This window comes from Dromaius novaehollandiae, chromosome 2, assembly GCF_036370855.1.
Source record: "Dromaius novaehollandiae isolate bDroNov1 chromosome 2, bDroNov1.hap1, whole genome shotgun sequence".
NCBI classification, from domain to species: domain Eukaryota; kingdom Metazoa; phylum Chordata; class Aves; order Casuariiformes; family Dromaiidae; genus Dromaius; species Dromaius novaehollandiae.
In genome coordinates this window covers 93,683,483-93,805,378 of record NC_088099.1, presented here as the reverse complement: position 1 = coordinate 93,805,378, position 121,896 = coordinate 93,683,483, and the positions used below count along the sequence as shown (strand labels likewise).

Genomic DNA, 121,896 nt, shown 5'->3' with positions numbered 1-121,896 from the left:
AAGACCACTGCAGTAGCCATACTGTTGTGCATTATGTATCTCATAACTTGCCTTTGGTTCAGAATGACCTGAAGAAGCTTCTCAGTCTTCTCAGCGTTTCTGTATGATTTGACCCATTAGATGATGCATGCTGCTACATGCAAATGCAGCACCTCACAAGGGGATTAGAAAAATCAGGAGTTTAGCTAAGCTGACATCCTCCTGTTACCCCTTTTCCTTCAGGGGTGGAAAAAATCCAGAAAGTAGGTGCCATCATACGGATCGTATGTACCTCCTGGCAAGTCCTCCTCTTCTGCAGGTCTGCAGGCAGCCCTTCTTTTGTGGGGTACGAAAGCCTCCAGCCTAACCCAAACATCTCTCGCACACCCTGCATGGAGGACAACACATCCAAAGCCTGCCCTTAGCAACCCATGTGCTTCGGAAGTAGTTCCAGGGAGAGCAAACCACATTTTTTTCCAAGTAGATACTACTGCTTTGCTCTACCATTAGTAAGGTAGTTCATTTTACTATTTAAAATTCATCCAGAGGACTCTCTTTAGTAGTAAGAATCATCCATGGCAAAAGACCTATCTACATGGTTATGTTTTAGGTACTAAGTTCAGAGCGTTGTGGCTTTTTGGTTTTGTTTTGTTTTCAAAAAGGGTTGATGAAAACCATTTTCATAAACTGAGAGGAACAACTATAACACACATACAAAAACAAGATAGCAGTCTCATACGGGAAATGTTTCTGCTTTCATTTTTATTTTATGAATACATATACAAGAGATGCATAATCTTCCATTATCCAGGCTTAAAAGTAACAGTTTGTTTTTCAAAATAGCTTCAAGATGAAAACAAGAATAAGGACGAAGGAGGTGCAACATATCCAAACCGTACTGTTGAAAACCTTGCTAAAATTATTGCTGAAATGCAAATATGGTGGAGGGTGCGTCTGTGTGTGTGCTGTCCTATGCTGTAAAAGCCTCACCCAAGGTATTTATGCATATGAATAGAAAACGCTTTGGCATAACCAGAGATTCCTCCACTCACACTTTATTGACATTTCTGAAATACCAAGAGAGTAAAATCAGAGATTTTTATCATAAATCATTTTATCTCCTTGGCAGCGATGTCTTTAAATGCAGGGGGAAATAAAGAAAAGTCTGTTGACAAGAGACTTTTACTTCCCTACTAAGATGGTTATATTAGCAGGATGCAGCAGGATGCAAACAGCTTCAAATAGAAGAGATGGAGATATATATTTATATATATGTATATAATGTAAAAATGCTTATTTTATATGACAAAGGAAGATTTGTCAAGATAACATAAAATGAACCACTCTAAGACTATCTTCCAGCAAAACGTTTTGCTTTATTGGATCTATTTTCTAGCTACAAGTCAAGCTGACATCTGTCAAGCTTTTTACTTTTCATATGGCAGTCTATAAGAAATGTTTCATGCAACTTCTACAATGCTAAATACAGGGTAAATAACTAGGATTAAACAGGTGAGGAACAACAGACTATTATTAGGACTGATAACAGCATATTATGTACATATAGCCATATTATATTCTCATGTCTTCACAGTAATGTGCAAATGTGACAAATATGGCTTTTTTAAAAAGAAAGTAAGACATAATTATACAGAATAATGGTTTAAAACGTTTAGGAGGATTTCACTTTTTTGTGAAACCTGTTCAATCTTCATTGCATTATGGTTAATGCGTTACCTCAACACGGAGGTGTAGTTCAGGTGTATTTCCAGAAGGGGGCATAGACTTCTAAGGCACAATATTAATGTTACACATTTTTAATTTAAGTCATGCTATTTTTTTTTTTTTGGTTATATGAAATAATAGGTTGTTGCTAGTTATATAGTAAGCGGTTGATTGTAAAAAATACAATGTTAAAGGCTACACTACATGCCTATCTGTAGCTCCAGAAACATCAGCTAATCTGAAAACACAGTATACAGTGCTGCATATTAAACCTTTGTGGTTTTTGGTAATATCCTTTTTCATACATGTAGCAGACAATTATAAGGCTTCTGCGGAATAATAATATTATAATTGAACAAATATTTTACACTCTCCCATAATGGTATTTACAGTTACTTTAATTCATGTTTTGCCATTTGGTAAATAATGTGCATCTTGTATGCATCCTTCTTGCCTATCTAAAGTGCTTGCTTAACTGCATGAGGAAAGAAAATGCATACCTGCTTTAGGTGCAACAAATCCTCAAAAAAAGTAGCTGAAATATTTGTTGTGGATCTGAAATGCATTCTCAGAAATTGAAATTATTGCTAAATTCAGTGCCCTCACTAGGCAATCATCTATATTATTTGTCATATATAAATATATGCATATATACTAGTATGTATGTACATGCATACACATTCATCTATCATGTAACAGATAGATTTCAATTTTTTTGTCCATCAACCTTTTTTATTTTGTGCTATTCAACTCACTTGTGCTATGACTGAAGCCAGATTAAAATCAAAATCTTAACATGCTACTACTAACAATCCTATGATTCATTAGCACATAATAAAGACAATATGAAAAAGAAAGAGCTGAGATGATGACAAATCAAGAGGCTTTTGAAATGCACTGAGAATAAGGCAACAAGCTGTACATTACAGCAGAGGAAAAGCTGAAAAAATTCTGGAATTCAGAAACACATCTTACTGGAGTAGGGATTTCTCTCCCCACTTTGCTACACAGTCTTATGTTTGTTTTCCAAATATCACTCTCCAGAAAGCAAGCTCTATCGCTTCTGCACCTACCAGCACTTTTAATGATAGCAAATTCAAACCTTATTAAAAATGCCCTGATGCCACAACCTGGTAAAATAAGGCACTTCCAGGGCTGTATTCCAGCGGTGCCATGCCCAAAAGATCAGCACTGGGAAGAAGCAATCAGATTTTGCTGAGTTTCCTAGTTTTGTCCCATGAAATGCTCCATCTTGGAGTTTTATCCCTCCTTTTTTTTTTTTCCCCCTCTTGAGATGATTTTCTTTAAAGAAGGTATTTCATTCACTGAAGAACCACTTCTTTGTAAGCAAGAGGTAAATCTTCAGTTCTCAACATTCAGTAAGGTGGAAGATTAGAGTGGTACCACGCAATGTGTTCAGTTTATTCGGTGTCTCTGTGCTCTAGCTGACACACCAGCTAAGTCAAAAGTGAGGATTTCATACCAGGGCAGTATTGCAAGCTATGAATGGACATTGGTACTGGAAAGGTCATTCCTTATAATTTCATTTACTGCAAAGAAAACACAAGAAAAAAGGAACTGATTAGAATCACAGTGCTGCAGACCTGTCCCTTTAGTAAGCAGCCCCCCAAAACTTGCATCCGTTTCTTCAGAGTTTCAGTACGGTTCTGAACATTAAGCATAACACCGCTCAGGAGCTAGCAAAGGCTGGCCACAGTGCAAAACAGCAGCATTAACAAAGGTTGTTAACATGCTAAATACTGTGTAAAACCAAATGAGAACAGCAGCATCTTGGATCCTTGATTGCATCAAACATATTTAACATTTTAACCAGTTACAGATAAAACATTTCATGTGCTCTACAACTGGCTCTCAGACTTCAAGTAAAGAACCGCAGGAAGTCTTTGAATAAACTACCCATTCCAGAGAAAGAGCCATTTGGAAAGTATGTCAGCCATGGTACATGCTAATGGCATCGAGCTGCCAGGTGCTTAACAGGGTATTTGAAGCTGCAATGCCTAGATAGAATAGGACTTCACGTGCTGATTTTTTCCACTGTGGGATGATTGGAAAAAAAAGGAAGGAAAAAGAAACAAAACTGCCGTGTGCTTGCCTGTTCCTGGTAGCTGGTGACATGCATAAATGTATACTCCTCTCATGTTGACCAACACACATGGACATGCAGCCCCTATCAATAAAGACAGACGGGAGGGGAGGGGCAAACTAAAACCCTTGGCAAGAGTTGAAGAAAGGAATAAACAAGGCCCGTTATCTCAGCATCAGCCAGTCAGACTGCATCTCCACTGATAAAGTGTTGTTTTCTTTATTCATGATTCTTCTTTCATTCTTTTTCCCCTCCCCTGCAGATCATCAAGCAATACAGTTTCCCACACTCAAATTATGTCCATTTATCAGCTTGTGATTTTTGGCAGATGGACAGGAAATGACTGAACCTGGCAAAGGCCATCTACAGTGAACTACACAACATCCCTTTTATTTCCACCCCACCTCCCTGCTGCAACTGCCACTACCTGATTTACATGAAGATAGACAAAATGCCATCAGGAAGGCTATCACTGCTGCTGAGTTTCCCCAGCATTACTGGGAGTGCGAAACACGTGCCCGCGTCATGGAACTGCCATGGAAAAGCCTGAGTTTTCCTTTGCTTGTGGGCTGCTGTTCACAGCCGTGCAGATAACTCCACGTGTTTACTGGAAAAGGCCAAGCCTGTCTAAAACCAACTTCCTGAAGCAATTAGGTTTCTTTTTTTTCCCTATCTCTCTCTCTGTAGACCTATTGCCCATTTTGTAATTGCAGCACATGAATCAGTCAGGATTTGTGTCACAGGTCCTGGCCACTGAAACCACTTATACCATGGATATGCATGCCCTTACTTCAGCAAGGAAATATCATTTGTATTTGTAATTACCTATTTATGGCAGCAAACTAAGAGCACTATGGAAACGAGATGTGAAGACAAAGCAGTTATCTCTCGAGAGCGTTGGGGAATTTATCTTTAATATTACAAAACAGTGGAAACAAATTCAAGCAGCAAGTCCTGCTCCGTGACAAAGAACACCCCGTGTACATCCTAACGTGGCAATAAATGCTACCCCATTTACATGCTACAAGACTTTGGACAGTTTTCTGAACTGAATCTCTATCTTGAATGCAAACAATGCACTTTTTTTTCTGTGGGATGATTTTTACATGATGCTTTTGTAAAGATAGTTTCTTAGATAAACTTCTCAAAGCAACATTGGGTACGCAGCAAACACACAGTGATATCTTTGTGTCGAGTGTGGCAATGAAAACAAATTCTCACATGGGCTGGAGTTACACTTCTGTTAACTTTCCCCATAGGTTTCCATTACACCAAATAGAATTAAGATATCATTCAATAGTCTTTGTATACACCTCATTTAGAAGCATTAAATAATGATTTTTTCACAGCACCTCTGTAAAGTTGGAATATAAGTATCACCAGTATTTCACACATGAAGACAGGGAGGTAGAAAAGCTGAGGAGCTCCCCATCTTAGTCAGGATTAGTACTCAGGTATCTCAAATCTCAGGCTAACACTATGGCATACCTGTAGTACTCTATCTTGATTTGTTCAGTAAAACTTTCAGAAGTAATATTCCCTCCTCCCCCAGCCTAAGCCTCCCCCTACTGAAGCATTTAGCGAAAGTATTTCAAAAGCAGCTCAGTAGCATAAGGACCTAAAAGCCCGAAATCCATCCTCAGGAACAGCTTCAGAGACTGCCTTTTTCAGCCACATTAGGTGCCTTCAGATGAATCCTTCATCACTCAAGTACTACTAGCAACATCGCTTATCCCTAGCAATGACCTGCCTTTTCCTTTCAGCTGGGAGCCCACCCGCCTGGCAGCGGCCCACGGGACAGCCATGGTCCTTCAGAAACGCTCGCTCCCTCAGCAAGGAGGTTCAACAGTGACGAGACCCAAGCTGTGTCCTACTGAAATCACTTGCAATGGTGTTACTGACTGCAATGGGACAAGGATTCAACCTTCAGCTATTTTGTTCACCTTTATTATATGTTACTTTCTCAACAGAGGTGGACTTCTGCAATCTTGATGGAAGCAGTCAGGTCCAGTGTCCTCACATAATATTTAACAGATACTTAGCAACAGTCACTACCCAAGGTCAGCGTGTACTCAAGAGATACCCAAAACTTCCTTATAGTGCACCCACTGCCTCCGGATCTCATAAACAAATGGGACCAAAATAGCCAAAAGGAGGTTCAGCATCTCACCCGTGGTGACCCATGGGCAGTGCGGCTCAGGGACAGGCCTTGTCCGCAGGCCTCTTCATTTCACCTTCATCCATCCCCCTTCATCTGCCACAGTTCTGAGGGCACAAAAAGTCCCAATAGTGCAGCGGAAAAAAAAAAAAAAAGACAAAAATGGACAGGGGTACAAACAGAAGGCCTGAAGTGAAACAGTACATTGTCTCATGTAGCTGCTGATATCGCCTTACAGACACGGAGAGAGCTCAGAAGTAGCATCTGTCTGAGGAGATGAAAGGGGAAGTGTGCTGAGCACGGGCTTTCCCTCGCGGTCCGCCGGAGCACCTGAGCCTGCAAGGGAATACCCTGCGGTTGGGGGACACAGCCAAATCACACAGCGGACTGGTGCAGGCCAGGGCCAAAGTGGAGCGTGCTGCCTGATGTCTGCTCTGGCCAGCTAAAAAGATCCCCCTGGCCTCCTCCAGCTACGCAACTCTAGCACTTCAGTGAGGACCCTCCACTCTTCCTTCAGCGCTGAGGAACTGATTTTGAAGGGAAACCTGTTGGTGGGAAAGTTCAGTTTTGGGTCAGACATGAAAATACAGATGACATTTCTCAAATAGTTTTGGCTTAGAAAAAGAAAGGTCTTTAACATCAACTTTTTTTGTTTCAGATTTCTGCAAAATGTATCTCTTTTAAGATAAGGGGTAATAGTACCCCCAGACTCTAAAGAACATTACAATTTTTGTTGCATGTTAAAGGAAGTATTTATTTTGGATCAATGAAATGTGTTGTCTGAGCCTCTGTTTTTTAGGGGGGGGGGAAGAAAACAAAATATTTTTGTTTAGGGTTGACCCAAAATCGTCCTTCCCACCAACAAATCAAAAAAGCTATTACTTGGGTAGGGCTCTGTTGAAACATCCTGTATGTCTATCTGTGCCAGGGTCACATCTCTCACAACAGCCAGTAGCCAATTCTTCAGGAAAGAATGTAAAAATAGGGCACCCCTCCGGTGCTGCTTTCTCCAGTACACTCATAACTTATGACTGACTGGTGGAGGGCTTCATGAGCCACAGCAGATCTTTGTTTTTAGCGAACTTTGATGAAGTTCCTTCCATGAAGTTGTCTAACACCTTTCTGAACCTGTTCTGGCCTTTGAGATTTCCTGCAGCAATAGGTACCGGGGTTTAAGGATGTGCTGGGTGAAAAAGTGCTTCCTTTTCTTTCAAACTTGTTTCTTGGCAATTTCCTTCTTGTATTGGGTGAAACAGTTATTGTTCCTTGTTCACCATCTCCTTTGCCAGCTATCACACCCCTTCCACTTGGTATCGTTGTGGCTCTGTGCGGTACTCTTGGACCTCTCTGAGAATTGTCCAGTGGCCCTAGATACTGCTGCTACAGAGAAAGTAATTGATGTTTTTCTCTTAGTTTCCACCTTTCTAACAAAATACTTGTTATATAATTGAGGCGAGTCAGCCAGTTGCTGTCATGAATGCTCCGGTTTTTGCTTACAAATCTGCTACTACAATAGTATTGTATGTGTTATACAGAACAGCAGTATTCAGTACAAGCAGCATTTTGGCCTGGGTTTGAATTTCATTTCTAAAGCAAACGTTGGTCTTTGATTCAGCTGCTGCTTGGATACATGTCCATTCAAATTTGTAGTAACATTCCAGGAGCAGTTGTATTTTGAATGAGTGTAACATTTTTCAGAGAAAGGTTGCAAAGGGTTTCCACTCATTTCTTAAACAACATAACCTTAGTACTCAGAAAGACCCACTTTACAGACAGGACAGATGAGTCAGAGAATTACTTGATTTGCAGAGATGCCAGATACAACTTAGCAGCAGATCTAGAATAGCTTAATTTTCAATGCATATATTGGCATAACACTTCCCTTAAGCAATAGGTTCACCCCTAGCAGATCAAACAGCTGAGTACAATGATTTACAGCACTTCTGTTATCAGATTTTTTCCATCTGTTTTTCTGTTGGCTTTGGGGAGTGGGGCCATTGTTGCTTTTATAGCTAACACCTACAGTTCCCCACAGTGCCTTCCCTCAACTGATACTTTCCGTTGTCATGTTCAGCTTTTCCACCGACAGAAAGTCAAAAAAATAATAATGCTGAGAAATGCAGGTGACACGTGACCTCTCTACCTGTCAAGGCGTCTGAAAGAGGAACCTTTCCTTTGCTAAACAGCAGATGCCACGGTAGCAGGATGTGGTGAGCTGTTACACCACATTTTAGTTTAATAAGGAGTTTTTTCTTCTTGTATTTTAGTTTTCTTTAAAATGCCCTTGCAATGGAAATTTTTGTTTTACTAATTAGCAAAATCAATGTCTTACTGATGCAACAGTTTGAGTTCCTGCTTGAAACAGGACAACCGGATACATTTAAACAAATGCAGACTCCATATATGGATGCAAACTTCATAGGAAATGGAATATTTTTAAAATCTGGGGGCTACATATGGATTCTATTAACTGTTGAAAGCTTAAATTTCTGCTGACTGCTGCTTTCTTTATATTTGACTACTAATTTGAATAGTGATAACATTATGGCCTCCTGTTTTAATAAAATTGCTCTCCTTTTGGGACAAAGTTCTGCCTTTCAGCTCAGATATTGATCCCACTCACATCAAAGAAGTGACAAGGCCAGAGATGTGAGAAGTAGGAAAAAGGCAAACGTAGAGGACTTCTGTAACTGGTGAGCTCTTCGGTACATGAAGATGAGACCTTCGTTGACTGCAATATTTTACCTTGTACTACTAAAGGCAAATGTTCCAAAGAATCTAAAAACAGAAGGCAAATCTAGAGCTGTGATCGAAAGCACAGCTGTGAAGAGCTGTGTCTACTGTTTTGAGATGTAGCCTCATCTTTGTTAACTTCTTGAACACCCCCCTGCCCGCACTCTTTAGCTTCTGCCCTGTGACATGAACCATAGTCCTGCATGGAAACATCTACTACCAAAATGTCACTCAGTGAGTCAGCTACGAAGAGGCAAATAGAGAGTGTTCTTCTCTCGCATTTGACAGGAAAATGCCACGGGACTAGCCTCTCCTGGCTCTGGCCTGAAAGTGCTGTTTCTGGTCCAGTCAGAGCTTCCTACCGCTCTTGTCTTGGCAGGGAGATTTAGCCTGTTTTAGGCAAGAAGCAGGTGCTGTATTAACTATGTTGTTCTCTCAGAACCTATTAACATGAAAAAATAGCTCACCTTTTAATTAATCTTGAAAGAGGTTTGTGGAAGAGACAGTCTGACACTAATACAGACCTTTGAATTTCACCCATTAGCTCTCCCTCCTTTTCTCATAAGGGGTGCAGCTTCTGGCCAGTTTAAGCTGCAGTCTCTTCTCACATCATACCCCAAAGGCCGTGGAAGTCACTGACTGTCTTTCCATTGACTTCAAGCTACTTCAGCACCAGCCCAGAGAGGTTTGTATAATGAGAATGAGTAACGGAGTTGTGGTTTATATTTACTGTTGCATTCCTTTCTGATTGCAAACCTCACTTGCAATCAAAATAAGTAAATAAATAAGTACTTGAGTATTTTTTCTACACTGAGCAAGAAGCAATTTTTCAATAAAACCATCTGCACAAGTACACTATATAAATAAGTGATTGCGCTGTGATATGAGAAACTAAATGGAGTTTCTGGGGTCATCTTTTGTGTGTTTTGTCACAAAAGGAGACAAAGACCATAGTATTATCAGTACTGTCCTACGTTAAGACACAAATAGATTCTCTATGCTCCCAAAGCATTATGGCAATGTACAGAAGTGCACATACTAAGTCATGGGCCCTGCTTCAAGCCATCTGCACCACCACCCTGCATCTGCCTTCCTGCCCACACTGCTAACGCTGTGCAAGAGTCACTGAAAAGCCGTGAGGTAATTCTAAGAGGAAGTCTAACGGAGGTTTACAGAGGAAACGCTTGAGGGCTTACATTGATCAGCAGAGTTTTACTGTTCTCTATGTCAATCTTTTTTAAGGAGTATGATACAGTTAAAGCAAGACAGCACTGAAAGCTTTTGTGCAGATCAAATGCCTTGTGATTCGAGGTATGTCTTCATGTTCCCACATGCGATGAGATGGCGTCCGTTCAGTGCTATGAAGGCATTCATCCTCCGGGCCAGTCTACGGTTCCCTTATTGAGAGGAAGGGCCACACAGCATGGCTCGAGACATCTACACCTTCAGGCTCACACCAAGCTTTGGTCACAACTTGGTAATCAACCTCTGCTCGTTACTTTCAGTCCATCTCTGAACCCTAGGGACCATCATCTCCTGGGTGGGACACAACTGAAGCAGGAGGTTCAGATGCTATAACGCTCTTTGACTGCGACAGTACAGAAGTGATCTGCTTTGCCTGGTATATGTATCATGGAAAATAAAAATAAATCACCAGCTGCATCTTTCAACCCGCATGGGTAAAAAGTCTGTATGAAATTATGCATGGATTCTGCTGCATACCGAGAAGGTACTTCACCTTTCAAATGGGTATTACTATAAAACCAACGCACTTATGGTGTTTGAGCTCCACAGCCTGCCTCTGATCGAACTGTTCAGCTACATGGCACATTTAAGCAATCTTCAGAGAAGAGCACTCCTCCTGAAATCAAAACTGCCTCAGTTTTGCCAATTGTTTTTGCCTTTCAACAGAATTCCTTAGCTCAGGTCAAGCCTTACACTGGTACAACAAGAGTGCCTTCCAGGTCAGGGATCTCTCCACATACTTCCCTACATAGGGCAGACACTGCCGCACTGCTCTCAGTTTCCATTGTCTTCGATAGATCACTGGTTATAAGCAGCTTGGAGCGGCAACTGTGTTTTCCTCTTCATTTTTGTACAACACTGACCCCACTGTCACTATTTAATATATTCCATATTTAACATATGAACAGTGATACTAAAACAGAACTTTGGAGTTTAAGAGTTTGACACCAGCTCCACGCTACCTTGTGGCAACGCTTCACAGGATGACATTCACTTTGCTGTCTACAATTACTGCCCTCGGATTTTTCCACCAGCAACGTCACATCGAGCTCCATCAGGCTCTTGTGCTCTCATATGCCCTTATTTCAGATGAAATGCATGTCTGAAGAGGAACTTCAAGTCACAAATGAATTCAGAGGAAGCAGAAACACAGAAGGAAAAAATGCTTTCCCTTACCTCAGTACAGATCTTATTTAAAGAAAAAAAATGGTGAAATAGAAACCCAGACAGCCAGGTAACAAATGAAGCTCCTGCTATAAACTCCATCACAGGAGTAAAATCCTATAGTTTTTATCTGGGCACCTACTTCCCCAGTGCTAATAGATAGCAATCCTCTCTGACATACAAAAGCTTTAACAGTCAATACAGAATTATTACTTGATCACTGAAAAAAAATAGGGCTGTTTTAGAGAATTCTGTTTTCAAAGCTAGTACTATGCTATGAACTAGAAAAAAAATCAGAAGGTAGCGATACAAATTCCTGAGGTGCCAGCATGTAATGCAAAACTATAGATCATATTAAACCTTACTGATTTAAAAACCAAACAAAACAAGTCCTGTGAAGCAATGGAAAATATAACTTCACACGTTCCATAAAGAAGTCAGATCTTGTATTACCTCAGGTGTCCTGGATGTGTTTAAACCTTAAACTTATTTTTATCTGTTTAATCATAATAAGCCACCACCACAGGGCATGCTATTTTTGGAGACAGCAAATAGGACAGTGGAGCAAGTGAGTGACAACAAGTAGCAGGTTTTAATAAAACATGATCCTCCCATATGAGTGTAGGCTTGGCACCTAGTATTGTTGTACATGACAGCCATCAAAATGGAATAAGTTTCCTGCCTGGTATACCCTTTGCCTTATTTAGCTCAGTAACTCCAAATAATGCAAAATCTCCCCCAGTGGGTGGTTGTGGACAGTTAAGGGGAAGCTTCCTCGCTGCAGTGGGATGACGGCGTGCTGTGGCAGCAATTTCACTGCGACTCTTGACTAGGTGCCCACTCTAAATGAGTCCCGTCCTGTCACACAAAAACTCCCGGGTTTGTGTCTTTTATCCCTCTTGTGTGAAACCCTGAGAATGTTCTGAGTCTCTCTTTCTGCAGACATTTAGGGCTTAATCCCGGCTGCTGCAAACCAACACAGAAAGCAACAGAGCCACAGTGATTCACCACGCACCAGGGTTGAAACCTTAGCTTGCTTTTACTGCAAATCTGAGGACAACAGTGCTCAAATGGATTAACTTCTCTGACAAACAAAGAGTCAACAGGCAATTTTCACTAGCCCTCACTCAGGCAAAACTCCCCCGGACTTCAGCTGGGATTTGGTCTAGCCAAACGCCGCAGGATTTGTCCCAGCACGATGCAAGACATTTGACACACGCATACATGCAAGCGTGAGGGCAGGGCTGGGGGACAGACAAATAAACCACAATTTAACCAAAATTATGTGTTTACGTTCCTAAGAGCATCTGTAAGGGAAACAAAATAGACATATTTCTATGCTTTACACAAAATTTCCACGCAACAGCAGAACTATGCAAATGCTACCTAGTGCTGCCAAAGCCAGAGGTTGGTGCTGCTGGAAGCTCTGTGGCGTAGAAATGAGGTAGGAAGAAGGAAGGAAGGAAGAACATGTGCTATTTTTCTAAAGACAACAGAAAGTTGCCCGTACCGTACAAAATACAGTCATATGAACTGATCCTAACTGCTGATCAGTGTCACTTTCCAGCTTAGCACCAAACAGTAGAATAGTACTGTTGACCCCTGGTACTTAAAACTCATGAATCATGCCCTGAAGCGTGACAAGAGTGAATTCAAAATTGAAACAAATTTAAAGCAATTCTGAGGTCTCTGTATTTGCCTCTGTTTTTTAGCCTCCAGACTTCTCTGGCTGTACCTATTAGACCCTGAATGCAACAAAGAGAAACTTTCTTTTTTATTTTTTTTCCTTCTTGTTTTTAATGTATTCCTGACTCCATCTCATGAGGTTTGCTGCATCCCACGACTTGCAATCTATTGTAGAGCGGACAATACTTGAAATAGGAGGTTCGCAAAGCATCTCGCCGATATAAGAACAGGGTTACAGCCCAGATGCCGACTGCAAGAGCTGGGAGCTACCACAGCTCGCAAGTAACGAATGGCGGAGGACGAGCAGCATGGTTGAGGCTGCCGAGCACCGTGCGGGAGGCTGCTGCTCCTCCTCTGCCTTTCTTTGCACGATGCTGAGGGGAGCCTCCCATTCACACGCACGCAACAGAGCACACGAAACATCTCTCTGCAGCAGCGACCAGCCATCTGCATCTTATCCCGCTATCCTGTACAGAGTCAGATCTATCTAAGAAACCTAAGTTTTGAGGGGGAAGGAAGGGAAAGAAAAGAAAGAGCAATGGTGACAAATCCACTTAAAGGCTACAGCAGAGCTCGACCATTTTCCCTTTCTTGCAACTTTCTTTGACACCTCTTAAAAAGTGAAACTCACCCACACTGAAGCCAGCATCTTCTTTACCTTTCTCCTAAGAATGATCTCAGTGATGTAGAGCTCTGGTGCTGGCCTTCATAGCACCTAGTTCACCATTTCTGAGGTAGCAGGAAGCCTGGATCAACTTGTAATCTCTACTATTTCCATTTTACATCTAGATTATGCACAGAGCAAGGTATTTCAGTCTAGTTTATACCAGTTACCTAGAAATCTCCTACTTCAGTGCCACAAAGATGGCTGAAGGTAGTAAGGATAAGAAAAAGATTGATTTTTATTTCTAGGATTCAGTAGGAAGGAGTTTCTCTATATGCAGGAAAAGCAACAGATTAGCTTTAGAAAAAAATTCTGGGGGTACAGAAGGAAAGAGGGGAGCAAGAAAGGGTCTATAATCTCTATGACTTACAGATTTCAGAGTTAAAAAAAGAAAAAGCCAGATAAGACTGAATTTCTATATTGATTATGCAATTATTAAACTTTATAGAAGCTTTTCTAACATTGCACATAATGAACAATTCATCAAAGTATATTAGGTGCCACAGAAGTTGCATTCGATATAAAGGGGTCATTAAGTTTCTTGTAATTGCACATTACTGAAGCTTTAGTTAGTTCTAAATCAAATCAACGGGACGTGCATGTATGCTCTTTAGTTGACTTTATGTAATAACAGTGTGGCCCCCAGTGATCATCTGGAATCCTCTAAAAGGAGCCACCTTGCGCTACTGTTCATAAAAAACTAGCTCACTTGCTGCTAGGCATAGCAAATACCACAAAGAAATAATAAATGGAAAGAAGAAAAATGCACCTTGGGGTAACACATGAGTGTTTGTCAAATGTCCCTTTCTTTCCACAGCAGAGAATGGGTAAGAGACCCTGTTCTGCTTCTACTGAATCAGCAGTGAAGTCTCATAGACTCAGTATTATTGGGCCTCAGGACCTGGAGTATCATGGAGAGTGGCTGAAACAGGTAACAGGACGTATCTGATCTGTTTCCGAGCAAGGAGGGTTTTTTGAAGTAGATCCTACCCTGTATTTGCCCTGTTCAAATCATCATCATCACCACCACCACCTCTTTTCTTCATAGCCCTTTTCATCAGCAAACCTCAAAGTGAGCGCTTAATAGAAAAGATTAACGTCATTATTCTTACCTTTTAACACAGAGGACACCCAGGCAGGGATAAGACTGGGATGCTGCCACTTATACATGATGTGCCCGTGTGCTTGCTTTAGGAGGCAAGCGTGCAATGCCTTATGACCAGTGCTGTGCCACATTCTGACTTAGCCTGTGGGGAAGGCTGAGCTCTGTTCATTAACCCCTAACTCATATGTTTGTGCTCATGATGAGAAAGTGATGGCCATGAGATGACTTTCTCTGTGGGAGAGAAAGGTTGGATGGGGCTGATGAGGCTTTTAAGAAAAGGATGTGTCTGATGAGGGAAAAAAATGCACCTGTGAGCCTGCTGGAAGCTAGGCTGGAAATGTCACACTACCTGGGGAAAATCATTACGTCAAGGAGTGTGTTTGCTTCTTTTCAGTGATAGGCACAGAACTAGAGGTTAATTCTAGGAATTTGCATTGGTGGTTACAAATAGCCTGCAAGAAACCCAAACAGGCAGAGTCATGTGATAAATTTGTTTGTGGCATGGTGACGTGGCCCCCACCATAACATGAGCTATACATAATTCCCTAAGATTTTATTTTAACCACAGTAGCATCAATTGGTGAAGAACACTGCATTTCTCAGAGGAATACATATTCTGTCTATCACAGCTCTTTGGAGAGGGCACTGATGGGGTTTAACACTACTCTTGCATCAAATTTTTACCACACTAACTAAACGAGGTGAAAACCTTTTCCTGACAAAAATCCATTGTTCTCCAGTTGTGCCAGGAGAGTTTCTCCAAAGGTTGCTTTGAGGGGAGCTACACTAGGCACTTATCAACGTGAGTGAGATCAGAGGCGGCCCCAGCCTACCCTCAGCCACGGCTGGAGAACTGCTAGCTGAGTATTATGTAGGTGCTCTCACCGGCACAGAAGATGCAGCTGTGGAAAGCAGAGAGTCCAGACAGTTGCTGAACTCCAATACTCCCTGGATGCTAAAACTGCCTATAGTAAGCAGGCTCAAATGAGAGCAGCTGGAAGAACACTCATATTTGGATATGGTCCCACTGCTGCAGAGCTGCAAACATGGCAAAATATCTTTTCCTCTGCTCCCTTCTCCCACATGCTGCATTAACCTACACGGTGGCTCCTTTGTTTGGACTGACAAAGCAATGTCAACAGAACCAACACCAGATACGGCTGCGAAAAATCACTGAGCATCGCAGACTGGCTGCCAGGGAAGAAATCTTCCCCTTTGCAGCTTAACGCTCCACAAAAAACTAGGCTGAGCTCAATGCTGTCCACTAGAGAGGGAATTTCTTCTGCCACAAGAATGAAGTACTGGCAAACCTGCCACACAACTTCCGGCACTGAAGAACTAGGAAAGAGGTACTTGAGAAACACAGATGTAGAACATTCATTTTTCAAGCACGTTTGAGGACCTGAAACTTTATTCAATGTGTTTGTCTTACACTTTCTAAACAACCACTTGCAATGCACAACAAACTTCTTTTCTGCCTCTTTGTGAGTACTTGGACTCTAGAAACCTCACATCTTGGTAGCTGAGAAATGACAAGGCACTTCCATGAACAGGGTTATATGGTTTGACTGCACATCAAAACTTCGGTAGGAATCTGGCCTGCACTTGGAGAGATGCTTTAGGCAACAAAATGAGTGGAAGAGCTTTAAAAGTAATTCAAGACTAGCTTTAAAAAAATTGATTAATGCCACCATGAAAAAAACTGGCTGCTTATATCAGAATATTAAGTCAGTTCAGGCAAAAGATCAGCAGTTTAACACAAGGAGTCTTACACAGCAACTTTGGGAAATCCACATTTCACAGTCCCCAGAGGGCTAGATTGCTCCCTGCTCCCCAGTGGGAGGTCAGTGAGACCACGGGGACTCAAGGACTCAGCTGTGGGCAGGCAGATGGGTAAAATTTGGCCTTATCTTCAAAAGTAACAGGAGGTATGAGTATGATCCAGCCAGGTACTGAGCCCTTTCAGCTCTCCCTGACCTCTCTAGAAATGCAACACTTTTCAGGTTAGGACCCAAAGGACATTTTACTGATGTAATGAAAAGAAGTTAATGGCAACAAAGGTTTTGATGAAAGGCTGCGCGAGCTGATTGTTGTTTGCTCCACTCCAGGGCTTTTCTAGTGTACCACACCTTTTGTAAAACACAGTTACATGTAGCAAATGATTATCTCCAGTAGCTTCCGTCTACACACATTTCTGAAATACTTTCATTCCAAACTGTTTTGAGAGGAAACATTATAAAGAATGGAAACCTGGCATTTAATCAGATGGAAATCTCTGTTTCCATTTTACAGAATAGGGAAAAAAAAAAAAGAATTATAAAAAGAATACCCAACATTAACTGCTAAGTAGGGAGATGAAAGATAAGTAAAGGCTAGTGATTGTGAGAATTAGTGCGCTGCATGCATTTACCTGCATTTGGACAAGGTTCTGAAGGGCGGGTCAGGCCTGTATTTGCCATTCTCTTTCAAAATCGCATAAACACCTAGTTAAGAACCTGGTTTTGACAGATGAAAATTCTATTTTCTTAAAAACTCACAAAATAAATACCTTCATTTTTTTTTTCAAAGTACAGATGAAAGGCTCTTCTGGTCAAGACACAGAGCAAATATTTACAGGTGCTGGGGAGACACCATTTCCTCCCTTTAGGCTTTGACCTAGTGTCTGCCACATAATTTTATCCATTCAATGATTTTTTTTTCCAGCCATCTGCCAAGAGGAAATAACTTCGCTGTATTGGGAGTCTAGGAATCCTAGAAAACAATCTTAAATCTATAAAATAATTGAAGTGCAGTTTTACTGAGCTGTTCAGTTCAATTCTGATTTTTATTACAATGTCAACAAGAGTTTAATTTGTTTTAAAGTTTAGGTTCTTAAATCTGAGTGATATACGGTAGTTTACAGCTTGCTGGCAACAGCTACTGTGGAAAAAAAAATGGAAAGTGCATATAAAGGCGGTTCTAAGTTTGACATTGTGAAAGCAGGGAGCAGTGCCAAGAGCAGCAAACAGCATGGCTTTCCCAATCCTGGCTGGCTTTAGGGACTGCTTGCTATTGACATCAGTCGCTATGGGATACATTTCCCTGCTCTAACAAATCTCATCTGGAGACTGTAATTAAAAAAGAAATGTCTTAAAGTGTGATTTCTTTCCCTAAAACATTTACAGATGTTAACTAGATGGCTAATGGTGTAAGATGTCTGTGGGCGGACATCTTCTTCCTTATCTGCTGTGTCAAAGAGGAAGATTTCTTTATTAAAGTCCATTTTAAAGGTAGTATCTTTTCCGTGTATGTGTGTGTGCGTGTGTGTGGGGGGACTGCTCTTCTTTTTCTCTCTAAACCACTTGCTGAACCGAAAGGTTTCAGGTATTTCTTTCCTCATTTCTTCTTTTTTTCTTTTAGAAGTCATTTCCAGAGTTAGCCTGATTTAAAAGTGAAGGTATTCGAAATGGCTAGAAAAGTCTTTGCTTAGTGGACTAAGTAGTATCCCATCTGAGCTTTAAAATTATAATAATAATAGTAGTAATAGTACTACTACTAATAATAATAGCGATGTAAGTTTTTTTGCTCTAGCGACTTTCCATCAGTCCCCTTAGCCAGCGTGTTTTTCTAAGCACTGCTAAAAGCATTTCTGGGCGTGCGCTGGCTGAGCCCGTAAGGCGATCCGCTTCACGTGTCCGCCGGCCACGGGAGGGGAGAGTGGCAAAATGGATGAGCTCTTTGAGCTGCACATCCCCGGGGACTGGTGAGGGGGTTTTCTCAGCTGGGGGAGGTGCGGGCAAGCGGCGGGCTGCCGGCGCAAGACTGCACACGTGTCAGCTCCACCTCGGCAGCGGAGCGCAAGGGGAACTCAGTTCCCTGCCAAGTACTTCATGATTTACACAGCCGTATCGAATAACTCCGGAGTACCCTGCAGAAGGTGATGGCTAAAACTCTCATTTCTGACATACGCGGCCCAGACACAGTTGTCTGCTTGGGCCTTTCTTTCTTTCTTTCTTTCTTTTTGTTTTGCAAAGGGCTTTGATTGGAGCCAGAGCCTTGGGTAAATCAGAGGAATTTCTAGATTTTTCTGAGTGCTGTGAGCTCTTGCTGTTTTCCGGTACCTACTTCCTGCCATATCTAAAATAACAGCAGCTGCAGGGGCCTGATAGAGAAGAGTTCCAGGGGACAAATTCTCACAAATGGGGTGGGAAAGAAAAAAAAAAGAAGAAAAAAAAAGACAGTTATTAGGGAGTTGATAACACACATAGCCAGCATCAGATTCATTGTTAGGGTTGATAGTAGTGGAGGCTGTGGACGTTGTTGTCAGAACAAAACAAATCCTGCAAAATGGCCATGGGAATGATAAGTCTTCGTGTTCACTGGGATAACAGAGGTAGCTTTACAGCACTTGTCCTATTGTACGGAGTATCACGCCTCGATTAGCTAATGTCTCCGAGGGCCCGATAAGCAAAGATGAATGCTCGGAGTGAGCCGCTTTCATGCTTTCTCTTTGTCATGGCTATCTATGGATAGCTGCAATAGAAAGCTGTTGTGCACATACATAAGGCCCCTACTTAAGAGACAAACAAACGATCCCATTTTCCATAGAGAATCTATGATGTAGTCTTAATACAGGCACCAAGAATGGGTATAGCAACTCAAGAAATCCCCCAAAAGAAACAAATTGACTTTATATACCTGTGCTAAGATGCACTGATGAAAATGCACGACTCCTGGCCAGAGTAACATTGCAAAGGCTTAGGGAGAACTCTTAAATTATTTGCCAAACACTGACGTTCAACAACTGCTTGGTAACTCCATTTACTCCAGGAGAGAACTTTCTCCTTCCTCCTGGTGTGAATGAGGACTGAAACAGGAGTGGTGCTTTCACCCCAAATGTACATACCCACTCTCCTGCGCATAAGAGTGCAGGGCTCCTTGAGCTTCTTTTGGCCTAGAACTCAGAATCCATCCAATCACTTCTTTAAATATTAGCACACCACAAGCAACGGAAGGAGCTAAGTGAGAGTTCTTAAAACCTTTGCAAGTCAGTCACACTACATATACAATACAGATAGTATTTCAGATTATTGTATTTGCTGTTAACCTTTACATATTAATGTAATAAAATCTTTTATGGTTGCTCTGGGAACTATAACTTTGCCAGCATTAACTTTGGGGCCCTTAAATTTTCATCTAGTATTAGAGATTTTCATGAATATGATTTTTTTTTACAAAGGTTTTCTTTAAGAGCATTAAGTGATCAGTTCTCTGTCTGAATGCATATAGAAGTCTGATCCAAAGAGCACAGAAGACAATAGAAGAATTTCTATAGACTTCAATGGGCTTTGGAACAAGTCCCTATTAAACACAGGCAGATAATGCAAGGTTAGCCCACAAAAGCATGGGGTATCGGTTTGGTGGGTCCGCGAGAAAGGATCAGTCACTGAATCCAGGCCTTGTTGTTGCAAGTCACTGCAAGACCACCATAATAAATACCTTATTTTGCTGATTACCCCCTATGCATTATTTGAAATGTTTTAACACTGATATTGAAAAAACACAGGTGGATCTATTCTCTTCTCTTTGCACAAATTTTAAAGCATATGTAATTTTTCTGACATCAGCAGACTTGCTTCTGATTCCTACTGCTCAAAGAAGACAGTGACATTTCTGGTGTTTACTTCAATGTGTTGGCTTTAATGCATATGCGTGCTGGTGCAGTTCAGTTCCAGAGCCCTCACCTGTTTTTAGAGAATAGTGAAAAACACATGCAGGGTTTTTAGTGAAATGTCATTTTTCTCTCTCTAAATTCCAAATCATTACTCTAACCCTAAAACCCTTTTATTATTTAGCTTGAGTACGCAGCTCAGCTGTCAATTACTAATTGTTAAAACAAGATGATGTTAAGCTATTTGGTCCTTCCCATTCCCCAAAGAGGTTCTTTAAAACACGAATCATCTTTGGTTCATGTTCGGGTAATACCAAATAGAATTATACAAAGTGGCCAAGTTTAGACAGTGTAGACAACATTGTAGACTAAAATTCTAAGACCTAAACCAGTCAAAAACAATTTTTTACAAGAAAATAGTCTTGACTATAAAAAGAATGTGAATTTGTATTTCTGCAAAAGTACAAGAAGTTATAAAATACGAGGTATTGCTTAACCCAGTTTTAAATACCATTATGGCTGTGCTATAATACATATGCTTATAGAGTAGTACATTTATGGTAAATTTGTTACAGAATTTGGGAGTAGGATTAATGAACTTTCCCTTCACACTAGATTAGATGAGATCACAGAAGGAGATCAATCTGTCATGATTCTCAGCTTTTGTTCAGGAAAAGGCAAGTACAGTGAAGGTCAGACACAGACTAAGGAGCAGTATTACAATTATTTACTGACACGAGACTGGAAAGAATATCACATAGCTACATGTAGCAGAACTTGGACTTTAGACACATAGGAAAGAATGGTTCATTTTATGCCACTAATCATAGCAAAGGATTAGAATATTTTGGAAAAGTCCTATCATTGCTCATTCCACAAACCAGAGTTTCATTACTGGTATACCATGAAATTCATGAAGTCCATTCATACAAATTAATTTCCTTTCCTGATTTCCACTGGCATGTGAGATACAGACACATATATGAATACAAGTCTGAAGAAGGAAAGAAAAAGATACACAAAAACTCCTGCTTGCACTTAAAAGTGGCGTAATCTCAAGTAAGGCTGTAGCTAGCAGAATCATCCCTGCAGCTGTATGAGTAAACTCATTCTCAAATGCATCGGCTTAGGTTCTGAACAGAAATCAGTGCAGCTGCACTACATTCAGATGGATCTCACAAGAGGAGAAACCTTCTAGCTACCTCTGTCAGGAATAACTGAAGGTAATTTTCCCACTCTTCAAGGTTTTCATTTTGTAGCAGCAATGTACAACACAGATGTCTCTTCCATGTTATGAGAAATAGCCTTCTTAAAAGAATTCTCACCATCATTTTAATGTGTCAAGATTCGGGGATTTTCTTCTGCAGTGGTGCTTACCCTCTATGAAATTTTACCTTTGATATTTATATCTATCTTCACGTAACATTCTGAACATTGACATTTCAGAAAATGGGACTAAGGAGGCTGTGGCTCAGATTGCTCATGGGACCATACACAACAGAAAGCGTGATACAGCCTTTTTTGGAGGGTTACTATTAGTCATACGCATCTGCCAACTCCTCCCCGAAACAAAGTCCTAACTGACAGCAGAGAAATTACATTGATTATTGCAGAAATCTAAATTTCATCAGAGAAACCACAGATTTAGCCACTGAATCTCACCTTATATGGCTGGCTGATGTCTAGTGACTGACCAAAAGTTTTTAAGGTCACAATTCAGAGGAAAGGACATAGGCAGGTCCTGTCTGTACCATCTCCATGCTAAAGTATGAGATAGTAAGTTTCTGTTTCAAATTTCGGATGTAGATCTTCTGAATATTCATCTAACAACCATAGAAATGGTCCATCCATTTGTAGTTTTCTTACAAGAAAACCCTGATCAGTCTTATCAAAGTTCTGTTCACTTTTTATACTCTCCTTTGTGTTGAGTGCTTGAATCTTTAACATTCATTATAACAATAAAGTCTTCCCTACTACTAGCTAATCATACTGCTTGCTATACAGGGTTAGGCCTTGGTCCAGCAAAGTAGTTTGTAGGGATAGAAGATGCAGCTTGTACGCAGCAGCCAGCAGGACACAAACCACAGGTAGTAAATCCTAACAATAACAGAAAACTTTGGATCATATGAAAATGTTTGCATTTTGTTGCTTTTCTGGTTTAAGATGAAGATAGTCCCCATAGCTAAACTTAATGGTAGAGAAGAATTTTCTCTCTGAGTAGATGAATGTTTTTATTTATTTTTTCCTTTTTTTCAAGTATCAGAGTGATTTTGGTCTGGAAACAGTCACGAATTTTTGATGAGACAACATTCAGTTCAGGTACTTTTCCCAAGCTAATATTAAATATAGCTTTGGAAACTTCAGCAGATGTTCTAATTTTCTCTAGTTCCTTTTTTTTTTTTTTTTTTTTTTTTTTTTTGCTACTACCCTGCCTTTATTTAAATAGCCAACTCTAATTGATTCTTTAATATAGTGATTCATAATATATTATGAATCTTCTGTTAATTTACTTGCGACTCTGTTATTATTTCCCCTGATTTAACACATCCTGTTTTAGAACATACATCGAAGCTGATGGAAAAATTTTTCATGGCATTTGGATCATGTCCTAAATGTAATTTGAATACCATCTCTCTAAAGTTGCAAAGTAAGGGGATTTCCTGTTTTATTCCTCAATCTTACAACCTTGAATTGGAACATTTTAAAATCCTCCTCTGCCTTGTCAAAGGCTGATCATCTCTACTCCTTCTAGCAGTACTATTTTTTTTTTCCGAATAACTTCTAATTGGAGAAGACACAAATAAACGATCTTTTCTGTTTTTCTCTATGTTTCAATGAATGCCCTGTTACATGTTAAGACAAGTCTTAAAATGGACTTGAAAATTTCTCAATACTGTGGGACAGGGTGATGTTACCGTGTTTACTCAGAGTGTACCCGCACCCTTCCTTTTTACCAGACTTAGGAGTTCTTTGGGCTCCCTACAGGAGCTATCTCCATCCACTGGCAACTTCAAACTTTTTTAATGAGCAGAAGACCTTTCCCTGCTCCTTAGAAAGCCTGGTGATACAGTGTGGACTCCTGGCAAGACTCGTGTGTCCCTGAGGCTGCTTGTGCCTTGTCTGCTCCAGGGAAGCCATGACATCACTGCCTCCTATCCAGATGGAGTTCAGTAGCGTCATTGAAGCTCGATACCAATAAGTAGTGGCCACTTCTATTTTGTAGGAGTATAGCCCCCCTTGCGTAAATTCAGTTGGACCAAGGCAAAGGTGATTCATGTTCATCCTGAGAGTATATCAAGCAACAACAAATCAAGAAAGCTCTTTTATTACTTCAGGTCTCATTTAATCTTCTTAAGTTTAATAAGCACATTTTTTTAATTCATCATCTCCTCTCATACACTGAAATCTTCGGAGGGGGAAAGTGGAAAATTATTTAGGTATGCTTTTTCATGGCAGTCAAATCCTAGGCTATTAATCATTCCCTTGTACTATTCCATTTTCAGACAAACTTCTCTATCTCACACATACATACAACTTTCAAATTTTATCTCTGCTCATCTTTTTTTAATGGGGATACTATATTTAGCCTTCCTTTCACTTTTCTTTTGGCCAGTCTTTCTTTCCTTCTAATTACACCACCATGTAGCGTACATCAGCTATACCAGCCCATATTCCAAATCTGAACCTTTAAAATGTGTGCCAACCATGCTACAGCATCCATTCTTTTACTATGCTCTCTAAACAGAGTAAACATACACATGCATGCAATTGCTTGCATTTATTGTAAAAGCACTTGATTCTTCAACTGTGCTGAATCTTTGTCCCTGAGCAGCCCCAGGCAGAGCCCCGCTTTGACTGCAACTTCTGGAGCCTCATCACACAGATCTCATTCTGCCAGTCAGTATGCACTAATTCAATGGGTTGCTCATTTAGCATTAGAAAAAAAAAAACCAAAAAACAGCAGCAGATGAGGGTTGCATCTACCTCTGGATTTGTAAACTATCTGTTAAAGCAATGCAAGCAGACGCTTTCACATCAGCATGTAGTTCCGGCAAACCTTACTCCTAGACTTCAGCACTGCTAGTTCTTCTTTAGGACTTCAGTGTTATCATTAAAATACTCTAAGTTTTCCTGGAATAGTTGGGATTTTGGATTGCAAGAAGATAAGTCAACTCCTCCCTGCAAAGGAGATACTCACTATTATCTCTGTAATTCTGGCTGTGCTGAATAGGGCAGAAAACAGCACAATTTGACTGATGACAACAATGGAGCTTTGCAGGCTCCTACCAGTTGGTGATCTGACAAAGTATTTCCAATTTTGAGTCTATGGTTTAAATACATTCAAGTAATTCTTGTCTGGTCTGTAAAGGTCCAGTCTGCATTTCTTGGAACAGTGGGTGAAGTCCTGGAAAGTGCTCTGAAGCAGCCACTGCTGCCTTGTTTGTCCATTGACACCAAAAGCATATTGTCCCTAAAGCGCATGAAATTTTCTGCCCTGGAATCAGTTTTGCTTTTTTTTCTTTCACTGTGAGTTCTCTAGTCATCCTAACATAAACTTTAAATGAAAAAAAAGTGCAAAAATCCCTGAAAACACATTCAAAGTTACATAGGAATTAAGAGATTGGAGTAGAGGCAGCTACCTCTGTAGCTGGTGGCTCTTCCAGAGCCGCCTTTGAAAGAGACTTTGTGCAGTGCTTGGGTGAAGTACACCTAGCCAGAGCTAAGAGGTATTAGATCTTTCTGCAAAACTTGAATTTATGTCGCATCAATTCTAGCAACTTTGGGAGGACCACTACAAGCCTTTTACTACTGTGACTCAAGGGACAACTCTGTATAGTCTTGTGCAATGGTTAAACAGTTAATGAGCTGGGGAAAAATTTACCACAATTTCTCAAAAGAAAGAATACAAACAATAGTGTGAATAATTGAAAAAAAAATCAGAACCAGTTTCTCTGCTAACCTCTTTCCATATGACAATTTCCACACTCATTTTATATTGAGAAACCTATTTCAACTTACCACTACTACTAGCTTGAAGATGTATTACTATGAGGAGAAGCTGAGGGGATGTTGTTAATGGTTCATGCAGATGCGCTGATGTAAAAGCCTTCAAGTGAATAGCTTAGTCTAAGTTTAAATTGGAATGTATGGAGCAAACAGTCATTACAGTTAGGACTGAAATAGGGGCTAATTAATAATGAAGAGATTATCTTTACCAGCTGCTTCTGTTTTCAAAAAAAATAGCTGGATAACCAATGCTCAGATGTCTGAAAACCACTCAGGAACAGTGACAACTGCAGCTCAACAGCATGTGGCCAGATTTCAGAGCTCCAATATGCACTTCGGCTTGGAAACTGCCTAAGCACAACAGAAGGTCCATAGGATGGGGTTCTCCACCTGACCTCCTCTTTCTGAGAAGTTTACTCAGCAGACATCTGCAGGATTTTCAGAGCAGTCAGTCATGCACAGAAGAGACATACATTGCTCTCGCCCACCACACACTTTCAAAGAAGCAAAAGCATTATTATGCTAAGTGTGTCTTATATCCCATTATATATAAGTGCACATACATATACAGATACTTGTTTATGTGTATGGATTACAATAAATATTTTGCAGTTTTGTCCTTTTGGAGGTTTCACTTTTGACCCAAAACAGCATCCTTCCTATTTCCAGAGTAGATTGCAGCAGATTTTGCTCATAAAGTAGCAATGAAATACATATTTTCTCCGGTGCACTAGAAAAAAACTTGACTGCTGTCGTCAGGGTATCAAGATTAAATAGTATCATCTACTGCATTTCTGCAAAGATATCACAAGAGTTATGAAATGGGACAAACCTTTAGCCCTAGCACCCACAGAACCCTAACGTGGAGGAATTTAGATAGCGCAGATATGAAGAGTGAAATCTTGCCTTCTGCATTCTCATATGGCTGCAAAATGGCCAAAATTAAGCAAGAAAATCGTGGTTTGGTTGTGCAAAGTCAAGACAAGAGAACAATGTTTTTATACTCACGTGATGCTTGGAAGACTGAGTTGTAACTACACTCCAATGAATTTAATCCATTAATTACGGACTTCGATAGCCTGCTTTTCAAGACTGAGTGAATGCTCAAATTGTAATTAATTCATCTGCTTAGAGATGACAGTTGAGGAGTTTCTGTATACTTTCAGCACCATCCCACTTTGCCTTCTGATATGTCTTTCAGAGGGCTTAAAGCTGCAGAAAACTTAAAAGACCTACTGACAAAGCCAAGCCTGTAAAGCAGGCAGAGGCCTGGGCCAGCTCACTGTGTTATAGACAAACCAGCCGGGCTTGTCAGCGAGGAATGGGCCACTGATTTCCCTGCCATATTGCTTATTTACCAAATGTTTGCAGGTTTTAAAAAATTTTAGACTTTGCAGACTTTCCCAGTAATGGAGGAGGAGAATATTTTGAGGGGCTGGGTTTTTTGATAAGCTTCCTCCCAGCCCAGAGATAAGCCTCGTGTGGAAAGCATGTTCCCCCTCGGGTAGCAATCAATATTAGCTGCTCAGGAAAGAGGAAAGACCAGGAGTCAGGTTATCAAACAGCCCATTCTGGACAGCGATGGTCAAGCTGCTATCAGGCCTGCTGCAAGCGCAGGGACTGAAAGCCCCCCCAGTTGTCCAGCAGATGCAGACAACACAATCAACTCTGCTGCATATAAATCTCCGAGAAAAAGACTCCGTCTCCGAGTGTCTATCAACAACTCGATTTCAATGAATGCAGCTATTATGCCTTTTAACTACCAGCCGTACGCCTGGTCCTATTCCCAATGAACCCAAAGGGAACTGTGTTATTGACTTAAGTGGGAGCAGAGGCAAGCCTCTTGCCGCTCTGCAGTCTAGTAACATTACCACTTGCTAATGTTTAGCAACATTTGCTGTACGTGAAGGCAGTGAGTTTACTCATGAGAGCTCTTCCTCTGACATGTATGCATTTGCTGGGCTGGGCACGCAGGTTGGTTCAGCCTAGATGCAGCAGGCGCCTGTATGATCCTTCATTCCCTGGAGAAGAAGGATCTTTACAAAGCAACTTCTCCCGAAATGTTTTGCCAAGATGGCTTCAAGACACTTGAGCACTGAGGCCACGCATGAGCCGCACGGCAACACCTGACCAGCCAGCTCTGCACAGCTCAGCAGAAACGTTTCAAACAAACATATTCCTCAAATGAATCGCATCTGAACAAAGCTTCCTCATGAAACTTGTGCTTCTGCAAGCCACATATTTTCCTTGGCACTCCTCCAGGCTTAAAGGCAGATGTAAATGTTACAAAGGCTCAGATACTGCAACTTCTTCTCCTCTGACCGCCACGGAAAACTTACAAAAAATAACCCACAAAACCTTTACCATTTGAAACAGCAATGCCAATATCCATTATTACGGAAATAAGAGAATGAATCAGACATGGAAATGAAAAGCGACTTCTTTCCCAGTTAATTGCACAGGGAGGACTAGGGCTGCAGTATGAAGTTGGCGTTTAGCTGAAAAGAGGCAGTATATCATGGCTTCAGCTGTATACTTAATGACTTGAAACGTTTAACGCGAAGGTGTGCGTGCAGATGTACACCAAGCAAATGCTGGGTTTTGAACACTAAAAATACTCTGGGATATCAAAACATTGCAAAGCACTGCTGATTTTCTACTGCTTTTCCATTGCTTTGCCAGCCTCCTGCACCCCCCGCCAGCGCCCTGCTAAGTGTCCATGATCACCAAAGGAAGGTGGAGGCACTCAGGACTTTTCTGAAGGGATTGGATACTTTCTTGAAAGCCTAAGACTCAAAGACTTCCTTGGAAATCTTAAGTGCTAATGTTAAAAGAAAGCAGAGTTCACTGCTTGATTTCACAGCGTACTGCACCCAAAAGGTAGGCAGGTCTGCTCTGCAGGCAACGGCGCACCTGGGGCTGCAGAAAATCAGAAAGTGACACCTATGCTTGTCATTTATCGTCCTGGGGACTTTCTTTTGAGGAGCCTTCAGGGAGACCCGATTCACCAAACCCCACCAGAAATGGCAAAACCTCATCCCTGACGTCCTGAGGGCATGTGGTTCAGTGTAACAGCACACCCCTCGAACCTAGACATGCCAGCCCACCAAAGGTCTGACGCTAATGAATTACTTCAGTCCTCCCTTACTCATCACATCTAACCCATGTCCCAGATGTTAACGACTCAGCATGTTTTATCACAGTTGCATGTACATTTTCAATCATCGTTAGAAACAAGGAGGGTCTAGACTCAGGCACCAAGCCAGATTAAGTAAAACTTTCCATGAGGAAAGCTATTTGTTTTCTCCCTGAGCTGCGAGGCCAAGAGGGAGGGAGGGAAAAGCTCACACAATCCAGACTGAAGTGTAGACAGTGTTACTGGACTTCGCAGACTACCTGCATGTTGTTCTAATGACATCTGGACTACTGGAAATCACAGAGTGCACTCAGAAGTTTTCAAAGGCATAATTGTGGCAGCAGCAGACTAAACTTAATGCCTCAAGAGCCAATCGCTTTAATCATGAAGCTGAGATGTATGAAAAAGGATACATTTCAGCAAAAGAATAATTCTGTCTGCTATAGTTCCTGTTCAAATAAACTATATCACCAAACCACGTGCACTGGAAGAATATGGAGGAATAAAAAAAAAGAACATATGGTTTAGAGGCAAAAAACTTTCATATATACTGTATAGGAGATATATGGACTTGTCAGACATCTAACAGTTCAACACTGTAAGCAATTCATGGGAATGACATTAGCAATAGCTCATATTACATCCAGGAGTTACAGCTTTTACTGCAAAAGTTATTTTTAAAAGAGCCATGTTTAAAATGAAATGGCTGGCAGGGCTGCAGCTTTCAGTAACACTTTACCTGTGGTTTTGCCACTTTTACGTACTTATTGGGGGCTTAATGCTCCCAATTTACCTTTTCAGAGTAAAATAAAAGTTGCAAAGGGTGCATTCATTGGCACAGTACTATAAAACTCACAGCTGTGCAAAGACAATCACAAGAACAAAAGCCTCCTTGTTTTAAAATAGATGATGAAGTGGTTTTGATACTTTCTGCTAGCCACATATCTAAACATCAGATACTTTTGTTTATGATCTATATATTTTCATCTTGCTACACAAAGATTTATAGGTCAGATCAAGTCAAGATCAGAATCCAAACCTTTATGAAAGAGTCTGTGTGGAGAGGAGGAGGCTGAATTAATATACAATACTTCAGACAAGAGATCCATCTTTCAAATATTGTTATCCCAGTTCTGGCACCTATAAGAGAACTCAGGGAGCTCTGGAAAACAATTTTTTAAACTGAGGGTGGAATCCTGGCACCACTGTAGTCAATGGGAGTTCACCACTGACTTCAGTGTGCTGGGATTTCATCTCAAAAATTTTAGATTTGAACATGGGCAAAGTTTAAAGAAGCTGAGATCTTTTTCAGCTTCATAAATCAAGAACAGCTTTACTAAAGACTCCTCCAGGATAATGTTTTGCTTTGCATTAAAACCTAGTTTTGTTAAGTTTTATGCATTAATATAACAAACAGGAGCACAGCATATACAGTACACCACAAAATCTGATGAGAAAATAAGTGCTACGTCTTTTTCCTGTTGGTACCAATGTGTTTCCCCCTTGCTTTTTAGAAATGGCTTCATTTTTGTTTGCAATGATAATTAATTTCTTTGATGTTTCTAATGGCAGGAAATAATTTCACAACTGAGTGTCATTCTGTTGCAGGTAAAGAATGTAATAGCTTGTGGAAGTGCCAGTTACAACCTGAAAAATGTTTCTTGGCGTTAGCATGTCTAATTGAACTGTCTCCATCCTGGTGAAATAAAGATTTGGAGCTCAGTTCTGTGTTCCACCCAGGCTACACTAGGTCCAGGAAAGGGAAACGGGGATAAGGAGGATAATTTCGAGTCACCTTTAGCATCTCCTGTTGTGAGCCTGGCCAGTCCCCAGGCTGCCTGAACATCCTGAAAGCTGTGTGAAATTATATTCCACTGCCTTTCACTTGGAGCTCCTTCTGCCACTTAAAAAAGGCAGCCAAAATTTGGAAAAATTATCTGAGCTGCCCTGGTCAACAAAAATGAACCAGGAATATTTCAAGAATAGGCTAGCACAGCTTTTGACCCAGGTCCTAGTTAGGGGGCAGGAAGAAGCAGCACATTCAAAAGGTAGATATAAATTAGGTGATCTTTCACATCCCCATGGGAAAATGACTGGTTCAAGGGACCAGGATGAGTTCTCATCCTGGTTTCCCCAGAGTGGCTGCCTCTTTGGGCAATGCCCATGCCACTTCATTCCTCCAAGGGCTGTACAGCCTATTAAGCTCATCGATCCCCAAATAAAACATTGAAGTCTTAAGAGCAATTACCTACATGGGCTTGTACTGAAGAGGTCCCTCAAGCTGATAAATCAGCTTATCTGTCTGCCCACAGAAGGCTTTTTCAAAGGCTCCACCACTTCAGCACCCTGCCCTGCTCTCAGGCTAGATCCAAAAGGGAAAAAGTCTTGTCCCTTTCTGTGCCTAGGGCAGTGCCTGCAGTGGCAAACGGAGCCTGCCTTGGCCCTGGTGCGGCGGCTCTGGCTCACGGGGTGCCCTGCATGCCATGGTGCTCAGCTCCTGGCTGGGAAGACAGGAGACACCTCCCCTCCCACTGCAAAGCAACACGGGCTCGCGCAGGCAACCAGACCTGGGCAGAAATGTCGTTTTTCTATGGCTTCATCAGACCATGCTTTTAAACAGTACATAAAATATTGCTGTGAAAGCAGCAGAGGGAGTCGGTCATAATCTTTGTTTGGAGGTTGAACTCAGAATTATTTGAAACAAGACTGCTCGTATACAAGCCAGATACCTTTCAATATCAAGAGCATAGCCATAATATATCAGATACCACTTTACAGCGTGAGTTTCAAACATGTTCTACATTCTGAATCACATATTCACATACTGAAATGGAGAGCCCATTTAATGAGTAGCCCAGGTGGCTACTGTAGATTCTGATTTAAAGCAAGATTGCTAAGACCAAACTTTATTTGCCAAAATGGAAGCCTCTTCGGGTGCTCCCTTAATATCGCTTCAGCTGCCCACCACTGCAGAAGCAGAGAAATCTCATATACAGAATATATATTTATATAAACTCACTGACTGCTTTTTTTCCAGAGAACTCTGCAGTATAGATGGTCTATATTTGGATATACTCCAGACCAAAAGGAATGAATGTTGCTTTGATCCCACAGGCTGAAACCAAAAAATTTCTGTTTATACCTGGTCCAAGATTGCTTAATGTATATTAGATACATAAATCAAACCTGCCCAAAATGGTAAACATGTAACCAAAATCTTTACCAAATATCATCTGGCATAACCAGTTAGATATTTTTTATTTGTCCAGTAGTCCCATAAATATGTTAGATGTCTACCTTACATTTTTCACAGGTACCTTCAAGTAAAACTGGAGGTAATAAGTAGTTAGAGGACACTGTGAAGCTACAGACACTTTTTTACGTAGTGATGCTTTCAGAATTTAATTTTTAATGCCATTAAAATATTGCATTACTTTTAAATTACTTCAGGGATGGGGAATGAGTTGGTATATTTAGAGTAAAAGAGAAAGAAAGCAGTGCACTACATATAATCTCTGTCTGGCTTTCATATTGTTCACATATGCCAAGGTTGAAAAAAATTTTAAAAGAGTTTAAACATGCTATGTGAAAGGATCTGAACTGAATCAGTGAAACAACAAATTATAAAGAAATGGTGCAGTAATGTGTTTTAAAAGAAGAGTAACTGTCCTTACTCACTAGTATGACTTGAATTCAGATTTTCAGAATATGGTCACATACCACAAATGGCCTACCCCCTTCTCCAACAAGTAAAAAAGGTTTAAAAGTTCCTACTCCAAAAAATCATGCACATGAAAAATAAGCTGTCTATTCTGTCAGAGCAACTTTGCAACACCCATTCTCTCTCTGGGTAGTGTCTTACTCCACAGTTTTCGCCAGAAGTCTGAATGAAACAGCACTAGGTAGCAAGGCACTAGGTACATGGAGTGCCCAGCGCTCACAGTATCCTGTGAATAGCACCTACTGGGACACCAGAAGCAATTACACTGGTTTCTAGGCAATCACTGTAGTGGCCAAACTGCCCTTTGAGACTGCGGCAGGAAGCCCAGACGTCATCCTTCCACAACTAAGAGATGAGCGTGAGAAGGGGAATTTTTACTGAGACAGGATGAGTTAGATAGTAGCTGTGGAGGATAAGATGACATAGGATGTGGCTTCAAGTCATGCCCACTCCAGCCTATGGGCTGGGTGCTGCACTTCTTGACCTGCAACAACAAGCTTCCTCCCCATCTCGTGGGCTGGATAGACCTATTTGATCTGGGCGACCTGGTTCCATGACCCAATGGAAGACTGTGGTTTTTTGTTATTTCTGGCAGATTAGTTTGCCATTAACCCACTCTGCTGCTCCATAATTAATAGACACAACTCAAATGAAGCAGCAAGAACCTGTGGCTAAGGACAAGAGGCAACAAGGCCACCTTTTCGAGGGATGCACTGCAGTTCCACCAAATCCAATGTAACATGAGACCACTGTGCCGGTAGTTGTAAGGCTGCCTCCAGGTGCATACATAGCATACATCTAAACGGGTTTCCAGCCAGACTTGCAGCTCTGCACTCCTGTGCTGCATGTCTGAGGGCTGCCCAGGCTCTGCGCATTTGAGCAGAGGGTCTTAGCTGGCACGAACCCCACAAGACACGGTTCCTACCTTCAGCTCCTCTGCTGCACTTCCACTCTTGACTGCCAGTATAGAAAGACAGCTAAGGAGACAGTAATAGTCCACTCCTGATTTCTACAAGGGCTTCACTTTGTCAACACAAAGCACAGAGTGAATGGCCTTTTCTTCAGGCAGTGAAGGAAGGCACAGATAGGAAAGAGCAGCTCATGTGGGTTGGGCTGCATCAGTGTGACCTCTAAGACAAGCTAAATGTCAGTTTAGATGTAGAAAAGGGACTTCCTTTGGTTACCGTTTCTGATTACCCTCAGCGGGAACTGGTACTGGACAAGGGGACAATGAAGCAATGGGAATTTGCTTTTTCTTAAATACAAAGAGTAACCCATACAAAAGTAACATATTTACTGCGTGCTGGCACTAGTGTACAGAATGTAATTAAAATAATAAGTAGTAATAACATTGCTAAAAGTGGCAGCAAAGGGATAACACACTGTAATTAATTGAAAGAAAACAAAGGTAAGAGCTGGAAGATATCTACTACAACTGTGAGAATAAAAGTTGATCAACTCCTCTGGTATGCTTCTAAGATTTAGAAACTGGTATAATTGGGAGAATTTCCTTTGTCTCTAGAACTTGTACAGTTGTGATGTACCACCAGTTTTGGAGGGGAAGGTGTTTAAGTTTTGGGAACTACATAAATTAATTGCTTTCTATTATTTATTGTTACCATGATGTTGTGTCTATAAATTTTTTACTTGATATACAGTTCTGGTGGTCAGCCACAAATGATTTTGATAGCCTACTGGACAGGAAAGGGAAGGTTATCTGGATTTGGCTGGTTGAAGAGGACTTCAAATTCAACCCTAAATATCCGTGTAGGTGTACATGGGGAGCCTTGACAATTACTTCTGCTTCAGGGGACGAGTGCGTATGCATGTCCAGAACAGGGGATCAAAAAGAGATGGGTAGGACTAAGCTATTTATGTTTCGTCAGAGAGAAAATCTTTGCTGAAAAAATTAAAACCTCCGTTCCAGAACACATAACAGCAAAGTTCTCCTGCTCCTCCAGGAGAAATCTGGAGTCAACAACACTGAGAAGCTTCACCCACAGCTCCTGAGCCACAGTCGCATCCCTCCGGCAGAGACCAGCCACAGGCAGCTTTGAAAACGCTGTAAGAGAAGTGGCTGCTGGATTTTGGAGAGGTAAGGCAGTAAGACTGCTCATTTTTTGTGCTTTTCTAGAAGTAGAGCTATGGACTAGATTTAGATTCTAGCTGTGATCTCTTCCCTCGCTGGATAACTTCTGGTTTCTCTCGAAACCAGAATGTGGGCATGGCTTTTTGTTTTGGTTTGTGTACATTTTTGTTGAAATCTTGCTTCTCGCAGCATAGATATGTGGTAAGAACGCACCTGTATGAAGAAAACCTTGTCACAAAAGATGTGATGTGCAAAACTTGAGTGAACTGAACTCCTAATTATGAAAATTCCTTAGACCTGTCTATCATGTAACCAATAATAACTTCTGTTAAGGAAAATCATTTTCCCAGAGCTGAAAAGCAAGCAATAGGCTGCTACTCAAGCTCCAAAACATTCATTTGTAATCCTAATTCAGTGAGCATCATGCTATTTAAAATAGAATGACTAAATATCCTTTTTTTTCTTTAAACAGTGTAGTGAATTGTCTTCAGTTTCTCCCCAAAAGACAATCACATTCAGATGTTCCTTGGCACCAATTAGTTTCAATGCAGCCATTTCAAAGGCATTTCTTTTTCAAATAGCATGGTATGTTATATAAAGTTATATGGCTGTTGAAAGCCAATGCACGTACTGCATTAAGGTGAGGGTTCAGAATACTACTGGGATACTTTGCAGTAAGTGCTAAATCACAGTTCAGTGAGGTCACATAATCAAATTCCAGATTACCCCTTTTATTATGTTCAGCTAATAAATCTTTGGAAACTAGAGCCTGACAAGCTCATCACAGCATTTTAACATTTCAGTCGTGCGTGTAGAATATATATATATATAAAATCTTACAAATGTAAAAAAAAAAAAAAAAAAAAGGCAGCAGCAAGTCCACAGTCAGAACTGAAGAAATAGTAGTCTTAATGTCAGATGCCACCAGACTGAAAAGTTACGCTGAAAGATATGCCTCCATTTTTAATTTGAACTTTCTCAACTGAAGTAGAGTAGTATATCATTCAGTTCCAGTGAACAGATTTGCCTATCAGAAGTTTCACTGCATTATGGATGGGACAACTTTAAATATGTTATCACTGCAGTTCCACAGGTCACTGCCATAGGCATAAGCCAAGACCATACAGTTAAGATTATTGCAACATAGCTATTGGTCATGCAGCTAGCTCCACAGTAACTAACAGCATTTAATACTTAAATAACTTGGTTTCGTTATTGCAAACAAAATTAAAGAGCCCATTCCCATATAGAGAAAATCCAAGCAAAACTCTGCACCGTTCCACAAGGCTGTTAATTGAACTTTCTTCCACCGGGATTCAAAAGGAGGAGGGGTTAAGAGAACTCACTGATATAGCAACATGGTTGAACGCAAACCTCTACAGCTGCAGAAGACTTACCATCGTCCAGGTACATCTGGTCCAATTCCTCAGGTTCTCGCTTGATCGTTACAGGAATAGGGGCCAAATTATGATTACTTTCCTCATGCAACTCTGGCAATGACAGTGGTTGGTTTGTTGGAGACTCATTTCTGTGAACCTTCGGCAGTTGCTGCTGCTGTTGACCCATTATGGATGAGTGAGTTGGACTGCAGGACTGCAAATAGGTTGGCTCTTGGGTAACAGATGGAACTGGAGAAGAGGGACTGTTGGGATAGAGTGTTTGTTGGTAACCAAGGGGACAGCTACTGCTCAGATGTTGACTCACCTGCGGCTGCAGCATGATGTGAGATGATTGCTCGGGAGAGCTTGGGTGCACAACTATAGACCTTGGCACTTCCTGTATGGTGGGGACACCTCCAGCGGGCTGCTGAAGTCCAAGGTGGCCGTGGCCTGGGTTGGGGATGCACTTGTAAGGAGAGGAGGAAAGGTCGTGCAGCTTGGGGCTTGCGCTGGGAGAAGGTGACATCACGGCATTTCTCTGCTGACAGGAGGCAAAGCCAGCCACAAGGCACGAACCAGGATCGGGGGGCATCATGATCTGTTGGCTGTAGTATGGTTTAGAGAGAGGGCTTAAGCCTTGGTTCATTGGTCCACAGGTTTGAGCAGGCTCATAGTCATCTGTGGGTTCTGTTTTTATAATTGGAACTGTTAAAAGAAAAAAGTTTTAAATAAACATGAGTTGCATATTGGTATGATCAAGTTGGCTTGTGGCTAGGATACCCTTTGCAAAACAAACAACGTCTTGAATAAGACTCTGTGTGTCTTTTGCCTAGTTCTCCCACCCTATAAAAAAAAAAAAATGAATGAGTCATCAGCGCAAGAAAGTCACAGCTGGTTCTAATATTGAAAAGGACTATTTTCTTTGGACTCTCCTCCAGCACTAATGTGCTATAAAAATCTATTTGCAAATAGCTGTGCTTCAGTAGAAGCCTTGGACCCAAGGGCTCCATGGATTTGTAGTAATCAAAGCAAGAATTTTAACTTGGATATACTACTGCATTTCTACGGCTACTGATGGCCCATTTGATACATGCCTGCGTTTGATAAACTTGAGCATAAAAAGGTAGAGACGGGGCTTTCAGAGTTCAGTGAAAGTAAAATGGCAAAGATAAATGACAAACTACTATGAACAAGAAGTTTTCAATTATGAGGGTTTTTTTGAAAGAGTAGGATTTGATTTACTTGTTTTTACATGATTGTGTTTAATCTTACTAACCAGCCAACGGGTGTAAAATATGCAGCAAGTTGCATCCAACTCTCAGTGATTCCAAGTTGGACTCAAACTGCCAATGCCAGCTCCTAAAAAATGTTAACTCAATCTCTGCCTACCACAAAAGAATGGCTCCTTTTCTAGACCTCTGTTTCCTCCACCCATTGTCCCAAAGGAGGTCCTAAGGGACCCGTCAAGCCAGGTCTCTAAATGCTACCAGTTCATGGACACAATGACTGTATAGTAACATCAGCTCAGTTATGAAAAATGAGACCTTCTTTCTCAAATGAGAGAAGAGGGCCTTCCTCAAAACAAAGCACCTTTTTCACGTCAGCTTTCTGTCTCAGTTCAGAGGGAGGTGCCTTTCCTGCTTCTCCCACAGCATATGCAGTTCACAGGTATAAGACACCCACTTTCTGTATCAGGAAAATTATAAATAGCAGGGCCAAGGCAGTCTGCAGATGTATTTTTTCTAGCCAGGTGCAACTGTAATGCATAGAGCAATTGAGTTTGGATGCATGGTAGAGATTATCATCTTTCCCAAAAAGATCCACAGGAACAGCCACAGCTTGAAGGCACTGTTGGAAATTTACAGTGATATCAGAGCATTTCTGATAGAATATAAAAATAACTGACCTGTTACAGCACAAAGTTATTAATAAAATATATTTAGACAACTGAGCTCAGAGCACATGCATGTCGTGTGTTTCTGCCTGTGTTTATACTTGCAAATGTGTGTTCTACAAACGCCCTCAAACATGCTCAAGCCGTTTACTGTTATGTTCATGCATCAGTCTTTCGAATGCTTAAAAATGCATGTGTGTGCATGTGTGCATATAAAACCTCTTTTAACACTCACAGATTTTGCTGCTGGTGAGTGCACTTTACTACCCTTGTTTTACAGCCCCCTAGCCTCTTGTTAACTTTGCTCCTTTTATGTTCTTTTACATATAGATGCCTGCAACACTTGCTTCAAGATTTCTAGCACGCCTAGTAAAAACATGTCTCTATATATGTAACAGATGCACAGGTGCTGCTCAAGATGAATGTACTAAGGATAATGGACTGTCATTGGATTCCTCATAATCTTATTTTCACCTGCTTATGTGCTGCACGCTAGTTAGCATGGCTACTAATGCACTTGGTTGCAGAAAAGCAGATTCCAGGTTCAGTGACAGCTTTATAAAACCAATATCACACCCTTTATGAAAACACAAGACCAAAGAAATGCACCTAGATAAACACAGCAGCTCAGATATTGTAAGAAAATACCTTTTACAAGTTCCTGAGCTAGCAAATATTCTCACATGTTTTATATTAGGATCACTGTACTAGCACTAACCACAGCACAGCTGGAAATATGATGGTTGTTGAACACTGAATTTTCCCAATATATCACTGTTATAGAAACACCTGTGCTAAATAATTCCAAGCTCAACCACTGGCAATTCAGTTCCAATAAACCCTGGAGTTGTCTTACTTGTTATAACTTAGGGTAGCCTTATTGCCCTGGTGGCATGCTGGCTGGGGGCAGAAAGCTTCAAGCAAGATATGATCCTGATCTCAGGCTGATCTCTTTGTAGCCCTTCTATGGCACTTCTCTGCTACTTGGTTTACCTGCTGCTTTTTTGCCCCTTTCCTTTGAAATTTTTCTTCACAAAAGCAATGCCATCAGTGGTCTATTTGGAGGTCAGATTGATGGCCACAAGCATTGGGAACCTGTAAACTAAGTTTCTGTTTGCCACTGCATTAAAAGACAGCTGTGGCAACAAATAGAGGATAACCAGCAAGTCCCACTATGAACCAGATGAAGGACCAGCAATGAGCAGGGACAACCCCAGGCATGTCAGGCAAGGACTTTCTTGGATGTGGTGACAGCTATCGAGGACACTCTTGGCTACACTCTGCAGCAAATTCGGAGTTCAGAGGCAAAACAGAGGCTGGTGTTAATCACAGGAACCAGTCGGGGTAACTCAAGAGAGCCTGTGCTCTGGTAGCGGACTGGTAGCAAGAGAGGGAAACAAAAAGGAGGGATATGAGATTAAGCAGTACCTCTATTTTATGTTACATCGATTTATACCATCCCCTTGCATCGCTCTGAACTGATACTCCCGAGTCTCAGTTATTTCATGTGATGGCAAATGAAGTGTCTCTAAGTGAACAGATGCTACCTGCACTTAGGTTTAAACTCATTCAACTGAACTGTGGCCATTACTTTTCTCAGCGTGGTTTTCTGGCGTAACAAAAGTCTCCTTTTGCTAAATACAGCATATGCTGTTTGTGTGCTAATCTCATTGCTAGGATGTAGGTATTTCCCTGAAAGATAGAAAAAGTATGAATGATAAAATTGCAAAGGCATTTGTATCTATCTGACTTTTCAGGGCCTTGCAGTTTGTATAGTAACTTAACACTGCAGAGAGTGAATGTATGGATCCTACCAAGTTGGGATGACAGCCATTCATTGCAGTTTAAACAAGCGTAAATGTCTTCACAGTGTACCAGTTTGGAGAACGAGGCTCTGTAGGATTTTTTTTTTTTCCTGGAGAAATCATTACTAATGACCCAGATGATCTGGAATCAAACCTGCAAAGCACAGTATGTCAGCAGAAATGCTGACATTAACATTTCACTTTCTGAACAGACCTCAGCTTTAGTATTTTTCGGGAATAACTATACTACTTGACTTGCAGAAGACAGATATGCCACAAATTACTACATTATGCCAGATAACAGTTTATTTATGACACTCTATCCAGTATCTGCCTCTCTCCAGCCTCTGTAACTTCACCAAATGGAATAACAAAGGCCAAAAATATTTGCCAATGCTGATATTTTTCAAATGGAACTCAAATGAGCTGCAGGTTTAACTTTTTGGTCATTTAGAAAGTATTTTCTTTGTGTCCAAAGCTGATGTAAAACATCTTATATTCTTTCTTTTTTAAAAGCAATATTTTACACTCACTTTGCGAATGACTGCACAGAGCCCAAGGCAACAGCTCTGTATATTTCAAGGCAAACCTTCCGAAACCAATGCAAAAACATTTTATTTTGGTACAGCCTGCTTCTGTATCACCATGCACTTTTTGCCATAAAGCCTATCCACATTTGCCATCATTCACTTGCAGAAGTGAGTATTTTACACAGGCAGATGCAATGTGATACACAGAATACACTTAATTTTCTCGGGATTAATATTTAACAGAGAACAGTATTAACCTGGCTAACTTCTAGCTTAAATATTTAAAATCAGCCATCATCTTAAATGACTTTGTGAAAAACTGCCAGCTCAAAGAGACACTCCTAGTCACAAAGCAGGCTTAGACTGGCAAACAACAAAAAAGCCCTACAGCTGTTCAGAATCTGCAAGCACTTTTAGCATAAACTGGACTATTTTTTAAATTTAATAGAGCCACATCAAATGGTAATATGCGTTCTGTCTTAGAGCAGCTCTGTGGCAGTGAGATAACACTCAGTTTTGCAGACTCTCAGCTGACTAGAATGAAAAATTATAACTGAATTTGCCATACACTGAGATTTACCAATAATAAATTAGAGCAATGAAGTCAGAGTTTGTGAAATTGTAAATAGAGAGGACAGTGCATGATTTTTACGTAGGCTCAGGCTCAGAAGTAATACTACTCATTAAGAGATCTTGCACTAGTGGAGGATCAGGCCCTTCCTATAAACAGGAAAAACTAATAATGCAAGTTTGGTAGTGCACTGAATCTGTAAAAGCTTGCTATTTCACAATGCATTAGGCTGGCCAACAGATGATCTCCAATTGTCCTCAACTCCAAATATCAAAATGTGATGCCGCTCAAAGTTCCGAATTAGCCCAATAAGCAACTTAATCTGCGCTAATTGGTTTTAAATGGTTTGACGATGTCTCCTTAGGCTCTGGCCTGGTGTCGTTATGTCATCTAATTTAGTATGAAGTTCTGAGAGCCATGCGCTGGCAGCAGCCCTAGCCATAAATCACAGCTACCTCCAATTCTTGCTCAGAGACTAGTCCCATGACATCATACCAAGTCACTGGGCCACAGACAATGGCCTTCTGTGTGGATCGGAGTGCAGGAGAAACATTGTGGCTAGCTCTGCGAGCCTCAGTTTAAATCAAAGGCCTTGCTAGCAGGTAAAATGTTAATATATCAAGCCTCGAAGAAAAATAATAAATCATGCACATTCAGTAGAGGCAGTCAGAAAGTGCCTAAGTATAAATTATACATATTTTTTGACAATTCTAACAAGTCTGTTTGCTTTTACACTTTAGCAAGCCAGATGGGTTTTTAAACCTTTTTTTTTTTTTTGGTGCTATTAAAATATGTGAACTGAGAAGATATAATCATATAAATTATACAGATGTTTATCCTTATTAACATTAAACTAACAAATTCACATTTCCACACAGTATTATCAATGCAGACATTTATGGCACTAAAATGTATTTATTTTGCCCTTAGTTTGATTGAAGCTATCAAACAAAATAGCCGCCTTTCATGGTGCAGACTATGATGTAGTTCTCTGGCACCAGAGCACAGATTTTGGTTAGCATATGAAAATTAAAACACTACTTTTTTCATCATGTACACATACACATGCACATTTCTTCAGCTTTTGGAATAAATGCCTCATAATTGGTGAAGAATTCAGGATGAGACTTCCAAGCAGAGCTGAGGAATTAGATGGCCAAATCTCCACTACTGAGTTGAGCTCCTAAATGCCATTTATGCCCTTGAAAACCTTCCGTGTAGGACAGTTTTGAGCCAAATAGCACACTCTCTTTACCAAGAACCAAACGTTCCTTCCAAAACTGAAATCCTCTGTTTTGCCACATCAGAGCAGCAGTATTCGGGCAAAACTTTCTCAAACACCCTGCCAATGTATCTCCATCCCCAGGTTACAAAGGACTCGTGATCTCCGTGACCAAGGGACAGGCACTCAACTCTAGGGTTGGGACAATCACTAAAGGGGCCCTTTGAGATGCTGGCCACAAACTGGGTATTTTTCACTGGGCACCAACTCATTCATAACATTTTTTTAAAGGTCAAGCTACTATCAGACCATTGCTTCTTGGTTAATAATATCAGAGCACAGGTGACTCAGAAACAAAGGGAACTTAAAGCTATTGAAAAGCTGTAGGCAGCATACATGTAAAACAGCAGCTTTTATCTACATAAGCATTTGAACTCATTCACCCTCTCCTGCTAGCACGTGAACAGAGCATTTGACAGACTTTTACCTAATTATCGCTGTAGTATCCCGGTGAGATATATACAGTACTCACCACACTGCACAGACCTAGGCCTCTGAGGGGGCACACAGGGACTGAGGGATGCACGGCCACGCAGGCTGTCTCTCCTGGTATCTCAAGCTCCTGCTAGCATGGCAACACCTTGTACCTCTCTGGAAAATAGTGGGCCAAGCTACACTTCTGGTACTATCGTTGGGAATACGTGAGCTGGGTGCCCTGCTTAGCCAGAGGCGTTTTTAATGAGGTGGAATGAAAGACTTTGGAACTTTTACCATTAAAATATATCTATTCTATAAAATGCACATTCCTCTACCTAACACAAGAAGGAAGAGGGAGAAATCCTGTAAAGGGAGTGTTCTGGGAAATAAGAAAGAGGGAAATTTTTTTTAGTATTGCACTGTTCATTCAATCTCCTTTGTCAACTCTGTGGCTGCCCTCTGCACCTCAAGTGGGAACAAGCAAGCAGGAGAGGACCAAGGCCCCTGGCCACCAAGGCATCTGTGGAGCCAGGGAGAAGGAGCTGGTCCCCCCCGACAGAGATCGGGGTGCTTGCAGGCTGCCCGGCCACCCCCACCTCAGCACTGCCTCAAGGGCTCGCAGAACTGCTGGCCACTTCCATGGAAAGAGCGAACACCACTTTCCAAGCTGTTTCTCTCCATCAATAGGAGGAGTACCTACCTCCAACACACGCCTGCCTGCCGCTTCTGGTTTTGTGTGCATATAATTTTATGGGACTGGGCGCATATGTATGATTTTGTGTAAGAACAGCATCTAGGTGGAATGGGGGGAGCCTTGCACATACATCTTAGTCTATAATCTCAGACAGTGCCATTATCTGATTAGAAAGTGCTTTCCAGGTAACTCAATTACTAAATGCTTTTCAAAAGCTGTTAGACCATTAGGTTGTTCAACACATATTTATAAGATGACAAAAGATTACACATGGTAGCTTGGTTTACACAGTGTTAAACTGGATGGTGAGGAGAGGAAGGTAGACTAAGGAAACTTGGTTTGTGCGTTGGTACAGAAGACAAGATATGCATGACATTTCTTTGACCTGAAAATGGAAAATTTTAAAAAAGACATGATTCATTTTCTACCATAAGACCTTATTAAATCTTACAACGCCAAAAAGGGTAAATTAAGTCAAATTATTTTTTCTCCTCTAAGGGAAATGCTGGGCCTGTGAAACAAATAACAGCTGTTCTTGCTGGTTTTTTTTTCTTTTTTTTTTAACAGTGGTGTTTTGTTTTCAAATCTGTTTGGTTTCCTTGCCTGTATGAAGCAGTGGCAGTCAAAGATGACAAGGCCTGAGCTGTTGGAACATGGCTTGAAACCTAGGAGTTCACATTAGAGGCCTGATTGAACTGGATTAGTCTTAAAAATTGGATTTCTCTCACCAAGATTTCTTGAGATCCTATCTCTTTATGGCAAATATTCCCTCCCGATGCAGGGGAACGATGATTCAGCTTAACAAGGAATAAAAACTAACACCAACAATTTCCATTGAGAGCATGCCTCCTGATGTGAATTCCTACTGTCCTGCCCTAGGCCCACTGGGACTGCTCCACCGTCCTTCCCACCATGTAACACCCTGCTTCATGAGCTGTCTCGAGCTGGAGGCTTGACCATGCATGTCCAGGCTGCGTTCACCGTGGCTTTTTATGTCATTTCAGTCAGGTGTGCCAAAACTCACTGGGGTGAGCTCTTTCCAGCTCGTCAGTAGAGCACAACATTACCCCAGCAGCACTGACGTTACTCCCGCCATCCTAATGAGGAGACAGGGATGGTAAAACAGAGGCTGTGGGCAGAGACCCCGCAAGGCAGCAATGCGGGAGTGGCCAGCATTTACGCATCCTCTTGCCCCAGGCAGCAGTGTGTGGTCCGGGTGGGAAGCGCTGGCGGGTACCAGGCAGTACTTAGTATGGAGGTCCGGCCCCGAGACCATACTCACAGAGTATTTCCAGACTGAGGAATTAGCTGGTTCACAAAATTCACTTGGTATGCTATAAATATTTATATGCCCTCGGGCATATCGTGTACTCTCGCCTCCCCGGGATTCACTTTGTCTCATGGGATTTGGTGGCCAGCGCTGGCCTGCAGCAGCGCAGAGCCACTGTGGCTTGCCCAGCGAACGGCCCGCTGGCCCATCGATGGTTCCCTTCTCCTGCCCCGCCAGTACTTTTCTCCCAGTCCCTCAGCAGCCGCAGGCAGCCCACGCAGAGCTCCCCGGCCGGAGATCTGGCTCCCTCCCAGCACATCACTTCCACTCTCTTTGCAGAACATTTTGAATCCTGCTGCTCTCAGTCATCTCAGCTCCAACAGGCTCCTTCTCCTCAGAGACTGATGCAGTCCCTCCCATAGCCAGCAAAACACATCCTCTCCTGTGTATTTTATCTAGAGGAACCACCAGAACAACATCTCCTTTAGGATCAATCACAGGGCTAGATTAATTATGATGATCAGCCACTTGAGGAGAACAAAAATGAACATCTCCTGTAATCCAGCCCATGTAATTCTATACCTCTTTCTCCCTTATGGAAGTTTTACCTTTTTGCTTTTAAGCTAATTGGAAGGTCCTAAAGCCCCAACCTTGCTAACATATGCATGTGAAGTCACTGGGATGCAAGGGAGGCAGTCCTAGAAATGCTAATCCAGAGGGATTCAGGGATCAAAACCACAGGCTGGATTTCGTTCTCTGAACGAGAGTATTTGAAACAGCAAGTACCGCCAAAATGTAAGTTTAAATGCTGGAAGTTAACTATTGTTAGTGATCATTGCTGCTATGATGGGGCCTGCTGGTCAGATGTATCCAGGGTCTTCTATCTAGTACATGTCCACCCCTGCTGCAAGAGAGACCTCACATCAGGTAGTGCTCCTTCTTGGTCTCCTAGAGGAAGATGGGGCACTTCATGGAGAAACAAAGTTCACCTCTAATAAAGCATCAAGATGACTGCATCTGCCAATCAGATGGGGCTAGCTAGGCTCTGGCTGATGGCTAAAACAGGCTGTCACTGGGACAAAGTGTGGGCAATTCCAGTGGGGACTAAACAACCAGGAGAAAAAGCCCTCAACAGCATAATGCTGGAGAGAAAGGGGACAAACATGAGTGTCTCCTCTGCTTCTGTGACAGATCCTGCTCTGCTGCTGGAATGGGAGGAGAAGGGCCGATGGGCCCTGATGGTGATGATGAATTTAGGGATCCTGTTAAATGGAAACAGGACTCCGACAAAACCTTGCCTGCTTTTTGTTACCCTATTAAATGTCAAAAGTAACAATCAGCCACCTAGCAGCCAAAATGAAATAAACTGTAACAGCACATAGTGTAAAAATGAGCAACCATGATTCATATTTTCACCGTGGAAAAAAAAAAAAATTTCCCCTGTGGCCAACCCTCCCTCCTCCATGTTGTTCTGCCCCGGGTTGTGCAGCCTTTACCACGCACCCGGCAGCAATCCTGCTGCTTCCTGGCTCGCTGCAGCTGATGGAGCATTTCCAACAGATCTGAGGCTTTAGGTCTGACTCCCAGTCGTGCTCGGACCTCTTTCACACTGTCCTGGCAATGCAGCAATGACTTAAAACGGGTCTCTCAGTAATGCACACCTCCTGATCTAGGTGCCTGTTTCCCCAGCTCCCCAACCGGGCTGCGAGCTGCTCTTGAGGTGCTCCACACTGCCACTTCCCTTTTCTGCCTGTTTTTTTGGGGGGTAGGTCCTCGCTGGTCATGAGGACTGCCTGCGTCGGGCACCCGTGTCCCTAGCGGCTCCCCGCGCTGCTGGCCTGCCCATCACTCTGCTCCCTTCCCCACCGCTGCCTGCAGCGCCTGGCACTTCTGCCTGTCTCGTCATTTGAGTCCAGGGCAGAGCAGTTCCTCCTCGCGATGAGGAGGAACATATGTTGCATTTTATGATCTACAGAATTTGGCCTCTTTTCTCCCTTTCCTCCCCCAACCGTTCCCATCTTATGAGAGCTTTGCAGACACAGTTAGGTTATAACAATTTTGCCAGCCTCGAACATGAAAATTCCACAAATACCCCGAGTTTCAAGGTGTCAGGAGACAATGAGGAAAAGCAGTGCTCTGTGTCACACTGGAGTGGCAACGCTCTGCACCCTCATTTTATTGTTTTCTACTAATGTGACCGATGTAGCATTTTAACTTAGAAAGTGAGCTGTGGGCGGAAGAGGTGAGGTGAAACAGAGGCACGGCTGCTAAATGTAATCACTAGAAAACTGCTGATTGTACTCATCTATAGCATAGTCGAGAGATAATTTTAGAATGATGGCAGGAAGTTAATACGATGCTGACAAAAACGTGCAGTGGGCACCGCTCACCATTTTCAGAAGCACACTAAGCACTTTCTTCGCTTTCGTACCGCCATGCTGTAAACCATAATAAGGTACTAGTAACCATGGGGCAGGTTTTCAGGCCAGTTTAGTACCCATGGTTTCGAAGGAACTCCGTTCCTACCGAGCCGCTTGTCCAAATGGCCAGATTTTCAGAAGAGCTCAGCACCTTGGGGGCTTATGTAGGTGCCTGCGCAAAGACATTTCAAAAAAGCTGGCTGCATGGGTGAAGGCTGCGCACTTGAAAATCTGGCCCTACAGATGGCAGAACACATGTCTCAAAGTCAAAACAAAAGCTCCCAGCATATCAACGCCATTTCAATAAATACCAGTAGCAGTGAAATGATCTTTTAATAATGCTTTAAAAATTAGAAAGCCTGACAGAAACGGAAAACAGGAAATATTTTATCATTAACTCTTTGCAAAAGCATATTTTTCATTCCAGTAAAAGAATTACATCAACTTTCTTTCTTCCATCTTATTAAAAAGTTCCTGGCAAACTAGCCTGCCTTTGCTTTGTCAAATATTACTTGTCTAAATACAATTCAAAGAAAAACTCTTCTACGTTCACCATTCTTGATATCCACATTCATCAGATAACAGAAATCATAGAGAGCATTAGCTCCTCTCTGCAAAAAATAAGTTCCTCAACAAGCTTCTTTCATTTTGATGTACCTATTCAAAAGAAATCTGAGTAAACAGAGATCTAACCCTTATCATTTAATGAATTATTTAAAGTCTTCTGCACTCTTGCCTCTAAGTTGGAGAACTCATTCAGCTTTCTTAGCAGATGAAAGCTCAGGATTTTGAACCACAGCATACACATCTGGTTGCTTTGTATGCTTCTTCACCTTCTCCAGATTAGTTTATACCTCAAACACTACCGCTTACGTCTAATAATTTCAGAAGACTATTCTTCCTGTTTGAATGGCATGTATGTGCCAATGGTATCATAAACTCATATAAACAAAGTGATAAGCAGCCACAAACAAAAATGAGAAAACAGCATTTGTCTAAAGTGCTACTGGGTGAAAATCCAGTGCAACTGCAGGGTTCACTAATGGTGAGTAATGGTGGTAATGGTGGTAATATTGCTGTGCATAACAAAGCCTACAGCGTGCTGCTGCAAACAGCAGTAGCAGTGGAGGGATGGTAAAAGTGGAATATCCTCACATCTGCTCATCTCCCTTTACCCAGACTCCTGGTTGCAGCGTCTGGTACTGGGTCTTAGCGTTGTGATACTCTAATGGGACGTGGCAATGCAAAATGTATTAGTACTTACCATATGAGCTGTGTGGAGTCCCCTATGCCAGAATGTTAAAGAAAACTACTTGTATTTCTGGGCCAGGCGTGTCTGGTGAGTAGTCTCAAGAGCCTAAAGCCTGCAGACTCCAGGACAAAACTGGTATGTAATTGTTCAGCAATGCGTAATATTGAAGCAATACTAAAAAAATGACATTGCAGTCATGTATGCACAATACAGGCAAATAGAGGATTTGGGGTTAGTTGAAATTCAGCAGAATTGGACCAGTAATTCAGAATTTCAATTAAAAGTGGTTTATGAGTACTTAGGTTTACAGTCTGTCCCAAGCCAAAGGCTTAAGCTAGCCCCTTTTCCAGACCGAGTCTCCCTTTTTTGAAAGCTGTACTTTGTTTTGTTTTGTTTTTTAAACTTTTCATTTATAGAGCAGTGAGATTTTCATTCATACAGCAATTCTTTTTTCTTTCTTTCTTTCTGGGGCAGGAACTCATCTTCACCAGCCCCCGTTTTGCAAAACGCTGGCATTAACCCAGAGGAAAAGTACAGTCCTGCTGCCTCTCCCCAGCAAAGGCGAAGCCTTAGGGCAGCAAAGCCGCAACAGCATGCTGGAGAGGGCGGTTTGTGTTGGCTGCCCGTCACAGAGCTGTACTCCATGGAGACGCCATGGGACCGTTCACTGGAGGTGGGATGAGTGAGGCCACAAGTCCCTGGATCCACTGGCTGTTTTCCCCTATGGAATGAGGAGAAACAGGAGCTACAGGAAAACACTAGTGCTCGGTGGTTTGGGTGGCAGAGGCCCGTGGCCCGCTGCGTGCCTCCAGCCTGCTGGCGGTGCCCACGTGCACCCACCCCAGGAGCACCGCCAGCCAGCTCGCACAACACCTAGGCTCTAGTCCACATGCGGGATTTTGTTTTGGCACAGTCTAGCTGAGCTGTAAAATATATCTAAATGTGTGTTCTGTAGCTTTTAAAAGATCCCTCATGCAAATAAACTCTGTAAAATTATGGTAGGCATTGAAACGTTAGCATTTTGACTGCTTCTAAAGCATAAAATCAGAAAAAACTTTTGTACAAAATCACATCTTATACTTGATGACTGCTTTGATGTTTGTCTGTTAAAAAACTTAATCTTTTATATTTGTGGAATTTGAACAAGAGACAGAGCGTTGTCTCAACCAATACAATGCTCATCTCCTTTATATTTTTTTTAGTTACTGGTGGTTGGCTCAATTATTTTTTTTTTTAATGAGCTAAGCTTTGGTTTTCTGTAATGTCTTGAAAAGCTACAAGAATCCTTTTAACCGAAATTAAATAAAACAGAGTATCCTAAAAATGTTTCCTAGAAATACAGCATCTTAAATGACTGAATTCAGGCATTGCAAGTGATTTCTGAATAAGTAGTCTTAAAAGGCAGAATGGAAACAACCGCCAGCAACACAAAGGCAAAACCTTTGAGCTACAACACAGCTAAAATAAATATATACTGTATTATTAATTTCTCATGATTACAGAAGCATATTCACTCTTACTACTGTTATGAGAGAGTTTGCAAAGAAAGTAAGATTTTTTTTTTCAATTACATATGTACATATATACGTACATATGTAAAGAGAATGCGAGTGGAGAACCAAGCTGGAACGGAAGGAAGGCATACCTGCTACTAAATTCTAGCTCCCCTTTCCCTGCTCTGGCTTTACACTTGTCCCTTCAGGTAACTCTACGCTGAAGTGAAAAGATTTCACAGGGATTTAAATCAGTATAACAAACTAAACAAGATTACAAATGTTTCATAAAGTTACCATAATTAAAGATGTCTTTGCAGAATAAAGTCTGGGCTGGTTCTCTGTTGCCTGTCACTAGGTAGCTATTCCCACCACTTCACAGAGTGCCAAACAAACATCAGATGTTTCAAACTCAGAGTGATGGGATCATAAACCAACTTTGCAAAAGCAAATACCACTCCCATGGTTTAGAATACAATGAAAAAAAAAGCCTATGCAAATGCTGGAGGTAAGATGCTGCTTAATATTCAGCAGTTAACAACAGGCATGTATTTTAAATACCTATGAAGGTAGCTTGGGTGGCAAGGCATTATCTGTTAGCCTCTATGACAGATTTTTGTTGCTGGAAAGTATTGTGCAAGAAAATAACAACTCTTTTCTTTGCAGTGTAAGAGATGAACAGGTTTTAAAAATACACAGATCTACCCACCGGGGATGAAGTTTGCATAAGTAGGCTGATTTAGTGAAGCATATCTACTCAGCACACATGCAATAAGCAGTCAGGTGCTCATGTTAGGTTTTCTGTAATTTTATTTTAAATTAAAGTCCTGCTAAAAGTCTGGAGTGCACACGAACTAACTATGTGAAATTCCAAATGTGTATTTTATAGGATTTCACCTGCAAAATATTGGCAGGTTTCTTCAAGTCATGTGACATAGCTCAAGTATTGTTTTATGGGGATTTCCCTCAGAAGGACTATTCTCACTTGGAAAGTCTACAAAAAATAAGACCTTAATCATTTTTGTACTTTCACTTCCCCTCAAAACAACAACAATCAAACCACCCCTCTTCTCCTATTTTCACAAAAAAGTGTTCTCAGAAAAAGAGCCATTTCAAATGAAAAAAAAAATTACCTAAATTTACGTATTAAAATCTTCATACGAATCTACTTGGAATTCAGCTAGCAAGAGCATTTTATTGGCACTGCAGATTTACCAATATAAATTTCCAAAATAAACCGGCACGCTTGTTTCAAAACATTTCATACACATTAAGCATTTTATACGGAACATTCTGATCTCCATGCACATCATTATGCACCCAAGAGGCAGCAAGGTGAAGGATGACTAGAAGGACCATTCCCACACCAATTCCAACTCAGAGCCTCGCACACTGCAATGCTGTGGTATGAATTCAGAAGTATTACTCAAATACAATACACCCTCTGATGCTACAAGGTCAGACCAAGGTTTGACAGAAACTTAACAGAGCTCAGCAGGCTTACAATCTGCGGATATACATGTGAGTTTGTGCAGGAGTTAAGTTCTCACAAGCAGAAAGAGCCTTTGTTCCAACAAGTCTCTGTCCCCAATAAAAAAGAAAATAATTTATAGAGAAGGCCTCTTCTGTGGGCAACAGGGAGAAAGGCAGCCCTTACGTTTTGTTTCTCACTCTCATTTTACAGCACCAGGTATGCCTCCAAATTACTAAGGTCACTAAAGATTTATCATACATTTTTCTAAGCGATCATCATTATCTCTCATTTTTACTAGCAGAGATAAAGAATATATTTTGTTACCATTAGCAGGAAGATAGGTGAAAAGCTGGTACTGGCTTCTCTTTCTTTTTCCGTTGCAGACATAGAAGTTGACCTGAAGAGGACTGGTAATTCTCTGATTGCGGAAAGGTGGTATCTCAACCACCAACGAATTCTATGAAAACAAATCAGAAAGTCAAGGCATGACTAAAGCAGTCGATCTGCACAATGACATGCACACATTAACCCTACGAGGGATGTCCCCAAGGAAGAACATTGTTTCTACGTGAGGAACAGCGGGCTGGCCTTCATGGGCAACCAGTGAGTTGCAATAAATACCCCCCACCGCCCCTGGTGCCCTCATGACAGGCAATCCCATCAGCTTGTTCCAGGTTAGAGCGTTTTCGGCAAAGCAATGACCTGCTTGCAGGCAGGATGGGCCCCCCAAATTTATACATGGCGGGTGAGGGGCTGCTAAGGGCCAGGCCTTGGAGCTGGGCCATACAGAACACCAAAGAAGGCTGCACCTTTAACAACACCCTGATTTTCACAAGCCTTGAATCTCTCTCCTGCCTCACCCACCAGTGTGGTCAAGCTCATTTCAATGGAGAGACATTAAAGCGGTTGAGGCACAGGCCTGCTAGCATCCCAGAAGGATGCCTGCACCATATAAAGATGAACACGCGGAAGGTGGCCTGGACCATCTGTCCATGTGGCTGGTGAGTGACACACTCCTGGGAGGGGAAAGGCAAAGTGGGACCGCGCGAGACACGGCAGCACACGGGCTGCGTGGAGCAGGACTCTGGAGGGCCCCGAGCCTGGGATCGAGGAGCTTAAACTGGGGGGAATAAAACAGGTCCTGGGGGAAGGACACCAGAAGTGAGGCCACAAGATTTCAGCATGGCTCAGGCCTTTACCAAATCACTAGCCTGCAAATTTTCCCTTTAGATAGCAAATATGACACTGCGTACAGATACAGCCCTCTCTCTTGCTTCAGAGAAGAATCTGGGACCACAATCAAATTGTGGGCTCCAACTTGGCAGTAGAAAGCACAACTGCTCAGCTGGCAGATCATCTCCAGTATACCTTGCCCTAACAGAACTTCCTTTGCAAGGCGAATTAGGACAGGAATATGATTATTCAAATATTTCCATTTTCCACAGTGAAGTGTCTTTTTTGCATTAACAACTCAGGAAGCTTTAAGCAGACTAATTTCTGTGAAAGGGAGATCTTGAAAGAACATCTAGTACCGCAGGAAGGAGCAAGGGAGATTGTGGACATGATCTTCCACTGTTAGAAAACAAATGCTCCAGCATGGGGCTAAGGAAAAACCTGGCTGCCAGCTTACACAAGTGAACAGTAAAATCTGTTGTGACCATCAAAACCTCCCCTGGCACTTTTTGAAAGAGTAAAAGGGAACATTAAGCTCAACATTTGGCCTGTTTTCAACTGAGGTCTTTAATTTGTTTGCCTGCATGTCTCCAGCAGAATCACAGCTAACAAACTGCTGCATATTGCTGCAGAGCTAGAATAGTTGCCATATTTCCCACCTATCGTCATGGTGAGTGAGCCACACTTCTCTAACCGTGGGGCTGATCTCCTAGGAGGAGACTCATACTTCTGCTGAAGATCCATGAAAGCCAGGGAAAATGATCAGAAATTGCTTTGGGAGCAGAGGGAAGAACTGACCCAGCAAGACAGAAGATGAGCAGACGAGGCTGGCCCATCCTGGACAATGAAAAAATATTTTCCAACTGGTCTCTCCTGCTTTTGGGATAGATTCCAATGAAGGCTTTTTACCCTGTGCTCCCATTAAAGAAAGATTTCCAGGAGGGGAGGCCTAAGTACTTGTTCTGTTTCAGAGGGGGGAGACAGTGCCAAAGCCTTGGAAATCCCTTTTTAGAAACAGTGCTAGAGAAGGCAATATATATTTTTCATCTTAATGTTAAAATATTTAAGGCAGACTTACCGGCTTGCACATTTCTTTGTCGGTTTTGGCTTCCATTTCCCACACATGGTGACCATCTAAAAGACAAAAGAAAAAGATATCTAGTTCTGTCCTTTTTTCCTCTCCTGAGCCTACAAAAGAACAACTTTGGCAAAAAAATCTCTTTGATGGAAAGGGGCACTGCATATATGAAAAACAGCTCTCAAAATACTTTGCCCAGACTTTGCCCAACCAGGAAGTCATCTGTGTAACCTGCTAGAGGATCTCATTGAACATTTTTTATGGGAGGAACCACAGTCCAGAGCACATAATACTGTGATGGGGCAAAGCCACTGGGATTTTATTCTGCTGCTAATTTGATTAGAATATGCAACTGTTCTATGCTTCAGCCTCTCAAATTTTCAGACAAAAATACTGGTAACTAACAGGTCTTTCGATCTCTACACATGCATTAAGTCATAAAAATGTTCGACATTAATATTAAACAAAGCAAAACAAACCAGTACTGAGGAAGCTCCTCAGCCATGCAGTACTTCATTTTAATGTACTCCTAGTCTAATTTGTCATAATTTTGCTGCTTGGATCAAAAGGCAAGACAATATGTTGGGAAACAGAGTTTTTGTGGATCATGACTCCATTTTAAGATTGGTTTAGCTCAACTCAGTCAATCAAACCTACAGTTTTCTGGAGCTGTTTCCAGTGGTGTGTTGGGTCCTTCTGATGTCCTGGGTTTGTGTTTTCAAGCAAAAATAAATTTAAGCCATAACTATCAGTTTTTCCAGGGACCTAGAGAAATTAGTTTTGTCTGTTCATTTCTTTCTACATCTCACTGATACTGAAGTAGTTGGTCAATAATAGTTTTTTCTTCCTTGCAGCTTCAAAACTCAACAGCAAAGAAATTAGAAAAATAATACAAAATGTAAGGTTTCCATTCTGCAGGCCTAGAAAAACAAAAACATGTATGAAAGGCCACAAGCGCATTGCTGTCTAAGTTCAGCAGCAGAGACGCATGCTACTCAACGAGTCTCACCATTGTCAGATGTCATTGGAATGAATGGGAAAATTAGACTTTATGTCATTTCTTTTGTATATTTATTGCAGCATCAGGACATACAAATGCAAATATTAGCTATTTTGAACTTCATCACATAGATGTGGCCCTGCCTTAAAAAAACAGCTCTCAGCAAGGTAAAAGAGTGAATGCACTTTTTCTTCTCTCTTCACTTTCATGGCCAGGATAGAAGTGATGCATTTAGGACTGTCTGATTTATTACAAATGTCTGTAAATAATATTTTTGTGTACAGCTGTCCTACTGTGAAAGGAATGCTGTTGATGAACTAGCACTGGTGATTGTTTTAAAGCCTAAAACCATTTCTTTTTAACGTATGGAAAGAACCGCAACGTGAAAGCAGCAGCACAAATAGCACAGCAAATTTGGCGGGCCTTTCTGTAGGAAACAATTAGCAGATCTACCCTTAGTTTCCTCCTACGTTTTAAACTGTGACACTGGAAAAGGAATCCCTTTAATAGGTACTGCCACGTTTGGGTGGGGGAAGAGGAGAAGGATTAGCCAGACCATGCTCCAGTCTCCATAACGATGCCTTTTAAGTGTGCCAGAATTGAAGCAGACTTCTCAGGAGGCCTGGAGATCACTTCACGATTTATCCAACAGATGCTTCCCCCAAGCTGTCAGTAAAAAAAACCTGACCAAAACTCTGCAAGCCAGGACCTATCTGCTGTCTGCGAGGAGCCTCTTTTATCTCCTGCCCCTTCCCTAGAAAGCCCTCGCAGCCCCCCTTCCAAATTACTTCAATCAGCTCTCCAAGTAAAACACCGCTGACAACATCACACACTTTCAAAATTATAGTCATCTGAGGAACCTCTGCTTTGTAAAGGGTTTTTTTCTTTCCTTTTTTTTTTTAAATCCAAAGAAGTCCAGACTAGTAGTTATGTGTTCAATTTGCCTTTGTAAATGGATTACCAGAACCTCAGGTTTTTTGTTATGTTTCATTTCTACTCTGAGAGATGAATGATCTGATTCGGGTTTCTGTTTTTTATTTCCTGCCGATACTTTAGCAAAATTCAAAACGACTCCATCTCTAGCTAATCTTTCAATTACTTCAAGCAGCACTGCCTTTATGCGCTTTCGAATTTTTTATGATGACAAAGAGAGTTTGTTCAGAAATATTTTAAATGCTATAATCTAAACTATTATGAAAATAAAAATCCAGAGCCGTGGTTTGTCTTTGGAAGCTAATAAGAACAATACAGTTCTTGCTCCAAGAAACTCTCCTGAGACTGTCCAGACCATGCTGCTCCATGACTGCAGGGGCAGGACAAGAGAGGGGAGAAGGAGGGAACAGGCAACTCATTAAGAGCTGGTGACATTTCATTTAACAAAAACATAAGGAGGAAAAGTTGTTATGAAGCAGAGACAAAAAAAAAAAAAAGACAATTCCTCATATTACGTCTGGTGAACCAAGAGGGAAATCTCAACGCCCACGGACTGGGACCAACTCCAGGAGGGAAACCTTAGACCACTACGTCAACCTCTTACAGTAAACATGTTTTGCAGGTTTAAACAGTGCAGCCGAAATTAAAAAAGAGAAAGGACTAGTGGCTACGGAGCAGTCTGCGGGCGCTCAAAGCATCGAGCAAATCTGCCTAGGCGGGAGAAGACGGCTTTGCCCCCAGTGCCACATACGCCGGGGATACTACCCAGCAGGCGGGATGCCGTCTCTTGTCAGAGTGTGTGCGAGGAGGGAGGACCGATAAACCACAAAAGTTTCCATTGTACGCCTGCCACATCTGCAGCCGCCTGGCCGCCTCCGAGCCCAAGGCAACTCCCTCCTGGCCAGGGGCCAACAAAAGTACACCAGAGCAATTTATACCTTTCCAAAATGCAAATAATTCAAATTACAGACATAACACAAAGCTGAAGCAGACACATTTCAGGCATTCCCGTTAAAGTTTACTCTCAGGAATTACTGTACCCAAATGGGCACTTGTTATATGAGGAAGGGGGGGGAGGCAGGCAAGGAAGGAGGAGGAGGAGGGAGGAAGGAAAAGAGAGAAGGGAGAAAAGGGTTTTCCAAAGGTCTTATTTCATTCCCTTTCATTTTGTTATTTACTTTTACAAAGTAATAAGAAGTGTCTTCCCCAAATTTAATGCCTGGCTTTGTTTTGGCATTTAAGATTTATATTATAATGTTTTGAACAGAAAGGCATCTTTATAGAAAGTTTACAAAGTTGCGTCAAGGCATTACACCGGTATTTTATTGTTTGTTTTTACCAAAAGGGAAAGAAAAACAACGCAACCGCGCACCAACCGGCTGGCAGGGGAGAGCCATCCCGAACCCCCGCAATCCCTGCTCCACTGATGCCAACTGGAGTGGGCTTTTCTGCGCCAAGATTTCTCCCGGGGGTTTGAGCCACGGGCTCAGAGAAGCTTTGGACCACCGCTCTTCGTGAGTGAGACACCCCCCGTTTCCCGGAGGCTGTCTGGGCGGCTTTCCTGACAGGTGCCCATCAGCGCTTGCTTCAGCTGAGGACATCTGACGTTGCAAGATCGATCGCTGCGACGTGCTGTTATTTATAGCGTTTTGGGTGCGCTTCTTCACAATCCGCTTCAGCTTTTTTTCACAGTGGCACTTAGAGCACCTGGGCTCACTACTGAAGAAAATGCCGTGAACTAGCACGTTGCTCGGGGTGGCTTTCAGCATCTCAAGATATAAGCATTACGGTGAATGGGCCTTTGTAGTTCGCTCTTATCAACTGCTTATTGCAGCGTTAAAGGAAACTGCGCAGAAGTCCAGAAGTAAAAATATTCTAATTCATTAGGGAATTCCCTGCAGCATGAGTCACAGAAACGGCTTCCCCACCACACCCATCTGAAAGATTTCCACATAAAAAGGCACTGTAGAGGCTTGTTTTAACACAGAAGCAGCACTAAAAAGTAGTTGTGTAAATCTAACAGCATCACTTATTCACACATAAAGCCTAACAGACCACAAAATACGTTTTTTTTTTTTTTCATAGAAGTGTAACACAGTCAAAGGGCAGTAAAGACTTTTCAAAGAAATTCTCTACTGTCTTCTACGTCTCCTCATTGCCCATCACGAACGATCATCCAAGGTCTCCAGAACTACATTTAGCCCCTGCGCCCCAGGGAGCCGTAAGCATGGTACCACAGGTTTGGGAGCTCACAACAGTCAGACCATCACTTTAACTTTCAGGGTAGATGGTTGCATGACAGCAAGCAAAAAGAATATAAGTTACCAAAAAAACCCCAAAATAGAAACTAGGGAGAGTGTAACATGAGCATCTGGCAATCACTTGAACCTTGCCTCTATGAAATGGGCATAATGGGAGAGTTTAGATATATTTAAGTGATCTCACTTTACCGGAGTAGGTTAAAACAGTCTATATTCTTTAGTAGTCCTGTGTTCACTCGAGATACAAGTAGAACAGATATTATGTAGGATTTCCCTGCCTATACATAGTGTGCATTTTATACTCTCGTAGCCTGAGGCTCAACAGAGTTTGACTGCACTGCCTGGGTTGTAAATGCATATTTACATTGTGATATATTTGCAAGTAAGACAGTGAAACTAATCCTATCCCCCCAATGGAATGCAGTATTTGATTAATGTGTTGTGAGATTGCCCTAAACAATCATGCCTACACACCCCTGATTACTTTAACATGTCTGCAACAGGTAGGACACAAATGCAATGCAGAATGATTATACAGTGTAATTTTAAGGTGCTCCACAAAAGCTGCCTACCCTCCTGTTTGCACTGCTAATGTATATTCAAATCCTTTAGTACTGAAGGATTTGCAAGTTTTCAGTTTGCATGCCAACCCCTTTTTCTCTGTGAAGTACATTCATGGCACTGAGATGATCAATCTGTGAATACGTCCGGAAGGAAAGGACAGCTTTTTAAGCGAGAGAAGAGAATGAACGCTAAGGCAAAGTCCTGTCATTCAGATCTAAAGCCATTCAGTTCTGTGCTGAGATACCATCAGTGTTCACATGTGAGGCAGGTTAGGCCAGGTCTGCGCTTGGGCTGGGAACTGCAGAGGAGAAGAGGCGGGTCGGGTGCTTGGAGCAAAACGCTCCCCCAAGCCCTGCTCAGCAAGACCCGCTCACGCTCCCTCATCTACTGGGTAACGCACATACACGTGACTATATTATTGCCACATTTCTCTCCAGAGGCGGCAGCCTCTACGATTTGAGGATAACATAAGGGGAGCCAGGATGCTTTTTCAGCTTGATCTATTACATAATGCAGGCGCCTCGTTGTGAAGAACATTTTCCTAACTGGATACCAGCAAACCCAATTATCCGTGGGTGGAGTCAATCCCAGTGTTTACACACTGCGTAACGGAGTACATTTTAAAAGACATTTACAAGGGACAGATTATAAACATTAGTGAGAGCAGCTAAGCAGCCTGGTGTGGGATGCACGGCTAAGAGAGGAAAGGAAGAGAGCAAGGAACTGTTCAGGGACGCGGAGGGAGCTGCTGCGGGTGACCTCCTCGGCTGGCGCTGCTTCACTCTGCCAGCCCGCACCTGCCCGCCACTGGTGCCTTGGCCCCTTCCCCTTGCTTCGCTCCCTGCGCCGTCGCGGCCAGCTCACCCCCTCCCCAGCTCCCCTGATTTCCGATTTCCCCTTTGCTCTTCCGCTTCTTTTGTTACAGGATCACGCGGTCACTGTTTCCCCCCCACATATGCTTTATTTCCCTCTTACTTGCCAAAAAAAAAAAAAAGAAAAAAAAAAGAAAAGCAGCTATCCTTCCCTGTCCTGCTCACAGCCTACTGGCTTGCTACAGAGAGATTTTCCCCCTGCAGTTTGTTCCCTGTCACTGGCATGTCTTGTGGCATGCATCAGCCCATGTGCAGCTGAGTTCATGTGTAACTGGCCTATTCTTATCACCACAACAAAGCTGCTATATTTGTCTGCCTGTCCTCATAGGCACTTTCGCAGCATATGGGCTTTGTGCACATTCGTTCTGCTATACATTTTCGCAGTCGTAAGCTGAATATTACGTATATTTACACGTGCGTCTGTCATATATGTGGTGGGAAATTTTTGCTCTCGAGTTGCCATATTTTTTGCTTTTTCAGATTAAATTAACAATAAAAAAGTCAGGCAGGAGCCAGGTGATAAAAATCCACTAAGAAAAGTACCTTACAGTATACAGGCACCTGTGCCAGAAATGCAACTTCCTTTCTGATTGCTCAGTTGGGCAGCCCAAAAGCTGAGGGACTCATTTTGCCTAAACTGCAAACCCTTTTAGCTGATTTTACCAAAGTATGTCCAACTGACTTTGTAATTATTCTGAGTTTAAGCAAGTGTTTTCAAATTAATTGTAATCTTAGCCCAGGTAATTAAAGGGAGGCACTGTGCTGAAAACTGACGGATCAGGGCTCACTGGGAGCCAAAACAATCTGGAATGAGCTGCCAGGACCTATTTTCTGCAGAATGGAAGCTGGTTATGCAATTTGTGCTCTCCGACACCTTCCCCTATTCAAATTACCATTGGTCTTAGGGTTTTAATAGCTCTCAGTAATTCCAGGTCTAAGACATTCAACTTAGTAGGAAAACTGCAGCTTAACATCCCTGCAAAAGCCCTCTAGAGTAGGCAGGTCAAATTGAGCACACCAGCACAGCCACTCATCAGCAGTAAGGACAAGACTTCATTCTGTCTTCAGTTACACGTGCATGATTTCCTCGTCTTCACAATTTTATTTTCCTCTGGGAACCTCTAGTAGGCTGAATTTGTGTCTTTGAGCTGAAGCTGAGCAGAATAATCCCAATCCATTTTCTTCAGTCTAATCTTTTGTCTCATATTTCTCTTGTACTATCAGAGTAACGAACCTCACATACGATTTAAACCAAATTCCAAGTTCTCCTTTCAAGAACAATTCTTTTCCTCTACTTCTTCTATATTTGATTCCACCACCACAACCACCTGCCCCATAACTCCCAGCCCTGAAACATACAAAGTTATCCTCCTCTCTTTTTCTTTTTCCTTGTCTTATATCTAAGTTTGATTAAAATCTTTTCAGTTCTTGCTTCTTAACTATTTTTAAGAGATGAACTCTTCATCTTATCTACACGGCCACAACTTCTCACCTTCCAGAAACAGACCATCTCAGCTACCTCATCATGACTTTTCAGTAGAGTCCAAAGAGTAAGCTTTTGCATGGCATTTTGATTTTTTTCATCTCACTGTCCCCTCACATCCCTCCCACTCATTTCCCTTCCCTTGCAAGGTCAGGCTCAATCTTAAAGGTCCCTCCTCCTCTTTGCTGATTATTAGCCTTGACATCAGCTTCCCCGCAACAAAGCACACTTTGGAAATGCCTTATCTCTCTCCTTCTCTCTTAAACGTCACCATACTTTCTTCCACATTGCTCGTGAAGGTGCCATCTTACTCTTTCAACAGGCCTAAAGAGGACATGCTACTTTTCCTTCAACTCTCCCCATTTTTACTGTGATGCCTACAGAAGACATGAACCAACTCTTAATGACCAGTCAGGGAAGTAGTAGGAGAGAACGAATGGTGTTCTTGCAAAAGATGTATACAATCCCTGCAAAAACTACATGCTTTGGAGGTACCCCCCTTCCTCTACTGTCTTTATGTGCTGATGGCTTCATAAGACTCTCAGCTTTTTAGTAAGGGCTGTGAATTCCTGTGTGTTTGGGCAGTGGGTCTTACTGGAATGGTAACAATAACAACTATCTGAAATTTTATGCCACTTACAAAGTTAAGAGACAAAGCCTTGATTGCACAGATACAGCTGCTTGAAGCCACTTCGTTTGGAAAAAACTTGAAGGAAAAGACTTCAAACATTCAGTCACAGTTTCTGAAAGAATTAAAAATTCACCGGATTACTCAAATAAATGACTTAACTAGACACTTTACATTTCTCTCGGTCTTCCTCTGTTGTCCACAGTAAGTACCTGTGATTGATTGATACCATTCTTAACTGTGAGAGCAGCACCAAGGACAAGGCTTGCTGCTGCTGATACCATCTCGTGTATGGCTGCTGTCCCACTCTGTCTTCGCCATTCCCTACACTAAACAACCAGGAAAATCTGAAACATGCTGACATTTCCTACAAGCTGTATCATTGCTACTGCATGCTCATGAAAGGCTTCCACCATCAAATGATTCCATCACTTGATGAAACTATTTGCCCGAGGATATCTATTTCTGGGCAATGGCCAAACCCCTCCAGCTATCAATACATCTCTAGGAAATAGGTACAAGTGACCTTCACATGAACTCTCTGCTCCCAACTTGTATGCCTTTGAAGTTTCCAGTTTATCTAGTTTCCAGAATTTTTAACCTCACTGCGCATGAGTCAGTGCATAACCTCTCGCTGCCAACTGGAATGTGTGTCCTGAACTTGGATAAACAGACAGATAAAGACAAAATTATGTAGTATCTGTCCATCTGACGAGGGGGATAAGGCGAATTTTGCCACTTTCTTATTTATTATGTGAGCTACAGTATGATTACCAGTGTGAAACATGACCCTTTTTTGGCCAGTTGCCCCCCAAACTGTGACTGCTACTGGCAATGGAAAGAGCAATGGAAAGATCTCTGAGAACATAAGATCTTTTACCAAATGGAGCTCTGCCAGGACTCAGGTCACCAGTCTCCACATCACATCACATCACGTCAAAACAGACTCCAAACCTAGGGCTCCAAAGTGCAGCTGACTCAAACCAAAAAGCCCACGTGCATCCCCAATGTGTCCACTCAATCCAAATGCCACTCAAATGTCTCAGAGACACAACATTTTCCAGAACTTTTTGCAAGTTCTCCTTAAGTTAAAATACTGCACTTCAGTATCTACTGTGAAAAAGGGTAATTTTTGCTCACACAATGTACAGGAAACAGAACTGAATTTCTTGACAGGGCTTCAAGACTTCAGACTGACATTTTCACCTTAAAGCAGCAACCAATTGACTCTACTCTTTGCCAGAAGTGGTGAAATTTGAGGAACAAAAACCCTGTGAAATGCTTGAGTGGACACCTAAATTCATCTGGCTTCGTTCTTTTCCATCTTGCACTTACTTTATGCAAACATCCAGCTGACCACGTTTTACAACGCTGTCAATGGCAGGTAAACTAAGTTTTCCTATCAGAAGCACTTACAGAAAGCGGGATTTCCTTCAGCATACACAGAAAAATCTGGTGATTTCGCCTAGCTGCCTTTCACCTACTCTAGCATAACTATTCGCATGCCACACCAGCGTCTTTGTGTTCTAACATTACAAGTGTGTTCAATCAAGGAAGAGGAACAGTTGTGATAGAGTAAATCCATTTAACAAAATAAAACCCATGGAATTAACAGTGAAGCAATAACTAAATCTGAAAAACTCTTTAATTGTTTGAGAATACTCGACAAGCAAAAAGAAGAGGAAATCACTGGATGAAATGCTTTTTAGGTACTGTTTACTACTCTATCTTTTGGCGGCTTAAGTTTCAAAGGCTTTAGGCACAATAGCTGGGGATATTATGTAGCTGGGTTACAAAGTATATAGGTGCTAGGGACAACATGTTCAAACCCATTAAACCAGGAGTTATTCAGAGATACAGCATTACAAATTGTGAATTCTGTTAATGTCCATCCAAGGCAGTGATGCATTTTCAGAGACACACAGTTGTCACAATGAATTTCAAGTGCATGTCTTTCGACCATGAAAAAATTGCCCTCAAAATTAACAACAAAGATCCAGAACTTCAATTTTAGTGTTGCTTCAGAAATGAATTCTGTAGTGAGCTCGGATGTTACATTTTTACCTTTTTTGCTCTTTAAAACTCTTGCCCTGTGGTCGCTAAGCCCTGTCACTAAGCTCAAAACTAAGTAAGTTGGTGTGGACCTCTAACTTAGCTAGTGGAAACTCACACGAATAATAATTAATACTAATATACCAGATACTCATTTTTTCCCATAGATCACAACTTACTAATAATGAACATTTCCGTCAGTTTAACCTGGTCTCTTAGGTATGTCTACACTTGGCCAAACCAGCTGGCACAGAGCCAGCTCTGGTGCCAAAAGCATTCTAGCTGCAGGAGCAAGGAGCAATGTCTGGGCTAAGTGAGGAGCTGGGTAAATTAACCCCTTCAAACCTTAGTGCTAGGCTCTTTCTAATGCTCAAAATACCTTGGGCAACAGTGTCCTAGAGCATGCCAGGAACATATTCCCATGACTTTGCTGTGCTTTGGTGTTTGGGAGAGCGGCTTTGTTTCTAATCAGTGACTTTTCATTTGTCAGTTACAAGAAAGATTTTGTGCACTAGGATTTTTCCATTTTGCTTAGCTTTATAGATCACCAATCCTAATCTGATATACTAGGAACCAGCAGTCTGCTCGCTTCTGTTTGGATTTTGTGCTGCTTTGTGTTCAGCAGCTCATGTTACCATCCAAAATACAGCTCTGAAAACAAATAAATGATGTTTGCAGCAGTTGCTACAAAAAAGGTAATTGCAAGATATATACTCTTTAAACATACTTTCAAAAGATTATTGCGTTTTTTCAAACTTTCCTTAATGATTTTTGTTGCCTGATACATTTACATCAACTTCATTCCATCCGCTTTTGTAACCAAAATGTACACCTAGCCTCCACAGGGAATACCAGCAGAGAGACATCAAAGATCCTTGCTGCTAACATGTTGCTGCTAACATGTTGCGAACAAGTATTTTTAGAAAGTACTAAAGCAGCTTTCTATTGGATGTCCTGCACATAGCACCCAACAACTGTGACATGCAGACTCATAGGCCACTTCTGAAACTCAGGAAGACAAAACCTTGACAACACAGAGAGACAGAAACTGAAAAAAGGAAAGAAAAAATATCAGAGTAATTTGAAGGGGCAAAGTCATTGCGGAACTCTTCAGTCTATGGAAATCCTGAATTTAAAAGAGTGACTCTCTCAAGACACATTTGGTGTTCACATTTTTACTACCACTAAGTTTCTTGGATGGTCATTTTATGCCATCTTTCATCACTGGAAAATACGGTCTGATGTGCAAGCAATAAAACATTGACTAGAATCCCTTAAAATAAGGGCTTGTTTCAACATGTGAAACTTTTTAAATGGTACTATAAAAGGCTTGAGCAAACTTTAGTCCACTTCTGGAACGGTTCATTATTTATCCAAAAGGGTGCCTTCCACCTTAGAGTGGCACCGTACCACATGGGATTGTACTTCTCAGACAAGGTCTCCCCAGCACTCCTTCCATGGGCCTTTCCGTACATCTCAGTCCCTCGGTTGCCTAATTTTGTCCCTGCGAGAGATGCAGTACCGCAGTGTCGGTAAGCACGTTTTGGTCCGTTCCATCTGCCTTGTGGCTGAGAAGAAGTCAGCAAGGGGTTAAGCTGAAAGCACCGCGCTGCCTCGCCAGCTCGAGGATTGATTTGATCATTCTTCAGGGATTCCCTCTCGTATGAGTCATTGTTAAGACAGACTCCCCACGCAGGAGGCCAGGATAATGCCATTCCTCCCGGGACTGCAACAGCTGAGGGCTAGCCCTGAAGACGCGGAGCCTGGGACTCGAGCTTGGAAAAACACTCAGCGGAGTAAGCACAGTGTGCTCAGCGGACTTAAAGAAATTATTCAGATAGAAAAAAAAAAAATCAAACAAACAGACAAAAAGTGTTCCCAAACACTGTGTTAACCAACTATGCACAATAGCATGAATTAGACTAGCTCGCTCAGACTACCTCCTGGTCTGGGGATTTTGCCTGAGTAAGGATGAAAGAAATGAGCTCACAAAATCTAATATTTAAATTGTATACAAGAGATGCAGTCCTTTTCGGACTGCAATTATTCCTGTGATCTATTACTTTGTAATAGCTGAATATAGCTGCTGCCCACTAGGAACGTGATTAACATTTAGAATTCAAAAACAAAAGCAACAGCAGCAGCAAGAATAATGAATGTCTCCAGCTAATCACCAAAGTTCATAAGCAGCTTTCTAAGAGAAAGAAAAACTATGCTGGTGATCCCTCTCTTGACCTACTTTCACAGTCATGTAAGAGCTGAAAGGGAGAGAAGCACTGCCGGCTGATTTTCAAAAGCGAAGGCTGGTAGGCTTTGCTTTACATTTGATATTAAATAAGATGACTCTGCTCAAAAACTGCCGCTAAGACAATGATGCAGCCCACTTGTTTGTTTTAAATGTGGCAAGCTGTATTAGGCAGCGCAGCACAGCTCCTCACAGAATCCCTGGGAAGCACTGAGTCCAAATGAGTCCGCAAAATTGCTTTTTGTAGCCTGTTCCTAGCGACACAGTCGCCTTATGAATCAGCAGTGGGGAAGCTGGGAGACTCCTCTGGGCTGAGCAATTGCTGGTGATGCTGAGCACTTTCAACCGTAAAAGCTCAACGCCTGCAACATACTTGCATGAGGCAGCACCATCCTGCAATTACAACAAAACTACCATGATACTAACGTTGGGCGGTAACAGTCTCTGCTCCGACCTTTTAATATGGACTTCCTAAAAGCTACTGATCTCTTTTGAATGGTACCAGCTTACTGATCGACTCCCACAGCATTTCCCCACCTCATCCCTGGGGGTTAGGCAAGGGTACAGAGGGGTCTCAGGTGACTTTCTTATGGAGAAGAGACACTCCTGCGCCAGGTCATCCTGCCAACCCGTGCACCCAAGGACTTTACCCCATGGGTTTCCAGATCCTTTTGATCATTTACATCCTTGAGAGCAGATCAAGTAAAACATCCATTATTTCCCCAGCATGCCCAGCGCTCAGCCATATGCTTTTTGATTTCTCATAACTTTTAAAAAATGTCACATATATAAAATATTTGTCACATATATAAAATATTTCTCTATCTGCTACCTTTGGGCAGTCTCAAACTCCTTTTGTTCAAGGAAGATATTTACCTGGTTAAGAAGAAGTGCAGGGCTGGCCCTGTTTTCCTTTTTTGTAATTTAAGGTTATAGAGTGAGCATTTTGCTTTTTGTGTATTTAATGCTACGGGAGATAGTGTGCATATCCAGACTGTGTTACCTGCTGCAAGTGAATAGCTTCACAGTCACAATCCTTTGGGACATGTTATTTCAGAATTTTTCCAACTCAATAAAAGCAGAGAGAAAATAAGCATGAAAGAGAGCACCCATTAACGTGGCTTCCTTCCTGTAATGAGGCAAATCTGGGATTTCACTCTTGAAATGTCACACTAACCAATTTCTGTACATGCAAGGAAGCTGAACTATAAAGCAGACATCAGCGTTCTTCTCTCTCCTAAGCCTATTCAAAGAGTGGAGTTTGGTTTCTTTAAGTTGAAATACCTTTTTTTTCTTTTTCCTTTTTTTTTTTTTTTTTTAGTTTTCTTAAGGTACAGAAAAGATATTCTCATTTTCTCACAGCTGTGACTGAATGTGGATTGCCACATTTCCTCACCAGGGGAGTATCAGCATAGCCCTGCAGAGCACAGAGCAGCGCTTGGAGGCCAAAGGAACTCTGCGACCGACATACACTTATGATTGCTTGAACTACACCAAACCAGGACCCCACTGTGAAATTTCAGGGAAATCTTCCGCTCTTCCTTTAGGCCTGTTAAGAACTGAAAAGGCCCTCCCTGAGGTAGACTCACATATATTTGGATTTCTTTGCACAGAGAGATTCCCCTGCTCGCCACGAGAGTCCTTCCCCGTGACCCCGACTTACTGTACCGCCAGCGGGGGAATGGCACGGGAACTTCACGAACGCCGAGGGTTAAGCAGACTCAACATCAGAGCCTGTGCTGGCGCGGCCAGGAGACGCGGCATGCCGGAGGAGCGCAGGAGACGGTTTAAAGTTCAGGGGGGTTTCAGCTGGCAGCTGAGGAATCCGCGGCTTGTGCCAGCGCCACGGAAACCCTTTCCAAAACAAGACGCAAAACTATCCTTAACTATCTCATTTCAGAGCCTGACTTTTGACTCACAGCTCTGCTCCCACTGTCTTTTCCGCAGCATTAGGCACTGTCGCCGTGTGATCCGCAACTCCTGCCGCTGTCTGCTGCCGAAATCCGAGATCATGCCTGACGCTGCAGAACAGCAGCCCGCCACTTACGCTGGCTTTAGCCTCGGCTGGGGACCATTCCCTCAAAATAGCAGTCCCATCACCAATTGCATCAATAAAGCCTGGAGAGGAGGGGCTGCGGAAACAGGAGGAGGCGAGTCGTCCTCCCCCGAATCCTCAGCGTGAAGCAGAAACATTGCCTTTGAATGAATGAATCCGCGCTGCAAGTCCTCTTTGATGAACGGTTTGTAAACTGTCAAAGCTCCTCAAGGGTTCGTATTTGCTATACGACTTCAAAAGCCTCTATTATCATCCAAAAACTAACCACAAAAAAAGGTGCACGCATACAATATCACCAATACTGCTTCCTCTGCCACACATTCAGAGGAGGTTTAACAAGCTGCATTGTCCTGCAGATTTTACACAGAAATGCTACGAGAGGCTTAGCATGCTTGTCTCTGCTACAATAACAATAATAATAAAAAAAAACCTACCAGGTACTATTGTGGTTTGCTACAAAAACAAATGCCAAACTCTGACTTTCAATGTCACTATTGTCTACCTGTAACCACAACGGCTATTATGTGAAACTTCAGCACTAAGCATGGCTCAGATCACTTTCACAGCTTTGCCCAGTGACATGGAAAACATATTATTATTACATGCAGAAGAAATGTGATTACAGTGTTTATGCTATCATCATCTGGCAAATGATCTGTCTTTTTTTAAGATTTTCAAACAGGGAGAAAAAAATCAGACATGAGTCTAGATCGAAAGGAAATACCTGGTGCTTTCTCCACAAAGATGACTTTGGAGTCTTGCAGAAAGTTATGGCCAGTCAGTATCATTTTTTTCCCTCCAATAACAGGAAAGCTGTCAATACTTTGCTTCTCCACCAGAGGCAGTTCCTGGGCAGATCTCTGAGCTGGAGAGTTATAAAAAGAAAAAAGAAAAAAAAAGAAAAAAGAAAAAAAAGCAACCACAAACACACACACACAAAAGTAAATACTGCATTAGTAAATAACTTAATGTTTACCTTCATAAGATAAGCTGAGTTTGATACAGAAACAAAGAAAGGTCAGAAGGTCTGCAGGAAATACGGTTGGTTAAGTGCCTTGATAGTAAACAAAACTATTATTAAATATAGCATTACAGACCAAAAAGAATCACAGAAAGATCAAGCTATTTAATTTTAAAAGTCATCTTGATCTATACTACTTCAAAAAGTATTTTGTTTATTTAATCATTTTAAAGCAATTTCTCTAAAACCCCAAAAGATTGCTTAACCTATTCTATATATGCCATGTGTTTACAAGGCACACATGAGAACAAGACCATCCATGGCCAAAATATGTTCTAGGCGCTATATGCAGTGTCTCAATTCTGCTAACCGTCTTTCAGTAGCAGCCATGGGCCTCACAATCCAGCAGAAGTTCACAGTTTAGACAGCGTATTTCCACCAGCACCTCAGTGCCAAAATGCATGTGGATCATGCAGACAGAATCCTGTATTCTCGTATCACTCTCAACTGCGATACTGAGCTTGCATGCCTATGCTTCAAGGGATGATGTGACATTTTATCCAGATTACATGGTTCCTCCTGGTGTCACATGCACTAAGAGATGCATCAAGTTTTTGGCACGAGCTTATTCCACATTCTGCACTGGAAATAACACTTGTGCCTATTTTTTCTTCTGTTTTCCGCTCCTTTGAGGAGGTGCACGTCATACTTCTGCTCATTACACAGTCTCCAAAACTGCAACTCACTGATGCAAATACAAGCAGCTTCACATTTAGTGGCTTCCTGAACTTGGCATGGTTGCACAGAAGACCAGTTCAGGATGTATTCAGCTTGTGGCCTTATCCTGCTACACAGGACAAACAAAATTCTCATCAACTTTAACAGGAGCAGGATGAAACAATGACTCCTTGCATTTTTGCTTTACATATTAGCCTAGAACTTGCCCTGGAATGAGAATTTAGCTTGGAAAAGAAAAAAAAATATCCCTTACATACCCTGGACAGAAGACACGGCTTTATGCCAGTCTAGCTGTTAAAGGTAAGGAGGCTCTGCTATTCTTCATTAACAGCATAGCCTTATCTTAAAGCTACTCTCTTCCCACCACCAGTGTTTGTTTGCTTGTTTAAAAGAATGACCAAAGGAGGGAGGTTATAACTATTGGATTAGCAGCACTACCCTTTTTCTACAGACTTTGCCTCTTGTAGAGACATAGACCGCTAGAGTGACAGCAATGCTATTTTAAATTAAGGGATGGAGCATTGCTTCTGGTCTGTCACAGATACCACTGCTTTTGTGAGAGGAATTCAAGGATGGTCCTTCCTGGAGCCTCTCTGCTCATAGCCCCTGAATAAGCACTGTGCTCCCAAGGAAGTGTCCATCTGGGGACAGTTGGGCACCTGCCAGGCTTGAGGTGTGGGACTCCAGCCTGGAAACAGCAGAGGGACAAGTTTCCCACACCCATCTGCCCACCAGACATGAAGTTGCTCCTGACTCTGGCTTCATCAGAATGATCCACTTTTTAGAAATCAATTCCCCCCATCCCCATAGGAAGTGTTCGCCTGGCACGGCCAGGGAAGCGAAGATGCAGTAGGGACAGCGACTTTCCCCAGGGCAGTGAAGCAGAGCCACACACTCCCTCAAGAAGATTGCAGACGGAGAGGACGCTGCAAATTGCAGAGTGGTTTAGTGGGACAACAGGAAGAAGCCAGTGAGGACTATGGCCAAATTTTCAGCGAAAAAGCAGCTGAGTTTTTGTCTGCTAATCTGAATCCAATGAAACCTTCCAAAACTTTTTGGGTCGCACCCAGGACACCCAGTCAGCAACAGGAGTTAAACTGAAAATTCAATTTTCACCATTTATATGGGAACGTTAAAGCGACATGAAGTAAATTGCTTTTGTTCCATGTATGTGGCGGCGGGGGGGGGAGAGGCTGACTGAATGATACAGGTGTCTTTGGAGCCTGCAGCAGTGTATCTGATAAAAAGCTGTCTCTTCTATCAAAGAGACTCCAAAGTGGAAACCCATTTTCTGGAGGTTTTCTGAAGCTGCAGGCAGCTTGTGCTCATGTGTCAGCTTTAGCGTGCTGCTAGCTCCTCAACAAAGGGGCTGCGGTTTTGTTTGTTGTTTTTTGCTTTATGTTGGGGAGTGAGCGGTGAACAGTCCACGATAGGAGTTTTCCAAAACTCCTACAGCAGTTACCTATATGAAAGGGAGGCACCAAAACCCCAAATCTTCTCACTCCTAGATCCACTATAAGTTTAACACAACACTACTTTTAAGTGTGCTCTTCCTTACAAAATTCAACGCACAGAAAGCTAAACATTTTTTCTAAAAAATGGGTATTTTTCACAAATACATACATGTTCTTAAGCAGCAGAGCAAGGTTCACCACCTAAATAGGTAAAGCAAAAGCCATGTTTATCACGTTAACGGACAAAGATTTTACGTCAGATGGTGCAATCCCTGGCAAGAGAGAGAGATGGCTGTTGCTACTTACAGCACTCGATAGGGTTGGACGCTACTTGCAGAGACAGGGTTCTCCCGTTGGACTGCGGGATGTGGACTCGGAAGACCAGGCGCACTCGCGTATTCTTCCGCCCGATGTCTGTTTCTCCCTTCCGCAGCTCAATGTCAGAATTTCTCAGCTTTAATATTCCAGCACAGTCAATGCTGTCCGAAGCAAAACACACAGCAATTCAATTCATTTAAACTTCAGAAAGACACAACCATACAGTTTCTTCCCTCTCTCCTTTATGTTTCTTTCTTTAAAATCTGAGTCAGACATTGGAGTTCTTACATGGAGCTCAATGACCAGAATAAATACTGCAGACCATCATTTAGCCTAGGAGTTACTTCCACAGGTATCTCTGTTTGGGCTCTCTGTAGTAACAGGTACTAACCGCTGCTGAGCATGCAAATTTGGGCTGTTAGCTTTCAGTTCAGTTCCCGAAGGAAGAAAACCAAAAAATCCTCCCTCCCCAAAACCTTCTGTAAGGATGGAGCTTACAGATTAACTAAAGCCCCAAGAAACAGCAACTGAGGCTAGGAAAGTCCATGGAATGACACAGCAGTATGCCAAGCGTTACCAACCTAGAACATAGGGATACTTATAACTTTGCCTGTTATTGCTAATTTGGATAAAAGTCTCCCACGATTTAGTACAAAGTCCTGAAAATGTTTGTTAATAAACCTAGCTCTCACTGAGGTCAGTTCTGCTCTGAATGTATTTGTCTTTGAATGGAATTGGCAAGACTCCCAAAGTGAGTGTTGAGCTGAAGCTCTGCATGAAAAACCTAAACTCAGGGTCCTCCCTCCACCTTGGGAAAAAAACATGCTTTTAGTCAGATAAAACTACTCCCATTTTTGACCTCTCTCTCTCTCCCATCTTTTCTTTTTTCAGTTTATTTGTGGATAGGCCTACAAGTCGGAATTTTTGTCAAAGCAAATTTCAAAAGAGGAAGTTAGTTCACAGAACAAAAGATATATAAACATAGGCACTCAGAAACCCACTGCAAAAATACCTCTGCTTTGGCCATGACTACAAAGCATGCATGGCAATTTCGTCTGGTTACAGATCTCAGGCATGCATTTTATTACACTGAATATGCATACTGTAATTTTATTTTGCACATAGATTAAATAAGTCAGCATGCATGTAAATGCATTCAAACAGTTTAATTCCCCCTCCAGACCTTTGAAGCTCAGCTCTGAAGCAAACTGCAAAGAACTATGGCAGCCTATTTTTGATCTGCGTTCTTTCTAAAGCATAGATTTCAGAGTAACAAAGGCCCTTGCTGATACGGTTAAAGAAACCAATGAATGTACTAAAGCTTCTTAACAACGTATATTTGCAAATGAAGCCATAAGAATTATGAAATATTTGTACCTACAACAAAATTCTGTAAGAAGGGTCATACAACACAGAATAAAGTGCACTACTAGCTACTGTTTCTTTTATAGCAACAGCTGTAAAACAAATAAAAAATATTTAACAACAATTAATTTAGGCTCTATTTTAAACTTCAGACAAGATAAAGCATTTAAATTCAGGCTCATAAAGTCACAGATATTAAAGTCTGAAATCAATAGGAGTACTTGAATGGCGAAAGTTTAAAATGTGCAGACGAGCTTCAGGGCTTTGATGAATCAATGCCTAAATACACAAAGTATCTGTGAGAGAAGTCCTTGGCTCCAAATTTCAATTCATTGTTAATGCTACATGAGGTTTTAGACTACTGACGTGTAAGCCTTATATATGCCAAAGCATTGTTTGTGGTTCTTGAGAGGACTTTACTATGATCTGGCATGCATGTCATGAAAACATTCAGTTTGGCTCCCAAACTCTGTAACTACCTTTATTATAAGGAGAAAGATGATAGTAACAGCAATAATATTTCTAGATGGCCAAAAATATTATTCAAACTGGGTAAATAAAGGGCCAAATAAATATTCCATGGGTACGAATTGGTGAAATTTCAGTAACTTCAATGGAGCTGTGCCAGCATGCAATGACAGAAAATGTGGCCAATGATTTTGCAGGCTTGTCATGCCATATAACACAATGAAAGGACAGAGGTCCTTGCACCTTGAGTGATCACCCTAATCCTCGTTGGCAATGCAGTTAACCCTGTTCTAGCTCTTATAATTACATGATGCTCTCTAGGGCATGTTGTACCTGATGCTGCAAACCAGCTTCTAATAACTGCTATGTGCAGCAGGACTTCAGATGTCTGATACCTTTTTTCACTTGGTTAAAGTGCAGAAAACAGCATATGAATAACAAGAGTGATATCCTGATCTTAGTGTAGATTTTCCAATAGTCTTTGGTTTGGTGGGGCCAGAGTTTCTTCCTTGCTTGCTTGCCTTCTGCTAGTCTACCTACCTATATTTCTATCTACCTATACATACACATAAACACATGTGTATATACATATGTAGATATGTATGCATATATGTTTAGACACACACACACACTTACATGCACGTATGCACAAACAAATTCACCCCAAGGCACACAACTCAAATAAGGGTTAGGACCATTTAAACTTGAGGGATTAAATGACGTGCGGGCTCTCATGTATGTCACATTCACAGAAGAAAATTTCACCCTTTCTATACAACCCTACAATGAAATTCACTCGTGTGTAATGGTCCCATGGACAACTTAATTATCATTCAAACTCCTATCAATTCAGAGACTTTTAGATGTTGACACCTGCTTTTCTGCATAAGACTAAACTTACTGCAGTTTAATAACAGCAGTCTATAAGCCATATGAACTTTACTTCTTTAGTTCTAAAAGTTTGGCTTCTAAATAAATGCCACTACAAAATGCTAGTTTTCATTATATAATAAATAAGAGTTGTTTTATTTGTCTCAGCAAAGGCTAGATTATTTGGAAACACTGTCTAAGAGATTCCCTTGAAATCCAAAGAGAAATTTCAGCAGACCCTGTTCCTTGTGCTAGTGCATACAGGAGTAAGAGGTGTCATATTTAGAACCTAAATGCAGGAGCTGAGGTAGGAGATATTTACAGCTTGGTAACTGAGATACAAATGGCAAATAAGCACATTGGCTGAAACTCTAGAATGAAAGCAATCAGTTGTCATAAATATTTGCAAAGTTCATTTTGTTGTTAAGCTGATTAGGGGTAGTTTTTCCTAAATAGCTTGTGAAAACCTACCGTTACAGAGAGAACTTAAAAAAAAAGGGGGGGGGCAGGAAAGGGAAAGTAGCGTACAAGAGGAAAAAAAGCATAGAAGAAATCAAGTGGACCAGACCAAGACCAAGAGGAAACTGCTAAGCAGTCAGATAGTGTCTGGGTCTTACATTGCTCTCATGTTGTTCTCTGGAAGAAGTGGGATTTCCAAGACTTTGGTGTTGGAAAGTATTGTTTCGTGGCTGGTGGTGGAAACGGTCTTCCCCGTGATTCGATGAACCTGGTAGAAAGCATGGGGTCGCAGCAGGCGGTCGTCTGCAGTCCCAATGAACAGCTGTAGTGTGAGCGGCTCACTTTCTAAGTAACCATGTAGCTGGCAAGAGAACAGAAAACGCCCACTGAGCACCATACACATAAACTGCTAGGAATCAATTAAATTTTTATAAGCAAGAGAGTCTAATTCAAGGAGAGAACTTGTGACAGGTGCTATGTGTTAAGTTCCCCCCTTCAATTTTTCCTGTAACATAATACTGGTACAATAAAAAGGTGCACTCAGAAAATGTCTCATTACTCTAAATGACCTGAGGCACCTCAGACGGGGTCAGCTTTTGAACAGTCCTGCTACGTGCACACAAAACTTTGCGTAAATTCTGTTGCAGTGTTCAACAGACAGACAACAAAGTCAATGTTCCTTCACAGTACTGAGGGAGGCAAAGCCAACGGGCTTGCTGTTGGAAAGGACCACTGCTCATCTCTGGACTTCCAGGGTTGTCCCACTAGCCAAAAGCAGGCTGCTGTGTAGGATACTCTTTTTATGCTGGTAAATACTGCCTGGAATAGAATGGAGATAGATCATATGTACAAGACTACTCGCTAGTGTGTATCAAATTCTTGTATAATTGCGCAAAAATCTCATTGAAGCTACTGGGCCTGACTCGAACCACATCCATGTTACAGTGACCATTCCGATGTCAACAGGGTTATTTCTGCTACGCGCCGAGGAGAGAGCAGAAGCAGAGTCTGATCTCACTCAGCACAGTATCAGACAGCTGTGCTGAAGAAGTCACTCTGGATTTATACTGCTGCAAAGGAGAACATCTGCTTGGGACGCAACCTGCGTATCTGACTGAATTTAGCACGCCCTGCTCTTGCACAGTTAACAGACCACTTTTCCAAAAAATCAGCTCCCCTTAGCTCTGCACATAGTTTGGGATTTAAATGAAGGCCAACCTAAACTCAGTGAAGAATGAGAATACCATAAATTCTCACTAGCAATGGCTGGCTTCAAGCAGAGACAAATTTAGCTCAACAACTGCCGGTTTGGCTCACCTGGTTGATTTGTCACCTTCAGCCTCTGAGGGTCTCAGAGACGAGGCTTGGCCGTGCTCAGGGCCAGGAGGGGTGAGCTCAGCAGACCCATCTGAGCAGCAGATGAGGAGGGCATGGAGCGTGAGGAAGCCCCCTAATTGGTTACGTCTGCTCTAGTGTCTGGCTAAAATTGGCAGACACCAGGTGAGCTGGAGCTGGTGATGGCTCACACTGCTAGCGTGGTGCCAAGCGGAGCCTGTCGCTGCATGCAAAACGTGCACTGGGTAGGCACAGAGGCTTTACGGCTTCCCCTCGATGATGTCTTTGGCCCGTCTTCACCACCGTCAGAGCAGTGCCCACAACACCTTTACTGCAGCCAGGTAGCTGCGGTGCCTTTAGGCCCAGCAGCAGCGACGCAGAGCTTGCAGCGCGGCTCAGACACCCAGGTACATACCCAGGAGCCGGTGCTGGCTGCTGTAGCCTTCAGCAGAACTGGTGCCACCACTTTGTCAGTGTTATTGGTACCTCAACCAGCTTGATTAAAGCTTTGCACGGATGCCTACAGGCATCCTCTGGGCTCGCATGTCCCGAGCACAGGCAAAATAGAGCTGTTGTCTCCCACAGCTGCTCCATTTCCTAACACTGTCACCTGATGCTGGGAAAGAAGTCTTACAAAAATAATCCTTTCCAACTCGTTTGCTGCCAGGCTCCATCCCTAGGGAAGGGAAGACATGGCAACTATAGAAGAGTGAAGGAGCGAGGGCAAGGAGGGCTGTCACCACAGATTGCCGAGCACATCTCCTCACTTTTGGGAAAGGTTTCATTTCCTCCACTAATGGTTCAGGTGGAACTGGCCAGGTTTTCATCAGCTATGTACCATTGTTGCACCATCACTAAATCTGATATACCAAAATTATACCATCAATTATAATTTGGTGCGTAGCAACATTTTTAATTTATGGTGCGCTTGCAAGTCCAAACAAATCTAAATAAACCTGAAAGCGAGTGGTGTAATCAGTGTCAAATACTGTGTTTTGCTTGCTTTTTCTCTTTTTAAAACTTAAGAAGCCACTCAGGGATTCATAATAACATAAGATCTCTCTATCTCCAGGGTGTTCTACCATCTGGCAACTGCAATGTTATGAAGAACATAGATCTCCAGTCCTTTTAGTCCTCGAACACCAGGAAATTCTGGTGAATGCAAACACAAACACAAAGCCCTTATTTTGCTATCAAACATGCTTATGGTAATAGTAATACAGAATGGTAATGTTTCGGGTCCTAGGATGACCAATACATTAGCGAGAGAGAAAACTGTGCCTATACATCTTTCCATCACTAGTCAGGCATACTGTAGTTTTCTCACCCCCCACTTTGGCCAGTGAGAAAAACAGAAGAGCTTCAAGCAGCTTGATTCGGTATAAGCAATTTTTGCATCCCTAGCTGAAGCGCTGTGATGCTGGGAGGACATGGGGAAAGGAAGAGACTGATTTCCAGAGCTATAATATTTTTCCAGACCTGCACTATGGAGACACTGCACGAAAGCAGCCTGGAGCGGAGCGGGGTGCTGCACTCTATTTTACATACCAGCATCATCAGATCTAAAACGCATTCACAGAAGTTTGAAAATCTGACTTTTCAATTTGCTCCTCTGCCATTTCCTCCCGCCTTGCTTTTTATTTATTTTTCCCCAGGGGTTTTGCTTGACGGGCCTCTCCTGTGAACCAAGAGGCAGGAGGACCTGTGACGCACGTAGCAGAGGCTCATTACGAAGGCGGCTGAAAGCTCTATGGTTTTCATTAATTCCTCTGAGCCCTCCTCACCTTCCCCAGTACGAAGCACAGCGATAGAATCAAAACAGCAGGGAGATAAAGAGAGATCTAAGCTTAAGCGCTCGCTTCAGAAAGGTACCCTGGGCTGTATCCTTCAGCTCAGTTACCAGTCTCGCAGCCACAGGCAGCAGGGGAAAGGCTTCCTCCCTCCCGAGTCAGAAAGCCGCAGCAGCGGCACGTTTCTAATTTGGTGGCTGAGTAAGTGTAAGAAGCGACATTTCCAAGATTTCAGTGGGAGAGCTCAGCAAAAGGTTTTTTCTTCCAGTGGGGGTTTTGGGCAGCATTTTGAACACATCCGCCACGAGGCTGAGCTGAGCGGTACTGCGACGACGCTGAACTCCCGCGTCTCTGACGCCTGCAGTCAATCTCCTCCGTGGCTATGACTCTTGCCTGTGTCACACCCCAGGCACTTTCAGTGCAAAATCGCAGCGCTGTACACAAAACAGCCGGCTCCTCTGCGGAGCAGCAGAAAGACCTTGATACCAACGTTTGCACTAACACGTCAAAAACAGCACTTGCCAGCTGTACCTCCCCGCACCCGAAGAGTGAGGCCGAGCGCTTCAAGGCAATCACAGAGTCTGACCACCCACAAAAATGGCTCCGGCACCACCGGGGGCCAGGTGGAGAGCCCCGTCCTCACTCAGCCCCGCGCCATCCCCACGTGCCTCGGAGCCGCGGCTGCCGGCGACAGGGCACCGGCTGCAACGGGGTGACCCGGATTTGGCCGTGCCTTGCCACGCGCCACGTCAACCCTTCCAGCCCGGGCTGCGGGGCCACGGCTGCACACTCTCTGTCACGAGTGACGTACGGGTTTGTGGGGGGAAAAAGTAATGCCGTGCGATACAGAAGCGGATTAAGTTTCTGCAGGAATTTCCTGGAAGGAAATAAAAACGTAACTACGCGTTACCAACGGTCACTTCTCCAGCTTTTTATGGATGGTGCTTTTTATGGACAGTGTAAAATTAAAACAAACACGTATTGAATTACAAGGCTGTTTAGAAGATAAAAATAGCCTGGCGAATAACTAAAAGCTCAACTCAGCAAAAGCAAAATCACATACTCAGATACCCACATGTTTTACTGAATCGGGGTAAAAGAATGCTAGTCTCACATTAGTTTATGCGATTCAAAGCTTTATTTTTAAATCGGGATTCTGCTGTTGCCATATCTCGTAACCTATCTGAGTCTCAGCTCACGATGCTTGCGCTTTTCTTACAGCTTCAGCACCAGGAGTCAAGTTAATACACCAATTTCACAGCTCTGCATACCCCTACCCCCATGACATGTTCAAATACTGGAAAAGAAATAGTGAGATCTCAGATGCATGTTTTATTTTGTTTTGTTTTAAAAAAGCTTGTGATCTTTAAACTAGATATATGAGGGGGTTTTTAAGTCCCAGTTCTACCGCCATGTTGGGCTTTGCTAAGTCCTGGTCTCTTGTTGTATCACTTAATGGCTAGTTGCTCTTCCAGCCGCTTTTTCCTGCCTTTTAGTTCTGACCGTGAAGACAAGTAGTATTTAGAGTATTAAGTGAACGCAGGCATTCAAGAGCTGAAAAGCGTAAAGATCATGCAGAAAGATTAGTTTCTAGTCTAATCATGACACAGTTGATTTTGCTGTCCTGAACACAGGCAAAATCCTCATTTTCACTCCAGTGTAAGTTTTATTGTAAATTCTGGAGTAGGAGGCACTTGATCTCAGATATGTATTTCCCTTTGAGTTTTATCCCTTGCATCATATTATTTACTTTTATATTATGTCACATAATCTTGTATGCCAACAGAAGCAATAAAATAACACTGCAAGGATTAACATTTAAAGGGGCACATACTGTGGAGGACTAATTTTAGACCACGCATCCAGCGCACAATTGCTGTGACGAACAGTGCTGAGCTTTGGGAGAGCTTTTGGCATGCTGCAGATGTCTGGAGAATGGACTAGATTTTACTTACTCTCAGCTGGGCGCAGAAAGATTATTCTGCAGATCCCTCAAAATACAGAAGAGTGTATTACTGTCACATCGTTCAGCAGAACAGAGGCGCACGGTGGCAGTAAAGGCCACGCTGCGATAGTCTCGGCTGTTATGTTTGTAAACAGTAAAGGAAATATTGAACAAGATGGATATAAAATGGGAAGGGGGGGGGAAAGGGGACTGAATATTTCAATTGCTTAGGAAAAATTTTACACATTCACACACATGCATATTTTCCACACATGTTCTGGAATACTGTATTTCGTATAAAGGCTCTGTTTCCTGGCTTGCAACTTGGGATGCGTGCGTCAGGCACCCTATTTTTATCTTTTTCTCTGTGTAACACAGTCCCAAAGCTGAAGCTCTTCTCTTAATACCTCCGTGACTGTGTAGCGGTGACAAAGGCTGCTCTCAGCTGCCGCGCTTCGAGTAGAGGGTTTTCCTTTCCCGCGGAGCACGCTTTGTTTGGCAGCCCTGGACCGAAATGGAAACAGCCATACTTTCCCCTGCTGTGAAAGCTCACACTTGAGACTTGGCTCCAAGTAAGAACCAGGGGCACAACGGTTTTGAATGTGTTTTCCTTCCCAAATCAAAGTGAGGCTACAACAGCCCCCGTTTCATTACTAAGTAAGGATGCAGGCAAAACTTGAGTATGTTGGTAAGACCTAGGTAAGACCTCCGTGGCCCACGTCCTCACTTTTGAAGTGAAAGTAGGTCACGTTCTGTTGTTGTCCTGACTGACCACTGACTAATCCACGCTTTCCCTTTTTGAGCGACGTTGTATAAAATATTTGAACCCGCCTCAAATGATATTTGCGTTTATATTGTCTGAAGCTGCTAAGATCAAAATCGGACTTAATTGTGGGCCTGTTTTACATTCATATAATTGTATCAAAAGCAATGCAGTCACCAGTAATTAACAGCAGAACAGGGCTGATCACAAGTAAGCTCTCTGTCACCTCACATCGTTTTATGCAAGAGCAAGGAAAAGACTGTACTGGCAGGGCAGCAACTTTACTGAACCGAGCTTTCCTGGGAATTCCTAAACCTCTCCGTCATCACTTTCACAACACTTTCTCCCACTGACACATCTTGATTTTCACTAGCACATTGCCACTCATGGTGACGCACAGTGCCAAAGTAAACCCCAGCCTTGCCGGCACGCAGCGACACGGGGTGCAATGTTCCAGCACGTTTGGGCACTGCGGCGCGGTGTGCCAAGGGGTGTTCCCCTGACAGCCAGCAAAGCATGGGGAAAACAACACCGGCTCGCCACAAGAGCCAACGCTGGATGGCGAGGCAGCGTTTGACTTTGTCCTCGCTCTATGGTAGACTGCCAGAAACGAGCGTACCCGACCACAGGGTGTACCCGTCTGGATCCAAACCACGCACCTGGTGCACACCTACAAAATTTAAGCAATCAGGACTGAACAGCCCTGGAAAACTACAAGCAGAAAGGGGCCGAGATGTTTTCAATGTGAGCATTAGAAACAAAAAGCAAACCTCACTAGCTACTGAATTTTGCAGAATTTTTGCAAATGTTGCATCCCATCCAATATCGCAGACGCTATTTCAGCAACAGTGGTTGTTCTAAAGACCTCGAGGAAAAACTTCTATTATCGAAGTCACAACACTTATTTTAAGAAAGGCAGTTGAAAGGTCCTGCGTGTTTCCTTCCCAGCTCTTTATGCTTTTGGCACATCCAAGTATCTCTTGAAATGCCCAGAAAGCTACCTGTCATACCAAGGAGCCCTCTGTGCGGGAGCAGGCTCCTGAGTGTAACCCGAGGAAGGGTCCCACACTGAAGGCAGCCCCCGCAGCCAGGTGCACCAGCTAGGTGCTGTGGTCTGCACCCACCAAAGCTGTCAGCAAAAAAAGTGAGCTATGCTACAGGATAACTTTCTAGTGTACTTATAGGGAGTTCTGGGAAAAGACTGGAAACCCCCATACCTATTTTTCACCAGAAAATGGTGCATTCCTCCAGACTGACTCTGTAAATACACTGAACGAATGTAGCTGCTGATTTAGGGCTTAGCCCATCCCAGTGAATGGAGGGCAGAGCTCCCACTAATATCAAAGCATGGCAGGACTAGTGACTCAATATCCTCCCTCTAAAAGAGTCAGTAGCTTGTGTTTGAGACTCTCCAGGCTGCTAGTGCCATGTCCTTAATGATAATGGCAAAAAAATCTATATGTAATGTCTATGTCAGCAATACATCTATGAATGTGTGCCCCTGTTCTGTTCTTTATATGGATGGTACATTAAAAAAAAGAGACATGTAAATAAATCCATTTATGTCTCTAAAAATAGTAGTAACAATATCCACATTTTCTTCCCCAACCATGTAATTTATGGCTCTGCTGCTTGCAGCAGGTACCACAGAGAGTACACTCAGCAGCGCCTTACACTTCAATCTGCTCCAGTTGAATTTTCAGGACTATTCAAGGAGTAAAGGGACTTAGAGCATCAGTCTGGAAAGAATAATTAGTAAGACTGAATACACAGTTAGTGGAAGGGGGCTGCTTCTTCTTTTTTCCACATCCATGTTTTGAAATGTAATTCCTAAATGTTTTAAAAGAGGTGGAACAGGATAAAATGTGAAAACTATAATAGAGTAAAAACTTCGAAGTAATTGCTGCTTGTCCCTTTAAGCCAGAGCTTTGGGAGCTATGCATGGGATAGATTTACTGCAATCTTTCTGAAGCAGTAGGTCTTTTTTTCTTTTTCTTTTTAAACAGTAACTGCATATGATGAATGATAAAATGAAACAATTTGTCATGTTTTAAAAATGTGCCTAATACATGACTCAAAAACATAACATCAGTGAGTACTCTGTGTCTTAATTTTTTAAAAAAACAAATTGAAGATCAAGCTGTTTAAACTAGACGGAAAGTGCATAAACATCTCAAGTATTGATTTTTCGCTGTGAACGCCAAGCACGCATAAAAATAGGATCATCAATGTGATTTTTTCAGAAAACAAATTACTTTCAGCTCCCTGGTGGAAGCAGTAGGAGACGCAAGCTGTTGCATCACGGGCTTGACTGGGAAGAGGGAAAGAGTCAGTGGTGTCCACCGTCCCGTGGACAAAGGCGCCGACGCGGAGGTCAGGAGACCTGGGGATCTGTTCTCATGTTCCTGCCGCAGGAGCTCCTGCCCCACCTCCACCTGGACAAGTCACTTGGCGCCCCTGCCTCCGCTTCCCCCGTGTGAAGCAGCCAAAGCACCTTCTCCGCGATGTTCAGATGACCACAAACCCACCCCTTCAGAGAAGGCAGACATAAAAGACCGCCCTGCTCATCTGCCCCCCCTGTTCACCCCAGGATGGACTCAGAAGCCCTCCACTAGAGCAGGCTTGAGGGAAAACACCACTGCCACAGGAGGCGGCTTATTAAGTAAGCAGGGCTCAAAATAGCCCAGATGTCTCCACTTAAGATCAAACCCTGGACGGCCTCTGGCAAACCAGCAGGTGCAAGGCGCTCCCCGAGGGAGGCAACGGGCCGCCGCGGGCCACCATGGGCTGCACCGTGAACTGTGTTTCAGGCACTGGCTTGGGAAGGGGCAAGGCGCAAGGAGCCCGTCCCCCGGTGCTGCCTCGTGGAGGGCTGCTGTGCAGCTCCTCAATGCCTCCAGCCTGCAGCCACCCGCGCCGCCGGCACACGCATTTCGGCCACCGCGGGATTGATTCAGGCAACGTTTCATCACCTTGGCACTGGGGCCCTCCACGATGCAAGCTGCCGTGGCCCAGGGCAGCGCGAGGGGCAAATGCACTAACGCCTAACGAAGGGGCAGAGCAGGATGGCGGCACCTCCTCTTCCTCGCCGGGAACCGTGGAGTCTTTCTTTTTTGGGGGGGAGGAAGGAGATGCTAAAACTTGGGCACTTCTGATGCCCTGCGATCTCTGGCGAGTGCGTAGGCCAAAAAAAAGAGGAGTGTCTCATTCAAAATGAGCAAAGCAGGCAGATTTCGGCGTTAAAAAAAAAAAATCACTTCTTTAAAAGAGCTGAGGTTAACCCTCTGGCCATGATAACCTCTGCTGAATTTTATCTAACACAGTTAACCAAAATATAATGTATGCCCTGTATTACATAACTGAAATGCTACCTCTGAGTGCCTCTCTTACTCCACATGGAAATATAACAGGAATTCCTTTTTGCCTTCAAGATTTATTTTTCCTTGCTAAAACACATTTGGCCTTGGATTTGCTCAAACTTCGTTTTAAGATCCAAATGCAGTTAGAGTTGGTCCACAAATAAAAATAAGATAGGCTTCTTGGCGAAGCCTGGGCAGAGGGCGAGCGCTGGACAGGATGAGGAGCGCATGGAAAGCAGCAGGAGCATGTTTTATGTGGCACTTTCGAGTGCTGCCACTTGGACTGTACTTCGACGGTGCAGCAAAAGAGCAGCTGTTCACATCAGGATGAGTAAGGATGTATATAAAACTTCCAGCTGCAAATACGCTGCAAGGAATTATTAATCTTAATGTAATCGAGATGCTGTGCACTCAGTCACTGGCTCACAAGGCATTTAGGTCTCTGTCCAGGGAAAAACAGCCTTCGTGGCTGCAGGCTCTCAGCTAAGCCATGAAATCTCCCTGCCTAAACAGACAAAAGAAGCTGCTCCCTATTTCTAGGAAGGATTTTCCTCCTCAAAAATAGACATACATAGAAACCAACTCAACCTGCACGCCTCCTTAAAAGCGTTAGACTTAGGAGAATGACGCCCACCAGAAAAAGAATTACTCCTTGCTAGCTTGCCTAAAAGAATGAATTTTTCAAGTCCTGGGTGCCTTATTCACTCTAATATCCAAAGCCATTGCTGTTCTTGCACTCAGCACGTAGCGATGGCAAAGCGCCATCTTCTACCATGACATCGAGGGGATGTCCTTCCTCGTTTCTAGCTATCCAGCCCATCTCCAAGGGGGAGAAGGGCAGCTGTGGGAGCTTTCAAAACCTCCACGCATCCTCTAGCAGGGGAGGGACAGGGAGAGCCATGCCTGTGGGGAGAACAGGCGGGGACCGAGGCCAGGTTGGCCCATTCAGGGAAGTTGTCCTCTTCATGAGCAGCCTCGTGGTCCCCTTCGGGGGGCTGCAGCTGGCCCGCGAGCAGGAGGACAACCTTTCCCCTGGATTGCCTGGCTGGCAGCATGTCCACCATGTGTGACCTTTGGGGCTTTCAACCCTAGCTGGCTGCATACATTTTCATTCGGACAGGCGTCACAGCAGTATGAAGCTAAAGCATGGGAGACTTTCATATTGCAATTAAATAGACTCATTTTGCCAGTAGAAGGTGGGGGGGGGAGCACTATGGCAACCTCAGCTTAAAAATCGGGGCCTGATGCTCCTGCTCAGGCCTCCAACGGGAAGAGGACATAGCCTGAGTCTGCACTGATACTAAACTGTACCGCGCTCGGCTGCAGACCCCTCTGCAGGTATCTTGCTTTAAGAAGACAAAACAGAACCAAGCAACATTAAGACTTTGGGGAGAAGGGGAGTCCATTGCAAAAAAGCTCTCCCATTATTATTGTTATATCCTTAAACTACCCTATCCATCAGTTTATTTGGCTTCCACTCAAATTCTTTCCTTCAGCATCCATAACAGCTTTCACTTTGGACAGCTATACCCACAGCCATGTAAGAGTTAAAAAAAAAAAAAAAAAAAAAAAAAAAAAAGTAGGACTACTGCAACAGGAATGTTTTATATATTCTTAGGCAGATACCCCAGGCAAGCTTATACTTGTAAGCATGCCTTTCACCGTGCCATTTATGCATCACTCTTATTAAAAAAATTCACGTTTGTGCATTAGCACAAACTGGCCCAAGATCCTCAGCTGTGCCTCAGGTGCCTTTAGCCCAAGCGGGAAGGGCTTTAGGCCCTTATTATACTGCTATCTTCTCAAGGGGGGCTGGTGTCCATCCAAATGGTGGCACAGCAGCAGACTTGGTCTTACTGCCAATATTCCTCAGTGACTTCTCCAAACCTGAGACCCCCTGACTACCTTACTGTAACTCAGTTATTCAATAGTGCTGTGGTAAGCATGCGCATTTGAATTCCCACTCTTGCAAGCCTGGGGCAAAGGCATACCCCCCGGGGCTATACCTTTAAGGCTATACCTAACCAGGTGAACTCTGGTTCACGAGTGATGGGGCAACACAGTCCTAGGTGGAACACATCTGAGGTTCAGAGAGGCCAATAAGACAATATTAGACCAGAACTGGTTGCTTTCGCCTAAATTTTACCCCCTGTGCCGATGACATTTATTTAAACTACTACTGAAGACAGAAAGCTGAGGCTATGTTTAAAGGCTTTATCTCTGTAAATATTTGGAGAGCTATAAATACTGAGCCATATTCATCATATGAATATTGGACTTAATGTTCTGTTGCCATGATAATTAGTATAAATAAATTTTCAACTTTTAATTTCTCATTGCACTTTAACCGATTTGCCAAGAGCTCCTTTTAAAAGACAAAGTAATTCTTATGTAAGATGTCATACTATTTAATTAGCAGTCTGAGTCAAAGGCCACAGCACAGTGCAGGAACCGAAAACTCAATGATAGAAGCAGACAAAGCACGTAGTGCACTAGTGTGCTATAAAGCTCTATGTCCCAAGTGGGACTTATTATAATCAGACAGTCCATGAGTCAAGCCCTGGTGGCTTTTTGTGTTTGGGGAAAGGGGGGCGCGGGACAGGAGGTTGTCTGAAGGGCTGAAATAAACCTCCTTGCTTCTTCTGTGAGTCACATGAATACTGATGCCTTCCAAATTTCACAGTGCCTCTGTTCATTTTATCTGTGTAGAAATGAATTAGAGGAGGGATGCATTTTAACCACATTTTTACAGAAGTCCAGAGTGAGGATGACTTTGTGGTTAAAAGACCAGAACTTGATGAGGTTCCTATTCTCAGCTGTGCCAGATTGGTTTTGCTTGATCACAGACACATTACTTGATTAGAGCAGTGAAAATTTCGTAACAAGTTTTATATATTTCCAGCCTGCCCTACGTTTAACCAATCTGTGCTTCAGCTGTCTTATAAAATGAAATAAAAACAGTAACTGTGCTATGTGGTATTGAAACTCTTTCTTCGCTATGAGAAATACAGCATTTCCCAACCCTTTGATTCTAATCCTAGCAGGTAATTTATAATTGGATTCCTGAAGGAATAACACAGATTAATGCAACTCTCTAGTTCTTTAGAGTCAGAAAAGTGTTATCTGCATGTTTGTGTTCTTCAGGGCAAGTTCTACTTCCATTTGCTCAATCCAAAAAAAAGGTACCAAAGTGTTCTCATCATATACACAACATTCATGCACATCCTATTTGAGACGTGTGTCTTAAAACACAAAAAGAGAAATGTGTTTTCTCAGGTCACTGCGTACTTCTGGTCCTATTCTCCTTCCATAAGCCACCTTTGATTCACCTGGTTCTAGAGCTCTGATTATTTTTGTAGTTTTATCTGAGAGCATGCCTTCCATGGAAAGCACCTTAACACAGTAATAAAAATTGGTCAGGTACATATTATAGCTCAGTTTCAGGGTTTTGACCGCCAAAAAAGTCTGATTAAACTGAAAATTTCCAAGAAATGGCATTCCATATTCTGAACTGTTTGATAGAAATGGTGATGCTACTGACTGATGTTACTTGTTTTACCAAAAAAAGAAAAATTCTGTGACATGGACACCTCTAATGAAAATGATATTGGCTTTTGGCCTTTGAATTTTGAGAAAAACAGACTACAAAAAGAATGCATGCAATAAAACAGATCCTCTAACTAACAAGCATAATGTGGACAGCTCTACCCAACAGGGGCACCAAGGGTTCAAAGGAACTGAAAGGCCTGTGATCTCCAACAGCTAGTAAATAAAATAGGTGTTAAAGACTCCTAGACAAACTGTGTCAAGATACATGGACTATTTTCAAACAAATATTCTAAATATTGTCAAGTTGAGTAACATTATTTAGCAACAGCTGTTGCAGTAGAGTTTCATCCAAATACTGACAAGCTAATACCACAACCCTGTTTAAAGCTAAGATGGCCAAATAAAACACTGCAAATATTAAGGGCAGAACTTGCCAGTAAAAGTGTTACAGAGCAGGTTATCTGCTGCTTTAAATGGATAAGACCTTGCAGCAGTTAGTGTATCAGTTTACATCAGTATACAAGCAGGCAAACTACTACAGATCTTTGGACATTGGGTTTTGGGCAACTTCCTTTACACTTAAAAATCTTTTAGATTCTTTTTCAGTGCTGTACATATGCTTCCCAAAATACTGTGCACTTAAATAAATAAATAAATAAATACACACATGCATCTGAAAACATCTATGTCCCAGTAATAATTTCACATCATTCTAAGTTAAAACAACTTTCTTTTTCTAGAAGAAACAAACATGTATCAAGGAATCATTTAACCCGTCACAGAAATGCGACTACCTCTAGATGGATCGTAGTAACTGGTGAATAGTTATTCACCAAAGCACTTTTCAGGGGCTCCGACAGTGATGTAAAGGAGGATATACTATCTCACTGAAGCTGCTGGGGTGTCCTAGGAGACTGGATGTAATTACACAACTGGAATTTGAGGAGGACACTGAGGCTAACACTTGCTCGTTCAAAGGCAGATATAATGACTGCAGGTGACCAGGACCTGCATTTTTACACCTCAACCAAGACAGTATCTGTATCAACCTGTGGACTTCCAACATGAGGATCAGCCATGGGGTGAAGTCACAGATAAGAACAGTGAATTCTTCAAAGCCAGCGCTCCTTCCCATCCTATTCGAGTTTTATGTGGATGTCTAACCTAAGAACTGGATCTCAGACCTAGCTAACCTGTAAGACCTCGAAGTCTGCTGGGCCCAGGGATAAATAATTATCGTAATGCATCACACCAAAGACGGGCAAGGACAAAAGACAGAATTCATTGCCCCTATCTTTACCATTGACAGTCTGGACAGCAACAGTACCCAGCCCCCGGGGCTGGCTTCACAGCCCCCAGGATGAAATAAGCACTTTGAGGGTGAGCCTTCTCCAAGCTGCCCCACGTGTCCACACCTGCATAAAATGAATTGCTCCCTAAACTCCATATCGAAAAGCTCTCCACTGATTATGAAGGGAAACTAAGGCAGTCAGCTCAGTTGCACTCATCCGTGGTTAGTCAAATCAACCCTACAGAGAATTGCCCCTGCGAGCAAGCCCAGGCACAGTTTAAAGCATGAGTCTCACAAACCTGGGGCAGTGCTGCAAGTACACTAAACTTAACCCAAAGAGACACGTAGCCAAGCTTTCATGAGAATATCCTTGCAGTGGCACAGTCTTCCCTAAACATAGCACTTGCCCCTTCACCGTCCTGAGTTTTGCATGGTTGCCTGCACCTTTCCAAAGCAGGGGTACCAGACTGTTAACCTGAACGTGGTATTTTGCAAGTCTTTGCACTCCCGGAGGGAAAGGTCAAAGGCAGCTTTACCTCAGCTTAACTTCAGGGCTTCGGTTTCTCCACATTGATTTTTATGGGCCTTACATACCCTGGACCTATCTGCAGCAGCAGCAGAAGGGGATCATTCGGTCAAGCCTGGGAGACGATTACCAGCCCCACCACAGCCTTGCTGGCAGCACACGAGGCCCTCTGCCTCTCTCTCCATCTGCTTTCCCCACGTTTAAGATGGGACCAATAAAACCACCCTCTCACAGACAAGGTGCTGAAAGGATAATTTTAGTCATGTACAAAGGTAGCAAAAATCCCACTGCTTTCCCAGCAGCTTTCCAGATCTTAATTCTGGAGCACACCAGAAATTCTGGAGCAGCGTCAGGTAAATTTTGGATGGTTTGTTGCCGCTGTTATTTTAACATCAGAGTGCATGTTAAAATCGTAATAAAAAGGCTTTCCCAAACAGTATTCCTGCCCATGTTTATTTTTATATTAAATGCAAATTTACGTCACATACCTTTCTAATAAAGAAAGGAAAAGACCACTGAGCTAATAACTGGAGAGATCTGGTTAAAGGCCAGGTTCTCTTTTTTCTTTTCTTTTATTCCAGACTGGAGGAGCAGAAGAATGCTTTTACTCATCAAACGATTTGCTAAAAATATTTGCTGTTATCACCAGGCTTCGAGGTTAATGCTGCACTTTGATTAGAGCAACTGCACATCTAGAAACTATCCCAACTGCAAGTTTCAGGGGCTTCATTTACAGTAGTAAAACTGCAGAGCCCTAACTTAGCAACCGCATCCCCGCTGCCTTGTCTCGCTCTTCACAAAAAGTCTTAAACCTGCCTACGTTTCAATCCACTGCTCTTGCAGCCAGCAGCGGGGCTATGTCAGTTCACATATTTTAAGGTTTTCCTCACAACTGGGAGGGATTAGAAAATGAGGCTTTGATGTGTTCAGGACATGTGCTTGAGATCACTTGTGTACCTAGATTCTAGCACATGTGCCTGCAAGTTGTGGTCTAAATTTGTTTGTCCCTGGCAGCTCGTATTTGCAGCGAAGGGTGGAGCCTGGAGAATATTCTGTTACTGTGGGCCATCTGATAGCCAATAATATTCTATAACCTACATTCAGTAGCTACATTTGAGTCTATAGTCAGTAATATCCTACCATTGCAGAACGGGAGCCACAACATGTTTTAGACACGCTACTCCTCCTCAAGTCAATGAGAGTTTTACAGCTAAATCGAACTCCAAATGCTCTGCCAACTTGCTCTGGTGTATTTTTCTTCTAGAAATCCAAGCACTCAGTACATATACAGCAGTGAGACTGTATTAAAAGCCACAGCAGGTGGAAAATAATACAGTCCAGGAAAGTTTTTGGCTTTTGACTCTGCTCACAATCAAAGCTATGCACAAAGCACAATGAGGCACAGTAAATAAAGACATTTCACACAGACAAGCACGAAAATCTTCCTAAACAAAGACAATTAAATTATCTTTCAAGTAAAGAACACACTGCAGTGAAACCCTAAATGAGCCATTCTAATTAAAAACATGCTGTGAATCTCCTACCAAGAAAACCAAGACAAAAAAAAAGAGAGGAAAAAATCACGCTAGTGCTCGTGCATGTACAGCCACCCTCTAAAACCAGTCAGGCAGCTTTCGAGCCAAACAACACATGACACAGCATCGCGCAGCTACAGAACATATTGAAGTTATTTCCACAGCAGTCATCGCAACCAGGCACCGAGTGAGGATGCGCCGGCAGCGGGGCCGAGGGGTGCGCGGCCCCTGGCGGCACCCAGCGCCTGGCCCGTGGGTGCCACGCTGCTGCCAGTGCTCGCCCTCCACCTGGCTACGGGCTCGGAGCCCCTTCCCTGGCTGCCCCCCGAGCGGGTAAGCGACGCGCGCGCCGATTCATGCATGTGGGAAAACGAAGGAGCCGATGGTCCCGGCTTGAGGCAAAGCCGGCAGAGGTTTCGCAAGCTTTTCTGCATAGCGCCGCTCAAGCCTCTTAAGCCCGACGTGCTGCAAGCATCCTGGGCGGCAGGCCCTCGCGGGGCAGTGTTAAATCGAGCGGCGGGTTCGGATGAACACATTAAGAAGTGGATGAAAACACCAAAGTAGCGCTTTGCTTTGCTCCTGGCCCGGGGTAGGGTTTCACGCACACGGCAGCTCTGAGCAGCTCTCCAGAAATGAAACGTGATCCCCCTTCTGACCCACTTCCTTCTGTTTATTTACCTATTCAAAGAGCCACAATATGCCGTGGGCTTCCCAAAGCGTAGCCACTGTCCCTTTGCAGGCAGGGAGCCAAGGGGACGGGAACACATGGCTTGTTACGTACAGCGAAGATGGACATCCATGTCCGATATGAGACATGATACACTGATATTGTTGAAGTTTGACTTTAAAAGTTTGGGAAGTTTGGCTTCAGCAAAGTTTGGCTTCAAGCACACCAGTTAAAGCTTCAATGACATGGAGACTTCACACGCGGACAGGCAAAGAGGTCCACGCAATGGTGGCAAAACTAAAAATGCACCAGAACATGTAATCACCCTAGCGGATCCCAAAATCAAGGGGACCCAGGCTAGAGATGGAGGAAGAGGAGGATCCAGTTAACAGCACTCACTTCAAAATCATTAGAAACAAATCAGTAACACATGGAGATAACACCCTGCAACTGATGCCCAAAGTGAGTGAGATTTGAAGTAGGAAAATGCAAAGAATCTCCTCAAAAGCAGCAAAGAGGTTTGCAAGAACGGAGCCCGGATTCTGCTCCTTGCTGCCCTTTTCCATGCCATTTGCAGGCAGCTGGCAGCCACTCGAGCTCACGTGTGCCACCCAGTCTCTTACAGCACTTGTGCAAGACAGGGAAAGTACATCAATCCATACTCTGCAGTGGAGAAACCTCAGCAACAATAAATAACCCAACTAAGTGCCGGCTGATCAATGCATCCTTGTTTGGTAGGAAATTTAAGCAGCTGTCCAATATTTAATTCCACTTAAAATTTAAGGATGTGCTCTGCTACACTGCAATAGAAATATCAATTTGCTCAATCTCTTTTACACTTTTTCCTCTTATGCTACACAAAACTAACAGCAAAATTTTTGTACGAATAGGATTGCAAATGGTAAGGGAGAATTTCTCTCCGGTGAAGACAATGAGATTTTCGCTGTTGACTTCAGCAGGGTCAGCACTTGGCAGTAACACTGTGTTATCAGTGCCGAAAGAGCTAAACTTGCTGTAGCAGGCTTCGGCGCTGGGGAGCAAGGAAGCCCCAGTAACACAGCCACGCTGTGACTCTCCGTGTTGTTTACTGCGTTGAACAGGGCTTCGTCTGAAACATATACAGGAGACTTTTAAACCCTAATGCACATAATGTCTGTAGGCAAACCAAAAGCAGCAGTTCCCTAGTTTTATTGGGTACTGAAACATTAAAAACAGGTGTTTAAAAACCCTATTACAAATCTGTCTGCAACCTGTATTATTTTTACCACGTGCAAGTAAATTGATCACCAGTCCATTTCAATTGTTTCAGTGAAAATATGCAACTCCTGCTGAATTATTCCTTAAACACGTGGAGGGAGGAGAAAGTTTATTTGATTTCACCGCACTGACAGCATGTAACATACTTTACTTATGTGTATTTATACAGCAGATGCTGTAATGGATCATCTCTCTTTCATGGCACATATCAAAGAAGATCTCTCCAGCTATTCTTCACAATGAGAGAAGTGATAAACCCCGGCTCATAATGAAAGCTGCAGCGTACTTCTAGAGAGCAACTGAGTAATTTGACACCTGTATTTTCCACTGATTCAGTTTGTTAGTCGGAACAATGAGTGATTAAAACGGAAAATCTGTATTATAGCCACATACACTGACCTTCCAGATTGCAGTGTACATCATAGATGTGATTTTACTCTTCTTACATGTAAAAATGGTAAAGTATAAATCAGAAATTATTCCAATGGAGTTACATTGGTGTAAAAGTGATCTGATATATGAACTAGCCCCACTGTACCTTCATACAGAAACCATACTATGTAATTTTCATGATATATACGCTTTATGCAATTTAGAGTACTAAGGAAGAAAAAAAAAAAAAGTCATTTGCCCTGAGATATTATTTTAGGAATAGAGGACAGATGTCTAGTTGCTGAAGCAGACTTGTAAAAAATTAATCACTTGCCTCATGCAGGTTAGCAGTATTTGGCAGGTAGGTTAGCACAGCTCATAATGAAGCATCTGGCTTTTGGTAAAGCTGCATTTTAATTTTAACTGTGTTTCATTTCAGCTTTTGGGCGCATGTCAACATGCAATAATCTGACAAGTCTGGAGCAGATTTACTGATTTGTAACTTTGGTGTAGATCTTCTAAATTGTAACTAAAACTGCAGTTGAGTAAGGCAAGTAATAACTGTGGCTCATTCACAGAGCTCTGCCTCATGTATCTGCTGAACCTCCCTACAAGGTCATTTAAACCCAGTCCTCAAGCTCTTAGCCAGCCGGAGTCTTACTTTCTTAATAATAGCTGAATTAACTCAGAGTCAGCAAACTCCTAAGCACGTGCTTGAATTAAACATGCTCAGCTGCCTTCAGGAGCACGCAAGGATGCTTCCTGTTCAAAAATTCTGCAAAAACTGGTCCAGAACATTTCTGGGGGGTTCCTCACAGACAATTTGTCCATCTGCAGACATTTCTAGGGTGCGCTGGAGAAGGTTGTTGGCTTTTGTTTTTATTTCGGCCATAGGTCAATGGCACAATCACCTTCTTATCACAGATTGCGGACTGGCTACTTGGTATTTTGAGGCAAGCAAAAATCTATCCATATTGAATTTTTCCCTGGAAAAAGGAAGCTGTGGCTGTTAATTTGTAGCATTGCTGGTAACTTCTTTTGGCTACCAAGAAAGTTTTGCAGCTCATGCCCTGACCCTTGGTAGGCAGAACAAAAGCTATTCGAGCTGAGTGAGATCTGTAGAACTGCAGCCTAATTTTGTGACTCTGATCATTTCTAAATGTTCATCCCATTATATGTATTTTCGGTGGAAAGGTGCCTACCACCACAAATTTACTGGAGGGAAAAGAAAAACACCCCACACCAATTAATCCTGTGAAAGGGTAATTACTGTGTAGATTCAGGGGCCATTTTTCAACATGAATAGCTCAGACATTTGAATAATGTTCCCAAAAGACAGAGATCTATTAGAGCATGAATTAAGCAATTGCCAATTTTTGTTTTTACATTATAACCATTTTTGAAGCCTTCACAGGTGCCAAAACCCTCAGGAATCTCACTGGCTGTTCTTTTTCTCTTCTTGTCTAACTTAAGCTGAACCGTTTCTTTCTAATACTGCTTGAAAGAATAAGAGAGAACAAATCACACTATGGGCTCCTGGGCTCTGACAAATCCCAACTGCAAGCACAAAGAAAGGCACTAGGAATATGCAGCTCTGGAAGCACATTTGCAACCGTCTCACCAGCAGCACCACAAATGCCTTTGCTAGACTGTTGCAACTTATGCAGTTATTTTCTCAGCACATGGCAGCAAAGAAAGGGCCTTTTTTTAAAAAAAACAAAAAAGGAAAAAAATTATATGCATTTTTTTCCTCCCATCTTTTTTGAAAGATGACAGATACTACCCAGTCCCATAGACACACTTGCACTTTACTTAGTTATGAGGACAAACAGGGTGGGGGGAGTTTTCCCCCTCTCATTTGGGACCTGCCTGCTGGTGGGAAAGGGAGACGGCAGCTCATGGAGAAAACCAAGAGGGAGCAAGAGACACTGAGCAGGGGCAATACAAATTAAGCAGGTAGCAAAAAAGGATGGAAAGGACAAGGAAAACAAGGAACTCTTAAACAGTCAAGGTTGAGTTATGATTCTTCCCTGGAGAGCAGCAGTACATTTTTTGAGGTATGCTTGCAAGATAATGATGAATCATCCTTTCGGGCAACATTTGGAAAAAACTGCTAGCAACTGAAAGGATGCAACATGAGACTTGAGTGCAAAGTAAATGAGGCATAAGAAAAGAAATACTACTACACTTATGTTCTGTTTTTCTTGGTCTTACAAAGACTCTCCGCGCACTGTTTCTTCATGTTTAGAGCGCATGTGCTGCCAGTCACCAAAACCAGCCAGACAACAGGAGCAGAAGTGACAGGTTCTTCGAGCAGCGGCAGAGATGAAGATGACTCCCCTGCTTCCTTTCTAGGTCTAACCATGATGGAAAATATCCACTCAGCTGTATAAAAGAGGTATCGTGAAACAGCGAGGCCACGGTCTGCGGATTATCAATCACTGCCAAAGGACAGCTAGAAGATACTCCACAGAGCAAAAGCAACACCACCGCCTCCCTTGCCTCAAAAAAGTCAGCAGAAGAGAAACCAAGACAGGCCAAGAAAGATGAAAACAGAGAGCTGATATCATTCCCTGGTACAACAGAACAGAATAATTCCTAGAGACAGCAAAGGCGGGAGAGCAGGAATGTGCTCCAGCCCTTCCTCCCTGCAGGAAATTTCTGGGCAGCTGAAATGGCTTGCCAAGGTATTTGGTAGAGGCTGAGCAGCCTCATTCCTGCAACATGCAGAGACCCACCAGCCAGCATGTGCTCTTCTCCTCCCCGGCACCCAGCCTGGAGAAGACCAGCCTCGCAAGCAATCCAGTGGGATTCCTGTAGCAGCTCGAGAGCCAGGATCCCAGCAGTGCTTAGCGCTGTGCAGACAATAAAGAGACGCACCATGCCCCATGTAACGGCAACCTAGGCGTAAAACCAGAAACAGACTCGAGCAGGCAGAAGGAAGGCACATGTGCAATAGCAAGGCTTGTAGGCGCGCTAGCTACAAAGCCTCTTTATTCACTGTTAGGATGCAGAGCCTGCTGCAAGCACGATGCTGACCTCCGAAAACAAACGCTAGCTTTTGCACCGTGCTTTCCTGGGGGTTGGCAATTCTGAGCTATAGGACTATAGGCAAACCTGAGAAGTTGCGCTAAGTTCTTCAGCCTGGAAAGCCAGATTAAATATCTTGTCATCTCAACAGCCGGGCTATGTACTGCGGTGTGTCCGTCAGACTTGGCGTGGGCGAGAGCTCATTTTTAACTAAGAGCAGAGTGCATCCCCCCAACCACCGGCTGGTGGAAATTTCATTTTCATTTGGAAAGGGCTGTTGTTCCAAACAGCAGAGGCCTGTCCCCAAGACTGTTCATAAATCAGAGCTGAAGTTGCGTTTTCAGGGTCATGAAATCTCAACTGGCTGACAGCAATGTGCTTTCCAGAATGGCTCTGCTCTGTTCTTGGCCCTTCTAAGGGTGGCTATAAGCTACCTATACGGCTGTGCTTATGGAGCTACCCTGTGGGACCGGCTTTATGTGAAATACCAAAAAAAGAGAAACTCCCTCCTTCCCAAAATAAGATCTTCTAATGATGAAAAGCTGTGATAAAAAGCCTTCAGTGGGCTTTCTTCCATTTGTTGGATTTATAGGAGCAACAGCAGCCTTAAAACATCTGCCAAATCATTCTACTTTTCAGTTTTGATTATCTGTCTGCTAGTTTGAGGTTAGCTTTAACTATACAGATGCAAGAAGTGAGAAAGCCATTCAGCTCTAGATTTATTCTTAAGAAGTACCGGCTGTCTAAAATAAGGCTATAAAATGTAGGCTCTCTGTCTGGTTTGTTGTACGGTTGCATGGCTTTGTGCTATTAATTGCAACCTGGCCAACAGGTGCTTGCCAATGTCTTTATATTAACAGGTGCTTGCCAATGTCTTTATATTCTCCCCATAAGAAAGGATTATATTTCCATCTGGATAAAAGGGTGACGTTGTCTTTTAAAAAGAAGTTAAAAACAGCACAGAGAGGAAGTCCACTGTGGCACGATAGATTGAAGCATTGCTTACTAACGAGAATATGGCCTCTCGGCTCTGACAGACCAAGAGAGGGAAGGGGAAAACTGGGAAAATGTGATTTTTTTCCCCCACATCCGCTCCTCTGTCAGGTGTCAGACAGCCACGAGCTGGACCCACCATGGACTATTTTTCCTCCAGTTCTCTTGACTTACTCAGTAATGGTGGCAGCTCTGCCTTTTTAAACTGCACTCAGGGACCCCTACCAAGAAAAGCACTTGCACACAAAATGTAGGGGTATGAGAAGTGCCATAGTATGCACTTAAAAATTAACCATGTGCTCACTCTTGCTGTGCACTGTCAGAGCATCGCTGCAGAGGACCTGCCCTGCTCTGCCTGGAAGAGCCTTTCTCAGGTTCATTATCCCTTCATCTCTTTTCTGTCATCAGCTGTGAACACCTCTTTTCAATCTTCTCCTTTACCTCTTAATTTCTCTTCCTCCCATATTGCTTATGTAACTGTGCAACCCTATTGCCTAATGCTGCCAACCATTTGTGAAACAGTGTGTACAAGAAGTGCTATATGAAATTGTGATGCTAAAATATAGAAGCCCAGTTTGAATGCATTTGCAGCTCCTTGAAGTGACTGCTCCCTCTTGAAGTTACTAGAGTTCGATATCCAAGGCGCTCTATTTGCTAAGGGGGCCTCTTGGCACAGACAACATTTTGACTGTGTAAATCAGCAGACATAATTTTTCTGCCTATAAAATGAGGGAGTTCAGATTATTCATGTATTCACCGGCTCAGATCAAATTCCATATCAGAGCATGCAAGCTATACGTGACCTCTACCACTTCATTCCAGGACATGGGACACAGTGAAAGGCAAGGCAGTGTTCCGTGCATCTTCAGTATTGATTTATTTTTTCAAGCGCAACGCAAATTCTGGCTAACACTGGGTTACCTAGATAAAAAAGGAAAACCCCTACCATGCCTATTCTTCCCCTTTTCTAATCCATTTATCTACCTCATGTTGAGACTGATCTTGAAGAAAATCCCTGACATATCTTATCTATACAAATTGCAATAATAAGCATGATTTCTGAAAGTGCTTAACTAGCCTGTTCTGCTCATTTGAGTATTTTCTTTCACCCTTCGGTCTGGTCTTCTACGGGAGTAATTCATATGCTTTAATTAAACATTCTCGACTATTTGGATTTTATCTCACAGATACACCGCACCCTGCTTGTAAAAATTCCATCTCTAGCAACCAAAGGATGGAGTTATTCCAAAGATGAGTTATTAATTAGAATAACTATACACTATGTATTTATAATCTGGTGCCATCCCTCCCCAGGGATCCCCAAGTGCTACACAAACTTTTATCTCTTAGATTACTTACCGGCAACTGAAACAGAGCCATCTTTGGCTGGAATGTAATCACCGCTTTGTGCAACTTTGCACAACCACTTCTCAAGTGAAGAATGAGAAATAGGTCCAAATGGAGGAAGTTTTAAAGACATCCTGGATGCAAATCCCTAGATTTCAATTCACCACTCTAAAAACGTGGCTCGGGCCCCTGCTAAAAAATGTGGCTCTTGCCTCTTTGCAGGTTTTCTAGAGCACCCATCCCCGTGCCTTACTTCATTCAGGGAAACCCTGATCCGACTTTTGAACTCCTGCAAACGTTTCGGTACCAGCACAGCAATAATGGACTTGATTTTACTCCCCAAAGCGAGCAGAGTCCCAAGTGCTCAACCTAATCTGGCACGGCCAGAGCAGCTGAGTAATTTTCAACACCAGCTGGGGCCCTGGCTCAGCTGTGACTCAGAGGGGAGAGTACCCCAAACTGAAATCACCAAAGGCAATTACAACTAACAAAATACCACAACCAGCCAACAAATAAAAGGCCATGCCAGGCGTGAGCTCAGCCGCACCGCTCCCTGGCGCCTCAGCCTCGCCAATGCTCTGCAGCCCTCTCGGCTCCCGAGGTGTGTCAGCTCATCCCACTCTCCAAGGGTTTAGCAATCTAGAACAGCGATAGCTCGGGGCTGCCGTGGCAGCCAAACATCCAAACAGGTAAAGAGGGGAGAAAAAAAAATTTGCAAGAGAGGAACACTATGTTACAAGAATCATTAGCAAAAGCCCTCACAGGCAATTTTAAATGCTCAAGAAGTTATCATTCATAAATGCAGAAGGCAGGATGCAGCCAGCACACAGAAGGAAATCCATAGGAAATCCTGCTGGCATGAAATGCTACCAGGACAAAACCTGCAGGAGTCCCCCGTAAGTAAACCCTGTGCAGATGACAGAGAGATGGCAAGAAGCGACAGCAGCTCCCAGCAGTGGGCCGGGGCGCAGACTCGGCTGCCTGGGGAAGCAGGCAGCATCTGCCACGCTTGTCTTTGCTAAAAAGCATCAACACCCAGAGCAGGCTGCCATGCTGAGCACTGCTCACCTGATCCGTGCTTCAGGTTTGGGAGGGGATAGTAATATCATACACCGACGTGCCTTCAGCACATCGCTGAGTCCCAGCACAAAGCTCTTCAGCTTTACGCACAGCCCTCTCCAGCTCCAGAAGAAAGGTCACGAGGCTGGAGCAGCCACAAGAGCCACGGAAAAAACTGGTCTCCAACCCCGGACTTGGTGTCACACCCAGGGGAGACGCCTGCCCTCCTACACAGCCGCTCTCCTCTGCCAGCACATTGGCCTTCAGTTCCCAGTCGCTGCTGGACTTCTTCACCGCCCACGAGAGAAGATGGAGCAGCAGCAAGGGAGCTAGTGTTGTCTGGAAAAAAAGATAAACACACTCTGGCTGCAGAGGAAGCAACCCCCGGCAATCTGCATTTAGCCTTTGCTGGGGAACCGCACCACAAATAGCAAGTGGTTTTTGGATTTACTGCTTCTCTGAGCTAGCATGCCCTACAGGTACCTTGAGGGTTTTACTGCAGAAAAGTCTTATTCTGGTTCAGGAAGCAGGATTCTAGCGAGAGGGGTCTAGAAATGGAGACAGGAGGAATAAAAGATCTTTTCTTCTGCATTTTCCTGTTGTTGAAGGGAAAGGGGAAAGAGCTTTACAAAGGAAGGATTTTAAACAAGCTTCCCCCAAGCAGCGACATACGACCTGCCTGCCCATACGGGAAAGCAGAACGCAGAGCAGCAGCGGAGGAGGTCAGGACGGTTTTATGAGGGATTTCTCTCAGCCAACGCAATTGAAAACACTGGGAAGTATCAGAGGGAAAAGCCTGATCCAAAAGTCTCACACCTGAAGACACCCAAACACTGCTTGAGCCTCTATTTGGTTCTGAACTTTGAAGCTTGGGCCCCTCTTTGTATAACATAATGGCCTGAAGCACACCTCTGACCCAAACACTCCCAACATCTGGAAATGTGTTGATTCAGAGCTGCATTTTACTGCTTTTGTCAGTAACAGGTTTGTCAGTAATTACTCTCTTGATTATCTCCCCCTCCTCCTTACATTTATTTATTTTTAAGCGTTTTCTTTTCTGACACCCATCCGTCCAACTCTGACCTAAGTCAGCAGAACTTCTTGAGTATTTCCTCAGATAACTCTGGCAGGGATGAAAATGTTAGTAGAGAAAAGCGTCTTTTGATGCTCTTTATTTTTCTCTTCCTTTTGGAGAGGAGGATGTTCAGGTTATAATAAAAGGGCTGAAAACTGCATTAATCTTTATTAAACCGTTGAAGTCAATTGGCAAGGCTAGGGTTGGCTGCTTCCTCCCTCCTCTTTCCTTTAATGCCCTTCACCCTTTCCTTTCCTCTTCTCTTTTTCTGACACTACATCTTCCGGAAGCAGCAAGCTCAGTGCCAGCAGACTGGGGCAGGGGACGATGGGGGAAACGTCTTGGACACATTTAGCCCAATTACACTTTGGCACCACATTCGGTCTTTCCAAAAGCATGTAGGAAACTTTAATCGTTAGGCTGGCCGCTGCAGATTGATGCCTCCCCATTTACATCTCCTTGCATCGAGCCACAAGCAGAGTAGGTATTAACTGTAATCAAGTGCCTTGCCACAAACCCCTCTTTAGTATCATTCACAAATGTTCCACTAAAACCTTTAGTCTTTCAGCAGATAACTTTCCTAATCCCATGTCGCTGATGAGTTTTGCCAGAGATAAAGAGCAAACTGCGTTCACCTCTGAAAACTCTACCTCACTTTCCTTTTTTAGCTGTTGCATGGGGACACAAAAATTTATGAAGGCGTTACCCGCTGAACGTCATCGCACACTTGCATCATTCCTTCAAACCATCCGTCAGCTAACAGGATCTTAAAACAAATGCACACAAGCCTTGCATGTGTGGTCTGGACGTGATCTTGAGCCACCTAGACTTTTGAAAAGCTGGTGTTCCTACAGGAAGATCTGCACTTAAAGACAAGTATCCTGAATATTGGTGCAGCCTCCATCTCACTTGCACAAAAAGTCCTGCTGACACCAGTGGAGCCTGCCATGCAAATAAAGTGGAAAAAACAGGGATCCACCCCAGAGAGGATCACAGCCCTGACAGAACGCACCAAAATTTTAACTTTTAGGTGAGAAAGCAGCAGCTGAAGAGGAGTGGGTGCAGTTTGGTTTTCTCCCATTCTTTTAAGCAACTAAAATTTTTCTTCCTGCTCCTGAGAAAACTCCCTTAAAAATGAATGTGACTAGTCACATACATGTAAGTGAATTAAGGGTCAGTTTACAGTATTATTAAGTTAAATGCTTTATATACAAAAAATAAGAAGTTTAGTAGAATTCATGAAACTAGATTCAGACCTCAGATACTTTCCAGAGCGGCTGGAAGGACTTAAGGAACTAAACAGAACAGCGTCAGTTAAACTTAAAAAGCATCTCTTTCCTCCAAATTCATTGCAATATCCAAATCAGCAACACACTTCCATACCACTGCTACAGCTCTGCCCTCTGACATGCATTCACAGCTTCGATTAGATCTAACCCCAAGTTAAGGGCTAAGTATACCGAGACACGTCCCCAGCTGATTTCAGCCTAAATTGCATGGCAGGAATGTGCCTAAGTGAATTGGTCGGTGGTAACAAGTTATCAGCTAAACATTTATCGAGTTGCACATTCATGCAGACATGCATTTGTGCCTTATTTAAGCTGCCAGAGCTGCCGAGCGAACTGTCGGGAGAAGGAAAGGAAGAAGCAAATCATCTCGTTTGTAATAAAGGTTTGGTCCATCAAGTTTAAAATATGCTCTGGGAGCATGCTCACACGCAGTATTTATTAAAGATCTCCTGGCACTTCTTAGTTTTGCAAAAGAAGGGGTGCTCGCCACAGCGGGGGGGAGGGGAGGGTCAAGATAAACAGACTTTGCTGCTGTTACACGTTTCAATACCTGCACGATGGGGTGGCCCCCAGCAGATGCCTTCACAGCCCCTCGGCTTCCTTCTGTCTCGTAATGAGCTCTGTGATGGGATTTCGGCTGCACCTCGATACGCAGTTCGTAAGGTCCTGAGTGAGACGGCAACTGCCAATCAAGGGCAGGCAGGGATGGGCTATAACGGAAAGGAAAAACATATTAAAAATTAATATCAAGTACACCATCGCAAACCACAAGCATCCCACACTATTACTTTAGAGACCGTATTTCGCAGTTCATCCTTCACCATCCTACATTTAAAGTTTCATCAATATGGATAATGCCGTAAGTAATTTAGAAGCTAATGGTTATTTTATGAAGATTTATGGGTCAAGCATATTTGATGGCCCAGATGCTATCAGATTTGTAAACAAAACAGAAAAGTGTTCAAGGCACAGCTTACAAGCATCTTACTATATTGATCCTGAATCGAAAGGACAAAAGCAGACAGAAAGATGCAGAGGAACTTAAGAAAGAGTATTTCCACTGTGCAAATGAAAGCCAAGCGAGCTCTGGAGAAGTTCTGCATTTGATTAATCTAATGGAGTTGTACAAATCTGCTTAGTTTACCGGGGACACACACACATGCACACGTGCGCGCACACACACGCCATTTCCTAGCTTCCTTCCAAACGTGAAAAAACCCCACAGATTCTCAAAAGTGAAACTGGGTTTTTTTCTGGTCCATGTACCCCAAAGAAGAAAAATCTGAAGTGAGAACTCGGTTACAAATCCTACTAATGATGACGCACAAGCCAGAAGAAAACCCAGCTCACTCTTCCAGCTCTGCATTGACTCTGCAATTACAAAAATATTAAAGACTCATTACTATCACAAAGCAAGCAGACCTGACAGCATGCATTGGCAGGGAAGTGTCATTCTTAGAAACCCACTTTCGGAGTAAAACCACACTTAAAAATAACATTGGGAGAGCGTGGCTGTAAGAGATGCAAAGCTGACACTTCGGGTGAGAAAGCGAAAAAAAAAAATTAAAACAGTGTTGGCCTGATGCAAATTTATTGATCGTAAGATCTAAGCAAACAGCTTTGTGATGAAAACATTAATTTTGTGTTTAGTCTATATTCTTTCCCTTGGTAAATTCTCCTAACCGAATGCCCTTCAAACACTTTTACAACCAGTTAAGTGGCACAACAGTAACATATTACCTTGCCCTCCCCCACAGCGCTTTATCAGTTATTCCATCAACCTGGAGAGGAAGAAGATCGAGCTGAAAATCATGGTCCTCAACCCTTTGGTTGCTGCTGCTCTGTGCTCCCTCCTATAGAGGCATCAGTGCCAGGCAATTGTTTGCAGAAGTCACGGCAGTGATTTATGCCGCTTACTTGTGGCCGCCACTCTCAGCCCCGCCGGGCCATATATCACTTTGAAGCAGCAGGCATACCAGCGGCGATACGTGTACCGCAGATTAGGATTACCGGCCGTGGACAGAGGGTTTTGCAATCTGCTTTTTACGGCGGAGGAGGCTAAAGGGCTAACCAGTTCCCGCCCGAGTGAGTACAGTGGCTGGCTGCTTGGGATCCACCAGCCCTCCACCTTGCTGCTGTAACCCCGGTGCGACGAGGATTTGAGCAGTGCGGATCACAGCTGAAGTGAGCTGGCTTTAAGGGAGGGAAAGGATGCAAAAGAGCTTCTGCAGTGGAGATCAAATACAGCATTTTTCCAACACAGCGATGCCCATTTGCTACCCTGATACTTTTGCAGATCTGCAGGCATTGCAACTCTCATATCCCCCCAAATATCCCTACTGTCTCCTGCTGAGAGCTAGAGACCTTACGGTGTTGAGGTGTGCAAGGCTGAAAAGTGCACTAGTCTCTTCAGGTTGGGGTAAAACACCACAGACTTTTTTATTCAATCCTTTATCGCCAGCCTATCGTACAGCCACTTGCATGTGCTGGTGCATCCACACACAAATGAGACTTGTGGTACCAAGAGGTCTCATGATCTATTTCTACATGAATTATCTTTTTTCGTTTGTTTATAAGTTTGCCACAAACTGAAGCAAGTGATTTGAATGCCTACGAGCACATGCCACATGCATTACAAAAATGGGCAATTTTTGTAAGAAAAATCTTGAATCCATGCTACCGACCGGGCCCTTGATGAGAAAGGCACTACACAAATGTGGCTCTCTGGGTTTCTAAAACTCATTTGTGCTTCCTACAAGTGGCGACTGCTTAAACCCAGTAGACACTATGGGCATTATCTCACTGCTACTCTGCTGGATGACAGTGAGCCTTCGGGGGGCAACCAGAGCCACCAGGCACCAGCCCGCGGCAAGGGCGCACCTCGGTGAGCCACACGCACGGAGTCCTGGGTTACTGTGCTTTCCCGCCTCCAGCATGTGGAGCATCCTCAAATACAGAGCAATTCACCTAAGCAAGTTTTTACCTGGGCAACCAAAACAGTGTGCAGAACAAGAGGCATTAGCGCCTCGTGCCACCACCTAAAAGTTGCAAGTAGTCAGCCACTATCATCTGCCTGGTGCATTACGTACGCAGCCTTTTGTCTGAAAGTCTCACAAAAAAAATTTCTGGAGAAGCCATATTCGACTAATGATAAATGACAAAGAGCAGAGCAAAACAGCTGTCTCTCTCCTGGTGATGATCAGCACACATTTTTAGACAGATGTTTCTGCTTTTAAGTAAATTCTCACTTGATGGATCTTTTTTCTGAGGACACAATGTATGTCAGATTAAAAACTTTTAACACTTAATTAAAAAGGACAACTCCAAACAGCAGTACGGAGTCCTCAAGTGAAAACTATATGGAACTGCCCAATAATCACATCTTAAAAAAAAAATTTAAAAAAAAGAGTTTCAAGGGAGCATCTGATCGTGTCAGTACAATTAAGATATAAAACTCATGTTTTCAAACAAAGCCCCAAAATAAAAGTATGGTTTGCTGTTAGCCTGTAATCTATCACCAAAATTCCAAAATACCACCTGACCAATTATAAATCGACATTTAATGGCAGTTTTCCTGATAAAGGAAGCAGAGTGATGCATTTAACAGTGTCATGGGCTGGGGCTGTCAGAGCTATTTCCTATGTAAGGTTATCATCATCATGCACTTAATTTCCTGCTGCTAAACATGGTTAAAGGAAAAAGAGTCCCTGAGCAAATGGTGTAGTGTTAAAAATGTAAATCTGGTTGTCGCAAATAAACCCTTATCAATTTGAAAGGGCCCAAGCTACGGCAACAAGCCAACATCACATGGAGGGGAGAAGAGCCCCTCCACGGGGGGGTAAGAAGAAATCTTCAAGCAGTCTTCAAATCAATTATACATGGGTGCATTTCCCTTACATTGAGTTTTCTATCAACTGAATCTCTGTCCCATTCCCTTCTACACCATAATAAAAAAATCTTACTGTAACCCTTCTAAATGCGGTAATGAGGGATGGTTGTCTCAAGGCAGGTTCACAAAACCTGGTGCTAGACTGTAGAAACTTGCTCAATATAACTCAGTCCTGGCCAAATCGGATTACAAAACAGATGAATAGTGATTTATTTTGCATACACCAGATACACAATATGATTAAATCAAAAACAGATTATCCAGTCTGGCTGACTTCTGCTGTTAGCAGAAAGATTTATCAAGTCACCAGGAGAAGAAAAAAAAAAAAAGATATTAAGCAGCACACTAGGATATAGATTGGCAAGAAACAAAACAAAAACTACTAGTAAACTTTGAAAAGGTGTTCAAGCCTCATTTTCACAAAAGAGCTGTGCATTTAGGATTTAGATCATCATTAGACTTTCACTGTTTATACTATGAGATGCCCAAGGCCACTTGAAAAAAGGCAATTTGCGAACATTTCTGTCCTTAACTAGGCTGCTGTGTGCAAAGGTGTCCGAAAGACTGCTGGGCTCGCGCAGGGACCGAGCCGTCCCGCACGCCACAGTCCTTGACCCAAGATAGCTGCATGATGGCAGTGCCCTGCACTGAACCCATCTTTTCTAACCAGGAGCACTCCATAAGAAATAAAAGCATACACGAGAGAAACCGCAGCATCACTGAAACTTTTACCAGGCAGTTTGCTGGTCCCTGTTCCAACTGTGCACCAAATGCAAATACGGTTACAATTTATTACTATTAGCTATGTCTCGCATTAAAGCAAATGCCTGTTAAAGAGCAAGAAAACAATGATGATCCATACGGATGCATCCAGTTGTGGCTGGAAAAATACACCAGCTTTCCACTTCGCCTGCGAGTTAAACACAGGGAGATGTTTTTTTCTTTTCCCCCCACCTCCTCCTCTCTGACAACTGAACGATCCGGTCGCAAGCTGTTAAAATAGATGCTGCGCCCCAGCCCAGGCTTGGCCGTATTTTGTTGGCACATGGAGCAAGTAGCTCCTCTATCTAGCTCACTAAAGTCCTTTCAAATTCTTCATGTAAAAGTCTTTTAAAAAAAAAAAAAAAAGTCGAGCCATCGTTGTGCTCACAGATAATGCTTAACACTGTGGTCCTAAAAATTAATGTTCAAAGATAGATTTGCATAGGAAATCACTCATTTGTTAACTTACAGAAAGCACAAGAAATGGAGGTAACGGGTGGCCTGTATCACACCTCTGCTCCGAATTTAGTATTACGCAATGCTAAAATGTGCTGTTGAGGGAAGGAGGGTTAGAAGCAGCTTACGGGGCACTTTGAATGAACTGAGAAAGCGTGGGGAGGATTTAAAAAAAAAATCAAACAAAAATACAGTTCACCAAGACATGCTCCCAAGCGGTCCTCAGCCTTGTGCTAGGACAGTCTAACATGACCAGGAGCATGCCACCTACCTTGGTGAAGCACCGAAATACCCCATCTGGCAAGAATTTAGCGGGACAGAGAAAAAGGTTAGAGGCCCCGTGGGCTCATCCCCAACCCCAATTAACACTAACAGGTCCCAGGGGACAGTCAGTGACGCGCAGCCGCTTGTGCCCAGATTACGGGGTCATGCCCGTACGGTTCCACGTTTGCTTTGTCTGAGGAACTTCCTCTTGTTCGCCATAAAATGCAGACGTTCACCTCGAACGCACAGTTCAGCAGATGTGGGGTTGCTGCGCTCGTGACTACCTACTCCTGATTATTTTCCACCTTCAGAAACTCCAGTTATGTGAGAATCACAACTTCCCCCAAGGAAGGTTGTTCTGTATCTTATGATCTTGGACCAAAACTTCTAAAACAATAAAATAAAATAAAAAACCCACCACCACACCTGCACATGAATCAAAATACAGAAGGGGCTGAGGGGTAATAAAAAAAATCCATAACATTTTTTTAATCTTGAGATTTTGAAGAAAAATCTTGCAAACTTAGAGGTTAATGAATGTTTTTTGAATGCTGAAGTTCAACACAATCACAGTCACAAAGGTGGAATCCAAAAAATCCACAAAAACCAAACCAACCAACCCACTGAGGCAGATAGAAGCCAAATGTGCTCTTGCAAATGGTAGACAGGTATCCAACCATACATTCACTGCGTGTAAATTATAGCTTCCATATGTAAAAATACATGACACTGTGTCTGTGGGTTCATGAACATACATGTATGTTTTTGAGGCTGAAAAAGAGACTGCGGCAAAAAAAAGAGAGGCTTTCAAATATTTAAAAAAAAAAAAAAAAAGCTATACAAGAAAATACAGTAGGGAGCTTTTATAAAGAACTGGATATCTTTTCCTGGAAACTCTTATTAGTGTGGTACACCTCATACATGCCATATAACTGACCAGAAGAAACCTAATCATCTCTCCTCTCTTCCCCTTCCCCAAATCACACTATATCTAATGAAAATTCAACTGTTACAGGCCAGCACACTTTTTTGAATGAAACCGATTAAACTTGAAACAACTGTAACGCACATAAGGAAGCTGTTACTTTTCAGTGACTAAGAAATGCCTCTAGGAAATCTTAAGTTGGGTTTAGTCAAATCCAACAGCTAAAGAGGAAGTCAAAAAACGGGCACAAGGTTTTCAGAAATCCGGCACTTTCATGAGTGTCAATCCCTTTTGTTACGAAAAGGAGGATTTGGGACATGCTAATAACAAAAATCTTGTTAATTTTTTTTAAACCAAATTTTGGGAAGAGTCATAGATACTGCATTGTCAGTATTGTCTTGAAATCCAAGAGGAGGAGACAAGTCAAGTTCAGTATTTCTATTTTGCCTTTGAATTTTTGTCCTTAAGATTTTAAATTACACAGCACTGAGAAATGATGTATAAGCAGCATCCACAGAAAAGCATGCAACCAAAATATCATCTGTTCCTGAGATAAACTGTTGATAGAGTGCTTCTTCTTAAACTATTTACTACATTTATTATAGAAGAGGGATTACTGACAGAAACTTTTTACATTTGGGCAAGACAACACAATACATAGCTAAATACTGAAATAAAAAAAGATCTTGGAGCAAAACAACTGGAGCAGAATTTCACAAAGACCATCTCTTAACTCTCCGCATAACGATTTACCCTTGGGTGCTTTTTTTGGAGGCAGATTGGTACATTAAAGTAACCCGTTCTGGTCCGGAAAGGGTCCCATTCCCATTGTTACTCCCCAGTTTGTTCCAAAGCTTCCCTCGAAAAATCTCAGTCGTGTTTCTAAATATCTTCTACATCCAGCCCAAAGACTTGGCCCAAGATGCAGGGCTGCAAGAGAAGCACCGAGGCCAACACCACGGCCGAGCCGGGCTGCCCCAAAGCAAGTCGCACAACCGGGAAGAAGCCCCATGTTAACAGCCCACCGTGGGGATCTGCAAGCCAAAACCAGCCCCAAAGAGCCTCAGACCAAAGATGGACCCATCTCACCATCCTCAGGAGAAATCAGAAGAAAGCTCAGGCAGAGAAAGCCTATGGGATCAGGTCCATTGCGATGGTGGGCACTACTCTCTGCTCTTACCATTCCCTTGCTCCAGAACTTGAAAAGCCTAAACCTGACTGAGTTTTAATCACAATAAGTGAAAAACATGATCAATTCTAGAAACAATACAAACCGTTTCCCTTTTAAACAACGGCCAACCAAAAGAAAAAAAAGAAAAAAGAAACACACGCCCCATGGAAAAGGACACGGCCATGCACCTGGCTAATGGTCTGCCTGAACCTATTCTCTCCTGCTCCCAAATTCAGCGGGATGAAAGGGACACAAGGAAAGACGTCAGTGATTTTCCGAGGCATGCTTTCTTTTGATGAAAGTTGTAATACATATTCAGGAAGAGACAGAGGAGGTAATCAAATGTGGTTATCTCAAAATCATTATGACCGGGTGGGTTTTGGAGTCGGAATTGTTTGTTGGAACCTACCCCTAAAATCCTAGCATTTGAAATAGAACAGATGTGTAAAATAACAGGAAAAAAAATCCAGATCTGTTGTGACAAATTCTTAACCAATTTTTTTGGAAAGATTTAAAATAACATAATTTCTGTTGCGTAGGCTGTGCTCCTGTTGACGTCTGTGCTCAGTTGCCCAGCACTCTTTCATATACATAAAATGAGAGGTATTTTTGGTGGAAGGAAGCATGGTCAGTGTATCTGATTGGTAAAATAACTTAAAATCACATTTCTACAGTAATTTCCAACTGCCCTAGAGCACAAGTTAATGAGATCACATGGAAACATATTGCGAACCAGGAAACATATTTTACACAAGACCAAAACAGTGGAAAAAATGTTAAACACACAACATTGTGGGGCTCCGCTCTGTACGTGTCACCTCTGTGTTTGCGTTACCACACAGGAATGCCAGGTGCCTTCTCGCCGACTACAACAAAGCGCGCAAGGGGCGCTCTGCAACCGAGAGGGAAAGGAGTGCTTCCTCAAACTGCCATGTTATTGCCCTTGAAGTTTTCGGCAAAAAACAGCCAAGCAGAAAAAACAAACCTTCCGCCTCTCTGATGAACTCGGGCTACTTTACGCCTTTGGTGGGAGAACATAAAAGGGTTTTTTAAAAACATGGGGAAGCACTGAAGGATTTGCCCAGCATTGGCAGTCGCTAAGGCAGCTCCAAAAGGCAGCGAGCGTTTCCCGAAGAAGGGAGCATGGCATTTCCCAGCAGGGAAGAGGGGCCAGGGTCCCGCAGGGAGCAGAGAGGAGGAGGCTGGTGAGGAAGGGGAGGAAGAGAAGTGCTGGGGCTGAGCCAGCCCGACACGACGTGCTGTAGCGTGTAGTGTCACGGACCGCTCGATTTAACCTTTGGAGGCAGCAAGTGGCAGAGAGGGGCTGGCTGGACAGGAGCGGGACAGGCAAGGCTAAGCGCCAAGGAAGGCGTCAATAATGAAAATATTTTAGCTCTGTGTCCACTTTTTTAAGGAAAGCTTTTTTGTTAAAGAATAAAATTAAAAAACCACGGCAGATGTGCTCAGGAAAGAAGAGGAAAGGAGGCTGCCGTCAGACTCGGGGCCGGGCCAGCAGGCTTTTGGAAAGCCGAACTCTTCCCGCACCACACACCACTGCACACACAGCCTCAGGGTGACTCCAAAATGAAGACCAGAACCGAAACTGAAAGAGAAAGTAACGGACGTAACTTGAATTGTGGCTGTTCTGTGCTGTTTCCAACACAGGATCATTGTGTGATAAATAAATGCGACAAGGAATATTGCTTATTACCAGCTTACAACAAAGGAGGGTTTTTTTGCTTGATTGTTTTTCAAACTGAGATTAAAATGGGAATGGGAAAAAAACCCACTGTCCAACAGATAGGAAAAGATGACTGATAAACAGCTTTCAGATGAAGTGGAATTTCAGACAAAGTGAAGTAAAAGCTTAAGTAATGTGTAAGATAGCCAAATTCCTATTCTGTTTGTATTCACTGCCTATAAAATGGAAATATAAAAGGCCCTGAAGCAGCCACAATAATAGGAACACCTCTTAGGCCTGCAACAAGAAAAATATTAAGACATGATGAACTATTTAAGTAAAACCAAAGGTCTGATAGTACCGAATGGCCCTGCTGCCTGACAAGTTTCTGAATACCCCCATGTTCACCATTTCTCAAGCACCTGGCCTGGGGCTTGTCTCCTGGGAAATGGCTACCACGCTGCCCGTTACAACCCACGCATGGCAGATTCCTGGAACAGCTTTTTTAATCTTCAAGGTTTTACTCACAGTTACGCCACACAAACAAGAGGGACAGCATCACAAAAAAAACAGTTAAATGGAGTGAGTGGATGGGGAGATTTGGCTGGAAGTAGAGAATGGAATGGGAAGGAGATGAAAAAGCAAGTAATAAAGAGATTAGCAGCATTCCCCTTGAATTTGGGGCGTCTTACCTCATGTAGGATGTAGGAGACAAGGACTTTGGTTTGGCCCACTGGTACGGGTGCTGTGGCACAGACAGGTACTGCTCACAGAAGTTTCCTTTCCTGATATGCTGAAAGCTGGAGAAGTCTTCTGGTGATAAATCAGCAGTTGGCGATATGGTCCCATGCTCCTCACCAGCAGGTTCAGTTTTGAGAGTCATGGAGGGGGTGTGATCAATGGCAGTCTTCCTCGACTTAATGGGAATCCCATCGTTCATATCTATCGTGCTGTCGGTGGTGAGGGCGTTGATGGCGGCCACGATAGCGGAGCTTGTGTACTGGTTGGTGTTCCCCAGCCAGGTCTCATCCGTGACGCTAACTCGCGGCGAGTTTTGCGGCGAAGGCGTGGGGGAGTGGTGGGGTGAGTAGGAGGTCTGCCTGCCGTTGAGGCTGTACTTTCTCTTGTTGCAGGGAGACGGTGGCCTGGAGTTGCGAGCCCCCAACCAGCTTTCCTCTGTGATGCTCGTGCGGGGAGATGTCGATGGAGAGTGTCTCGGTGAATTAAGCAAAGTGCAGGCCACCATGCTGCGCTGGTAGCCTTCCTCAGTGTCCGTGGTCTTCGGAGAGACGCATGGAGACTGCCACGGAGAGGTCTGGGGCGAAGTGTACGGATATGAGTAATTGGACTCATAGGAAGAAGCTTCAGAGTTGCAGCTTCTGGAAGACAAGCTACTCGCCGGACTCAGGCAGGACGGGTCTCTGTACGCCTCGATGTTCGGCAAGTTCAAAGTGGCAGTGGATGGTGGTCGCTTTGCGTTTGGGATGGCCTCCTCAACCTCATCATGGAAAAACTGGTTGTTGTTATGGTGAAGTCCCATGTAAGAGGTGATCTCAATTCTGGGGCTCTCTAGTGCTGGAGCCCCGTTGGGTCTGATGTTCGGAGGCAGGTAATATTCGGATGCCCCGCTGTCAGTATGTCCTCCGTATCCAGCAGGATGATTTGTTGATGGGACAACTGAAATGACTGGATTTGATGTCTGAAGGCCATGACATGGAGTTGACAATGAGGAATGTGCCACATTTAGAGGCAAACCAGTGTTTACATTTGGAGATGTGTAACTATAGTGTTCTGGAAAAAACAAACAAACAAAAAAGAATGATATGAAGTGCTGCACATATATACTCACTTAGTAACATACCGAGCTGGCATGGAGGAACATGACACAACAGACAAAAGCACAGTGCTCCTCTACACCCCAGAAGACAAGCACATGCAGTGTGAGATCAGAAGCTGCAGACTAGCATCCTTGAAAATGCTGGCAGTTTAGCAGCACAGAATAAGCTATCTTGGGGGCTGGGGAGGGGGTGTATGTGGAATGAGTTTGCCTCAAAGACACTCTTCTTATGCAAACCTTGAGAGCAAAACTGTCTTCAAACCGTGCTTCAGCATTCAGAGACCGCAGCGCTACCCAAGAGACATGCACTTTTACATAAGTGAGCCTAATTCCCTCCCTGCAAAGTTGGAGTACAGAAGACAGGGAGAAAATAAAAAGTGGAGGCAGACCAAATCAAAGAACATGATCAACTGCACTCTGTTAAAAAAAAGAAAAGAAAAAAAAAACACAACTGAAGTTTCCATTACAGTGAGTTTCCAACTGGTTGCAGTTTACTGGGTTTTTGGAACAGAACGGACCTATAGACCTGCTATGGTTTCTGGGATGACTTATCCTCCAGCCTAACCAGCAGAGACCAGGTGAAGGATAAACAGGGATGTCTTACTACTCTAACAGCTGAAATTTCATTAAAATTGTAGGTTATCACGCATGCCATGTTAAGCACTGCCAGCACGCTCCTGGCCAACGGTCTAACCACGTAACATCTCTGAGCGTATTAAAGCAACAGCATAGTCATGCAGACAGTGTGGAAAACCTGAAAAGTGATAGGTCAGTCGCAGACTCTTGCTGACGGTCCCCCTGAACAAGCACAGGGGAGCAACCTGACCTCCGTGCGCCTCCGTCTCTGCTGCGCTATGGACAATCGGTGTCCCAAGGCCGGTAGGAGACCCTCCCTCCCTGTACCCTGCTGCTGGCCTGCCCAGCGCCCTGGGATCCCTTCAGCTCAACTCCTCCCACCCCAGGGACCAGGCATGGGCATCTCTTTGCCGTCCAGAGATGCCGGCGGACCGCACGCCGGGAGGTGTGCTGCCCCCAGACGGCAACGTGCCCTTGATCCTCTGAACAGCTGCGGGAGCGGGAGCCACCCGCAAGGTGCTTCCCACCATCGGAAGCCTCGGTGGCACCGGCACATGTGGGTCAGAGCCCTAACACCGATCCCTCTTGCAGGAAAAGGCAGCACAACCTTTCTACAGAGGAAAACAGCCGCTGAACTTTGGGTTTGGGTAACTCTGTTCTGCAGGATTCTTTCGTCAGGCTGAAACCACAGACCGCTCCGAGTCGCGCCATCTCCCAGAGTTTTATCACGGTGCGGGCGCTTTCTCCTTCTCCAAGGAGAGGGGGAAACTCGGCTCCCCCCAGCCAGCGCTGCTCCCAGTGCGGAGCCGGTTCCCTGCCCTCACGGAGGGAAACCCCCCTGGCAGCGACCCGCGCCCACCTGCCCTGCCGGGATGCGGAAAAGTGGCGTTCATCATCGCAGCCGTCACCCCCAAGGTGACCCACTCCGAGCCTCCAAGCGGGCTGCGCCGGCACGGTCAGCTGTTTGCTTTCTGCCCTTGGGCCTCTCGGCCCTCTCTGGTGTCACCCTCCACCTCTGGCACTTCTCACTGACAGTGATTCCAAGAGAAACAGCACTTACAAGAAAATTAACCTGATTTAAGCAGTTTCACAACAGCTCCGTGACGTTCTAGCCGATTTACGTCATGTCAGGTAACGTTCACGAATGATGCAAAACACCACCTTTTCCGCTCGCTTTCTGGTTTGCCTTCAGAAATTGGGCATTTACCGAGAAAGGTTCATTAAGTTATACCAAAAGGGGCCACAAATGAAACTGGGCTGTGCAAAACACGTTGCGGCTTCACGCACTATTCAATCGACGACGAAGGCAGGAAATAAGAGCTGTGGAAAAAGAAAGGCTGCTTGGAAAAGAGTGATCTGGCCGCAGTGATCATGGCGAGGCCCAGATCTGCCCGGGAGGGGAGTAAGGGAGGCCTCTCCTTTCAATATCAGCCCCCTTTTCTGGCTGTCCTGCCACATGGCAGCATCACTCACAGTCACCACAAACATCACCTCTTCCCTCTGACTCTTCATGGAGGGCAGGAGAAGAAAAAAGAAAGAAAAAAAAAGAGAAACATGGTGCAACAGTGATAACACTGGTGCCACCTCTGTTCTGGAGATGAGCCCAGAGAGGGTCCACCTGTGCTTCCACGACGTGCCACCGTGCAGCGAGCTTTTCCAGCAGTGCCCCGGGGGCTGCTCCAGCTCTGCTCCCACCTAAAACTGCACAAGCTCCAGATGGGCATCCCAGACTAGGTGTGATTGCAGGGTCTGCCTTAAGCCCTTCATTTATTACAAAAATACCAGGGGTAATTATTACCTGCATGAAAAACTATCATGAACCCAGGGGTACTGTGAAATCTAATGCACGATTAGGGTGAAATTCAAGTGCCAAAGTCTGCTGGAAAACCCCAGCCCAGGCCTAACATGTAATATAAGACCTCAGACCGGCCTTGTGAATCCAGTTTTAAAAAAAGGGGAGAGAAGAAGAAAAAAAGAAAAAGGCATCTACCAGTACTCCAAGCAACAAGCTCTCCTAATGCATGTATCAAAGAACAGGCTCCTTTAGGATTATGTAAATAATGCATTTTTTAAAGAAGTTTTAAAGGGCAAAGGAAAACAACATGTGTCATACAACTTCTCACGCAATCAAACACAAAATCAAAAGAAGAAAGATCCAAAGCCTTCCAAATATAATTAGGTGTCTTAGATTTTCAGACAGCCTTTAGAAGCCAAATACAAATGTTTTAAAGCAAGAACTAGGAACAGGACTGAGTCCTTGGTTTGTGAGCTAAAAACCACAGTGCAATTACTGAAAAAGCACATTCTTCCCCTGACTTCCATATTTACGAAATTCATCATACACATACATTTTCAGCATTCATCAGCAGGCCAATGAATTCGCAAAGGTGAATAAGAATAAGACATATAGAACTAAAACGCCAACCTCCAAAGGGAAGGGAGACAGAGGTGGCTACGCAGGCATGAAACAACATCACATAACGCAGCTGCACAGGGTATTTTGACAGCGCTAGCAGGGATGAAAGGGAGCTAACACCTTCGCCCTGCTCCCTGACACAGACTGACGTTAGCGGGACTCCGACCTACGGAGCCCCGGGCTCAGCGCAGCCTGCAGGCTCGGGCTTATGTTTGCGCTGCTGTTCAACAGGCATTAGTTTATACAGCTTGCTAGCAGGACACTTTCAATGGTGTATTTTAATACCTTGAGCCACACTCCGGTATCAGATAGATGAGCATAGGTCTGCGACAGCTCTGTTGCTCACAACTCCATGTTTACAGTAAGTATGACTAGAACCAGAAATCGGACTCCTTGCTTTGTGACCACCCTTTTGCATGTTACGTTTCACTTTGTAACAACATAAAAAATTCAAATTATTTTTTCCCTAATGAATTTCACAGGGTAAGAGTTCCATTCCTTTCTACCCTTAATGGACAGATCCTGCAAAGCACTGAACACTGTCAGCTTCTATTTATTCTCTTTAAATAGGAGTGCCGAACACCTGTGGCTCACCAGGGCTTTAGAGAAAGTGGAGGCTATTTAACACTTCCAGAGATGAAGCCAATTCTACTTCTGTGTTTAAATTCATGCTTTCAAAACTACCTAATGGAATTAGGTACTTTTCTCATTAGGATGTCGGCACTTCATTTGTTTAGGCCCCTCCAGTTTCCAGGTGTCTAATTACTAGGACACTCATCTGAAAGCTTGGTGTGAAGCTCTTAAAGCCGCACGTTTTCCAAAAGCTGAGGAGCTCAGAACAGCTGTTTGGATGCACAAAACGTGCGGGAGAAGAGGGCAACGGGTGAGCATTAGGACGTCAAGCATGACACGTTCAGCTACCTCCTGGCAGGTTGTAATATGCAGGCAAGGATTTGGGAACCTTCCGCAACTTAGAGGCAAAAGCTCCAGTGAAGCACCGAAACACAGAGATGAGATAGCTCTGAGAATGCATTAAGTCATCTCCTTATATATAAAGTTTCCTCTGCTGACCAGCCACCAGCAGAGCAGTGACAATCCATCTGATATCAGGAAACAATGACAACTCTGCCCCCCACCCCCATGTCTCAGTTTCAGCTTCATATGCCACCCCAAGTATTGTCAAAAGTCTAAGAAAGAGGGAGCAACTCAGAGACTCGAGAGCTGGGAACTGCGTGACCCGTGATAAATTCAGGCCCGTTATTTTTGTTTAGGGATGACCTTCAAGCAAAACCCGGAGCCTAAATAGCTCTAACTTACAGGGGGAGGGAAAAGAGAGAAAAAAATAATTAAATTAATAATTAAAAAAAAAAAAAGCAGCGGCTTTTGAATTGCCCTTTCTCTGTTAGGCAGCAGGCACCAGATGCACATTTTACAGGAGCCCCGGGACGTGCGAGCCCGGGGCAGGAGCGGGCGATGGCAGCGCGCAGGGGTCGCTGTCATCCGTCGCTGTCAGCCCAGCCCAGCCCAGCCCGCGGGAACCGCCCCGTCCCGGCGCAGCAGCTCGGGGGGCACCGGCGCCCCCGCAGGCAGCGCCCGGTTTCTGAAGGGCTCCAACCAGCCCCGGGGCTCGGGGTGGCGGGGGGGGAATAAATAAATAAAAAATAAAAATCAAACGCGAGCAGCCTCCCGAGCCGCTTCCCCTCCAGGAGCCGCTGCGACGTGCTCGCAAGGGCACGGGGAGGGGGAGCTCCTCCGCCCCGCCGGCTGCTCCCCCCGCCGCCCGGGACATCCCTCCCGCCGGGCCCCGAGGGAGCCGACCTGGGCCCGGCCCCGCCCGCCGCCGCCGCCGACCCACCTCCGCCGCCCTCGTCGCTGTGCTTGAACTCGAAGAGGAAATCGAAATCAAACTCTTGCTCGCCCTCCACGCCGGTCATGGCTCCCCCGCCGCCCGCGGCGACCCCCGGCCCCGAGCGCGCCCGCCGCCGGCAGCGCAGCCCCCGGCCGCCCCGTCGGGCCCGACCCGGACACCTGCCGCTGCCGCCGGCGGCGCCGGGCCGGGGCTCCGCGCAGCCCCCTGCGAGGCGCTGGTCCGCGGCGGCCCGCTGCTGCTGCTGCTGCGGGCGGTAATGTGACCCCGGCCCGACGGCCGGCCTACCCCGCTGCCGCCGCCTCCGACCCGCCTCCCCCGCCGTGTTGATGTTTCCGGGTCGATGCAAACAACCGCGCTGCCCGGCCTCCCCCTCCGCCCCCCCAGCCGGCTCCTGCTTCAGCAGCGCCGCAGGGAGCCCCCCTCTCGCCCCCCCGAGGCTGCGGCAGCCCCGCGGACGGCTGCTCCCCCCGCCGAGGGGGCCGGCCGTGCCCCCCGGGGCGGCCCGGCCATGGGGCTTCACCTGCTCCCGCCGCCGCAGGTGCCGGCGCCTGCGAGAGCGGCGGGGCGCCGCGGGCAGGAGCCGCTTCCCGCCCCGCTGAGGCTCAGCCCGCCCGGCCCGGCCCGGCCCGAGGGCAGCCGCGCCGCCTCCCAAATACCGCCGGCTCGCACCGAGCTCCCTCGAGGGTCCCGCCGCTTCGCATGTGCGAGCCATGCGGCTCTGCGCTTCGCTTTTCCTTTTTTTTTTTAAATTAATTTATTCGATTTAGTTGCAGCACCCACTAGTGCCAACTGCTATAAAAAGCGCAGTAAAGTGGCACCGGCACCGTATCGGTGTCCTTCGTGCACTGGAGAGGGGAAAACTCCCTCGGCTGGAGCTCTGCCCCGAGGAGGGTTTGCAGCAGCCCCCGGGGCGGTGTGACGGGGAGCGCCCCAGCCCGGCCCAGCCTTCGGGGCCATCTTCCCGGGCAGGGAAGGAAGGAACGGCACTTCCCAGCTGCTGCCTACTACCCTTGTTCTGTTTTAAAAATCACATGAAAACCGACAAAAAAAGTTGCTTTCTCTGCTTAGAAATACACTCCTGTCAGATTATACAAGCCCACGTTAAAGTGTCCAGCCTGCAGATGACCTCACCACCACCGCTGCAGCTGAGGCTTGCTGCAGTTGTCGAGCTTTCTGAATTTGAAGCTGGATTTCAAAAGGGATAGTTTTCTGAAGCAGTTATGGAAACGGTATTCCCTTATAAACTCAGGGAATACCATTTTCCAGCCTTATGGCTGAAAACTCCACTGCAAAGTGCCAGGAAAACACAGTTTTTTTTCCATCAGAGCCAGTTAAGCTTTTTCCCCTCCGAGCAGGGCCGAGCCATGCCGCAGGCACCACGAGCCCCGGCAGCTTGCAGGGCGCCAGCAGCCCCATGGCGGGGCCCACGGGGGGCAGCCCCACGGCTCCTCGGCCCCGGGAGGGGGCACACTGGCTTGGCGATGGTGCCCACCACAGCCGCACGGCAGGCCGCGGCCATCTGGGTTTGCCCCACCAGGGCAGGCAGGAGCAGCCCCGAAACACCTGGGCCGCGCTCCTCTGCTCCGACACCGTTCAGCTGGGGCAGAGCAAAGTACCCATGCACTGGGGCAAAGGAAGGCTCTGTGGGTTGCGCCACGTTTGCTTTCCCAACCGACCCAAGCCCGGCCAACCCCAAATCTCTCGGCAGCGAACCCAAATCGCCCTAACTCCATCGATCGCCACGCAGGTCTGAAACCGACCCGGCAGACTGTCCGCTTCGGCTCTAGTTGCACAGTCTGAAAGAGAATTTAAGTTGTACATAGCATTAACCCACAGCTATTTTCTGAGGCAAATTACTCTGCGCTTCAGCCGGATCCAGAGAAAAGCCCCTGATCCACCAGGCTTCACTCACTAAGGTGTCAGCCAGGACGGCCGGCGGGAATTTGTGCACGGGCTAAACCTGAAATAGCGTATTTTCTCTGACTGTCATCACTTGGCAATCAAGGGGCACCTTAATTAGCAGACAGCAATCCTTACTCGCAGGGCTCCCCTACGTGTTTCCTGGATTGGGTCATGCTTTCTGGCTGGCCTCATTTTTTCAGTCCCTTATAAAATACATCAACATGGAAGCGAACTAGCGTGGCAGGTTGGCGACATTTCAACTTGGGCATCAGAAATGCCACAGAAACTAAATGGGGGCATCTCTTTTTGACAAAAGACCCCACTACAGCTTTTTGCAGGACCTGCCTCTGGGTGCAACTTTTGGAAGCTGGTGCGCTCCCCAGCCTGACGCCTAGCGTGCTGAAAACACCGTGTGTACGGTCCTCCGGGGCCCAAGCATGCAAAAGGTGCCAGAAGTCATCACACACCACGCTGTTAAATAAAACAGCAACAAGTGACTTCCATCTCAAAAAGGGGCTCACACGCTCCTAAAGTGGTGCCGCAGTCACAGCAGCACTTGCAGTTCTTGCGTTGGCAAGATCCTGTCAACTGAAATGAACCCGGGGAGTGAAAACATCTGTGTGAAAAATAAAAGAAAGAAAGAAAAGAGAAAATACGGGCACCGACCGTCCCGTCCAGCCTCCCTGGGGCAAACCCGGGAGCACCGTGGGCTGGGGCACAGCCCGTCCCGAGCCCAGCGCAGCCTCCGACCGGCTCCGGGCTCATGGTGCCCCGGGGCAGAGCCCAGGCGGCCCCGGCCGGGAAGCGAGTGGAAGGGCGACAGTGGGGTAGGGCTGGGGGGAGCCCCGGCACGTCCCGCCGCCCCACACCGCCCCGCGGAGCCCGCGGCTCGGCGAAGGTGCGCGCACGGATTTCACACGAGGATAAAGCGGTGCCGGGTAACGATGCTTCGGGGACAGAAAAATGTCCTGGCTGGCGCAGAAGAGGCTAAAGCGGGTCCTAGCCGCCCAACGACGACAACAACAAGCCCTGCTCCGCGCACCAGGGCTTCAGCCTAAGCCCCCGCGCCCCGGCCCCGCTCCGCAGCGGCCTCGCCGCCTGCCTCGGGCGCCCGTCGCAGGGGGCTCCGGCGGGGCAGCCCCGCGGCAGCGGCGAGCCGCGACCCGACACGAGCGGTGCCGCGGGGAGGGGGCGAGCCTGGGGGCGGCGGGACGCCGGCTCCTGGGGAAGGCTCCCTAATTTTCCCAGCGGCGAGGGATGTTCCTCACTACACCGTGCATTTGCCCCCCCCAAAAAAAAAACAAAGGAAGGGGGCAGCCCCCGAGGCACTTTGCAGAGCTTCCCCCGACCGCGGCCGGCGGCGCAGGAGCCACCCCGGGCAGGCGCCGCCGGCAAACCCCGGGCCGCCGCGGGGAAACCCCGGGGACACCGCCGCCCCGCGCCGCGCCGCCCCTCCTTACCTTCCTCCGCCGCCTTCATGGTGCCGCCGGGCGGGCGGGCGCCGCCGCGCTGCGGGGCCGCCGCCGGCCCCTCTCTACCGCTGGCTGCGTCCCGCGACGGCGGAGCGGCGGCGGCCGACGGGGCCGCGCTTGGCATCCACCTGGCGGCGCGGGGGAGCCCCGGCGCCGCTGCCGGCGCCTCGCCGCCCGCCCCGCGCCCCCCGCCCGCCTTCACGCCGACGGCGCCGGGGCCGCGGCGCCCTCGGCGGGGGCGCCGCGCCCGCGGAGACGCCGGATCTCGCCGCTGCCGCCCGCCCGCGGCGCGGTCATGGAGAGGAGGGCGGGAGTGCGTGGGGACCGCGGCGGCGCTGCCCGCGCCCCGCGCGGGACGGACGGGGCGGGACGCGACGCGACGGGACGGGCGCCGGGCCCCGCAGCGCCGCCGCCGCCCGCGCTGCCGCGGCCGCGCTCTGCCGGGAGGCGTGAGCCGACGGCGCCCGCGGAGTCTCGCTCTGACGCAGGGCTGCGCGCCCGGCGCCGCCTTTTTAAAGCTGGAAAACACCCCCCCGCGCCTCCCTCCCCCCGGCCCCTCTCCCCGCCCCGCGCCCGTGATGTCAGCCCGGCCAGCGGGCGGCCAGCGGGAGGCGGCACCGGCGGGCACCGACAGGCCCGGCCGCTGCGGCCCCGCGCCGCTCCGCGGGGGCAAAGCGCCCGCCCGGCCCGGCCTGGCCCAGCTCGGCTTGGCCCGGCCTGGCCCAGCTCGGCCCGGCTTGGCACCCCCCGCCCGCGCCGGGTGCCCTGCTCGAGGGAGCGGGCGGCGCGTGGGGGTCGGGCAGCCAGGGAGCGACGGGAGGGGGGACACTGGGGGAGAGAGGGAGGCAGAGGGAGAGGAGAAGGCGAAGAAGAAGAAGGGGAGAGAGAGAGAGACAGAAAAGAAAAAAAAAATCCGTCTTGCATGCTGAAATCATTATGTAAAAAATTGCAGGCTTCCCCCGCTGTGGAAATTTGGAAAAGAGCATCAACTGGCAGGCGAGAGAAAGGAAAATCCCATTCTGCTAAATTACTAACAGACTCGGTGGACTTGGTTTCAGTCGCTCCAGATTTATTATTATTATTTTATTTATTATTATTCTGTAAATATCTCAGCAACACAGTTGTGTCTCATCACTCCGTAGCGGGGGGAAGGAGAGGTCTCCAGCGCTCGGCGGCTCCTCCTCCCGCCTCCCACCTCCGGGATGCCCCGTCCCGGCCCCCGACGGGCCGCGACACCCCGGCCCAGGCGGGAGACGCCCGGGCGGAGCGGGGGCGCCGCGGGGAAGCGCCGTGCTGCCCCCGGCTCCGCCGCTTGGCCGCCGGCTCCCCTCGCTCCCCCTCCGCCCTCCCCCTGCCCCCCCGGCCGGCCGGGGGGGACCGTGCTTTCCTGTTGGAGTTGGACGGCAGCAAGCGGAGAGTTGAGGTGGTTAGCGTATCTGGTGCACGAAAAAAAAATCATAAATCTAGTGCATGACACCCATATGTGGTGGAAAATAAACCCAATATAAACGAAATCCTGTCTGTTCCTGGGGAGCAGGAGGCCGCAGCTGATCCTTCGGCGCGAGTTCTGCTACTACCTTATCGCGGAGGAAAGTTCAGCGAGGCGCCTGCCCCCGGGCAGGGCGCGACCCGCGCCGCTGGGGAGGAACAGGAGCGCGGAGACACTTGTCTTGCAAGGAAAAGTGAAAAAAAGAGAGACAGAAACCCCCGGAACACCACCGCCCCCACGGCAGAGCCTCCCCGCCGGCACCCCGCGGCGTTTGCCCGGACGCGCCAAGCGCGAAGCCCCGGCCTCCGTCGCCGCCGCCGCCGCCGCCGGGGGACTCCGGGACGGGGAAGCCGCCCGGGGGCGCGGTGGCGGCGCGGCC

At 44.2% G+C, this 121,896-nt stretch overlaps 1 protein-coding gene across 4 annotated transcripts; it reads right to left on the bottom strand.

Moving 5' to 3' along the window:
* Positions 1–715: 715 nt before the first annotated feature.
* Positions 716–120,547, bottom strand: NFATC1 (nuclear factor of activated T cells 1). Of its 4 annotated transcripts, none has more exons than XM_064506910.1 (10): positions 120,017–120,547; positions 110,648–111,746; positions 101,358–101,517; positions 73,784–73,986; positions 70,452–70,624; positions 67,717–67,857; positions 52,899–52,954; positions 50,972–51,104; positions 35,564–36,250; positions 716–3,254 (listed from the first exon to the last, which is right to left on the bottom strand). In XM_064506910.1, the coding sequence occupies exons 1-10, from the start codon at positions 120,150–120,152 to the stop codon at positions 3,205–3,207; spliced, it is 2,838 nt and encodes a 945-aa protein (XP_064362980.1). In that variant the 5' UTR covers positions 120,153–120,547; the 3' UTR covers positions 716–3,204. The 4 variants fall into 4 exon arrangements, with proteins under 4 accessions (XP_064362980.1, XP_064362981.1, XP_025971455.1 ...); XM_064506911.1 differs by having other exon boundaries at positions 35,871–36,250; XM_026115670.2 differs by lacking the exon at positions 120,017–120,547 and adding an exon at positions 116,640–116,791.
* Between the last annotated feature and the right edge of the window lie 1,349 nt (positions 120,548–121,896).

What these genes read in the sequence shown, in the direction of transcription:
- NFATC1 (XM_064506910.1), bottom strand. Translation starts at nt 120,152, where the DNA reads ATGCCAAGCGCGGCCCCGTCGGCCGCCGCCGCTCCGCCGTCGCGGGAC. An exon ending in TCTCCTACATCCTACATGAG is followed by an intron (nt 101,518 to 110,647) that starts GTAAGACGCCCC and finishes TTTCCGTTATAG; the next exon opens with CCCATCCCTGCCTGCCCTTG. An exon ending in GAGAACAACATGAGAGCAAT is followed by an intron (nt 70,625 to 73,783) that starts GTAAGACCCAGA and finishes TGCTTCGGACAG; the next exon opens with CATTGACTGTGCTGGAATAT.